The 136,942-nt window shown below is 42.0% G+C and overlaps 7 protein-coding genes across 27 annotated transcripts; 3 read left to right on the plus strand and 4 right to left on the minus strand.

Annotated features, from left to right (window-relative positions):
* The first annotated feature begins 1,235 nt into the window (after positions 1 to 1,235).
* Positions 1,236 to 4,736, plus strand: tmem9 (transmembrane protein 9). Of its 3 annotated transcripts, none has more exons than XM_010747946.3 (6): positions 1,236 to 1,367; positions 1,472 to 1,617; positions 2,124 to 2,215; positions 2,552 to 2,660; positions 2,950 to 3,081; positions 3,172 to 4,736. In XM_010747946.3, exons 2-6 carry the CDS (start codon positions 1,525 to 1,527, stop codon positions 3,310 to 3,312), a joined length of 567 nt encoding a protein of 188 aa, XP_010746248.1. In that variant the 5' UTR covers positions 1,236 to 1,367; positions 1,472 to 1,524; the 3' UTR covers positions 3,313 to 4,736. The 3 variants fall into 3 exon arrangements, with proteins under 3 accessions (XP_010746248.1, XP_019114771.1, XP_019114770.1); XM_019259226.2 differs by having other exon boundaries at positions 1,246 to 1,368; positions 1,469 to 1,617; XM_019259225.2 differs by having other exon boundaries at positions 1,263 to 1,372.
* A 1,348-nt stretch (positions 4,737 to 6,084) lies between these two features.
* LOC104932670 (dihydropyridine-sensitive L-type skeletal muscle calcium channel subunit alpha-1) lies at positions 6,085 to 26,105 on the plus strand. Its single transcript, XM_010747959.3, has 45 exons — positions 6,085 to 6,547; positions 7,937 to 8,042; positions 10,035 to 10,174; positions 10,416 to 10,549; positions 10,667 to 10,819; positions 10,952 to 11,157; positions 11,327 to 11,430; positions 11,540 to 11,685; positions 11,762 to 11,843; positions 11,920 to 12,080; positions 12,181 to 12,406; positions 12,502 to 12,709; positions 12,900 to 13,020; positions 13,248 to 13,362; positions 13,449 to 13,548; positions 13,647 to 13,716; positions 14,149 to 14,281; positions 14,385 to 14,514; positions 14,608 to 14,667; positions 14,888 to 14,994; positions 15,131 to 15,218; positions 15,797 to 15,904; positions 16,042 to 16,094; positions 16,180 to 16,326; positions 16,595 to 16,796; positions 16,914 to 17,072; positions 17,968 to 18,078; positions 18,170 to 18,253; positions 18,952 to 18,999; positions 19,577 to 19,603; positions 19,698 to 19,823; positions 19,917 to 19,982; positions 20,076 to 20,167; positions 20,248 to 20,407; positions 20,526 to 20,653; positions 20,776 to 20,872; positions 21,446 to 21,548; positions 21,680 to 21,781; positions 21,882 to 22,015; positions 22,348 to 22,473; positions 22,673 to 22,881; positions 22,960 to 23,018; positions 23,183 to 23,229; positions 23,321 to 23,395; positions 23,828 to 26,105. The coding sequence occupies exons 1-45, from the start codon at positions 6,363 to 6,365 to the stop codon at positions 24,137 to 24,139; spliced, it is 5,550 nt and encodes a 1,849-aa protein (XP_010746261.3). The 5' UTR covers positions 6,085 to 6,362; the 3' UTR covers positions 24,140 to 26,105.
* LOC104932678 (structural maintenance of chromosomes protein 1A) lies at positions 25,810 to 35,593 on the minus strand. Its single transcript, XM_010747970.3, has 26 exons — positions 35,224 to 35,593; positions 34,557 to 34,745; positions 33,920 to 34,032; positions 33,188 to 33,391; positions 32,617 to 32,855; positions 32,275 to 32,533; positions 32,024 to 32,164; positions 31,853 to 31,935; positions 31,647 to 31,746; positions 31,217 to 31,324; positions 30,909 to 31,094; positions 30,398 to 30,577; positions 30,107 to 30,253; positions 29,766 to 29,903; positions 29,565 to 29,681; positions 29,369 to 29,475; positions 29,139 to 29,280; positions 28,880 to 29,025; positions 28,613 to 28,766; positions 28,412 to 28,519; positions 27,789 to 27,945; positions 27,527 to 27,681; positions 27,228 to 27,379; positions 27,039 to 27,108; positions 26,786 to 26,896; positions 25,810 to 26,684 (listed from the first exon to the last, which is right to left on the minus strand). The coding sequence occupies exons 1-26, from the start codon at positions 35,330 to 35,332 to the stop codon at positions 26,604 to 26,606; spliced, it is 3,696 nt and encodes a 1,231-aa protein (XP_010746272.1). The 5' UTR covers positions 35,333 to 35,593; the 3' UTR covers positions 25,810 to 26,603.
* Positions 35,594 to 35,599: 6 nt separating this feature from the next.
* Positions 35,600 to 39,232, plus strand: ribc1 (RIB43A domain with coiled-coils 1). Its single transcript, XM_019259249.2, has 9 exons — positions 35,600 to 35,715; positions 35,809 to 35,951; positions 36,152 to 36,370; positions 36,506 to 36,723; positions 36,854 to 36,968; positions 37,292 to 37,410; positions 38,020 to 38,256; positions 38,742 to 38,908; positions 39,071 to 39,232. The coding sequence occupies exons 3-9, from the start codon at positions 36,172 to 36,174 to the stop codon at positions 39,150 to 39,152; spliced, it is 1,137 nt and encodes a 378-aa protein (XP_019114794.2). The 5' UTR covers positions 35,600 to 35,715; positions 35,809 to 35,951; positions 36,152 to 36,171; the 3' UTR covers positions 39,153 to 39,232.
* Positions 39,233 to 40,758: 1,526 nt separating this feature from the next.
* l1cama (L1 cell adhesion molecule, paralog a) lies at positions 40,759 to 79,888 on the minus strand. 4 transcript variants are annotated; one of them, XM_010747994.3, is made up of 29 exons: positions 79,705 to 79,888; positions 58,222 to 58,592; positions 56,955 to 56,969; positions 55,149 to 55,251; positions 54,459 to 54,661; positions 53,321 to 53,443; positions 52,690 to 52,860; positions 51,374 to 51,488; positions 50,266 to 50,450; positions 49,538 to 49,669; positions 49,301 to 49,447; positions 49,104 to 49,215; positions 48,592 to 48,752; positions 48,336 to 48,495; positions 48,098 to 48,222; positions 47,840 to 47,941; positions 47,212 to 47,409; positions 47,054 to 47,124; positions 46,729 to 46,954; positions 46,507 to 46,622; positions 45,887 to 46,103; positions 45,450 to 45,572; positions 45,075 to 45,251; positions 44,862 to 44,975; positions 44,591 to 44,740; positions 44,063 to 44,191; positions 42,972 to 43,044; positions 42,780 to 42,791; positions 42,065 to 42,326 (listed from the first exon to the last, which is right to left on the minus strand). In XM_010747994.3, the coding sequence occupies exons 2-29, from the start codon at positions 58,355 to 58,357 to the stop codon at positions 42,065 to 42,067; spliced, it is 3,858 nt and encodes a 1,285-aa protein (XP_010746296.3). In that variant the 5' UTR covers positions 58,358 to 58,592; positions 79,705 to 79,888. The 4 variants fall into 4 exon arrangements, with proteins under 4 accessions (XP_010746321.3, XP_027144423.1, XP_027144424.1 ...); XM_010748019.3 differs by lacking the exon at positions 56,955 to 56,969 and having other exon boundaries at positions 40,759 to 42,326; XM_027288622.1 differs by lacking the exon at positions 79,705 to 79,888 and having other exon boundaries at positions 40,759 to 42,326; positions 58,222 to 58,357.
* Positions 79,889 to 89,854: 9,966 nt separating this feature from the next.
* Positions 89,855 to 126,389, minus strand: huwe1 (HECT, UBA and WWE domain containing E3 ubiquitin protein ligase 1). 16 transcript variants are annotated; one of them, XM_019259258.2, is made up of 83 exons: positions 126,237 to 126,389; positions 124,314 to 124,383; positions 120,894 to 120,943; positions 120,649 to 120,718; positions 120,017 to 120,115; positions 119,452 to 119,658; positions 119,073 to 119,225; positions 118,916 to 118,978; positions 118,670 to 118,747; positions 118,504 to 118,551; positions 118,246 to 118,414; positions 118,060 to 118,160; positions 117,695 to 117,845; positions 117,457 to 117,584; positions 117,191 to 117,331; positions 116,991 to 117,096; positions 116,750 to 116,857; positions 116,567 to 116,668; positions 116,333 to 116,413; positions 116,025 to 116,131; positions 115,651 to 115,828; positions 115,472 to 115,563; positions 115,168 to 115,388; positions 114,970 to 115,027; positions 114,681 to 114,857; positions 114,254 to 114,499; positions 113,611 to 113,744; positions 113,415 to 113,527; positions 113,146 to 113,328; positions 112,833 to 113,049; positions 112,627 to 112,749; positions 111,501 to 111,738; positions 110,890 to 111,237; positions 110,052 to 110,108; positions 109,572 to 109,694; positions 109,386 to 109,481; positions 108,983 to 109,252; positions 108,654 to 108,806; positions 108,405 to 108,532; positions 108,198 to 108,279; positions 107,680 to 107,856; positions 106,984 to 107,535; positions 106,642 to 106,837; positions 106,335 to 106,502; positions 106,079 to 106,227; positions 105,924 to 105,990; positions 105,393 to 105,616; positions 105,075 to 105,286; positions 104,771 to 104,953; positions 104,420 to 104,592; positions 104,190 to 104,329; positions 103,955 to 104,030; positions 103,571 to 103,669; positions 103,220 to 103,347; positions 102,975 to 103,134; positions 102,413 to 102,620; positions 102,095 to 102,273; positions 101,912 to 102,001; positions 101,364 to 101,524; positions 101,197 to 101,239; positions 100,009 to 100,380; positions 99,581 to 99,791; positions 99,113 to 99,237; positions 98,795 to 99,015; positions 98,256 to 98,644; positions 97,417 to 98,053; positions 96,581 to 97,295; positions 96,397 to 96,488; positions 96,021 to 96,177; positions 95,784 to 95,916; positions 95,388 to 95,602; positions 95,062 to 95,288; positions 94,185 to 94,287; positions 93,581 to 93,730; positions 93,229 to 93,474; positions 93,022 to 93,139; positions 92,795 to 92,935; positions 92,417 to 92,704; positions 92,162 to 92,267; positions 91,759 to 91,876; positions 91,151 to 91,332; positions 90,811 to 91,001; positions 89,855 to 90,706 (listed from the first exon to the last, which is right to left on the minus strand). In XM_019259258.2, the coding sequence occupies exons 4-83, from the start codon at positions 120,691 to 120,693 to the stop codon at positions 90,604 to 90,606; spliced, it is 13,749 nt and encodes a 4,582-aa protein (XP_019114803.2). In that variant the 5' UTR covers positions 120,694 to 120,718; positions 120,894 to 120,943; positions 124,314 to 124,383; positions 126,237 to 126,389; the 3' UTR covers positions 89,855 to 90,603. The 16 variants fall into 16 exon arrangements, with proteins under 16 accessions (XP_019114803.2, XP_019114808.2, XP_019114802.2 ...); XM_019259263.2 differs by having other exon boundaries at positions 95,388 to 95,590; positions 102,413 to 102,641; positions 115,186 to 115,388; positions 126,237 to 126,388; XM_019259257.2 differs by having other exon boundaries at positions 102,413 to 102,641; positions 115,186 to 115,388; positions 126,237 to 126,388.
* A 540-nt stretch (positions 126,390 to 126,929) lies between these two features.
* Positions 126,930 to 136,449, minus strand: phf8 (PHD finger protein 8). The gene is made up of 22 exons (XM_010748040.3): positions 136,137 to 136,449; positions 135,245 to 135,540; positions 134,990 to 135,075; positions 134,765 to 134,888; positions 134,315 to 134,475; positions 134,010 to 134,151; positions 133,731 to 133,917; positions 133,470 to 133,632; positions 133,272 to 133,359; positions 132,920 to 133,026; positions 132,666 to 132,757; positions 132,264 to 132,353; positions 131,866 to 132,147; positions 131,676 to 131,758; positions 131,416 to 131,585; positions 131,175 to 131,260; positions 130,017 to 130,138; positions 129,434 to 129,765; positions 129,247 to 129,342; positions 129,042 to 129,151; positions 128,573 to 128,933; positions 126,930 to 128,481 (listed from the first exon to the last, which is right to left on the minus strand). Exons 2-22 carry the CDS (start codon positions 135,340 to 135,342, stop codon positions 128,393 to 128,395), a joined length of 3,069 nt encoding a protein of 1,022 aa, XP_010746342.1. The 5' UTR covers positions 135,343 to 135,540; positions 136,137 to 136,449; the 3' UTR covers positions 126,930 to 128,392.
* Between the last annotated feature and the right edge of the window lie 493 nt (positions 136,450 to 136,942).

The following is a 136,942-nucleotide window of genomic DNA, read 5'->3' on the forward strand; positions in this document are numbered from 1 at the left end:
GGAAAATATCCTGATGAGTTACAAATTCTGGGTGTTTAAAAAATACAGAATATTAATGTTTTGTCATCATACATAACTATTTTATATAGCCTACTGTTAGAATCAGCTTCATAAACCAAAAATCAGGGCCTAGTACATACTGCATGCAGCTAGAGTGAGCTGCTTATTACATTTTCACGCATGCACAAAAAAACTAAAAAACATGCATCTGTTAATCATTAATCTAGCATTTGTAACCCATTTGAGAACGTCTTCACAATCTGAAATCTCAGCATATTACAGCCCCCTCTTCTCTACATACTGTAATTAATGTATATTTAACATTATCCCTGTCACCATTTTTTTATTTCTTCATTATACCCTGGGCATAAAATAAACAAGGAAAGCCATCTTATTTTGGCTCCTACACGTCAGGGATTACTGTAGCATTGCATTCTGTAATCAAAGACAACAGACTTCGTTGAAATCATGTTTTATTCACTGAATTAGGCAAATTAGTGTCCATCAAGAGAAGCCTGTGACAGCATATAAAAATAGCATAATACAACTTTAGAAAAGAGTAGCCCCAGTATTAAAACTGAAAACACAGGATCAAACCTGTTATGATTCATAAGCTGACTGAGGGGACTGAGTAATATAGAACAACATTTCTGTGAGATTATTTGCATTAGTAATGTCTGTAAGCACAATGGTAAACCGAGGGGATACCAGATATCTCACCTGGTAGAGTGAATCAGGGTCAAAGTCCTCACTGCACTGAGCCAGGTTCAAGTCCAGCCTGACTGTCTCCCTTGAATTTCCTGTCTATCTCTCCAGCCGTCACTATATAAGCATAAAAAGAATAATAAAACTGATCAAGATACGTTGTAATATTGACTGGCCCAACAGTAATTTTACATTAAAACTGAAGATAGAAACAAACATTTATTCAAGAACCTACAGTATATTAGGACCCATGGCTACTTACTGCTGCCTTTACTACTGTGCTCCTGTATATAACAGTACATCATATTTTATTCTATGTAAAATATTAATCTGTAAACTTGTTATCATAGCTCTGAAATAACTTGAAATAAAATATTTAATGCAGTGGGGTATAAAGCAATTTAAGTCCTCAAGTAAAGTACCTGAGTTAATAACCATATTTCTTATTTTTAATTGATCATTTCATTTTAATTTCTAGTCTTTGTTTCCATATTTCTGTCCAGCAGGGAGCAGTGTCGCTACACGCTTCATCTGACCTCATGCGTGGCGTCAACCCGGAACCAGGAAGCAGACATTAAATATTTTTTCTAAACATAGCTCGCTGGTGCGGAGCTGCGTCCTGTATGCAGAGCAACAACAAACCCCTCACCTGCTACTACAAGGCAAGGTTAACACGCTGCTCGTTATTTAGCTGTATTGTGGTTAAGTCTCGTGTTTCGTGCTCATAAATGTCTCAAGCTTAAGCTGCCGTGTTGTGTTGTGTCAGAGCTCTGCAGGTGAGTCTGCAGCCGTCGTGGAGATCGTCTTGCCTGCGGGAAAATGTCGTGTGTGAAGGGAGGATCCTGGACCTTTGCCGTAGCCGCAGTCGTGACCTTGTTCCTGCTGGATGTTGTTGGTTTTGCACAGGCGAAGGTAAAAACATGCAAAAAACAAAACATGCAAAAAAACAATGTAAACAATTGACTGACAATTGAATGTAAATATTGAATGTAAATATTTTAAAATGTGTCTGCTTCTATTTTCTTTTGGGGCAAAGATTTTAAAATGTGTCTGCTTCTATTTTCTTTTGGGGCAAAGTATGAAATCTGATCAAAATAAGTTAATTAGGTGAAAATGAGAGCAATAATTCTTTGTACATTTTTGTAAAGTAATGTAACTTAAAAGTTTGTTTATTATCACATCCTGTATTGCTTTCTTTAGTTTCTGTAAATAATACCAGGATGGGTGTCAAAGGATATCTGTTTTAAAACAGTGTCAATTATTAATTTCTGTACATTTTATACTAGTATAACAAGAACCACCTGGTGTACATGCCACATTTTTTTGTACAACAACAAAAAAGGCATGTGGTTTGAGAAAAGTCTAACTTTAAATCAGGAGTTGATCCCACTTGGATGGAATTTTCTTGCCGATTACAGAACTTTGAGGATGTTCGCTGCAAGTGCATCTGCCCGCCATACAGAAACATCACTGGCCACATATACAACCGAAATGTCTCCCAGAAGGATTGGTAAGAGAAGCCTTTATTTAGACTTTGGTTCTTGACACACTTGTCTTGTTTAATTAATAATAATTGTCCATACATACATATTGTGTATTCTTGAGGGTCATGCACATTCGCACCTGCAAGTAATCTAGTATCACCTAACCTGCACCTCTTTGAACTGTGAGAGGAAACCCACGCAGGGAAATGAGGGGAGGAAAACGTGCATACCTCACACAGAAAGACCGCAGCTGGTTTGAATCCAGAACTTTCTTGATATAAACCATGCTGCTCATCTGGGACTGAGTCAAAAAAAACAACCTAAAAATGTCTAACACATGGACACTGTGATGTGTTTGCCAGTAACTGCCTCCATGTAGTGGAGCCCATGCCAGTGCCCGGTCATGATGTGGAAGCTTACTGCCTGCTGTGTGAATGCAAGTACGAAGAACGAAGTAGCAACACTATCAAGGTACCACTGGCTTTCTTTGGGTTTTTGGGCAACATACCTCAGTAATTTTAAACATTATGAAGTGTCTTTAGTAGAGAGAGAGAGAGAGAGAGAGAGAGAGAGAGAGAGAGAGTGCAGTAGTGTCAGTGTTTACAGTGAGGTGATGTAAGAACTGCTTCTACTGGCACAAAAGAAATAACAAAATGTACTTTCTATCAACTATTTAAGGATTTTTAATATCTAAAGCTGAAATAGTTTTGTTCCTAAGACTCTTAGTATATCTAAATGTTTTCCTCCCTGTCTGTCCTAGGTAACTATCATCATTTACCTGTCTGTTGTTGGTGCACTGCTGCTCTACATGCTGTTCCTGCTACTGGTCGATCCTCTCATTCGTAAACATGACCCGTACACCCAGCCACTGCACAACGAGGAGGACTCTGAGGTAACTATTCAAACACGTGTATTTATTTCATTTCAACTGAATGTGAAGTCCTTGAATATATTCATATTTTTTGTGTGTGTATTTTTTAAGGAGATGCGCCCACAGGTGGACAATGCCCAGGCCAGAGGAAACACAGTCCTGGAGCGGGTCGAGGGAGCACAGCAGCGCTGGAAAAAGCAGGTCCAGGAACAGCGCAAGACTGTTTTTGACCGCCACAAGATGCTTAGTTAAACCCTACAGCTGACCTCATGCCAGGTTTAGAGGAGGTTTCCTGGGATCAGCGCTATTACACTGTCACCAGCTGCACTATCGCTAACTTCTTCGTCATTGGACCCTTAACCACCCACCCACCCCAAGTATTTCCTCACTTAGAAGTGTTTAAACATCAAACAAGCAGATCATTTTATTTATTATATGTAAGGCTTTAGGCTAAGTTGCAGTTGTGAAAGAAACTGCATGTTTTCACACTCTTAACTGCTCGAAATCAGTTCAGCAATTTGCAGTGCAACAAATTCTGACTGTCTTGATAAAGCAAGAACAATTTTTGTCTATTTACTCAAGCTGTGAACAGTTTTAAGCTTCCTCATGATTGTTTTTGTTTTGTTAGCTACTTGCTAAATTTGTATAATAAGCTGCATAATTTATGAAGTTACCTCAGAACAGGTAAACTCAATGTATTTGATTGGTCTGTTTAGCTATTTGGTTAGAAATGGTACCTGTGCTATTGCCAAGCATTGCACATTCCCTAGTTTAGCACTAATAATGATTTTTTTTCCAATAATTCTTATATTATATATTACAATAATTTTCTTTTATTTGTCCCTCATTGCCGTGAATAGTCACCTGGGCATACTTAGCATCATTTGCACTAATAGAGTAATTAAAGGACTGAAAATTTTGGGCTTTGTGATTTCAAAGCTTTGATGTTTAAGCCCCAGTATGTGCCTTTTTCTGTTTCTCTCCTTGCGTGGGTGAATGTGTTAGTGCAAACTCCAGAACTTGTCTCTTAAATGTTGGCAAATCACAACTTGTAAAACATAATCAATAGCTGCAATAAGGCCACCAAGTACTAGATATAAATTAAAGTCTTTCATCTTGGATTTACCAGTGGGACCTGATTGGAAAATAGTTTGCTCAGTGAGGTAGGCACAAAGCCGCATTTGTCTCCTTTATTTTGTAGTTTGATGAAACATACTTCCCCATGCAAAGAGAGAAATTGAGAATGGGGCATTTAACAGAGCTTTAAAGCCATCTTTAGTTGAATCAAATCTCTGCCACTGGAGAATGTCCTAAATTGGTAAAGCTGCTGATAATGTGATTAAGTGTGGCAGAATCAGGATGCCTCGTGGCTTTAAAGGGCCTTCATGTGCATCACTGTGTGTCAGTGGATTCCTCCTCACGTCCGACTACTGAAGTTCAATATGATAAAGAAAGGCACACTGACTCACATTACCTCATGCACATTGTGAACTGCTGATGTTTATTTGTCTTTTATGGTTTATCACAGAAGTGTTTTTGAATGATTCATTATAATTTCATATCACTGACATCAGTGTTTTGTATTTTATATTTACCTCCAGCCTAACTGGAGGATTGCACTGCTCATGTGTATACATTTGGCTTGATGTGAAATAAAAGAAAAATACTCAATTATATATTTTTTTGTTCACTCCTTTGAATGTTTCAGGATATTATTTTGTTTGTCACTACAACTGATAATTGGCACTAGGGGGTGACAGAGTACACAATATAAATGCTTTCAGCATTTTTATGCACTGCACAGAAATGCATATCAAATTACTCCTCACATTTGGTTTTGGTGTTTGCCTTTGGGAATAATTTCACCAGTTTCACCTCTGTTATATCAAAGATTATGATTATTACATTTATTTGCAAAACCACACCTAGAACTATCTAGACTTATCTCTTTAGGTCTGGGGAGTAATTCCATTATATAATTTACATAATAGTATAACTTAGTAGTAACTAAGTAACTTTCATTTGAAGGGTTCTGTGAAGGGTTTTTGTCTACGGTAATGTGCAACTGTGCAACACAGTTCATTTTATTGAACATCACTATGATCAGTTTGTTATGTTTGCCTGCATTTTCTATATTGATAACACAACACTTACTATTAACATTTTCTATTTAGGTTTTATAAGCACATACAATCATTTAATAAAAGGTTTATATCACTATAATGTATTTCTTACTTGACCTTTGTACATATTTAAGTGTTTATTAATATACAGTATGTCAGAAATTATATTTTTTACAACGTTTTACTATTGTTGTGTTTATCTTTACATAAAGATACATGAATAAACACTTAGGTTTGCATACAACTAGATTATAGTGTACTATAGCCTGACCAAGGTGTTACTAACTGTATCACCGAGCCCTGAATTGGCTTGTGTGTAGAGTTGCTGGTTTGATTCCTGATACTGAAGGCTGTGTGTGAATGTGTGTGTGAGCTCAGTATCATTGTGAGTATTGGGCCGCTGTAAAGGAAGCACTGTATCACTTTATCGCTGCTGATGAGCAGAGGCTGGCAGCCTGTCATCAGTGTATAAATCTGTGTGTGAATGTGAGTGTTGTAAAAACACTTTCAGAAGAGCGCTCTATAAATACAAGTGATTTACCACTTATATTTAAATACTGTGTGAACAAAGAAACACTTCCACCAGCACAATGTCACACATCTGTGTGTCTTTTCTGCTCTACACTGGGGTCTAGTAGCAGACCAGCTGAGTAGTTCAGTCTGGGGAAGGGAGGGCAGGTTCATGGGGCTGATGGTGAACCCCAAACTGCATCTCCCACCCTTCAACATGCACTGGTCTGCCACTGCTGCCCTGCCCCAACCCCCCCTTCCCTTGATCCCATCTACTCCCATCTTCCACCTTCCACCCCCCTCGCCCCCTACCCTCTTAACCATCCCCAAGCATGGCCTGTCAGTGGTTCACAGTCTAAATTTAAACTACAGCACGGCCAACTGCTCCTCCAGCCTCTCTGGGATCCTGTTATTTTTCCCTGCCGTGGGGGCTTTTTCTGTCAGAGGCCCTCAGCCAGGAGGAGAGGCCTGTGGCTCTGTGTGAGAGGGGACTGAGTCAGAGGGAGAGGAGAAGAGGGGAGAGAGGGCGGCGAAGGAGTGCACACAGGATCGGCAGGTCTGGAACCCAGAGGGGGGCCTTCACAACGGGGAACTATACAGTTTGGGATTATACATTGAGAGGACACATTTCTAGAAGACTGGGAGCTTGTCTCAGGTGGAGGGGTCAAGATGGCAGCCAACGCAGAGGCGGCCAAACCAGTCATCATGAATGAAGAGGAGCTGAAGAGGAAGCAGAGGGAGAAGCTGAAGAAGCTACAGGCCACAGGGGGCAACCCTCGACCTGCGAGATCCCTCTTCCTTTTCACCCTCAAAAATCCCTTCCGCAAGGCCTGCATCAACATTGTGGAGTGGAAGTATCCTTTATATCTCACACACAAACAAACACACACATACCTATATTACACACAACTCACAGCCTTTTGTGTTTGTACTTTTAAGTAGAGATTGACTAAAAAATGTGCCTTTTAACTAGTGCCTTTTTTCTTGAATATACAATACCTAAGGTACTGAAGGTGTCATACAGTTATTAGAGCATTTAGGCCTCTGACTAAGAACCCTGACAGCTGCAGAAGTTCTGTTCTGAAGTTCAAGTGTCTGCAGGCCAGTGAATTATCGGTCATGTAGATTACCTGTGGTAAGCACTTCATCAAATCTGTGATAAGGCGACCCCTCTAGTGTTAAGACTTTTGTTATGTATTTGGCAGCTCTGTGTCATAGTCATCTTATAGCCTTTGTATTTTCACCTGCAGAGCTTCTTATGTACATCTTGCTGTCCTGATAGGTCTGACAGTCTGCTTTTAATGTAGAAATAGTCAGTCTGAAATGTTGCCACTTTGCGAGGCTTGAACATAAGGCCAGCTGCTGAGTGATGTTATGGTCCCTATAGGCGGTGTTCTGCTTTTAACCTGATGTCCATTGCTGGATAATACATATTTTACATCTGAAATAGAATCCACTAATCCTATCTAGCCAAAGAAAACAGCTTTATCTTCACATTAGGACTTTTATTAGTATGTTGTAAATAGCTGTATTTTTTCTGAACAGTTTCACTGACCTTTGTGTCCATATGCTCAGCCAGGCCATGAGCTTGTTTTTTTTTTTTTTACTGCAGCCATTTAATCGCATTGGTATGTGATTCTGTAACACATAGCTGCTGCATTTAGAGTGAAAGTACAGAAATGGACCATAAACCAATATATTCTTATTGTAATTGTTTAAAAGCTCACATGTTTTAGAAAATCATTATAAAAATATCTCAGAGAATATCCAAACAGATTTCTTTTCTTTTTTTTATGATGAGTAGTCTGTGTTTAAAAGGTTTGGTCATATTCTTGGGCTGTGCAGCTGTCTCTCTGCATCACAGGGAGACATGATGCTGACCTGGCAGGGGAATTCTCTTGGAGAGCCCCCTATGGGCGAGAATGAAGCAGCACAGCAGACAAGATTACATTTAGTGGGAGCGCTTTGCTTGCTACCCGATGGCCTGTAACAGGGATGATGTTTCAGACAGCATTTACATTGTGGAGCTGTTTACAGTAATTTATTTAATTTGTTACATTACATTACAAGAAAGACACAGATTTCAGACCAAAGTGTTTCTTACTCTTCCATTGTTCACATCTACTAGATATATACATGATAAACCATTAAAAACAGGTAACCCCTTCTTAATGTTGATTTTGGGAATTTACCAGTACACCACCTCATGTATTGTTGTTATAATCCTGAGTGAGCCCATTCAGAACCTTTGAGATCATCATCTTATTAACAATCTTTGCAAACTGTATCGCTTTGGCTGTGTTCCTTCCCATGCCTGAAGAAGACAGTAATAACACCAACTCAAGCTTGGTGAGTATGAGTATGACACCAACCATTTGTTTAACGTATGACTCAGAATATGGTTTTGGCATTTGTTTGTCATCATATGTCACACATGGGCAATAAACTCATGGACTTTTGTTTCACATATTTTACCGTGACCTCATGTGTATACATGTGTATATATCCAACAAATGAATGTGTCTGACTGCTTTGAGGCAGCAAAGCTAAACATTTTACAGCTAAGTGTTTTCAGCTAGTCAGCTGGTCTGAGTGCCAAGCCCTATTTAAATGCTTTCAGACACAACTCAGTTCTTTATTTGGAGTCCCATCTGTGACTGGAGAAAACATGCCAACTGTGCTATTATTTTATCTTTCAGCTGTGGTTAGTTTAGTCTTCTCTTACCACAAACTGGCTATTAAAGACAACAAATATACAGGCATTCAAAACTGATCAGTGTATTGTATAGCATTTTTTTGCTAGACAGACACAGAGACAGACAATTTTGCTGCATATAAATGTACCGTGGGAACATCCATAACTCATCTCACTCAATACAGTAGGTGATTCACAGTCTCTCTCGTTTTAAAGGAGTGTAAACTAGATGGTGGCAGGTGATTCACCCCTGGATGCTGCTGATGTGCTTCCAGGTGTCACTTCAACCTTGTCTGTGTGTGTGGGCAGTGTAGTATAGCTCGGGGACTGAGCGATATAACCCAGGGATGGTCAAAGTGTGTATGTGTGGTGTAGGGAGCAATAGATATATGTTTATTTTTGCACAGTGTACACATCTTGCCAATGCCTAGATATTTGAGGTAGCATTGACACTGGTGTTATGATATTGAGGACGCTCGTTGTGCTGTGGATCATTATCTCTGAGAGGTCTACGAACAGCTCAAATGTCAATACAGTATAACAGCCATTGCCTGCTTCCACCAATCAGTCAATAAACTCCACACACCACTAGGTTAAAGCTATCAGTCTTGTTATTTACCCATCTGATTGACATACACCCCAGAGAATTTCCTCAAGTCATCAGATATCTGGACCTGAAACTGACCCCAATTCTTTAATATCTTTGCTTTGGCTCACTCAACAGCCTCTTCTAAAATCCTTCTTACTTCTTACTGTGCCATTCCTCAGAGGTGAGCAATGTAAGAAGAGCTGGTGAACTTAACCCCCCTGTTGCTGTTAGAAGTAGGTCGACCCCCCACTGACGCAGGTGGATACAGGAGAGCCCACAAATGTTGCCTCATGTAACCACATTCATGTTCATATACTCATAAAATATGATGGTTTGTAATACTGATACACTGCAACACAGAGATGTAGTTCTACTTGTTGCCCCACTTCATTTCATTGAAATAAATCCAAGGTTGGCCTTGGAGGTTATAATTGATTAGGGACTTGGGGACTGGTGCTGGATGAGCCAAACATCATTGATGTGATTTGTTTAAAAGGATCAAAGGAAAATAAGCTGCCTATCATTTATCATTTATAGTACCTCAAACAAACTGATACCTGAAATCGTGGCTGGATTCCCAGCTCTATCATACTGCTCTCATATTACATTTTGCTGCCGTACACGTGTGCTATCAATCTCCTGTTTATTGTCAGTGGCACCACTGAGGAAACTTCAGATTTACAAACAGATGATTTTATTCAACCATTCTGTTGACCACCTTTGAGCTATCTACATTTTCTGAGTATTAGAAACGTTCATTTTTTTTTTACTATCTGTCAAAGCTCTTACTTGTTAAATTGTGTCTCAACCTATACACATGGGACTCATGGGCCACCCATCAGTAAACTTCTGAAGTCATGTTTAATCTACAAGAGGTTATAAAAGCTAATGAGTTCATCTGATACCAGCAACATCTATTGCTTCCCCCTAACAGGTGCTTGAATGCCAAAGTTGTCATTTACTTCAGTCATTCCATATTTTACTACAGAATCATACCTGAAGGTTGTGAAGTTTCTAGAATGTTGCATTTACTGTTTTTACATTTGTCTTGCTGCAGGAAAGTTTGGAGTATATCTTCATGATCATATTCACGTTAGAGTGCTTTCTGAAGATAGTCGCATATGGGCTCGTGTTCCATGAAGGTGCCTATTTACGGAACTGTTGGAACATATTGGACTTTGTCATCGTCTTCATGGGGTAAGATGAGCTCTGTGCTGCAGGTGGATATCTCTACCAGCAAAGGACACAGCTTTCCTTTTGACCACATCTGAGAAACTGCCATTGACACTTCTATTTTAATAGATTAAAATGAAATCTTATAGTCATATAGTCATATCAAAGTCTTATAGTCATATCAAAACTGAAATATTGTTCTGGTGAATGCCCACAAGAGATTTGTTGGGGAAGGCACTTATGGTTGTATAATGTTTTCCTGCAGTCTCTTCACCTTTGCCTTGGATACCATTAATAAGATAGCAGGTGTGCCAATGGAGAAGGGTGGAGGGTTTGACATGAAGGCACTGAGAGCCTTCAGAGTGTTGAGGCCCTTACGTCTCGTCTCTGGAGTCCCCAGTAAGAAAACCCCTGGATTAATTTGGAAATATTGTATATGTGAAGAAAGAATTGTGGAAACACTACTGAGATTTTGTGCTGTTGTTGTAATGTTTTGGTTTTACTGTTCACGATCAGGTCTGCAGGTGGTGATGAACTCCATTCTCAAAGCCATGCTGCCTCTGCTGCACATCGCCCTGCTGGTGTTTTTGCTGGTCACGATCTATGCCATCATGGGACTGGAGCTCTTCAAGTGCAAAATGCATAAGACTTGCTATTACACTGGCACAAGTATGTATAAAATGCACAATAAGACACTGTTGCACGTTTCTGTGTTGTCATTTATAAACAAGCCTATAAATTCCTGAAGCTACAGTAAAAAATAATATAATATAATTCATGTTTTTTTTTTTTGGACCACAGATATCTACTCAACAGCAGAGCTTGAGCTGCCTGCACCCTGTGCTCAGGCTGGCAATGGACGTCGTTGCATGATCAACGGCTCTGAGTGTCGGCCAGGCTGGGAAGGCCCCAATAATGGCATCACCCACTTTGATAACATTGGCTTTGCCATGCTTACCGTCTTCCAGTGTATTACCATGGAAGGGTGGACCAAAGTGCTCTACTGGGTCAGTGACTGCTTCAACATTGCGTTGTTTTTAAGTTTTAGTTTTGGTAATTTGTGCTTTTGTCTCTGAAACTTTTACATTTGTGTACATTTTAGGTATTTATTGCATAAAGTACACTGTATAGCTTACAGAATACATTGTTTGTGGCTGACCCAGAGTTGTCTTTCAGGTTAATGATGCAATAGGAAATGAATGGCCCTGGCTCTATTTTGTTCCCCTCATTCTGCTGGGCTCCTTCTTTGTTCTCAATCTAGTTCTGGGCGTGCTCAGTGGGTAAGACATTTCATCTTGTATCCTTTCTACTGTCTGTATCTTGCCTTTTCACATGCACAATTTAAAATGTATTTTTAATGAAATGTGCTGATTTACCCTTTCCAATCAGAGAGTTTACCAAAGAACGAGAGAAGGCCAGGTCACGTGGAGAGTTCCAGAAGTTGCGAGAGCGTCAGCAGCTGGATGAAGACTTGCACGGCTACATGGAGTGGATCACTCATGCTGAAGTCTTGGATGCTGACCGAGAGGGCAAAGGTCAGCACTGTAAACTGCCTCAGCACCCATCCCATGTGGAGACACTGTTGAATTACAACTGTTATTCTCTTGTCAGGACTCCTGCCTTTGACCAGTGGAGATTCAGACACAGACAGCCTGTATGACCTGGAAGGCAAAAGTCGTATCGTCTATTACTAGTGAGTCTATTGTAAATGTCAAATGTAATATTCTCTGCTGTTTGGCACAATAAGCCAGGGTTATTTTTGTGTTTAGCCGTCTGGCCCGCCGCTGGAATCGTTTCTTCAGGATGAAGTGTCTGGTGTATGTGAAAACAAAGGGCTTTTACTGGCTAGTGATGTTCCTCGTCTTCCTCAACACCCTGACCATAGCAACAGAGCACCACCACCAGTCTGCCTCGCTCACTTCCCTACAAGGTTGGTCATTAATATATTATTGTAAACATTTTTTTTTTACACAAGCTGTATTGCTTTTCCAGCCTCATTCGTTCCTCTTTCTTCTCTCTTATCTCAACAGATGTGGCCAGTCGTGTACTGCTCGTGCTATTTATCATAGAGATGTTTGTGAAGATGTATGCGCTGGGTCCCAGAGCATATTTCATGTCTCTGTTTAACCGCTTTGACTTCTTTGTGGTGCTATGCGGTATCCTGGAGATGATCATGTTTTCTGCAGGAGCCGTGGCTCCCCTGGGTTTCTCTGTACTCAGGTGTATCCGACTGCTAAGAATCCTAAAAGTAACAAAGTAAGTCATGTCCCTCTCAAAAGATCATGCTGTTAAATTAGTTGTTGTGTGACATAAAGTAAGTTAACACTTCTCTTCTTCTAATTGTTTTGCAGGTACTGGACCTCTTTGAGTAATCTTGTGGCCTCTCTCCTCAACTCTGTACGCTCCATCGCCTCCCTGCTTCTTCTTCTCTTCCTCTTCATCGTCATTTTCTCACTCCTGGGCATGCAGGTGTTTGGGGGGAAGTTCAACTTTTCCGACCACAGACCTAGACGCAGTAACTTTGACAACTTCCCCCAGGCCCTCATCAGTGTTTTTCAGGTGAGGCTTGACAGAGATTCATAGCTGTTCTGCCTAGGAGTGTCTGCTTTTTTTTTTACCTTTCATGCCTGATTTTGATGATTCATGGTGTGAATGAAATGCACTTACAGTAATAGAATCTACCCCCCATCCTTTCATAGCTGATATTAATAAATCATTGTCTGTTTTTTAACACTTGACTATTTCTTAGATCCTAACAGGAGAGGACTGGACCACCATCATGTACAATGGAATTATGGCCTATGGAGGGCCTGTCATTCCTGGCATCCTGGTTGCCATCTACTTTGTCATCCTCTTTGTCTGTGGAAACTGTATCCTTCACATAAACTGACAATGCTATCTAGAAATGAACAAGACAAAGAGTCTATGAAGCTGTGCTTTTCATTAAATGCCAATGTCAGCATGTGAACAATAATGTTGCTAAATAAAAGTCAGGGGATCACCAAATTACATCATCGCATGAGTACAATATTGCATGACAATCCATTCAACAGTTGTTGTGACAAGGTTTTTCTGTTTTCCTGAGCTCAAACATCAGATATCCTCCTCAATGTCTTCTTGGCCATTGCCGTTGACAACCTGGCAGAGGCTGAGAGTCTGACTTCAGCTCAAAAAGAAAAGGCTGAGGAGAAGATGAGGAGAAAGCTACTAAGGTAACTAAAAGAATTAAGTTTAAGTGAAATGATCTGCACCCTCTCCTTGTAGCTAAACTGTATTCCATTCTTCTCATACCCTCCAGGTCCAAAATGCCTGACAAGACTGATGAGGAGAGAGAGAGGATAGCTAAGAAACTGGCAGAGCAGAGAGCCAAGACGGAGGGCATGCCCACTACAGCCAAGGTTAACTTTGTTTCAAGTGTCATATCACATATTATCTGTTGGCAATGATATATTATTCAAATGCACGAGTAGCATACATATATGTTTGTTTTTTTCAGCTCAAAATTGATGAGTTTGAGTCCAATGTCAATGAAGTGAAAGATCCATTCCCACCTGATGACTTCCCAGGTAACACAACAGATATCTAAACCTCTAAATTTATTACTCCAACTCTGAAACCCCAATACATTTCTCAGGGATGTAGTTGTAGCAGAAGGAGGTCACTGATTGCAGGAATTCATATTCATTACACTGGCTGTTTACCAGTGCTGATGTCTTGGCTATGTTACAGTATAAGTATAGTAACCCTTCATTATTATTAGACTCAGCCGATTGCCTGAGCCAAGTTTATAGCAGAGTCTAAAGTTAGGCTGTTTTCACACTACTCTGATGACTACCATATAAAGTCTACATTCAGTCTAGAGAGATTTACTTTTTTCCATAAATATGACTTTTATTTATTTATTTATTTATTTAGTGCTGTAAGTAAATCTGTCATTGCACTATAGAATGTTTTATACATAACTATACAATACTATAAAATCTTCTCCCACATGATAGGTGATGACGAGGAAGAGGAGCCTGAAATCCCCATCAGCCCTCGTCCCCGACCAATGGCCGACCTGCAGCTGAAGGAAGAAGCCGTTCCATTACCTGAAGCCAGCTCCTTTTTCATTTTTGGTCCTCAGAACAAGTAGGAACCAGGCATAACCTGAGAATAACAGACCTCAGCGTGATTATAGTTCATGATAACACAACAGTGACTTGACTAAACTCTCATTGGTATGGGTATTCAGGTTCCGTAAACTGTGCTACAAGATCATCAACGCCTCATCTTTCACCAACTTAATCCTTCTCTTCATCCTGCTCTCCTCCATCTCCCTGGCAGCTGAGGACCCCATCGATCCCAAGTCCTACAGAAACCAGGTGACAATCAGGTCTACCACTACATGTTGGACATTAACTCTTAAAGTAAAAGAAGTCCAAGTTTGATCAGAATCCTTTGTGCTTTTCTTCCAGATCTTGGCCTATGCTGACATTGTCTTTACAACTGTGTTCACCATTGAGATTGTATTAAAGGTAATGTGCTGTACATTTGATGTTCTGCCTTGTTTGGGTTTGACTATTTAAAGTCCAGATACCAGGTATTGATATTAAGCCACAGTCAGTGGATTAAAACATTTTTGCTGAAAAATGATTCTCTGCATCAACTAACTGATTAATTGACAGATCTATTCCTCTGTCTACGCATATGTTTGGTTTAGTATTCTTGGTATGATTCTGATGTATCAACTGACAGATGACAGTATATGGAGCATTTATGCACGAGGGCTCCTTCTGCCGTAACTCCTTCAACATCCTGGATCTGATTGTGGTCGGAGTCTCACTGCTCTCTATGGGAATGGAGTGAGTAAACATTTTAAAATTGTCGTATTAGATATGGAACATACCTTTTGTTTTGTTTTTTGCCCTGAATTACAAATATAAGTTTTCCCTGATGCACATATGAAGACTGCGTTTTGTTATTTGTTTATGTATTCAGATCCAGCGCTATCTCTGTGGTGAAGATTCTCAGGGTGTTGAGGGTACTGAGGCCTCTCAGGGCCATCAATAGAGCCAAGGGGTTAAAGGTAAAACACATGCATAAATACATGGCTGGAAGAAGTAATCAGATCCTTTACTAGTAAAACTATCTAAACTACTCCAATTACATTTAAAAGTTCTTCATTTACAATCATAATTTAAAGTATTACCAACAACATTACAGGTATCAAAAGTAAGTAACAATACTTCTGTGTCTCAGATACTCTATTTGTATATGACATTATTACACACATTAATGTATAAGTAGCATTTTATGGTTTCAGCTTGTCAAGGTGGAGGGAAGTTTACCTATTACTTTAGTCCATTAGGTTCCCAACCCCTCCAAGTCGTCACAAGATAGATCTGAAGGGCTGTGAGATAATACATGGGAAAGGAAAGAAGAACAAAAAAAATACAAATTTGTATTCCTTGTTCAGACATTGGTATAATTCTTGCTTTATAGGTACATACAGTACATATATATCCATATGTAGTGAATAAAGAGTGAATAGGAGTAGAAATATAAAGTAGCATAAAATAGAAATGCTTGAGTAAAGTACCTCAAAGATGTACTAAAGCACAGTACTTCTATTAACAATTGATCATTGTTTGTCTTTAATGACAGCATGTGGTCCAATGCGTGTTTGTCGCCATCAAAACCATCGGCAATATCGTCCTTGTCACCATGCTGCTGAATTTCATGTTTGCCTGCATAGGAGTGCAACTTTTCAAGGTGAGTTTTAAAAAGATGCTGTTGACAGCACGAAGCATGATACTGTTCAGGTCACATTTCCAAAGTAATCTACTGTATATACAGAGCTTCTGATTTTGTATTAAATGTGTCATTAATCCTTCACTACCCTCCTATAGGGTAAATTCTACAGCTGTACAGACCAGTCCAAAATGACTGAGGAGGACTGCCAGTAAGCCAAACATTATTCACACATCATAGAATTTCAACTATTTAAATGCTATTTTAGATTGACCGTGCTCTGTGTCTGCTCTCAGGGGATTCTTCTGGAAGCACATGGATAATTCCCTGCAGGACACCGTGCTTGCAAAGAGAGAATGGCTCAACAGTGACTTCAACTTTGACAATGTGCTCTATGGCATGCTGGCTCTCTTCACTGTTTCCACATTTGAGGGCTGGCCAAAGTAAGCATCAATTTTCATTTGATAATTGCATTTTTTGATTCTATCTGTTTGATAAAGTGAGAAGACAGAACATCTTATTACGTGGATATTGAGTTGGAAAGTAATTTCATTACCTGGAGCCAGACATGATAGTAGAGGCAATATATCCTATTTAAACCGCTGAATTATACATTTCATCTCTAAAAATTAGGCCTGTTGTATCTCTGATCTTTGATCATTGTCCTGCCAACTTCCCCTCTTTTCTCAACATCAATCTGTCTGTTCCCAGGCTGTTATACAGAGCCATTGATTCAGATGAAGAAGACATGGGCCCTGTATTCAATAACCGAGTGGATGTGTCCATCTTCTTCATCATCTACATTATCCTCATCGCTTTCTTCATGATGAACATCTTTGTGGGCTTTGTCATCGTCACCTTCCAGGAGCAGGGCGAGCAGGAGTATAAGGACTGTGAGCTGGACAAGAACCAGGTAGGGCCAAGACCTTCAGAGATGAAGCTTAGGACAGTGGGAGAATCTAAAACATTTTACTCAAATGTAGAACGACTCATTATTTGTCTTTTAACCCTATTTCTGTATCCCCTTCAGCGTCAGTGTGTGCAGTATGCCCTGAAGGCTCGTCCGCTGAGGTGTTACATCCCCAAAAACCCGTACCAGTACCGAGTCTGGTACATTGTCACTTCCTGCTACTTTGAATATCTCATGTTCTTCCTAATTATGCTGAACACCTTGTGTCTGGGCATGCAGGTATGCAAAAAGTCACGTTGTAACCTAAAAACACTGCTAACAGATGATACTGAGTGTCAATATTCAGTTTCTTTAGAGAGAAAAGTTCAGTGTTGTCATAGCATTTAATCAAAGCTTAAATATAAAATATACTAAAATATGGCACATAAACAACTTTCTGGCAAAATTCCAGACTCATTTTGGTGGGATTATAAGTGCATTATTGTAGTGCATTTTTTAAATTTCACTAAGGCTCAAATTTATGTATTATTGAAGGCTAAATCAATTTAATTATAACTTGGAGCTTGTGTTTGTGTCTTTGTGCTCACTGTATACTATAAGGGCTGGAGGTGATGAAAGATGCACACACAATAAAAGCACCCATAAAGGATTTTTTAATAATGACGAGAACAATGCATTTCTTCAAACACCTTATTATGGCACTCACCAAGTTAACTGTGACTTGCAAGTCTGATATTGGCAACAGCGACTGCTCTGAAAATGTATTTTCGGGTTCTTACTATAACAGATGGGATCTTACATGAGCACACTATTTTGGCCCAAAGTTAGAACAGTTTTAGGGTTTTTCTCATCTCTTTTCACTGGTTTGAAGCAACATTTGACTCACAATCTGATAACAGTGAGGTTTGTCCCTGTAAATCAAACATTATGAAAATACATTCACACAGTCCTAATGCAGCACCCTTTGTGCTGGATTTTGAGTGTTAAACTGTTAATAATTAATAGTTCACTCTGATATTGCTTTCTCTGTCATGATTATTTGAAGCTACAGAAAAACTTAAACCAGTATATTGCTCTAAAAGCATTTTTTTTCAAGTTATATGTAAACATCCTCACTTAATTTTACTACAGTTGTAACATGCTGAAATTAATATTTACTTCCCACTTTGTACAGCACTGCAACCAGTCAGACCATGTGACCAAGCTGTCAGACATGCTGAACTTGATCTTCACTGTGCTCTTCACTGTGGAGATGATTCTCAAGCTCATGGCCTTCAAAGCGCGAGTAAAGACTCTAATATTTGTTGTTCAGATGGTTATCCACCTAATCTAGTGTCCTACTGTTGCAGCAATGCTTGCTTTACCTCTCTGTGCAGGGCTACTTTGGAGACCCCTGGAACGTCTTTGACTTCATTATCGTCATCGGTAGCGTTGTTGATGTCATCCTGAGTGAAGTCGATGTGAGTACATACAATAAAACACATCTCTCTTTTTTATCAATCCTAATGAATTGCACAGATATCAGCTTATCATTGCAGGCGCTGTATAAAAGTCCCTGGTGTTGTCTTAATGAGACATTCTCAGTCAATAGTGTGAACTGAAGTGGCTGAATGTATTTATTCAATGCTGACCCAGGAGCATATAACCGTGGCCCAACAGCTGATTGGTGCCAGCAGAGCTAGCTCACAGGACATGGTCAGTACTGTTGTTGGCCATTTCCACCCCAACTCTTATGCTCCCTCCCTACTCAGTGCTTTGTGTATCTCAGAAGCATTGCCATTTCCATCACCAAACCACCAAAGTATCCATTATTGCCACAATTATCCATAACAGTGTTTCAGTAATATTATATTTTCTGTGTTTTTGAGTGCTTTAAGAAGAGAACAATGCAAATTAAGGATTTTAGTATTGTTTTATGTGGTAATGCTACACAAATGCAATGTTCTCTCTGGCCAGTCACTTTTTTCCTGCCATTGTTGCACTGCATTGTCCTCATCTTTTTCATCCACAAACACAAGCTTGTAGCAAATTCAATTTTCTCCAATCAAAGCCTTTTTCAACTCTTGTCTTCTTTTGCTTCCCTTTTTTCTTCTTAATCCCTCTCCAATCCCTTTGTCCTCCATGCACCTCACCTCACTCATCTGTCTATCCTCCACAGACTGCCCTGGCCTCCAGTGGAGGACTGTACTGTCTCCATGGCTGTGCTGTAAATATCTGATCTTCACTGCATTGCACTGCTGCATGATCCTTGCTGTGTGAGCACTTCACTTTATTCACCACTAAACCGTAGCACTGCTGTACTGAACCGTGTGTGGCTCAAACTGCTGGAGAAACATCTGTGTTTCTACTGTCTTACAAAGCAAATGTAAGATAAGATGTCAAGGTTTTCGTGTTCCAGTATGCCTCAAATAGTTTATACACACAGGGCTACAATTCAGCAATGAATATATCAGCATAGCAAATATTAATAGTGACTGGATTGGCTGAAACTGTTAATATTCTGACAATGAAGTGTGTTTATTAGGTATATTTTGCATGAGTTAAAATTTGTAGTTGTTCTTCTAGTTTTCAGCAACTAAGACCTGGAGGCTTTGTAACTCATCAAAGGTGGAAGACTGGCTCTAATATTAACCCTACATTGTGATTATAGGTCATACCTTAATAATGTTTAACAGCTGATCAATGCTATGTCTGCTATGTTCCCCGTATTAATGATATAATAACGTCTATCAAATATAACTCATGTAACTACACTGTGTCATCTCTTCATCTACTTTGTGCAGGAGACAAATCCTATGCAAGCAATCGCGGTAAGCCTAAAAGTTCCTTTGCTGAAACCAGCAATGTTTTTTTGTTTTTCTATGTTTTCCTTTACTGAAAATCTCTGGTTCTTTTTGTCTGTAGGCATCTGAAAATGCCTCAGTTTCCATCACGTTCTTCAGACTTTTCCGTGTCATGCGTCTGGTCAAGTTGCTGAACCGTTCAGAGGGAATCCGTAACCTGCTGTGGACCTTCATCAAGTCCTTCCAGGTTTGTCACACTGTGGTTATCATCATTTACATGTTTTTAATCTCCTCTTCTTACAGACATTTAATAAGCTGAGTATCTGGTTTGTGTCTACAGGCTCTCCCTCATGTAGCTCTGCTTATCGTGATGCTCTTCTTTATCTACGCTGTCATCGGGATGCAGGTACACTCCTCCTTGTTAAGCTCTGTAGATTGTGAATATATTTCTAAACATTTCTGTATTTGGATTTTGACTGTGATTTTAACAACCCTTCAGATCTTTGGAAAGGTAGCATTAGTGGATGGCACCCAAATCAACCGCAACAACAACTTCCAGACATTCCCTCAGGCTGTTCTGATGTTATTCCGGTGAGTCTCTGAGACAAAGTCATTGGTTAAAAGGTTACTTGCTGCAAAAACTGAGCCAAGATCTCACTTTACATATTCAGATGTGCTACTGGAGAGGCTTGGCAGGAGGTCATGATGGCCTCCATGTATGGGAAGAAGTGTGACCCCAAGTCTGACTTCCTGCCAGGAGAGGAATACACCTGCGGGTCCAACTTCGCTGTGTTCTACTTCCTCAGCTTCTATTGTCTCTGTGCCTTCCTGGTGAGCAGCAGGGAGTCAACATTTATCTTCTGGCTGTATAAAGATCTGTTGATGATCATTATATGATGAAAATATTTCAACTGTATAAATAAGGGTCTTTATTTCCTTCCTACTTCAGATCCTTAACCTGTTTGTAGCTGTCATCATGGACAACTTTGACTATCTGACCCGTGATTGGTCTCTTCTTGGTCCACATCATCTTGATGAGTTTAAGAAGATCTGGGCTGAGTATGACCCTGAAGCCACGTAAGCACACTACTCACAACACTTCACCCTCTATTTATTAATGTTCAGAGCACAGGGGAACAAGGTCAGACTTAATTGGGTGCCTTTTAAAGTTAGTATAACATGTTTCTCTAAACTAACAGGGGGAGGATTAAACATCTCGATGTGGTGACACTACTGCGGCGCATCCAGCCTCCATTGGGATTTGGCAAGTTCTGTCCTCACCGTGCTGCATGCAAGGTACATAAACGGGGTCAATAGCCACGTGGTGGATGCATATATATAACTCATCAGACAGGTAGTGCCCCAATTGTTCACCTGGTGGAGCGTGGCTCATATATCAAGGTTGAGTCCGTACTGCAAAGGCCCTTTTGCTGTATGTCACCCCCTCTTTATCTTTGCTCTGCCCTATTCCCATCTGAAAAAGCTGAAATGGCAAAAAATTGTCAAAGATTTTTTTGGATTTGATGTATGTTTAAAAATAGCAATACAATAAAAGTATTAATGATTGATTTGGACAATAGATCATATTAAATATAAAAAGATGGAGTAGGTAGTGTACTAGTAATTTAAGAAAAGTGTCTCTCCCCACACTATCTTGATTGAAAATATCAATAAACACGATTATGCAAAGTTATATATACTATCTCCCACCCATCAGGGCCCTCCCATGTTAGTTTTTTCTCCCTGTCAAGCCACTTATTAATAAATAATTTTAATAAAGAAAGATACTGGCAATGATGATAATAATAATAATGTGCTAAGAAAACTATATTTAAAAAATTATTTTTCTATTTTTCTTCCTGTCTGCAGCGCTTGGTTGGAATGAACATGCCTCTCAACAGTGATGGCACCGTCACCTTCAATGCCACCCTGTTTGCTCTGGTCAGGACTGCACTCAAGATCAAAACAGAAGGTACAGAGCATCAAAATGTGTGTAATACTGTTCTTATTCTGAGATTAGAGTTCATGTACAGTATGTGTTTTTGCTTCAACTTGGTGTACATAATTCATTCAGTTAAAATTTTAATGGATTGTTCTGAACAGGTAACTTTGAGCAGGCCAATGAGGAGCTGAGAGCTATTATAAAGCAAATTTGGAAACGCACCAGTATGAAACTGTTGGACCAGGTCATCCCTCCTATAGGAGGTGAGTCTATCAACATAAATGGAATTAGTTCAGTTGAACCTTTTTTCAATATTATCCAGTCTTTCTCACACTGATGGCACTGTGACTTGTCTGGTTACAGATGATGAGGTGACTGTGGGGAAATTCTACTCCACCTTCCTTCTCCAGGACCATTTCCGTAAGTTCTTGAAGCGTCAGGAGGAGTATTATGGCTACCGGCCCACGAAGAAGAGCGCCTCAGGCCCAGAGATCCAGGTGAGCATCATTACTTTATTGCTAAAACTGCCAGACAGGAAATTACAGCATAGTAACTGGGAAGAGAGATTTTGAGTATTTTTCAGAACAGCATGCTCTGAAAAAATATTCATATATTTTCTCTTATGGCACTTATGATGTAAATAAATCTGTTTTGTATCAGCAAGTTTTTCTATGCACTACGCTGTTAAAAATACATATAGCTTACCTCTAACACCTCACGCTTTTCTTACTCCAGTACTCATCTTAGTCTTTTCCCTTCTGTCTCTCCTCAAGAATGTCCTGCAATGTGCTTTTCTCTTAATTTTTCCATATTTTCTGTGCTTTTCTAGGCGGGCCTGAGGAGTATAGATGAAGAGGCGGCTCCAGAGATGCACAGGACCATTTCAGGAGACCTGCAGAATGAGGAAGAGATGGACAGAGCTATGGAGGAGGCTGGAGAGGAAGGTATTTACCAGGTGAGAAACACTCTGCAACTTCAAACAACAGCTATACAGACAAAATACAGAGCATTGATGCATATGTTCTGATTATCATTCATCAGTTTTGGTGAAATTTACTTTTGGATTGAATGATTTCAGAGTGTCTGGTGAGATTAACTGTGTACACTAATCCTGGATTCTGCCTCCATATGTGTGTCTCGCTCTGTATTTCTAGCGTACACATGGTCTGTTTGGTAACCGCGTGGAGTCATTCTCCAGCGAGCCCACCAATGCTCAGTCCCAACAGATGACCAACCAGCGGCCTCTCAAATTCTCTGAGACACAGCCTGAGTCTCCACTAAACTCCGCTGGCTTAGCATCCACGACTGAATTTTTCCCCACAACCGCACCAAAAAACAACACTAACAACAACGCCTTTGCAGAGTGAGTACCAGACACAATCCTGTCTAATTAAGGAGGTTAGATGATATGTGGGGGTTGAAGATTTTTGTTGTGTTTCAGTTTTTCATTTGACAGAGAAGGCAGTCCTGAAGACTTTTACAATGAGGATTTAGAGCCAGGTATGTGAATACGTCATCAATCAATCTGCCTGTCATACTGTATAACATTTTTGTAGAAATATAGACTTCCAGATCCATAAATAGTGTTTGAATAAAATAAGTAGTTACCATGCAGACTTCATAATCATAATCATAATAATTTGTCTTCATTCAATTTTGTTCAGACAACCTGCGCTCCTGGAACTTCGTTGTGAGAACGGATAAAACACAGGTAAAGATTTTTTGACTCATTCAGTGTAAATGATCATAAACATATATAATCATATATAGACAATGTATGTATGCATATCTTTTCTTTGCAGTTCCCTTATGACCCTGACTATGGTGATGGTCAGAGTCTGAGCTCCCGTAGTGCAGCTGACCAGCTCGTGCATGAGGTAAGTGAGGAAGGATCTCTGACTGTTCTTTTATCACACACTAATTATCACCTCTATCTGCAAAAGATATCCTGATCCGCTGTCGGATGTATCATAGATGGGTGATAATAAATAGGACTTCCTTTACAGCTCCAGACTCATTTCCTGGACACAAATTAAGCGAGTCCTGGATTGAACCACATTTATTTCTCATTAAAAAGTAAACACAGTTAAAGTCTAGTTTGTTTGGGAACTCAGTTCCCTGACTTCAAGAGCAACAATGTCACATAATTACCAGCTGTAAAAAACAGCAGATGGTCACACTAAACTGTGGATCGCTTGAGTTTTACTCTTTAGTTCTGCTTAAATAAACTATAACTTAATACTTGTTGGTTTAAGGTTGATGGATTACCAGTAAAAAATGTCTGTACTGCATGTTGTTTTCTTTTCTAGGCTCTAGTACAGGGTGGTCTGGCCTCCATGGCCAAAGACCCCGACTTTGTCTCTGTAACTAAGAAGGAGATGGCTGATGCCATGCATACAACTGTAGACGATATGGAGAGCGTGGCTCAGGGCATCCTTAGCGAGCGCTCAGGCAGCGTCGCCTCTGGCAAAAAGAGACGTCCCATCCCTGCCCCTCCTCCTGCCCCCGCTGTGGCAGCACAGGAAACAGGCCAGCCAGATCCAGCTGTGAGAAGAAAGAGACGTCCAATACCCATGATTCCCTCCGTACAGGAGCCGGATGAGGCCAACTCCAAAGTTTAGAGGTTGAGTTTACGTGGTTATCTTGTGACTCTTTACACTTGCAGATGGCTCCAGCTCACCTCACTTTACCAAGCTTGTTGCCCCTCTTGACAATCTGTAGCAACTAGCCTGGCTCAAGGCCTAAAGGCAGCGTGGTTCACGTTTAATAAATTGTCAAGTGTGGCTGAAACTTAACCAAGGAGAAACAATATATCTGATGATGAAACATCCTCTTAATCTTCAGATTTATTGAAACTAATAAAAACACGAACTTATCTCAGAGCGAACAGATTGACGCACTTCTTTCTTTGTAGCGTTTGTTGAAGTTATCCATTCCATATGACTTATGGGACAACCATGTGAGTGAGCTGAGTGTCTTACTGAAGCCTCACTGAGGGAGGCGGGATAGTGACTGAAATGACTCACTGAATACAGAAGCTGACTTTATTATGCTGCAGTTCAGTGAGGGAGGTGGGAAAGGACTCCACTTTAGGGAGATGATGAATGAGTTTCTGTGCATCCAGGCCCAGAAAAGTTCAACTGAGTATTCAGTTCATGCTCTTAAAAGGGCTCTGGTGCTACTATAAGAATGTTTTTTCTTTATTGGTAAAGCAGCATCCTCTGATCATTTAGGACTTGCTGTCTTTTATTACTGAGGTTTCTCCTGCTTACCACTGTTCTTGTGTGCAGTTGGTATCAGCAGATTTTAAAGAGGACACATCTTTTTTGTAATTTTTGGACATTGAGGTACATTAAACCTATCAAATAATGATCCAAAGATTTATTGTATTAAAGTATTTGTTCAATTTAAAGCCATCGAGCAGTACATGGGATTTTCGTCACTTTAAGTCACTGCTGCAGGTTTTATGTGTTTTTCATGTCATACCATTAAGTTAGATTAGTTTGACCCATACAGTTTATGTATCTTCAGCATACCTGGAGTATGGTGGATTTAGTTTCATAGCTCACCTGGGTATTTAACACATTTTATTCATAATTGCATGGGCATAATTATTGCACTTGTTTCATGTGTTGTGCCTGAATACAAACCCTGACAGGTCTTACAGAGGACTTTTTTTTTTTTTTACATTACCTTCTGATCAGCCTGTTTTGCTGTCATACATAAATTATGTTGCGAAGTTTTGGAGATAGTTTGAGTGAACTTTATAGCTCAACCACTCACTTGGGAGTCTCCTTCACTTCTGGATCTGTGCCATTATGGTTGATGTTACATTGGTGTTTTCACCATGGCAAGAGAAATAAATCATCCAAACATTCATTTCTGTGTTAGTTTTCTTTATGCAAACAAACCAAAGATGGAGGTCTGACAACACAGGCCGTGATTTGGAGAAGGAAAAAAAAACCCTACGGAACAGGTGAGCTTCCTCCAGTAAATAATCAAAACTAAGGATAGAAATGCCTTGAAATGAGGCAGTTAACACAGACGGAGCCTTGATGAGAAGATGGGTGCATGCTTTGGATGCCCGTGAAAACTGAGAGCCTCTATAAATAGTCTTGCCTTGCAAAGCACGGACCTCCCTCTGCCTTATGGAATGGAAACTAATATAGGAACATGCATGCTGAATTATAGGTTCAAAAAAAGAAAGATCCTTAAAACTAAAGCAGATATGTCAAAAGAAGCACCTGAGGACATGAAAAGCAATACAAATAAGCAAAATAAAGAGCTTAAATAATTCAAATTTTATTTATTGAAGCAAAGCAATCAATAAAACAGACTTGATAGAGTAGTCTTGCATTGAGTTTCCCATTCTAAAGTATCACTCAGACTATAAAGAGACTGTTGTCATTCATACAGCCACACGACCTCAGATTATTATTCATTTTTGTGATGAGTTTTAACAAAGTTCCATGATCTCGTATCACCACCAGTTGCAGCTAACGAGGGGTTTCATTTAGCAATCACACGGGAATGAATCCACCATATTGTAACAACAGTTTCCTGATTAAGCTTTAAAAAAAAAAAAAAGTATCACATGAAAATGCAAATACATCTTTTAATACACACAACAGAGGACAGGCAAAGCCTTTAAAGCACACCATTGAAAAGAGGGCCATAAACAGTATAAAAGCAGGTAAATTCGACACATGTGATACACGTGATACAAATTCTACAGTCTGTTAAAAAGGTTTGAATCCCCCCCCCTTATTTTTAATGTGGTTATAATTATTTGTAATTGATTATTATAATCACTCTTGTATGGCCAAATTGAGAAAGGGCTGGCTCATATAAAATGTACATACATCCTGGTTGTCACCGTCTATAAAGAACAACTCCCCCATAACTAAAAAAATCTCACTAATTCACTACTCTAGCATATCCAAAAAAATACATAAACATAAAAAAAAAAAACAATAGGAAATAACATGTGGGACCTAATGAATACATGATCTGTGACTACAGAATATGTTATCAATCCAGAGACAGTAGCAGATGAACAAAATGCCAGTGTTGGGAGTGCTTGGTCTATTCATTCGGATTTGGGTTGGCATCAGGATACTGAGAGAGGTCAAAAGTGAGCACTTTGCTGATGACGCAATCTCCTTGCTGTGAGTAAAGAGAAGGGAAAATATTTTAATATTATATCATTATATCAAATGTACAGCAGATGTTTGAAGTGCATTTTGCATAGACAATATTGAACACACCTCTGGATAAACACCAATGAGTGAGTCTGCCTTGGTGTAAAACTCCTCCTTCAGAGAAATGACGATGGCCTGGAAGTTCTGCACCGACTGGTCTTTGATGTAATTGGCCACCTTCAGGGTACAAAGGGAAATTATGAGCTGCAGCTTGTATTTAATGTGATGAGCAGCATTAATTAAAAAAATGTGTTTACATCACAAGCAGCATTGATATAAAAGCACAAGTCATGGAATCAGACATCATTTGTGAACAGACCTTGCCAATGTTAGTGTTGTCCAGAGCAGCGTCAATCTCATCCAGGACAAAGAAAGGGGCGGGTTTGTAGCTGAAGACAGGCAGGACAGATGTTAATGATATTTAAACTGTCATAATCTTTCGAGCAAAACACTTTAACGCAAAAGAAATCAAATATGATTTAAGACTGTGCTGCTTCCTTTTTTTCACCTGTGAATAGCAAAGAGCAGAGCCAAGGCAGCAACAGTCTTCTCTCCTCCAGACAAGTTGTCCATGGGTCTGAACCTCTTTCCTGGAGCCACACAGTTATAGTTGATGCCATCCAGATATGGCTCCTCAGGATTTTCTGGGCCCAGGAAAGCCTACAGAAGTGTAACACAGTCATTGTTCAAGGGTTTTGCTTTTGATACACAACTTACAAAAGGTTAGTTAGTACACGATCTGTGGCTGTACTGTGGCAGTGACTTTATGAAGGATATTGTTAAAAAAAAAGAAAAAAAGAGGCATACCTGGGCACTGCTGTTGCGTGAGAGGGCCTTGTAGATCTCATCAATGTTGGTGGCCACAGACTCAAAGCAGTTATTGAAACGATCAAACCTTTCCTTCTTGATCTGCTCAAAGGCCTGCTTGGCTTTTTTGGCTCTCTTACGAGCAGCCTCGAACTCTGAGGGGGACGACGGAAACAAACATTGAGATAACATCAAGAGAGGTTTGCATCACCTCCTTTCTCTTCTTCATTTTATCCCAGCCTCTAATATCCTGCCGTCTTACCGTCACTGGTCTCTTGGAACTTGTCCCTGACACTCTCGAGCTTCTCCATGGCTTTCATGTTGGGTGCGCTGATCCTCTGGAGGATGCTTTGCTGCTCGTTCAGACGCTGCTGCAGTGTGTTTGTCTCCGCCTTGATCTCTTCCTCTGACAATGCATCCTGTACGAAGTCAGATATAAACATGTTTAAGTTAATGCGTGCAGCTTAAACTACAGACGTCATAGCTTTGCTGTAAATGACTCTTTTTCCTCTTTTGTATATTGTTAAGCAGCACGTTGTGCCTGTTATAAAAATTAGGTTTATACCGTGTTTCAGATGTTTTAATACATACAATGTGTATGTGAGCTCCTATTCCTCACATGTTCTGTTTTCACTTCTCTAATATGACTTTGTTGCTAAAGCTGGCAGGGTAAGTTAAGGTCCAGGTTAATGTATAAATAGAAGAAGTCCAGAACAGAACGAGAGTCAAGGACAGGTCAGAGAGGTGACATTTAAATTGTAGAAATGCTGACTACTGATAAGTTCAACTTAAACTTTGATACTTCGAATCCAGTCTTCCTTATTGAAGGGTCATTTGAAAATGCCTGTGCAGAGAAAAGTGCTATATTATCATTATTACTGTCACCTTCAGGTCTTCAGACAGGTTGCTGTAGTCGATCTCTATAAGAGCCTCTTTAGCGAGAACACTGCTGGACGTCCTCTGGCTGCTGGACTCATCTGTTTGGGAGCTTCCCTGAAAAAACAAAACAAAAGCAAGCATGTCATTTTCTATTTCAGTCCCACTGGTATAAAAAAGTTTGAGCCTGCCTGAGCGTGCTTTGCCTACCTCTCCTTGGCTGATATCATCCATTGTTCCAGATCGTAGAGGCAACCTGATGTCCTGCATTTTGCAGGCTTGCAGCAAGTTGTGACGGTCGCTGCGCTTCTGCTCCAGTTTCGTTTCAATAGCCGTCACCTCCTTCTGGAGCTGAGTTAATTCTCTGCAAGATACGGAAACATTTGTAGCACAAACCAACTCAAAAAGGTAATATTTACATTTGTTATGACACAAGAAATATTCATGTTTATGTGCACTTTATTCGCAGCCACTGACTTGTTGGCGCCACCCAGTTTTTTGCGGATCTCCTCCATGTCGTGGTTCTTATCATTGACTTCAGATTTCTTGGTGAGGTGCTGGTTCTTCAGGTCCTGCAGTTGGGCCATTGTCTCATCAATAATCTTCATGTGCCTGTGTTCCTCCTACAGGAAGATTAGAAAGAAAACAAAAAGACACGTGAGAATTAATTTAATATCAAAACTCAGAATGGAATAGATTAAGTGAAGTTTTCCTCCTTCACTTTGTTTTGTTTTACCTTCTTGAGTCGCTCTATTTCAGCCTCGTCCTTCTTGACGGTCTGCTCCCACATCATAACTTTCTCCTGGTCCTCCTTCAGCTGATTCTTCTCATAGTCAACCTGGATACCCAGGCGAGTCTTCTGGGTCTCAAACTCAAGACTGAAGCAAAACAATGCATGTCAGGTTGGACCACACAGGAAACCTGCAACAGATTAACTTACAACTTATGACTTATTACAAAACTCACCGCTTCTTTGCAATCTCATTCTGCCTCTTCACCTTCTCCTCCTCGAACTCCCTGATGTTCCTCACTCCAATCTCCTTACAGAACTCAATAAACACCTCATCCTCCACCTGAAATATAAAAACATTATATTGATATTATTGCAATGCCACATTCTCATACAGGCCTATGAATGGACCTCACTTTCTGTCAGTCTCACCAGGTTCATGCGGTCTCGCAGGTCAGTGATCTCTCTCTCGCGGGACTGGATGATCCTCTTGATGTCGTTGATACGAGGGCCAAAGTTTGCCAACTCGCTCTCTAGCTTAGACTTCTCCTGCACCACACAAATGAAACAAGTTTTAATGCAACGGTTGCTAAAAGGAAACAGGAATGAACCTGAGGTGTAACCGGGCTGTACCTGCATGTTGAGGGAGAGGTGGCGGGTTTTTGTCTGCTCCAGATCACTCTGGGAGTACTTGAGTCTCATCTGCAGACCGTGGGCCTGAGACTGCACCTGACGCAGCTCTGCCTCCTTCCTCTTGGCCTTCATTTGCTCCTACAAAGAAAAACATCAAGTAGAATTTGTTTTGAGTTTACCTCAAGCATAAAGGTGCAGTCAGAGACTAGAGATCAAAAACAATTCACATTTTGAGGTTATTCATAGGATTTCAACTGCATTCTAACGGAAACACTTTGAGATACCTGGATAACTTACTAAACTAAAACCTCCCTAATGGAGGGATTAATCATTTAAGATACCTTGAGCTCTTCTGTGAGTTTTTCTTTCTTCTCTTTGAGCTTGTCCACTGCCTTCTCATCCCAGCGCCTGGCCTTCGCCTTCAAGTCACTGGCTCCTCCAGAGATGACTCCAGATTTCTGGAACAGAGTACCGTCCAGGGCTACCGTCTGGATATAGGGAGAGGAGAGGTTAGGAGGGAAAACAGTCAAAATTCATTCTACCAAATTTCCAAACCTTCCATCTTCACAACACGAAAATGTTGACAAAATATGAAGAAAACCTCAGTAAGTGTCCTAAAAGAAGTCAAGCACCTTGTGTCTGTACGGCCCTCCAAATGCAATCCTTCGTGCATCTTCTACGTTCTCACAGACCAGGGCGTTGCCACATGCATACTGGAGGGCTTTCTTGATGTGGGGAGGCTCGTAGCGGATCACATCGATCACCAGCTTGGCTCCTCGCAGTTCTCTGAGTTTCTCATCTGTTGGTTTCACCTTTGATGAGATAAAAGCATAATGTATTTTTTTAAAAATAAAGCAATTTAAAACTAAGTTTGTTTTTTTTAGTGAGTGCCATTTTCAGCAGGAGACCTGGTGCGTTATATTGAGCAAGAAATTGATTTCAACGCTTGTAAACTATGCATGTAAATTAATGGCATTTCAATTAGCAGCTCTGGAATGATGTGGGTGTTCATTAGCAGTGATGTTTTTCTTTGCTTTAAGTCAATTTCAATCTTGTTTTTTTTTTTTTTTTGACAAGCGTAGTTTATTCAGTATAGTAATTCCACCCACTCTAAAGCGATTATCTGTGCTCTCTAGTATTCACCTCGAGATAGTCGAGAGGAAGGAAGGTCTCAGGCTCTCCTCTCTGCTCCTTGATGTATTGAATGCAATCTCTGCCAGTCTTCTCTGAGTCAACAATGATGGCATCCATGTTCTTGCCCAACACTTTGGTCACAGCAATCTGATACTTCTTTTGAGTGGGCTGGCACAGGTCGATTAGACGACCATACTGAAGAAAGAAAGAGAGCACCATAGTTTTCCTTTTATTTTTTTCACAGATTTCACTAAATATAGCAACAAAAAAATTAATCTCTCAAGCAATATTTCACTCTATACTGTCAGGTTCCTTACCACAGAGCCAGGGTAAAGTCTTTTGATACTCTCCATGATCTCTGCCTTGCGCTGCTGGCGACTGTTCTCCTGCCTGTCAATTCTGGCATCTCCCAGCTGCTCCATTACCTACAGCAAAATAATAATGATGGCATTTGTTACAGACTGCTTCACAAACGACATTTACATCATCAAACACAAGTGTAACTACTCAACTCAACTCAATTCATTTTATACAGCGCCAAATCATAACAAAAATGATCTCATGACACTTTCCATCAATCGACTAGAATGTACTCATTATAAAACTAATAATATTAACAATGGGAGTGCCTACAGGGCCCCAGTATACATGCTGGCCTACTGGAATAGATTATGGGCACACAGTCATTTAGTGTGTGTGAGTGTGTGTGTGTGTGTGTGTGTGTGTGTGTGTGTGTGTATTGAGCACCTGGTTAAGCTCCATGTTGATCTCATCAATTCTCCTCTTGGCCATTTCCACCTCCTCAGTCAGCTCCTCCTCCATGCGCTTCTGCTCATCAAGTGACTGCCTGAAGAGTAACAGGACAAAAGAGTGTGAGTACGATGCAGAAACCTTTAAAATCAATAAGTTGAACGTAGCACTGTGCAAACAATGCAAAAATGAGAGCAGCCTACCTGCTGGTGGAGATGTAATCTTCCAATTTCTCTATACGTTTCTGGTTCTCCTCAATTTCACGGATCTTCTGTTTGATTTTGGCCTGGAGAGAAACAACACAGTACATTTATTTCAAATCACTTAAAACCTCTTTAATCTGACACGGACAAACGTGTCATTATCTTATTTACCTCCGTCTCCACTTTCTTCCTCTCCTCCAAGTCAAGGCGGTCCTGGTCAGCCTTCTGGTCACGGTTGAACTTCTCAAGCTCCTGTGCCAGCGTGGCAGCACGTTTACTGGCCTCCTCCTTCAGCCGGTGGTACTGCTTGACCTGAGCAGAGAGAGCAACAGCGGGGTCACGTAAAGGCGTCTATATATTTAAGATTGCTCTGATGTGTCAGACATCCAATGACTAATGTGTACTATATTCTCACATCATACCTGGTTTTCTTCCAGAGTGAGATCCTGGCCCTGGCTCTGCGCCTCCTCCTCCATGCGCTCCTCAAACTCTTGCTTGGCCAACTCCACCGCCTTCATCTCTTTATCCAGCTCATCCATGTCTCCCTTGCGTTTCTTGTACATCTTCTGGGCGTTCTGCAGTGATTTACGTGCCGCTTCAAGCTTCTTGATCTTGTGGGAGGTGTTCTCTTTGGCCTTGATGTACTGCGGCCTCTTTTGGTTCAACTCAGAGTCTTTCTCTCTGTGGGCAGAGTGAGGTGATTAACAAAGCCCTTGCTTTTAAATGGCATTAGTTACACAAGAGGTAAGTGAGCGGTTACTTACTTGATTTCTTTCTCAATGGTCTGCTGCTCCCTCATCAGCCTGCCCAGCTCCTTCTTCTTGTCCTTCAGCTCCTCCTCCACATGGTCCATCTTTTTACGGTCCTTATCAATCTCCTTGTTCCGCTGACCAAGCTCTTTGTTCAGCTTCTCGATCTCAGTCTCGTTGTGGTACAGCTTGAAGAGCTGCAACTGAACACTAGCCCTGGCCACTTCGTCTTTGAGACGCTGGTAACGCTCAGCCTGGCAGAATGATAGGAGGAGAGAGACAGCCGTGAGATGGATGATGTGAATTCTCTTTTTCCAAGAGTGACAGGGCCAAAGTAGGCAGCAATAACAGTGGGTTATATAGGCATATACTGCTTCTAGTTGTCTCAGTACTTGCACTCTGTGCAATAACAAGGTAACACAAAATATACATAATCAAATTACAAAACTAATTAGAAGTATAGAGGCAAAGGTTACATGAAAGCACTTCATTTCCAATCCAAGTAGGACACAAATACATAGAATATATACAGAATATATTTCCAGTGATACTGTATTTACGCTGAACACACACACAAAGTACATACCTCCTCTTTCTCTTGCTTGGCTTCTTTGCGCTCAGCAGCAATGTTTTTCTTACGATGGTAATTGAACTGTGTGTCCTCCTCTGCTTTCACCATCTCCTTCTTCCTACGATCGTACTCCTGGGCCAGCTCTCCAGAACGTGAGATCTCCTCAAACAGAGCTGTACGCTCCTTCGGGTTCTTCATCGCAATAGACTCCACAGCTCCCTGCATGGAGAATAAGCAGGGAATGAAAGGGGGGTTAAGAATAGCAACTACAAACACAAAGTTAGCAGATTTATCTCAAAGTCAAAAGTCAAAGTCAACTTTATTGTTAATGCTGCTATGTGTACAGGACATACATCTAAATTACGTTTCTCTCTTATCCCAAACAGCATGGACACGAGTATAGTAAAAGATGTAAAAAATATATAAAAAATATAAAATAGAAATATACAAATCTAAAAATATATACAAGAAAAAGACATCTGTGAGGCAATATGGCACAGTGTAAACTGAGTTATTAGTATAAATATAAGTATGGCAGTATGGACATGATCTCCTCTCACAATCAAAGCAATGATACCCAGCTACATGAACCACACCACAAAGACTAGTGTCATAAAAGCAAAAAAAAGCTAGCCTGCTTCCAGGGCTGTTTATCGCAAGAATAACTTTTAATAATGGATGATTTGGGTTTTCAGTTAAGAATAAAGCATTTATTACATTTGTATAAAAATATAAAAAAAGTCTCACCTGAAAGACCAAGAAGTTCCTAGCCTTGATCAGAATACCAAGTTTTTCGAGCTCTTCGCTGTATTCAGGCAAGCTCACCACCTTGCTGTTGATGCGGTATTCGGAGGAGGAACCTGAAACACACGCATGGTCAAACATTGGAAACATTATCTTATGAAAAGGGGCATAGAGCAGTGTTGCATGGGGTTTTAGAGGTTTTATTGTCATTAGACAACACAGGGTTGCACAATAAAATGTAACTTGTCAAAGGAAAGACAATGGTCTTACAATAAACAACTGCCTTACTAGCTTTGACAATGTAATGACATAACATTTTCTCAACTGCATCATGGCTGTATTTTGCTGGCTGTGACAATGTCTCCGTCTGATGAAAAGTTTTCAAACAAAAGAGAACTGGCAGAATTGTAAAAACATAAAAATATGTAATATTCATGGTTGCAAAGCCGTACTTGGACATATATGGTCAAAGAAGCAGATGTAACATTATTTTTTCTGCTGTGCATCAACTTCTAATTTAATTCTTTTAACAGCAGAAAAGTTCAAATTTTCAGATGGATACTTTTTTCATTTCACACTGACACATAAGTGACATAACCGAATCATACATTCAAACATGAGCGTCAATGGCAGTTCATACCAATGATGACCCTTGTGAAGGATCGCTCCTCTCCATTATCCTCCTGGTACACCATACTGACAAAGGCTCTGTTGGCAGCTGGCTTCCCTACGGGTGCTCCGTGGATTAGATCCTTCAGGGTCTTCACACGCAGGTTACTTGTCTTCTCTGCCAGCACGAAGCTGATGGCATCCATAAGGTTGGACTTTCCTATAACAACAGTGTTCAGGTTTTTAGTAACCTATAGAAATCTAAGATGCACAACAGACAAATAAGACACACTGTTGAACTTATTTTATCTCATGACCTTTTAATTTGCAGTTTTCTGCAGAGGTATTGATTTAGATCTAGTCATTTTAAAATCTTTAGTTAGTTATGACCTTATGTTGTTCAGCTTTTAGTTTTAGAGGTATGAACTGCAAGAAAAAAAGTCCAAAACCCATTAAACCTTTACAGACAGAGTTTGATCATGCGCACTGCAAATAAACTAACATGCACGCACATATAATGTGCACAAGTTGACAGTCACAAACACAAACAACAGATATGTAACACATAATAACAGGGAGTTGAGCTGCAGCTCATAAACTGCAGGTTTTGGTCACGCAGCAGGAGTTACTGCACTGTGTTTACCGTTAGCCAATGCTAGCGAGCAGCCCGCGAGTTAACATCTGCAACAACAACATACCTGATCCATTGGGTCCGATGATTGCAGTGAACTTATGAAAGGGTCCGATGATCTGCCTTCCTTTATACGACTTGAAGTTCTCGATCTCTATCAGCTTTAAATAACCCATCTTGGTTTTATCTGGGAGAAAAAAATCTGCACGGAATATGAAGCTAGTCAAACGCTAGCGAGCTAATGCTAACAACCAGTGTTTACCGAGCACGAGCCGTTTCAAAGACGAAAAGCATGCGCGCGGATGAATGAGCCTCTCTGTCCCGCCTGTGCACAAGTCACATTATGAGCTGCATGTTTGGTTCAATCATCTAAACAGCCTCATTATTTTAATCAGACGGACGCGACGCGGTTGTGACAACAATGCGCCATTTTACAATCCGACAGGAAGACCTTCGAGCGCGCGAGACGCGAAACCTCGTGGTTTATCGCGAGATCAGCGTGATGTTGTGTTTATGACCTGAGAGCTGTCTCCTCAATTTAAGCACTAACGTTAAAAATGTAAGTGACACACTAAGTTATGTTGATTTCAGTGAGTGTCAATGTTTTTGTACAAGTGTACATGCTCAGTGTTGGGATTTATGTCAAACACAGGACATGTGTGAGAGTAAATGAGATGTTACTATGGTTACCAAGGGCATCCAAACACAACAGAGAGGACCTGAACAGCCTCACACACAGAGAGGTGCCACTTGTGTCTTAAATCCCCAAATTAGGCCGCATCTATAAAGTCAGAGGTAAGTGTGTCTGCTCACTGACTGTCTTTAAAGAAAATAAGTTGAAGCCTCTACAGGTTTCGGTGTGATGTTGTCAGGTCATGATAGGATCAAATGATGGCCAGATGTGTGATATTCAATTCAACAGAATCATTTATTTCCATCAAAGATATAAGCCATAATATTCACTGTTGTATTGTTGTGTTTTTTTTCCCCATCAGGCTAATTAGAAACTGAGAAAATGCACAAAGTGGATTTGCCTGTAGATCAGTCCACAGAAAAGAGTGTGGAGAGGCGAAGGTCTGCAGAGACAGCACGCAAGGAACGGATCTTCAACACCAGGCTCCGTGTGATGGGCCTCGACCTTGATGCTCTCAATCAACAGGTCCTGGAGAAAAAACATCAGCAAAATATGGAGATGCAACGGGACAAAGCTTTTGGTAAATTATGAGAGCCAGGATCCGAATTAAACAGCTGAATCACAACCAATATTCACCCATAACGAGAAACACTGAGCCCTCTATGAGGATATTGTCTTATATAAATCACCTTTTTTTTATTTCATTACATTGCAGATAATCTGAGAAAGTACCACGATGACATGCTTCTGCTCCAGGACATGAATGAAAAGGAGAAACGAGCAGCTTTGCACACTGATTTGACCCAGTATTGGGCCACTTTTCAGCGTGTAGAGGACTCTCGTGATGCTGATCTCAAGTGTGGCCTGAAGGGGGCATACAGGATCACCGATCCAAAGAATAAGATGGGGCCTGCCAGTATGCAAATTTTCAAGGTAGGCTCAGCATGACAGACGGGTGCTTGGTGTGCATCAAAGACCAGTGGAGTAAAATCCAGTGAATAGATAGATCGATAGATATTTCACATTACCCCCCCTGAATATTGTGTCCTTGTTTCATGTACAGGGAGAGGATATAGGAGAGGAGCAAAAGAGGAGGGAACAAATGAAGGAGACAGAAAGAGATCTGCGAACACAGAAGGAAGAAAATGAGAGAAGGCTCATGAGAGACAAGCACAGAGGTGAAAAGAGGCAAACACAAGCACGCACGCTGTAATCACTGATGAGCCAACATGCTGTATGCTATAGCCTCTGTAAATCACACACATGCTTCATGCTTTCCTGCACAAACAATCACACACTCCTACGCACAGCCCTTACTGCCAGGTGGCATTGATGGATGCTCATCCCAGAGAGTTGTTATGCCTGTGAGTGTGTCATTGAATAGCGTTGTACAATGGGTAATGGCTAATGCAGGTGTGAAATACAGACAGGAGGTGATTTCTAACCCCTTGTGTGTGTGTGTGTGTGTGTGTGTGTGTGTGTGTGTGTGTGTGTGTCGCAGAGATGCTCGTGAGCAAAGAGCTGGTGCGTCAGGACCTTATGGGGGTTCAGCTGCGCTCACTAGAGGAGGAGTGTAAGAAAGCTGAGCGCATCGCACTTGACAACTACAATCACGCTCTGGTACAGTACTTGCACATGCACACACAGATGGACACACAGCTGCACACACACACCACCTGCTGATGTGAGTGCTCAAAGCTAAATCCATGGGGTCTTGAGCGATCACATGTTGTTCTCTGGTGGGATTTTGAAATTAAAATTGCTAATTGAAAATATTAAGTGATGCGTACACACACACGCACTTGCTGCAGGTAGGCAGCCATCATATTAGTTGGTACCAAACAACATGGATGGTTAAACTGCTTTGATGTATGCGTGGGCCTTGTCTGTTTTCAAAAGCCTCCATTTAGCTCTCCCCTCATTTGCCTGAATGCACTCAGCTGAATCCTCCATTGGGAGGCATCATTATAAATCCTTCAGGTCATGGTATTTTTCATGACAATTATGTGGTTTCCCTAATAACCACTCACATGCACGATGCGCATGAAAACCCAACTGAGTAGATCTCTCAGGAGGATGTTTGCCACACGACTTTCCTCTATGCAAGACATAACCACATATTAGAGGATGGGTTCTCTAAAGCTTTTGCTATTTTAATCATCAAGGGGAGGATCAATCAACTGTCCATGGATCAGTGGTAAGGCCTTTCCATGTCCTGTCCCTCCACAGGCTGCAGAGCGAGAAGAGAAACTGAAAGAGCAGCACAAGAGAGAGGAAAAGGAGAATCTTGCAGAGATGGTCCACACACTGACATCCGATATGATGACAGAGTGTGCAGAGGCAGCGGAGATGGAGGTGGAAGGAGGGATGCCGCCCCGGGTTCTCGTAGACAAGTGGAAGGGAATGAGCCCTGAGCAGCTGAGCGCCATCCACAGGGAGAGAGAAAAACAACGTCTTGAGAGACAGGTACCGGAGTCACTCTGAAGCACAATGCAACTCCAATGCACACACAGAGTGATTCATGTTCAAGTCACAAGCTTGTGACCCCTTAAAATTAAACCAAAGATGCATGACAAATTAAAGGACAAATTAATATAAAATGTCCCAGTAAGGGTTAACACCATTCTTCCGAAATATATATCCTGTGTTTAATATCCTTGTCTAAAATGTCCAAGAAATCAACAAGCCAATCAGTGACCTTTTGTGCCCTTTATGGATCTGAATTCATTATGTTCATCCACTAATTTATTTAGGTTTTCCTTTCATTTGTCAAGCATGTCAATGTTCATTTGTAAACCTCTTTTTACAGGCTGCTTCTGTCTAAAGGTTGCATTTATCTTACAACCCTTTGGTTGGGTCTTAACCCCTCAGGCAGGAAGCCACTCCAAGCAATTCTTAACCTGGTTCTGCTCAGGTTTAGCATTTTGACTTTTATTTCTTGCCATCTTTAGAAGCAGCGTGATTCTGAGAAGGCTCAAGATGCAGCTTGGGAACTCCAACTCCTGAAGCTGTCAAGGGAAGCAGAGGAGGAGGAGAGGAGAGAAGCGGAGCTGAGGAGAGAAAAAAGGTTTCAAACAGACCGCTACAATGTGCAGCTGGCCAGAGAGCAGCAGGCAAAGTGAGCGCTTCACACACATACACACACCTCCTATTCAAGCAGTCGTCAGCAGATGTATTTTGGGTGTAGGTTATGAAGTACTCTAAGAACAGGGATTTAAATAAGCATTTTTTTGGAAACAGTTACTCACCTTGTGTTTGTTTGTGTCTCTGTCTGCCTCAGTCAGGAGTACCTGAACAAGAAGCTATACACCAACAGACCCACCAAGGAGTACTTTTATCAATTCAACACCAGCTCCCGCTGACCACGACACACCTGACACCAGCTTTGTCCTCCTGTGACTATGTGTTAATAAAGTCTATTGATTGTTATTCTCAAACACAATGTGAATTGAATCCTGAGTGATCAATACTTGCTGCGAGGTGACACAAATGCATCAATTTTATTGGCTGATGACAAAAAAGGGACCCTTTTTTTTAATACAGATTGTTCCACGTACTTTATTTTCAGTCATATATCCAGTTACAGTGGTAGATTCATGATGCAGTTACAGTTATATTGGCCCCATTTGTGGTCCACCCAACTCCCCTCGTTCACCCATGATACATATAGATACCATCAGTCCCATTGTGCTAACTGTGCACCCCACACACCACAAAGAGGCACATCTACACCCCAGCAGTGACAATCACTCCCTTCTCCTTTTTCCTCCTCTCTTCCCTCCGTTATTTTCTCTCACCTCTCCCCTCGCACTCAGGCATTGTTGTTTAAAATCTGTTTACTTGTTCTGAGTTCTGAAGTAGCTTCTCGTTGTGAACCAATTCACTTTTTTATTAGGTTTTTATCTTTTAACTATAAAAAATGGGGGGAAAACAGCAGTGGAAAAGCAAAGGCCAGCGCCTTCAGCTTTCCCCTCGACACATGAAAAGCAAAGAGTGAGTGGCAGTCGAGTGAGTATCTGTGTGTGTACACTCATTCCTCATTCAAAGCTAACATTTGCCCCGAACACTGACAAACACAGATGTTTAGCAGCAGATAGTCAAGTTAGAATATTGGCATATTTTGTCATTCACCGCTTGTGTATGAAAATAGATTTTTTTAAAAGCTTTATTTGTCCTGAGTGTGTCTGAATAACCAACAGCAGGGAGCTTATGCACACCTCCATCAGTGCCACTAGCTTTTTCAGACATCCCATATACTTTACCTCAGGGACTGTCAGGTGATGTTTAGCCAGTGACAAGCTTTTATTTGAATAGAAAGAACTGAGGCAGCAATGTTGCATATATGTTCTCCCTGTGGCATGCACAAACTGGCTCGCTGCATCTCCGTCTCTCATAACTGTATCAGACAAAAACTCCACAGATATTCACTGCGCTGCAATGCATTGCTGGATATGGTTATGGACATGAACGCAACCTTAGCTTTCATTGTAATGTAACTACTACTATCACTAAATGACACTAATGAACAGTTTTTTGATTTTCAAATTTTGAAATGTTTGCAAACATCTACAGAACAATGTGGATTTTTTTTTTTATTTCTTTTTCTTTTTTTCCTCAACTATGAACTATTTTTGCTAAAACAGCCAAATCTCACTGCAATCATTAGTCAAAAATGGAAAGTTTGAATTCATAGCAATAGTACAAACAAGAAAAATGACAACTTGCAACATTTTCTTTAAATTAAGTGGTTTCAAACCTGCACTTTTTTCACATTTTTATATCAAACATGTTTGTGTTCATCAAAACAATCTGTAAGGGTTGTATATACATTCTGTGGGGAAAAAGCTGTCCTTCCAGGTCTTCTCATAACCACTTGTGTGTCTCCTACACCTTGTAGCTCAGATTTATTTTATCAGTAGTATGTAAATACAATGTCTGCCCAGCTCTGAAAAGAATACATTCTCTGTGTTTGATGTGAATGCCAACTGCTTGCCTTTATTATACATCAACTGGCAGTCATTACGCCTGTCTATAATTTCAACCTGCATTGATGACAGTCTGAAAATAAAACTTGAGTGTTTGCCCACAGGACTCCACTCTCTGATCTGTAAATATACATAAATACTGCTCCTCAAACAGCTTACGTAGTATGAGATGGACAGGTATGAAAAGATTGTTAATTAGAGACAACAATGTTTTTAATACAGTGTAGAAAGAGACAAAGACAGATACAGAAAGCTACACATAGGTCTCGACACAAAAAATTACAATATCATTACCAATAATGACATTACACTTCTGGTGGGAAGGCGAAAGAGTAATGACATCAATCTGGTGCTCTATGCAGACCCAGCAGGCACAGGAACTTATAAGGAGCATGTACATATCTATAATACTGTATTATGGCTAAATAGATAGATGTAGATGCAGCTATATACACCAGATGCTACTCAGCATTTTTCACAGCAAGTTCCCCTTATGCATCCAATGTTATTTATACTAAGAAACTTGGCTTCACTTAGTTTCAGTTTAAACTTGATCTATGAAATATGTCAATAAAGAGAAGTCATGAGTTTTTTTTTAACAAACAGCATAGAAAAGAATAAGAAAAAGTGATGATATTAAAAAAATAACAAAAAGGATGTTTTGTGTTTAACCACATTCATAAAAAATAAAAAAATGTCACTGGTAAGTACAATCTGAGACATCAAATGGCATTAGACGTACACAATTATGTGCGAAATAATATAAGGCATGAGAAATATCTAAGATTCAAGACTTTTTACAGCAGCGTGTGCCACCTGTTTCCCCACACTAGGCGCTACCATCATCCTCCTCCTTCAATGCACTACTCTGCATATCTATAGGACCATACCTACAATCCCTTTGATATTTCTAACTGTACAACATTCTGTCTCTATCATTCTATAGAGTTGTCTGCAGAGAGAAACAAAAGAGAGGAAAGGGAGAGAAATGAATGTTAGTAATTTAGATATGTTGTAAACCACACAGATAAAGGAGGGTGAGGGGGGGTCAAAGGACATCTTCTGGTCAGTCAGACTTGTATCACATTGTCCACTACTTTGGACACTCCTTTGGTCAAAATAGTCCAGTCAATCAGATGGCTGCCAGCTACATCTGAATAGTCAATATATTGATTGTGTATTAGTCGTTAAACTACGGATCAGCAAGTCAGTAGGGAACAGGAGCGTATGGGCACGTATGTGTTGACATGTTTTGGTCTGATGGTCCTCGGTGGACGTGGGGAGGGGGGTTAATCGAGGATGGTGACTGAGTTGGGCATGCCATTGGTGGTTGGAGAGACGGTGGTGGGGTTGAGCGGTGAGTTGTCTGGCAGGCCATTGATCACCTCTGGCCCCTCACTTGGCCGACTAAACTGGCTGACCAGAGACTCATCCATGTTGAGCTCTGTGGTTATGGCACTGCTGACGTTGAAGTCCAGGTTGTCCTCGCTGCACAGTTTGCTTTCCTCGCCCAGGGATGGCTGGCTGGCCGTGCGCTTCTCCTCTAGGTCGCTACAGTATATAAGAGCACAGAAGGGGTCAAAAGCAAGAAATTTGACCATAAAACATGTAAAAAAAAATCACATGCTAGAATACTTGAACTGCAATTATTTTTAATACACAAACTGCAACTTTTTAGGGAATTTCTAGACAAAAATGGCAAAGATTTTATGGATTTAGGTTCTAAAATGTGAAAATGTAGTGGAGTATTATTGGGTTTGTCACTTTGGGCTAGGATATTGTGACAGACATTTTTTCACAGTTTGCTAATTTGTTATGGAACAAAATTATTAATAAAGAAAATTATCAGAAGTTTAAGGATTAAAAAAATAGTTACTAGTTGCAGCCCTGTACAATACATTACACCATGATTATACCAGATGTTACAAGGAAGTCAGTAGGTCAGTAAAGCATTGGCAGGGGGTAATAAATGGGTTTGGGATAGCAAATCACATCACAGCATACCTTTCTAGAGATCTGCATAGCAGGGGCAGGCATTAGGGAGAAGAGGGACAATGAAAGGAACACAAAGGGTTAGGAAAGTCAAACAGTGCTGAGGGAGTCAGGGCTGCGTTAGGAGGAATTTAAATGATATATAGAAGCATAATGTTAGCCAAGCAGTTACATAATGTTATGATATGCATTCAGGTGACAAACCTGTACTCTCCAAAAGTCTCATCCTTCATGGGCCGTGCTTCTGAGTCCATTGGACCCTCTTCTTTATCTTTCACTGAGGAGGAGATTATTGGATTTCATTATCAGAAAGATCTCAATCATGTTCTCGCTAAGTCACTGCCTCAGACATCGATATGACATTCTGTCGAACAGCAAGATAACGCAGTGGAGAAAAAAAAAAGTTTGTGTATGTAAAGCAGAAAGATTTGTAGTGATCTGTAGATCTGTATGTGTTTTATACTTTGATGTTTGACGTAATTTCTCATCTGACTTTCAGCACAATAGTTACTGACATGAATATTGCTGTTAAAATCTCATAAAACTAAATAATTAATAGTTCAGAATGGTCGTATTTATTATTAAGTTAGTCCTTGCTTTAAGCACAGACACAGACAATTCAGTGTACTTTAAAAGGACTACTTGTTTCTCCCTCAGAAAGGGAAAGGGATGTAAGGCTGTTGCTTTTCCCTGACCAGACAAATAGTGGCTTGCAGGCTGCAGTTTCTCTTGTGGTGTGTGATTATTATTTCACGGTCCTTTTCAGAGCAGAGCCTCTTCCTTACTATCACAGTAAGGAAGCGCAGACTTAGAGGTATGTTTCACTAAAGTGTTTGATGTGTAGCCCGCAAGGGACAAAGTGGGCCAAGTGAAAATTGGCCAATTATTGCTTGGAGTTGGAGCCATTATATGGATCACACAGCTGTTTTTTGGGCGTTTTTTTTAAACATGGTGCAGTCTTGTTTTACTTCTTTCCAGTAGAGTCATGATGTTTACTGTGGTGCATTCCTGTAACTGCTTGGCTTCTTTTTTTGCTACAGTGTCATTATCAGACAGTCTTATGGCTCCAGACTGTCCAGAGTTACCAACAAAGCTTGAGTGTGACTCAGCAGTTGTCAAACATTGAACTGTTCTTGAAGACAGGTGTAGAAGGACCTATATGAGTATATATGAATATAGTACAGTCTAAAAAAGCCATTTAACCATTTTATTTTCATCACTACAACACTTCAAGGTCTCTACTGTTAATTGCCACTAAGTGTTAAGTAACACTCATTATGCGAGACTGTACTTGCCTGAATACTTCCCCCCTTTACTCCTCTTGATGAAGCAGAGGATAAGCAGTATCAGCAGCAGCAGCACAATGGCACTCACAACACCGATGAACCAGCCCTGTGTTGCAAAGCTTGGCTGTACCTCCGTCACTAATTCAGTGGGAAAAGAAGAGAGAGACGAAAAGGAGAGAGAGTACATTTTTTTGTTATGGGAAAACAGGATCAAAATACAAGAGGAGTGGAAAGGATAAAAAAGGTAGGAGAAGCAAGATGAAAGCGGGGGAAGAATCTAGAGCAAAAGAGACACAGCATTATACATTCTGACAGGGTGGCATTTCGCTTGGGAACCAAAGAGTGCAGCACAATACAGCAAACAAACATGAGTAATGGATCATTTCATACGCTTCAGTCTTTGAAAACACTCTCCACTGTGCATAGAACTGCAAGACACTCTCAGTAGGATCAGGCTTTATACTGCTGGAAGCTCAGAAGTGAGAGCAGAGAAGATTAAATGAACAACATTGTATGAAGGCAGAGCGCACATAGTACCTGTTCCTTCTGTTTCAATATCAGTCTCCCAAAAGGTGGTGTTGCTGTAGATGAAGCGTAGACGATAATGAGAGCCTGGAGTCAGGCCCTGGAGCTGGTAAAAAGACTGTGAGGAGTCCACCTTCTCTGTCTTCTTCCATTTACTGCCATCTGCAGAGACATGACATGATTTTGTTTTCATTGTTTAGGATTGTGAAACTATTGCTGTGATGGACTAAAAGACTGAATGCAATTAGATTTTCCTCATGCACTAATAGTGTAGATATTATACCATCTTTTTTGAGGTAGTGGACCTGGAAGCTAACATTCCTGTGTCTCTTCTTGGCCACCCAGCTGAGGTTAACTGAGGTTTCCCCCACAGACAGGCTGATGTTGGCAGGAGGAGCTGTGAGACATTCAGACAGAAGAATCAGATTCTTGATCTAGTAGATCTAGTCCATTGTGTGCCACATATGTGACGGTGAAAAAAAAATCATCTTTGTACCTCCATCCAGCGTAGTTGCACCCTCCCTCATGATGGGCTCTCCGTCCCCTGCAGCAGTGCGTCCCCTCAGGTAGAAGCGGTAGTGGCTGTGGCGGTCCAGGCCCTTTAGGGTGAGGTGGGTGACTGTGGCGTCGTCTATTGTCTCTACCTGCATGGGGCTGTCATCACTCTCCACAACTGACCACAGCACAGCCAAAAAAACATTCAATCACCACTTGATCTTCAGCACATCGTTATGGGTGACATGTGACTGACTGATGAGCGTCATTAGGAGGCTTTGTCTTTGACATTTTCTAGTGTTATTGATTTATTTATGAAATGTATCGTGTGGTGTCATTCGCACAACTGATGTTTCTGTGCCTGAACGATGCTCACTCTGTTGGTACTGCAGCAGATATCCGATGAGGACTCCATTGGGCTGGCCAGGAGGCGTCCAGTTGAGGGTCATTTCTGCCTCTGATGGGCTGTCCAGCATCAGGGACGTGGGAGGACCAGGAACTATCAGCAACACAAACAGGACTAATTAAGATGCCCTCAGCTTAAAAGGTTTTATTATGCTTTTTCGATCGACTGTAACCTATATCCCCCTAACACCTGCCTGCTCAATAATATCTATCCCTGCATCAATTTCACCCTCCTTCCCTTCACTGCCATCCACCAAGTCATTCTCTTGCTATCAGTGTCATTTCCTCCGTTGTAACCCACAATCCATCCCTCCATTCAACCCATTTTGCTCTGTCTGTAATTAAATCTCTACATGCACTTCATCCATCGGCTCCCATTTCCATCTTCCCCATCATTCTCATTCTCACCTCCTTCTTGAGTCTTGAAGGACAGCGTCTCAGAGGGGGGTCCCTCTCCCTTGCTGTTGAATACAGTGACGGACAGGGCATAATGGGAGTATGGTCTGAGATCATTGATCACTTTCTTCTCCTCGTTGGCCCCAGTCTCAAGCACAACAGTGGTCCCTGGCTCTCTGGACCTCCGGCCTCGGTGGTGGCCCCTGGAGCCGATTCTGGTCAAGTAGATCTGGACCCCAAAAATCATTTAAAATTTGAAACATTTCATACACGTCTCATACTTTATTCATTCCATAGCAAGATTATGTTGATGTAATCACAGATGAAGAGAAATGTTATAGCACCATTAAAATTGTGTTTTATAAAAGTAATTGGAAAATTATATAAAGTATGGCTTGGGTGTCAAAAACCCAGCAAGACAAAGAGAAGCATGAGACTGGAGTATATATTTTAAAGGTGACATCATCTAAAGCAAAAAATGCTCCATTCTTCACAACCTTGAAACTAAAGCGAATGATGAAGCCCTTGCCAAGATCTGGCTGCCTCCACTATAAACCCAATGTATGAATTATTTAAGAGGCCTGGAGCTGAATATGTTAGGCCAAACAACAGAGGAGATACAGGATCAGTACCTTGTATCCCAGCAGGTGTCCTCTGACCGTGTCTTTGTCTACTGCTGCCCAGGTTACTCTGATGGTAGTGCTGTTCAGCAATACAACACCCACATCCATTGGAGCCTCCAATGGAACTGAAAGACAAAGACAGACAATGGGATGATGTTTGAGAAAGAGCACAAAGTTAAAATACTCCCAGTCAAAGAAAAGGGTATTGCTGAAAAACTTATTATATTCTACCATCTTCTCCTGAGTAGCCAATATAAGGGTCTGGCTCAGGTGACTGTCCTACATCGTTGACAGCGCGAACTTTCATCTCAAAAGCAGAAAAGTTGCCAATGTCATTGACGATGAATGGTGGTGCAGTTACATAGGTGGTGTTCCAGTTGGGCCCACTGCCCACCACTCGCCTCCACTGCACCCGGTACTTGAAGCCAGGTCCATTGAAGTTACGTTTGTCAATTTCCTGCAGTGACACAAACAGCAGCCCATGAGACACAAACCCTTTTTTAAAAATGTGTTTAATGGTGCTTCAGATAATTTTACATTCAGATAGGGGATGTACCTTCCAGGCGATGACCAGAGTGTCTGGATCTGTGGACTCACTCCTTACATCTTCAGGGTTATTGTCTGGAGCTGTGATTGGAAACAAGCTTAGTATCATGTTGTTTGTGTTGTTCAACTGAAAATGAAAACTTGTGGCTACAAAACACTTGCTCTAACCTTCAGCAGAAGTGTTGTGAGTATCAGATGGCTTGCTGGGGTCGCTTTTGCCCACATCATTGATGGCAATGACCCGGAAACGGTAGGACATGTAGGGCCACAGGGGGAGGCTAGCATGCGTCCTGTTACCCCCTACTCTCCTCAGCTCTTCCCAGCCCCTCTCCATAGAACCTTGGTCCTCAAACTCAACCACATACTCTGCAGAGTAAGAAAGAGTCAAGGAGAGGTGGAAAAAGACAGGGGGTAAACAATAAGGATGCAATAGAAACATAAACAAACACTCAGTGACAGTTTATGCTTTACAAAAGTCTGATGCGGCAGATCAAATAATAATCCAAGCAGCCTTTCATTGTGCCAGAGGGAGATAAACGATGTGTTGTTGTTTTTTGTCCTGAGTGTTGGAGACAAGATGAAAAGTTTTATATATACATGTGTGTGTGTGCTTGTGTCTGCACATATCCTCACTCACTGGCACTAGTGAAAGTCAGGACCATAGCAGGAGAATTTATACATAAATACTTAAAACCCAAATATCTATCGTTCCATGAAGAAGCAGTTTTAGCAGAACAGAGGAAAACCAAGAAGATCGAGGCAGGTGTGTGAAGATGTGTGTGTGTCTGTACTAAACCTAGCACGGGGCTGTTGTGATCCTCTCCAGGAGTCCAGCTGAGGGTGACTGCACGATGCTTAGAATCAGTGATCTGGAGGAGGACAGGAGGGTCTGGACGATCTGAAGGGGACAACAATAATATCATTACACCCAGTATGTCTACACACTGCAAGTTTAAACAAAAATGATTTTTAAAATTACATAATTCACAATTTTGCATATATTGTCTAGGCCTGTATACTCAGACACTTTTTGTTTTTTGATCAGTGATCTTACCACATATAGTGAGGGTGTTGATGGCTTCAGCCGTGTCCAGGTTAGTGATGACCTGACAGGTATACACGCCTTCATCACCTGGTTGCACGTTAGCAATTATCATGTCTGGTCCTTCAAATGTGAATCTGAGGAAATACATGATCAATTAGACTAAAACAAATGAAACAGAGAAGTCAGTAGACAGTCAGTAATTATCTTCATTATTGTCTGAGCTCTAATGTAGAGAATTTAGTCTTACTTTTCATCACTGTGGGACTCTGTGAGCTTCTGACCGTTCTTCCTCCACAGAATGGCTGCTTTGCCCACCTTGGGGTCAACAAGGAACTGACAAGTGAAGATTGCTGTGTTTCCAGGCTGCACCTTCAGAGCCTGTGGAGGTGTCAGGATCACTGTCCTGTCTGGAAGAGAGAGCAAGGAGACATGAGGCAATGCTGAGACAAGCTGCATGAAGTGCAAATAATATTAACTGCTGAGGGACACAGTGTTGTACTCACTGAGCACTTCCAACTCCGCACTTATGGACAAGTTGCTGTTTTGTACAGAGCAGGTGTAAATGCCCTGATCGGCATGTGTGACATTAAAGATTTCGAGCCCCCCGGTGGTGAGTGGATTAACTCTGGGATCTGCCAGAAGGGAGGAGGTGGTGTCGCTCTCCCTGGAAAAGACACATACACACATGCATGCACACATTAGGAATCTGGCAAGCAAGGTTACAAAATAAACCTTTTCAGCTACTTCAGGTGCTGATGAATTCACCAGTTCACTTGTCACTTTGCCTGTTTCATCACAAAGAACAAAGCCTGGTATACCCGCCGACAAAATTCACAGTCACAGCCCAGATGTAACAGCATTTGGCTGTTAATTTATGCATATGAAGAACTACCTACGCAAAAATATCACCTCCATGAGAATCTGAATCTGAACACTAGAATACACAATGTGTTACAATACAATGCAACAGAACACACTAAGAGAGAATAGAGAATAAGGTATTTAGGTGCCTCACCACATGATTTTAGGTTTAGGAGAGCCAAAGCTCTCACAATCCAGTAAAGCCTTCATGCCCTCTGCAAATGTGTATACATTCCTATCCTCAGTAAGGATCTGTGGAGGCAGATCTGAAACAACACACACAAAGAGAAATTAGACACACACAGAGGTACACACATAAAACTCATAAACATGTACAAAGCAAACATTTACCAATGACATAGACGTTGGTGTTGGTGAGGATGGTTCCATGTTTGTTGGAGGCCTGGCACTGATAGATGGCAGTGTCTATAAAGTTGACATCCCTTAGGATTAGAGATCCACTTGCTGTCAGAGTACGCTTGGAGTCCTTGTCAGTTTCTGTTTAAAAAAAACCCACAAACACAGTTAACACACACACAAAGTGTTTGAGGATGTGTGCTGAGGTTGTAGGCGGGTCTCTGCGCCAACCTGAGAGGGGGATCCCGTTCATGGTCCAGCTGATGGTAGGAGAGGGGATGCCGTCTGCCTGGCAGTCTAGTTTGACAGTCTCACCTGGGGCATATATCTGACTGAGTGGCTGAATGGTCCAGTAGGGCGACGCTACAAACAGACAGAATATATTAATTACATACATTCTTGAGTTACACAGTACCAAACCTTTACACAAGACAGTAATCAGTGAGACTTGAGATGCACCCTACAAGTTGTCAAAGTAGCAGCAAGTACTATTCAGTTGTGTGTCTTCTTTTCTTTATCAAAAGTCAATCAACACCACCAGGGTATCTAATTTTGGGGAGAACAAGCTTTTCACAGAAAGCTGACAATCAACACACATACTCTTTAAAGCTTTAAAGATGTGAACATTTACTCAGCAGGAATCTAACAAAAGATTCTGTCAAGTTGCACTATGGTAGGCACAAGTGCTCCCATACAGACTAAAAGGCGGATATCCCTGACATCCCTTCTAACTAATGTTTTTTTCATCTGACTCTTGCAAGTGCAAATTTATAAAAGTGCAATCCTAAACAACTTGAGTACGCTTTAAACCTTTGTCTAAGAACAAAGGTGACAGATTTTGAAGTTTGTAGTTACCATTATACTGTAAAATCATAAATTGCGATCTGGGCATGTTGATGTCCTTATTTCACATGCAATATAGCATATACACAGTATTTGTATGAGTGTGTGTGACGTACCTTCCACAGTCACAGTGTAAGTGTGCGTGATCTTCCCCTGTGAGTTGTTAGCTATACACTGGTACTCGCCACTGTCAGTCTCTGAGATGTTACTGAAGCGCAAGCGGCGGTCGTACATATCTTTACTGATCCGAGATTCTGACATCTCGCCGTCCTTCCTCAGCCATGACACACTAGGTGTTGGGCTGAAAAAGAGGAAGGGGAAAAGAGTTTTAACATATGACTGTTTCACGGTTACATATCACTCTCTACATACACATACCGATATATTCATTTCACTTACATCATACTATGCTGTGCAATTATCTTTTTATTGTGTAAATTATATGTGCTATGCTGTGTATTTATTTTCCATTTTACTTACTACACTGTACAATTATTTTTATTTATCTATCTACACTGTGCAATTATCTCCTGCAAAGGGGCATGCTTTATTATCTCACCTATCTTTTCATGGCAATATTTTATTTTTATGTATACATTTTAGTATAATGCTGCACACCATGAGCGTATTTGATAACCTGTTTCTTCAATAACCTGTGCAATTATTTCTGTGAAATGAGCCATCATGCATATCCATATACTTAAATTGTGCATATAGTATAGTATAACTCTTATTTGATTTTTCTATTTCTAGTATACCTTGATTTATCTATAGTATACTTATTTATGAGTATTTTTCTTATCCAGCTTATATATTGTGAGCTGCTGTAACAAGTGAATTTCTCCGGTGTGGGATGAATAAAGTCTTATCTTAGGAATGGGAAGGATGTGGATGAAAGGATGCAACAGAGGAAGGAGCACGTTGTGAACAGAAAGAAATGAATATGAGACATAAAATGAAGAACACGCACGGAAAGAGAGCAGAGAGAGAGATTGACACGTAGGCTGAAAAAAGAAGAAATGCATGAAAATGAGAAGACAGCAAGAAGCAGAGTCGGCAGGAGACAGCATAAGATAGATAATGGAATGAAGACAGTGTGGGGAGGAGGTAGGAGGAGGGGAGAGAGATGGATGGAGAGGCAGGTAAGATTGATTAAAAGGAGCGGCTCAAGTTTTTTGATTGATGGCAGCAGTAACACACACATATGCACACACAGACACTCACAGGCCTTGGACGATGCACTCAAGCTCGATGGTCTGGCCCCTTAAAGCATGGTAAGTGCTCTGGCTTCCGATGGGTCTCATCATGTGGGGCCTCCTGTTCCGCAGTACAGAGTTGGCTGGAGCAAGAGAAGTGGAAACACAAAGATGGACAGAAAGATTCATACATATGTATGGGTAATTTTCAAATTGCCATGCTGCTGACACAGCAGCTACTTTGGAGACGCAGACAAACACACAAAAAAAATTGCAGGGTGTGGAATTTTGTGGAGAAGACTTCTTTCTAACAACGCATCATCATACAGATTTTCTAGACATACACACTAACAGAGAGGTCTCATGTTAACATGTGCTCATCTTTCTGACCTCTAGTTGGGCCACAGATGCTGGCAGCCACATCTCAGTGTGAGCTGCATCTCATTACCACTGGACTGAGAAGGTGATGGCCCCCCTGCCGTCTCTAGGATCATCTACGGGATATGGTAGTGCTTCGGTCAGCACAACATGCCACCTCAGTTGACTTTGGTTTAACTATGGGGCCCTCAGTGGTTCTCAACACATTGTCATGCAGACTATTTATCACAGCGTATCTGCCAATTTGATGTTCAGTCATTTACAGTATTTTAATGTAATGGATTTATCTTACAAAAAGAAAAGTAGGACACTTTGGCTCACTCTTTCATTGTTTGATTCATTGCATTTTGTGGCAAACTTTCTCTTCATTGTATGTGACTTTACATGAAAGATCAAAGTTGTTTTGTTATTATTGTATGTTATACTGTAGTAAGATCCCAGTGTCAAAAACAAAAAAATAAATTGCCCTTACAGTTTAGAGAATATTAAGACTGTTTCAAAGAATTAGCCAAAGTGAATAAGTCAAATTTATATGCTTAACAAAACAAAATGGATGATGGTGTAAAATTGATCAGTTCAGGCAAATCACAAATAACAAGTCATATATTTAGCCAGGCTGGCTGCATGATTCTAGAGATGGCAATGTCTGAACCGATCTTTGGTTCAGACTTTTGGATGGATTACCATGAAATCTGGTACAGGGATTAATGCTCCATGCTTGCTTGCTCTGCTTGTCTAGATACCACCAGGGGTACAGTCGAGAAAATGTGTTCTTTGTAATTTAAGTGAATAAGCAAAGTTGGTGTATCACTTACATACAATGCAGTCTGCAACTCCTATCGAATTTAAAGTTTGGAAAAGGTTTGGTCACCTGTATAGTTGTATAGTCACTAAGCTCATCACATATTGCTTTGAATAAAAGCAGTTCAGATCAGTTTAGATTAGTTGAACCACAGCAAAACTCACAGGGGTTGACAGTAAGAGAGATGGGTTCCTTTGCCAGAATGGTGCGTGTTACCAAGTACTGGACATTACAGGTGTAGTCATCCCTGCTGTCTTCAGTTGTCAAATGGGCAAAGTATAGGTTGCCATCCTTTCCCACCACCACCCGCTCACTTAGCTGGATATGATGTAGACCTATAGAGAAAGAAAGAGAGAGAAAATCAGAGAGATCAAGAAAGAAATGATGACAGATAGAGGCAACGGAAAAATGAGAAAGGGGAGAGAGAAAGAGACAGCAGATATAAGATAGAGAGATGAAATATCAGAGGAAGCCATAGAGCTACAATAAGATGAGACAGAAAAATGATGACAAAGAGATGTCAGAGAGAATAGGCGTAAGAACAGACTCTGCTCAGTCCACAAAAGTTACTGAAGACATTTTCAAAAACACATCCTTGAAAAGATAATCTGTACACTGAGAAAGAAAAAAAGATCCTATATCATCATACAAATAAATAATCAGCTACCTCTCTTTAAGACGAGATAAAAGTGGACAACAATAGGATGCATATATCTCTTAATGTATAAGTGGCAGATTTACTGAGGAGACAGAAAGGATCTAATGAAAGGAGAGATGGAAAGGTAATGCACTCACGCCAGTCCATCCAGTGAATAGCAGGCTTCATAGAGCTCTGCGGGGGGTTACACTTCAGAATAAAACTGCTTCCCTCTTCAGCCTTCACACTGACCTTTTTTTCTTTCTGCTGGCTTGGGAGAGCTAAAGGGAGAGACAAAAATACACACCTGTTAGTCTGCGTAGATACACACAAATATGTACACAACCACCTGTGAGCGAATTCACTGCATCATGTCAAGATTTCCTGAGGCAATACACATCATAAAATGCAGTGAATAAGCAGTATTATTTATAAACCCCCATCTGATAAACTTTAAGGATTTGACGTGAGGCATGTTCAGAGAAGGCGCCAGGTTGTCTTTTGTCTTGCAGAAGTAGAATGACGTGATCTGTGAGTCATATGTGTTTGCTCCCTACCACCACCACCACCACCACCTCCCTCCCCTCTGCTCATTGTTGATAACCCCACAGGAGCTACTAAAGAGTGCCTCACATGACATCAACTCAAGAGCGTTTCTGGGGAAACCGTTGTCAGGGAAACTGTGAAGGAAGGAGGTCGCCCAGGAGAGAGCCAGTCACACAGGTGGATGGATACACGGAGGTGCTCTTTACTTTTGCTCAGGGGCCTATGTGCGCGTGTGTGTGTGTGTGTGAGTAGCTATATGCTGATTATCATGTTATTGCATGTAATTATGTTCTGGGTGGTGGTACTGGAAGCTCTCAGCGTGAGCCTCCTTCTGCTAACATAACATATGAGCTCTCTATAAAGCAGGGCAAGGAAAAGGTTTATATGCAGGCTCTGCTCACAGCTTTGTAAGTCACTCTGTTATTGCTGATAAAACCAACAACACAGCTCACTTCTAGTCTGGACCTTGAAGGCATTTACAAGATCACTAACGCTGAACTGACATCTATAAAATACATGTAGCTCCTATGATGTGATGCAGCTTGTTTGATAACATATCAGAGGATGTTTGTTTACTTTGATACTATTTCAAATCCTGTGATCGCCATCTCTCAACTGATTACAAAATAGCAAATACTCTCTGAGCATGGGAGAATTTGAATATTCAAATATTCAAATATTCAACCGACAAAATGTAAAGACTGGTTAGTGGTTGGCTTTAGAATTAATCACCCGTCAGCATGTTCTTACCATCAGTTGTGAGTATGGCCTCGTTAGAGACGGCTGTCCCCAGCTCGTTGGATGCGTAGCAGATGTATTTGCCTTGATACTCCTTCATGGCTTCCATAGTATTACTGAGTGTGTAGAATGCAGATGAGCCGGAGTTCTCAGTAACCTTCAGCTCTGGGTCACTGGCTGGGTCAAACTCCTCTCCATCCTTTGTCCATCGGAAACTTGAGCAAAGAAAAAAAAACCTCAACACTGATGGCAGGATGTTCATTCAAAAACTTAATTCCCATGCCTTTGAATAAATGTTTTTTAATACATACAAAATGTCCTTACATGTCAATGAATTTAAGGACTAATGGATTACTGCAAAAATGTACACTTGATGCCCCAATGGGACTCATAAGCTTGTGTGGTGTAATTGGGATATTCATCTTTTCCTTGGCAATTGGAGCAGTTTTCCGCTTCAGAGCAGCTAAGACACTTTGAAAAGATTGCTCACGGGCTTAATGACATTTATCCCTGTTTGAAATGAGAACTCTGACTGGTAGGATCTGTGCTCTCATGTAATACTAATATGTAGATGTCAGCTGAACAAGGAGAGGGAAGGTCACTGTACTCAGTTGTCTAAAAAGATAGCAAGTGGCTCGTCTCCTCTGTGACTCATATAACATCGACTTGTTTGTGTGGATGTGTGTGTGTTTGCTGACTAACATGGGTGAAGGGTTTCCAGATGCTTCGCAGCTCATGACGAGGTCCTCAACACTAAAGACGGTGACAGACTCTGGCTGTGTGGTGATCATCGGAGGCCTCTTCACTGCAAGCACCGGAAAAGGAGGAAAAACAGAGTTACAACCATCACCATAGCAGTTGTGCAGGTGTGCATGTGCTGATACACACCTATATGGCTTAAATAGATAACACAGAGACACATGCACACACTCCAGAATAGTGCTGCAGTCTCCACATGACCTGCTTTCATTCTGCAAGCAGCTGTAATAACTCCAGGTATGACATGCACACATATATCTTTGTCTATTGTCTTCATGGCTGTTGGTACTGGCTTGGCAAACCACATAGAATAACCAGAGATACCACTCATTTTCATAGTTTAACAGCTGCCGATAAATACATTCAGTCAATATGACTTAAAAAGACTCCCCAGAGAAAGAGATGAAATGTAGGCCGAGGGAAATAGTGAGAGTAAGAGAGCTGGCAGAGAAAATGGGTTGCGATGAGAGGAAATTGATATAGCATAATGTAAAAGAGACATACGGCACAGCGCTCCTGGTGAAAGTGAGAGACAGTGAGAGTGAGGGAATGAGTCTGTGGGGAAATGAAGCAAGGATTTCAAGGGGAAAAAAAGTAATGACCACCAGAAGAGGCTTCTCTTTCTCTGTCACTGCTGTCCATAACAGCCATAAAGCAAAGCCTCGATAACAGACTCATAAAAACCAACATGCTGCAATTTGGTGTGACTACTCTATTGAGCCAACATGTCTGATTCCTCTGCATGCTTTATGGCTCATGTCAGGCTTTTATATTCTGCTTTTACATGCTTTTCAATACTTCTAGACAGAGATTTAAATTTCTTTTCTTCCACATAGCTTCTACACACACACTGGCTTTTTGCTGTGGAATAGAGGTCACAGCTTGATACTTGTTGGTGGAGTCTTTAATTTGACTTTAAGGGGAAGAGACAGAGCCGCGAGTCAACGATGAATTGACATCATGTAGGTAAATGGTTAATGGAGGACACAGGACGGCAGGGGGGAGGGGGCTGCAGTAGATGCAGGCGATGGAGACGGACAGCTGAGAGGACCGAGGAGATGGATGGAAGTGCAAAGAAGAGAGAGCACATGCGGAGCAGCAGAGAAAAACAGAGCAAAGGGAGACAGAGATGGAGGGAAAAAAACAAACAGGGGGTATATTCACAAAGATTTCAGAAAAAGACGGATCAGGAGAGTGCGGGAGTTTAATGAAAGAATTCCCACTGATAGAGGAAATAGGACCATTTCCACAGCTGATCAAATTGCAGTTTGGGCTGCAGGCGCTACTCCATTATTGGCGGAGGAGGAGGAGGAGGAGGAGAAGAGCCGGTGCTTAGTGCTTTAACTCCTCTTTATTTCCCCATGTCTTTGATCTGACAGCCCTGCTGCCTCCTTATAGACAGCCGCTCCTCACACTTCCTCCTCCCTGCTCCTACAGGGATATCATCTATTGGGAGCCAATGAGGCTAAACATACACCCCCATAGAAAAAAGCACACGTGTACAATACAACAGACACACATCCTCACGAACAAACACACGTGCACGATAACAGATGCATAAAGACAGAAACAAACATACGCATAATACTGCAAATGCACAGTGATGCCAGATACATTAAAGTGCAGCACAGTGCAACAGGACTTTTACTGTTGACTTCTACCTCTCTGGCATAATGAAAGTGTTTACAATAAGCTTTGCCAGCACCTGCATTAAGACAGACGGATGTCAATAAAGTTAAAAGCACTTACGATCACTTATGTGGTCTGTTAGTCCACAGTGGTTGCCGGAGAAAAGGCAATGAGGGAAAAAGATTATAGTTGAAGTCAACAAGATTTTAGTTAAATACATAGACATGCTGAAAGACTGATAGATAGATAGATAGATAGATAGATAGATAGATAGATAGATAGATAGATAGATAGATAGATAGATAGATAGATAGATAGATAGATAGATAGATAGATGTTTCATCAATAATTGAACAACAATTATGATACATGGATGATAAAGCAGTGTAATGCCTCCTGTAATGCGGCATAGCTTTTAACCCTGGATTCTAACCCATCTCCTTTATTGATCCCGATCACTAGCTCAGTGACGCTCATTGACATGGCAAAGGCCCCCTAATTGAAAGGCAGGAGACACCTTGACCTTTTACATCTTTGACCTACTCCTCCTTCCTCCTCCTCATCATCCTCCTTGGCCCTCTCACCTCTGTGTCACCTCGCCCCTTCTGGGATTAGTTTGGGAGATTTACTGCATCTCATCAACATTTACTGGCTGTGTGTTACGTGTCCGTGCTCGTGCGATTGCTTGTTTGTACGCACACTTTTGAAAGCTGCGTGGGTGGTGAAGGACTGTGACTCACTGCCAGTAATCTTAGATAAAGAAGAGGCAGCGGTGGAAATAATATTCACTCCACTCCCTCTCTCTCTCTCTCTCTCTCTCTCTCTCTCCCTTCCATCATTGGTGCTCTGTGGGCAGGCCGGGAGCAGCACAGGAGATGAAGATCAATTTCCCTGCAGGGCCACAAGCTCAGCTGTATTTCTAATGCCCACATATTGCATCGAGGAGGAGGAAGAAATCAGAGTGTGAAGAAAAACCTCGCTGGATTTTTGTTGTATAACTCAATTGTTGATTCAATTACTCCCCAATCAGATTCTGGTTTGCACCAAGAAAACCAGATCAATAGTGGGACTAATCAATGCAGTATGAGGGGATCAATTACAAAGTAATTAGACACACCAGAGCCACAGATGAGTGTTAACCAAAAAAAACCTCAGACACTGTAGTATTTCAAGCATAATAGCGCAATCCAACCCTGAATATTGAGGTTACTGAAAGAGAAACACATGTTCACCCAACTCATTTGCACTAATTAATCATGATGAAAGATCTTTATTAGCGTGCTTTGATGAATCAACAATGTAATTAACACAACAAACAGATCTTTGAACCTCATGGAAGCATTCAGCTACCATTGTTATGAATGGTACGATACAAATCTGTACTCACAGTTGGAGGGTATGTGTATGGATGCGTGGCTGGGCTGGGCAGCGATGAAGAGGAGGAGGAGGAGACGGAGGAGGGGGAGGAGGCGTGAGGAGCACTGCCCCCTACTGCCAACCTGCTGTCGCTGCGTGTGAGGCATTGCTCACTGTCCCATCAAAGTCCCACCTGCTCACACAACACGTACAGTAAAATGCACACAGAGGGCAACCTCACACACACACACACACACACACTTGTGCAGAGCAAGTGTGAGGCTACTTTTGCAGGAGGCCTCAGCTTCGCCTTGTATGTCTTTGGTCCTGCTTGTCTTTTCCCTTTTTTTTCCTCCACTCTCTTCTTGAAATCAGGTCCACGCCCTCCTGCTGGTCTCCTCTCTGTAAGATAAAAGAGAGGGGGGAGGTGAAGGGCAAGAGGAGAAGCAAGAGGGAGGGGCAGAGACAGGGGGGGCCATGTGTCAGAATGGGAGAAAAATTACCCTGTACCATGTGGTCAGACCTATACACAGGCCGAGACGTGTGGTTTAACACGCCAATCAAGATTCAACAATCACAAATCCCAACAAAAAACACCAGCAATGCCTATCACTGAACCTGCTCCCGCAAAAGAAATCTCCATTTGGTTAATTACATGACCAGTGGCCCATATGGAAGGGCCAGTCACCGGGACAGATGGACAGAATACCACAACAAGAAGCTGAACACAGCCTCCCAGAACCCAGATGGGCTGTGGACGGACAAATGCAGATTGATGAAGTGTCAAATCAGATAAAATGCAAGACAGCTGAACAAATAGTTGATAATTAGGGTGACTGCTCAGGGCTTCGTTGCACAAACTCAACAGTTCATATTGTACTTGGGCGAGAGTGCTGTGTTAAGTGTGCGATAAAGATGCTATCAGTCATGGTGAGTGAGGCAAACCACCCCTGCTAGGAGTCTATCCGTTCTCCATCTGTACCCTTGGATCCGGTCCGCGCCACAACATGCAGGCTGTCCTCCCCCGCGGCACCACGTGGTGCAGCCCGCTGACTGTTTACACTACTCAGTATCACACACAAAGAACTGTTATAGCACACCATGATTAAGACGTACTTGTGAGACAAAAGAAAATGGCGATAATAGAGAGAGGTTGCTTATTTGGCAGCTCTGCTGTAATGGCAGCCTGACTGAAAGAAGTCTTGGCTGGGGCTCCACGCAGCGCTGTTTGTTGGCAATGCCACAACAGAGTGATGGGTGACCTTGGAGTGGTGGAAGGTCAGAGAGCAGAGGAGATGAAGATGATGGAGTAGAATAAAAGGTGAGAAAGGGATGGAGAGAGGTGATTATCATTCACTTTCTAGTAGGGAATAGCTAGACAGTTAATTACTATGGACATATCCTGCTAAATTAGATTGAATTAAAGACCAAACACGAGCTGAGCTCTTAATAAGGCGGTTTAAACTAACGGCATTAGGATTAAATGAGCCATTACACTAACTTGCTTGCCTTGTCAGAAGAATGGCACAACAAGCACACAGAGTAGGGAGAGGAAGGAGGGGTGAAGTGGGTGGAGGACTTTAGGGGAAGATAAAGAGGAAAAGTGGGTTTGTGGAGGAAAGTGGAGAGGCAGAGGTGAGGGAGGAGAGCAACACAGTGAAGGAGGGAGGGTGAGAGGTGAGGGGAGGAGTGGAGTGATGTGGAAGGAGATGAGGAGGAGGGATGACAAAGGGTGACAGCTGTGACGCTAATCCTATCCATCCACTTGCATACATACACACACACACACACACACATACATGCAAGCTCTTCCAATCAGTGTGCATCATTTGTTCACTTTCTTCTTCTTTGTCTTCTTTTCCTTTTCCTTCTATGAGCCACTTTAGTTGGTTGTTCTCTGGAGACAGGTGGCCAATTACAGTGATCTGGCCTTAAACCGGCTTCTTCAAAATGCCATTAGAGGCAGATGAATGAAGCGAGGCTAGTCAGGGTATTAGTACCAGTACCAGTGTTAATGTGATCTAAGGTGGGAGCTTGCCTATCAGCTTGCCCCCTCGAACAGACATAGACAGGAGGGAGAGCCGAGTGGAGCAAAGCAGGACGCTGATTAACGATGTGGCGCGCCTTAGCTTGTCATGCCGCCAATCACAATTCACCAAGGGAGTGCACATGCACAAGCCAGCACACACACTCACACTCGGAGACACATTCATGGGGAGTTACAGACATACAAAGAAGCTTGTAATGCATGGATAGACTGACAGAAAGGAAGGCAGACAGACAGACACACACCTCGAGTGGTCTGACAGAAGAGATCAGACAAATCAAAGGGCATGGTCCAGTGGGCTCCAGGCAGGAGGCAGGCCTTGCCAAAGAATATTCCAGTCATGTTGAATAGGAGCAGTAAAGGGGAACACTATAATGGGTTGGGAGGGGTGGATAAAGGAGAGACTGAGAGCGAGAGAGAGGCTGAGACAGAAAGAAAGAGAGAGGGAGAGACGAGACAAGTGGCATGGAAGGTTGCCATGTAATGAGGCTAACCCAGCCACCACAAACATGCTGATGGCACAGACTGATGTGACCTGACACACTAACTACACACACATGGACACACTACCAATCTGTGTGCACTGCAAGGAGCCTTGTGGCGCTCCATTATCACAGGGGTGAGAGGTACTGACATAGAAGCAGATGCCTGATTTCACTTCTTCAGGGTGTCCGCTGTGCAGCTGTCAAAGATCTAATCCCAGCCCCGTTACCTGCTTCATTGGACAGGGCCAAAGGTCACTCCAGGGATGGCTGCTTGCATCTGGGCTGTGATGACCCGTCACCGTGTTTCTGAGTGCTTTTAAAAACTATTATCACCGCTGGGATGTCAACGGCCGCTATCAGAAGTCGTTAAATCAAGAGAAGATTGTAGAGTGAGCAGTGCTGTGTTGAGATTTGAGGGCGTGGTTGTTTTTTGGGGGGGATTTTCTCCACAAGAAAGCCTGACTGCAGAAAATTACCTTCCAATAGGCCATGTATTAAATGAGCCAAATCGACCAAGTCAATTTTGTAACTCTTTCAATTATTCATGAATTCCTGCTTTGAGGCTTTTTGCTTACAAAAACACGAATAACCAAAACATTTTCTGTGTTGCTATCATTAGCAGAATTTAATTGATGCACACCATTGTGATGTGTACCCCCCTTGTCACCCATTAGACTGAAAATTGCACCCTTCTGTGATCTGCAAAGTGTTGTAATTAGGATTAAGTAGACATGTTGGGTGTTGCCAAGGACTTTCCAATGCTGAATAGGCGCTCTCATCTGTGGAGGAGGGGGGCAATGCACACAAGATCAAACCTCAGGAGTCAAATCATGTTCTGAGTTTCACGCATATTCTGATCCCCATCGTGCCAACCACCCACATATACATGAGAGACTTTTACTGTTTGCTTCATATCCTCACGTATCCGTGTCTGGTGATGAATGTAGCCTGCTATATTTTCCCTCAACACAAGTGAGTAAGGCAAATATCAATTCCGAAAGCTTCTCTGTACTTTGATCAGATGTGCTGCTCTGCTAAATGTGTGTGTGTGTGCATGTTCAAACATGTGTGAAGGTCCTGAGTCCTGTCATGCCTTCCTTTTAAATATTAACTACCTCCAGCTGTGAAGATGTGTAGGGGGAGAGGATGCAGGGTGGAAGGAGGGGTGGGTAAGAAAAATAAATGAATACATGCCCCCCTTTACCCGCTACTCTTCCCCCAGGGTTTGTCTGTCTGGTGAAACATTGGGCTTGAAAAGAGACGGATGGAGGGACAGAGGGAAGATGGAGTCATTTAGACAGAAACAAAGACAGTACTCAGTAAGACAAATGGACTGATGGGCATTACAGTAAGGCGGTAAAAGATTATAAGGGTCAACGGATAGTAAAAGGGACGAAGGGGGTCCATGAAACAAGGTGATGCTGGTGGGGGGTAGATGATCAGGCCCCCTACAGAGTGAATTATTCATAGAAATCTCCTTCCTGTCGGCACAATTTGCCCCAAATTCACCTAAATTCATAATTCATTTGCACCCTCGCCATACATTTGGCTCTGTTCCAGACTGATGCCGTCCATCTACTGTATACCTGCTGTCGTTGGTGTAGCCGTCTGATTCTCTCCTTCACTCCCTCCCCTCTTCCTCTCTCTGGCAGGGTCATACTTAATGCATGAGCCTGTTGCAGTGAGACAAGTCTCAGGCCCGTTTTGTCGCTGTGGCAGAAAAATACCACAAATCATGTGAAATAATACTGGCTACCTGTTTCTACTCTACCCCACAATTCAGTTTGCAATGCAGATATGTCTCATCATTCAGCACAGTGAAGATTGCATTCCTTACAACACGTTCTCACATTTTATTAAAGTGTTTCTACTTAGGAGCCGAGCCTTATAATAGGAACTGTCCAAGAACGATGAGTGCCCATTTTCCTGTCACCTTTTTATCAGTCTTCTCCTTCTCTTCTCTCAGCCCCCCTGGTAGCTGACACTAAAAGCTTTCTTCAATTCCCTTCCGATCACTTTTCACAGTACATTTCCAGATCGCTTCTCCTCTTCTCCTCTTTTTTGTCTTCTTCTTCTTTTTATATTCAACACCTTCACTCTCCATCAATTTAATAAACTGCTGCAGTAGCACTCTAGCTTAAAAAACAGGCAACGCAGCTGATTAATTCAATATTTGCAACATTAATGGAAAAGGGGCTTTACAGCACAGTGGGAAACCAATATCTGCCTCATGCCTGTACTCTTTGTTTAAAAGGCCAAGTGACATATGTTTCAAGACCAATGATCCATGGTCATCTCCAAATGGAAATTTACCAGCAGAAAAAAAAAAACTGCAGAGCTACAGCTTATCTGGAATCAGTGTACACAGACACCACATTTATCAATACCACTATTAGCATAAGCTTGGCCATTAGATATTTAACTACTCCCACCAGTGTCAAATGTAGCGATAAGATGCACACTATATTTTCCAAACGCCTGCACCTCTTTCAAAGACCCCCACCCTCTGTCAAGGGTTAAAGGTTAATATTGGAGTGACACAAAGCTGAAGAAAATAAAGGTTGTCAGAGGAGCCGTGAGGGCAACCGCCCACTCTCTCCCTCTCTCCATCCTAGTTGCCATGACAACAGGGTCTCCACACGGCATCCCCCCTTGTACATACAAATTCAGTTATTCACACACATGGACACTAACGGGTTTGCGGTATCACTTACATATGCACACCCACGTACACACACTCACTCATTTGCTGGCCTACACTGATATGCCGTCTGACACACACACACACACACACACACACACACACACACACACACACACACACACACACACGTTCATGTTTAAGTATAAATACTAAATGTCTTCACATCTATACTATGTACAAATGGTTAGACATGTGGACATGCAAAACACACAGACTTGGATGAAAGTATTTAAGATACTTAATGATTCATAAAGTGAACTTATTTACAGACTTATCCAACTGAAAGTTAAAATACAAAACAGAAGTACAAGCTTCCCAAAGTCCTCTACAAATCTCTTGTCTCTCCTTTGCACACCAATAAACCCACACCGTCATCCCTCCTATTGCCAAGACTGCAAAAGCAGCTACCTCCGGCGTGATTTATTTATTGACGTTTTTCCCCTAAAGACACAATGGGAATGGTAGAATAAAAGAAGTGGTGAATAATTCAAGGAGATGGGAGTGGACTCATTAAGACATCGGTGAGGGAAGGATAAGGAGAAGAGAGGTGGAAGGATGGAAGGGTGAAAGGATGGAAAGAGTGACAGAGGAAGGAAAGAAAAAGAAGGGCAACACCAGCGGGAGATCAAAGTGGGGGTTGACAACAAAGTCGGCAAGAAAAAGTCTGAAAAATTTATAGAAAGTGAAAACAAAGAGAGAAAGGAGTGGGGTAGAAAAACAGAAAGAAAAATTCAGGGTAAAAAGTGTAAATGACAGATGTGAAAAGAGACAGAGATCTGGTAATGGGATCAGTGGCCAGTAAAAGCTCTCTAACGATCAAAATCAGAAGTGTTACCCTAATGTAATAGTGTATCAGATTCCCTATATGTGTGTGTGTGTGTGTGTGTTTGTGTGCAGGCAAGTCCATGTGTGTTGCTGTGCGTATCAGTAAGGATCAGCCTGTGTGTCAGCAGGTCAGCTAATCTCTCTTGTCAGCTAATGGAGCCAGTCTTGCAGATGGAGTGATGCCACAGGCTCCCTGTGCTTCTAGCATGTTAGCTGCTGCTCACTTAACTCCACAACTGATAAAGTAATTCGCTTATGGCTTGCCTTTCAGTCAGTTAGTCACATGAAATGGAGATGTATGTATGGTATCAATAAGCAACAAGAAAACAGAATGGAGCTAAATGGTAGGTTTGTGTGTTTCGGAAAGATTCAATCATGACTGTATGGGACGGTTAAATGGGTCCAGCATGTGTGCCATCCTGCAAAACTGAATCTCTTTTTCCATTTTCTTTCAATTCACCTGTAATCTACAGGAAATAGATATTTTAAAAAAACAGACTGTTCTGTCTCTGTGTAGACAAGAAAGCAAATAAAATCATTTCTGTATACTAGATACGAAACATATGCTTTCTGTGCAAACACACACGCATAAGCATAAACTCTCCTTGCACTGCTGCACTGTTGCCTGTGGGCGTCATTTGCTTCATTAGCAGCAGCATCAGTCAGATTCTGTGCCTGCAGCAGAAAGCGCAGTAATTACGGACACACCCATGGTGTCACGTAGAAGATATAAGATGCGATGCATTCGAACGCCTCTGTGCACACCACACATGCTCACAGGCGCATTTTTATGCACTCTGTGTGCAGCAGCAGGGACATGCAATGATGAACGCCCACAGCATCATCATGATGATACTTTTTCGTGGCAGGATAGTTTAGTGTCTATACAGTACATAGTTAATGGCATTAGCTAGTAAATATGGGCAATCATGACATTATGAAATTACGTGGAAGAGCTATTAGGAGTGACCTTCGCTCTATACCCTCCCTCTGCTTCCTTTTATGTCTCCTGCTTCATCCTACAGCTCCTGCATTCTCTCTCTCTCTTTATCTCTCACAGTCAGCCTCTCCCCTTTTCTCCTCCTCTGGAGCTAACAGCATCGCTTGTGTTTTTTTCTTATTTAGACGTGCATTTTTGACCTTCACTGCCACTTTCTTTTTTTTCTATACCTTTGTGATGATATTTGCTGCCTGTAGCAGTGGAGCTCCTACGGTAAACATGTTTATATGCGGCCATTCATCCCTCTGAGAGACAAATTAGAGGGAGATCAGACGGGGTGAAAAGGAGATTTTATGTGTGCGCTAGGAAAGCCTTTGGGATCAAACTGGAGCCAGACGGGCCAGTAAAAAGAAGCTGACATCAGTATACAGTAGTATGTGTGAGTGTTAGCCCTGAAACCAGATGCAGCAGTATAACACTGTTGGAGATGACAAACCAACACAAACACAAACAATATGCAACAGCACCAGCGTGAAATCAACCTCTGAAGCAGATGCTTGAATAGCCATGTCATGGCATATATACTGTATAATAACACAAAACATACACATTTACATGACTTTATGGTTATTTTTTTTATACAGGTCACATTGTTATTCAAGTCATAAATGCATAAATACAGTTGAAAGCAGAGAAATATGTATGAGCCTCAATGTGAAGGTTATGTGCTGAGGTTATCTGATAAGCCCCAGGTATGAATGGGAGCATATGTGTGCACTTGTGTGTGTCTGGGCTGCATCAAGTGAAGTGTGCAAGTGGGGGTAGGCTTGTGTCGGCTCCTTGGACATCACTACCTACTAGCGACTGTCTGAGGAGGGGCTGTGCAGTCAGTCAATCAGCAGACAGAGACGATGAGGAGAAGGAGGGAGTGGTCCCTTGGGTCAGGTGATAAGTGGCCCATACAGCGATGAAGGACACAGCTGCCAGAGGCTTGTGTGACATGCAAGGACACGTGGCTGCCTCCGCAGGGAGAATCAGCACGCCACACCCTGAGCAGAGGGGCGGAGTGTGTGTATGTGACCTACGACCTCCATCACAACAGGTTACAGGACAACTTGTGTCTCAGAGAAAAAAAGGCACCTTTAATAAGGATAACAAAAATATCAAATTTGTTTGGTATTGTGACATCTTTCTTTTGTTATTTTAGTATCTCAATTCTCATTTCAAAAAGGTGATTTTTGGCACTAAGCTTCCCTGCAGATGGATTTAGACTTTGGCAGAAACATTTGACAAGGTCTCCTTAGGTTGGATGTAATCCTGCATTTTCCACCACTTCAGGGAAATGAGCTACGGGCAGGGCAAGGTCACACATAGTGCTTTGTTAAGACATTTGCATGGACAGGCCTCAGTGGTTCAACGACTGTGGGAAAGTGGCTGGAGTTTTGTTTTTTTGTCCTTTCCTGATACTGGGTTTGTGAAGATATGAAGGAGTCACGTGAAATTATAGAAAGCCTGTGCTGAAAACATACGTCAGATGTGGTTGTACACAGAAGGTACAAATACACTTGTGAGTCATTAATCAAAGTAATGCAAAAGAGAGAAATATAAACAATTGCAAATTTTCTTACAAAAGCAAATCCAAACAGCTCGAGCACAACCAATCAGATGTCACAAGTTAACTGACTACAGTAGAGGTGGATGAGATGCAGTATTAACAAAACATCTCGAAGGACCTGGTAATTCACATCTTCAAAATGATTAAGCAGGGCAGACAACTGCTTCTTGGCAATCCCATTAACTTTGTTTAAAGTTGCAAAAGCAGCACTTCCCCTTAAGTGCTCCTCATCTAATCAAATACAAGGTCTTCTGGGGAAGAGGAAGGAGATGTAACGCCCCTAAACAGCTAGTAAATGTCTATTGAGTGGAAACGAAAGGAGATGATAGTGTGAGTATATATGAAAAGGAAGGAGAAGCAAAGAAAATAACAGATATCATTGCTCTCTTCAAACAGTCTCGTCTTCCAAGTCCTGACGAAAATTTAAAAAATGATCACAGTCTCAAAAACTGTGGAACAATTTATCTAACCTAACTGCACGATCCAGCTCCCTGTCTTCTGTTAGTACGCGACTAAAAACCTCATCTCATTTAAGTGGTAACATTCTGACTGAGCAATTTTATCGATTGTTTTGTCCAATATGGAAATCTTTTTTCTTCTTCCTGCTGTGTTTGCACTTTGCTGTGTTTCTTTTCTGCTTTTCACACTCTCTCACCACGCTTGCAATGACAAGTCAATCTATCAGATTTATCCGAGTGAATTCGAGATATTTTCAGCCACACTTGCAGAACAGAATTCCTAACGTCAGTAAAGTTTGCAGGAGTCAAGTTCAGGTGCATTCATTTTAAAGCTAAAAGTCTTAATCTTTGCGATAATGAAACTATTTTTTTGTTCATATTAACATCTGCTGTTGTAGACAAAAAGTTATATATTTCTTTCAGCAGTAACTGCAGTGAAGAAATGGAGATGTGCTTTTTTGGCAGTTTTATTCAATATTTAAGTTTTGTTCATAAAAAAATACAAATTATTATTATTATATAAGTCTGTGGCACAGAAAACCATGCCGGACTGGAGCTGCTGCTTGTCTCTACATCAGCTTGTTTCTGCCTCTTATCTCTCTGTGTCATCAACACACACAGGAAAACAGCAAAGCTCAGATATGGGAAGGCACGCACACACAAACATTGCGTGTGTGTGTGTGTGTGTGTGTGTTTGTGTGTGTGTGCAAGCAGCATCAAACTGAGGGTTGTTTCAGGTAATTGTCTGGCAAGACAAGTCAGTCAGAAGGGGATTTGCCTGCCATTCAAATAGGGGTGAGTGAGGATAAAGACATCAGTGGAAAGAAACGTAGCATTGTGACATGGCGTCTGAGCTTCATACATGATCTCAGATTATCTTCACGGGCCACCTGTGTGAGCGGTAGAGTGAAAAACCGTGAGTGTGTGTTGACTTAGGATGTGGTGGGTCAGTATTGTCATGCATGTTTTGTTTGATGTGCTATGAGACCGTGTGTGTGTGTGACCATGCGTGTGTGTGTCCACATGTGTGTGCAGTGTCTAGGGCTAGGTGTCAATACTCCTGCCTCCCTTTCTTTTTCTCACCCGCCTATCACCATGACAACCTCCTGACTCCAGCTCAGCTGCACATAGCAAATATTTCTCTCCCCTCCCCCTCCTACATGTTCATCTTCCTCACCCCATCCCCCCATTCCTCTCTCTCTCTCTCCCTCTCTCCTTCTCTCTCTCTCATCTGTCTGTACTTTATACTCACTACCTTCATCTCCCATCTCCAGTGTCTCCATCACATGCTCTTTTCCCAACTCTGGCTTTTTCCAGTTCCCCTGTTATGTCTACATGCTATCCATACTTGAAAGAGTTCTTCCTTCCTGACTGTCATCTTTGCAGAAAGTCTATCTTTTATTTGCACTGCTCTTCACTTCTGTACTCTGCTCCCTGCAGATTGCCTCTCGCTCCCTATATCAGTATGGAACTTCCCTGTTTTTTCGCTCCGTGAACTCCTTTACCCCTACCCCTCCCTCCTAGTCTTCTCCTTGCTTATATAAAGAAGCTTATTGGACACTTCCTTCCATCTGCACTGTACTGCATCTTCATTAGAAACCACCCAGCCAAGATCATACACAATGCAATTACAGGTAGCGTTCTATCAACCTCTGCCATCAACTTTTATCAAGCCTGAGAGAGAGCATCCAGTCTAAGGGGAAATTTGCAGGCTGGCACAGCATCGATACAATCCCGCGACCCTAAGTGGCTGACTAACTCCCATCACATCTGTTATCATTATCATCAGCAAACCATTTCTGCTCTGTAACTAAATCCAATCATGACCAATGGACTCCATGGCAGAGATCTATTTGAGGCGGGGCGGCTTGTGCTCTCCAACAGAGGAGGGCCGGGCTCCATCAAAAGCTGCAGTGTTATCTGAGGCGAACAGCTCCGTCTCTGCTGCAGACCCCCGTCTCTGCAAATCCCCCTCCCCACATCTCTACGTGGCTCCAGCCGTTCCACACGCCACTGTGTATTGGTGCAAAGAGATCAAGGACGTGACATTTTCCAGAACATGCAGCAATTTTCAGCAAGGCGCAAAATGAAAGCGAGTAAACAAACAACCTGTTCCATCCTGTGTTTGCATCAGTCTGTGTGCGTGTGTGCGTGTGTCATCTCCCATCAAACAGTTAAAGGAAGTGACAGCTATATCTGGTGTTATATGATCTATTCCAAGAGGCAGACACAGTGAATAAGCAAAAAAGAAAAGAAAAAAGTGGGATGCTGTTTCATCTCATCTCTATTTATATTGTTTTGCAGAGCTTCACTGCTCCTTCCTTACTCCCCTCCCTCCCTGCATAATTTTTCCTCTCTTCCTCCTGGGGTATTGCCCCACACACTGAAGCCCCAGCTGTGGCCACATCTCCAGCACACACACACTCTCATCTCTCTTACCCTCCCATTTTGCCTCAGTTATGAGAGATGACAGAAAAGGTTCAGCCGCAATTCCAGTAAGAGAGGCAGACGGAAAAAAACCCCAGATAGAAACCAAGAAAGAGAAGCCATAGGGATGCAGAGGAAGCTGTGGTGACCTTTCCCTGCGGCTAAACAACCAGTTGATGAGCTTTTCAGCGAGAGTCGGGCCAGCAGGGTCTGACAATCCACGTCTATACTGTAGACACACACAAAATAAAGATGCTCCCGGCCAGCTGTTGATACTCTTGCGATACTGCCACAGCTAAATATATAGCAACATGGCACACACGGTTACACTCCTTCTCAAGGAGAAAATAGACCAGTGGCTATATTTTAGTACACCAACTCCCTATAGTGGCAGATATCTAAATCATCTCCATCCCATGATAGCTTTGCTTAAAACTAGCTGATCGTGCAGGTTCCTATATAGGACACCCACACAACACGTCAGCAACTCCTGCAAGCTTGCACTATCCAAACAAACACATTTTTTGCATGACAACATTTCTCTGCCACCTCAGATGCTTTTATTTAAACTGAGAGGAGAAACCAGCTTTTCTGACACTTGTGGAAGTGGAGGGCCGCCGCAGGCAGTCCGAGGGCCGAGAACACAGGCAACAGTGTGTACAACGACGACGGCCAAGCGGATTGTAACAGCCCTGTCACTTACATTTACTGCTGGATTGTTCGCCCCTTTCTAAACCACAGGCTGGTCAAAATGGTGTTCACTACACAGCCATAAATAAGACACAGACTGCCTCAACCAGTAAATGGAGTAGAGACAGGAGGAGAAAGACAGAAGGGATGGGGGAAGGAAAACGAGAGTTATGAGGATATATGAAGTTGGATGATGTATGAGAACTGAGAATGAAGTCATCCCAGCTGATTTCATCCTTTATTCTGTAGGCACTTGTTTTATTTATGTTTGGGGTTGTGTTCCTTTTATTTAATTAGTGTCAAAGAGTCACTCAGTACATAGCCTGAGAAGATGAGCTTCATGTGTGTGTGTGTGTGTGTGTGTGTGCTTGGCAGGTGTGCATCTGCCTCTGCACTCACTGACATTTTAATCACTACAGGATCTCTGTCCTTTCACGCTCCCATCTCTCTCTGCTCCCTGCATCTCGTCTCTCTTTATCTTCCCACGTTGTGCTCCCGTCTTAACCTCCACACTCTCACACTTCCTGCTCGCCGCTCTAAGTAGGATCACACTTTAATTGTACAAATTAAAAGGTTACTTGATAATAAAAGTCTTTTCTTTCTCCATTTCACTTTCTCTCCTGCTTCCTGTTGCCCCACCCAAATGAGTAAGGCCTGGAGGATCTTTGCTCATAATTACCCTGTTAAGCTCGTTAACAATGTCCGGGCCCTCTGTCTGGTCTCTCCGGTGTCTCTCTTTATCTCCATGTGGTTTGTTTTCTGCTCCTCATCTTTTCTTTCTTCTCCCTCCTTCCCCCGATGTGACATCTGTACACCTGCATAAATCTATTTTTAGGGCCCGAGCACGCGGTGCGAGGCCCTATTGAATTTCGTATGTTTATTATTAGGGCCCGAGCATGTTTATTTTTATTTTTTTGTTTTTTTTTATTTAGATTTTTTTTCTTTTTCTTTCTAAAAGTAAATCGCATTTTTGACGGCCCATATCCCCCCGAAAAACTCATGAAAATTTGCCTACCCCCTCCAATGTCAGGTGTAAAATTACGTATTTTGGGGGTCTCACACATGGACGTACGCATATGCCTTGACAGCGCCACCTAGGTGTGCGTTTTTGGAGGTGCCCCTCGCCACGGTTTCGTCCACGTGTACGAAACTTGGTGGGAGTATGTAACATGCCCAGACGCACAAAAAAGTGTCTTGGTGCCAATTTTTGTCAAATTTGGACTTTTCCGGTTTTTGCCTCATTTCCAGGGGTCGCATTTGAACGAACTCCTCCTAGGGATTTTATCCGATGTGCTTGAAACTTGACGTGTGTGTTCTCGACAATGAAAAGTTAAAATGAGACTCCACTGACTTTTTGGCAGATTTTCGGGCAAAAGTGTGGGGCTATCATATACTTTGTCAGAGCTGTCTGAAACTTGTTATGGTTGTTAAGACCAATATTATGCACAATTCGGCTGCATAATTAATGAGGGGTGGGGCAAAAAGCGCTGTATAGCGCCCCCTGGAATTTTTCTTTGGAACAGCCCCGCCACAGTTTTGGACACAGAATTATGAAACATGGCAAGACCTACAAAAAAGTCTCTTGGAGCAATGGCCTAAAATGAACAGGAAGTGAGATATTTAATAATGAAAATCGCCATTTTTGCTGTTTTGGGATGGTTGACAAGGTGTCATGTTTGAACGAACTCCTCCTAGGGATTGTATCTAATTCACTTTAAACTTGGTAGGAGTGTTCACATAGACTTCCTGAGTAAAAATGATTAAAATTATGAATTTTGGGGAAACGGTGTGGGCGTGGCGCTCTATGCACATTTCGACATGCACACATTTCGACGTGTGCACATATGCGAGGGCCCGACCATCGCTGCTTGCAGCTTTAATTCCTTCTTGTTGCGCCTGTGTTTTCTCTTGGGGATTGGTGCCTTTTATCTTCCCCTCTTATTAACAAGCAGCCTCACCCCATGTCTCCTTATCGCTTCCTGCTACAACGCTTAGCCCTCTCCTCAGCACAGATTTCAACAAATGATTTACAAAAATCGCTACAAGAAAAACTGTGCCCTGCAAGTTTTGGCCACAAAAACACAATTGCTCAATTCATCCCGCTGTGCAACAGAGCATGATGGCTGATGTAAACAGACGGTTTTATAGCTAAATATAGAGTCTCATTATTGCAGCTTGGGCACTGTGCAAAGCTCTCTGTAGCGCCATGCTCAATTACCCCTGATCAATTCAGGGAGCAGACTCCAACAACTCCAACACCAACCTGATTTAAAAACACATAGTCTGCATTTAGAAGAGGATAACAAGAACAAATTCACAGACATCCACCTTTTCAGGTAGAGGGAGTGTGTAGCAGGCTAGCCTTGTTTATTCTGGCTATGAGCAGATAAGAAGGGATGATGAGAGAGATGTAGGGCATAAATGTCAAAGAAAACTGCAGAATATGTTATTTAAACCTGTATCCATGATATGCAAATAATTTTTGCAACCAAATAAATATAACAAGACGAGGAGGAATCCCAAAATAAACTAGTCTGAAGACACAGAAAACTGGAATATGAAATGTATTTGGGGCTTTTTCAGCCCAATAATAATTAGTGTCATAGAGGACACAGGGTGTGACAAAACAAGTCAAGTAAAACACACAACATGCAACGCCGATGATGAGTATCACACGGTTGGCTGGGCATTCTGGTGGCTCAGTGGTTAGGACACATATCATGTATAATCACAACATACACCTTCTCTATCCCCGTGTTTCTTTTCTCTAGTGTCAATCTCAATACAGCCTAAAGTGCTAGAAAAAACTTTGTAAACTAAATTTTAGACATACATTTCTGTTCTATAATAACTCATGAGATAAATGAAAGAAATGTCTGACAAGGGAAGAGAAAGAAGCAAGCCAACGTTCCTGTAGTTACTCATGAAAACAAACTGCAGCCCTCTCTAAATCTGTCTCCAGTTTTGTCTCTGACATTTCTTTACTCCTTGACATTTTCGGTTTGTACTTGAATCTCTCTCCCGCTGCTTATAATCAATTTCCCGTCTCTGTAACTCTTTTCTTACAATCCGCCCGTCCGTCTTTGTCTCCACGCCTCTTGTCTAACATTACCCTGTTTTAACCTTGCATGGCCCTCATCTGCTCCCCCCCAGCCATCACTTGCATGCATGTGGTGGGTGTAGTGTGTAATAGGATGGCACAGTAGGTGAGATTAAATTAGGCCAGTGTATGGGGATTACAACCCACTCAAAACCTGATCCCCTCCCACTCTCTGTAATCCAACCCTAATGAATATATCATGGCTGACACAGCAGATACAGCTCGTGAGATTCTACAGTCATAACATTACTGAAACATGCAGAGGAGACAAATACAGACAGCCTGTTTACTTACATCACCTGCAGTACTTGAAGGATGCTGTGTCTGTTCAAGTGTGTATGGATGCTCGTGTTTCATGCCCTATCGGTTATGTTTAGTTCAAATGAAGTGTTGGTATAGAGTGGGGACGAGTCAAGTGAAACAAAATCAATATACTTCAATGTAAATACTCCAAATAAAAAAGCCTTTAGATGGATGCAAAACACTATCACACCACACTGTGTTTCACCAGTGATGATGCGTGCCACGCAGCCAACGTCAAGCAGTCACATTTAACACAGCACACTTACTCTAATGCCTAAAAAAATACAGTTTGCTCTCCTGAATATGCATCTCTTGGCTGCATATATCATAATAACACCACCTCCCATCTTATCAATGCAGTTTATCGACACAAACATGATCCGTGATGCCTCAAATGACTGTATTTGCTCTGTAATAATCCTCAATGTTGGAACTCAGTCCAGGCTTGTCCTACCTTGTGGAACAGATGCTCCTGTGAGTATAAATGTTGGCTGAACTCTGACAATCATAAACTGTTTTTCCTAAGCTGAAGTATTGGCAAAAAAGAAAAAAGTGGGATGAAAGTCATGCCAAGGACATTAAGCAAGCACTGTCGTGAGGAAACTGATAAGAAAAATGGAGCACAGGTGAAGAATAAATTACATCAGTGCTGAAAAGGCCTGTCAAAAACTGCAAAGCAACAGCACGGAGACACGACATACTCCCAAGTTTCATTAAAAATGCAGCTGGCCTCTCAGCAACGAATCAATAAATAAATAAAACAATGCTGTCGCATGCTCTTCATAAACAGCATTTGCAATGTAATCAAAGCCAGAGTGGTACAATGACTGTGATTCCCTGAAGTATCACAATATGGTTACAGTTGTCTGACATATTAGCTTTAATAAATAAAGCTATCAGTTCATATAACAAATTAATGTATTAGTTTATTGCTATACTGGAATTTCCAAAAACACCCAATCATAATGGGGGTTACATAACACTGCTAAGTGGCTACATCTGTAGTCCTCCCATCTGCAGTTTAATTTTCTCACAGCAAAAGATGTGACAAAACAAGCTGAAGCTTTGTTTCTTTATGGACTCATGGATGAATTGTGAATCACTACAAAGATTATCAACTCAAACTCATTTGAGCATTATTGTGGAAAGAATAAGATGAAAAATATAAAAGCATATCTTTTCTGTCTGGCATAAAAGTATAACCTTTTTTTTTTTTTTCTATTTTTACCGACAACCCATTGAACTTACTTACTGATTTTCAGAAATGTGGCACTTGACATTATCTTCCACAAATGAAAGGCAATAACCCAACATTGGTAGCTGATGTACAATTAATTAATTCATGACAGCATTAAATAGTGACCACTGTTCACGATAATTAATGCACGCACACAAATGCACAGAGAAACATCTTAGACAATCAACAGAACACTTCATAGATGCAATTGGAAAACACACTGGACAGAGGGTCAATTTAGTCCAATTATAGTCCCTGGTGTAGACAATAAAGCCTCTGTGATAGAGCTGATTGTGGTCCAGATGGAGTGACGCGAAGGGGAATTCTCTATTTCGCTGAGACAAAGACATAATTTTGTCAGAGACTGAAAAAAAAGATGAGGACAGCATCAAGGAGACACGGAGAAGGTCAGAGAAGGAGGTTCAAATCTCCCCTAATTCATATTCAACCGTATGTGTAGCTTTATTGCTTTGCTGCTTTCCAGTCTGGTTTTTATTTAAAATGATGTGCACTAAAGAAATAGTTAGAAACTTTGTTTGCAGCACAATAATAACATGAACTGATAAAGCATGTGTGTTTTTTTTTTGTTTTTATTATTCCTTCATTTTATTTTAAGATATTTTTCTACAATATCTGGCTCATCTAATTTTTATTATTGGTTTGGCAGTAATTAAGTCCTTTCCTGGTTTGAAGTAATATCCACTATGAGGTTCCAGTTTTGTAATTTTAACTGCCAATATCATATTTACCACCTAGGGGAATTCTACAATTTCTCCTCTCTCATACCATCACTTCTGAAAGCTGCAATAAGGTAATTCACTCTGCCAAATTAAATTCATTTCCATACATGACGCCTCTATTTGTGCCCTCGTCTCCATCACAGGTTCAATTGTGTAATAGGGTTGGATTTATGAGTCTTTGTCTGAGAGCCTCTTTCTGGGAAGACTAATAGGAGCCTCAGTCGTTATTTTGATTAAGACCCCTGACGTGGGCTTCTCTGTCCACCACTGTATGAATACTGATACAACAAGTGAAACCAAGTGGTGGGAAGAGTAGGGAGAAGAATGGAGATGCAGGCGCAGTAAAGGGAAATTGATTAGCGAGGTTGAAAGGTTTGCTCTAGCTGTCTTAAGAAGAGAGAACATGACTCTTAAGTGATGACTGGAACAAGGTGGTACCGAGAAATTGCCGTGACAGTCCTCCACCACTTTGTCTCATCTTTCATAACAACCTTTATCTTCCCGCCATCTCCGTACCTTCCTGCTGCTTTTTAAATCAATCCTTTCCATCTTTAGGTTTTCCCCACAGCCTGCCTCATTTCACCTCTACACATTTTATTCTTCCCTTTTGCTGGCCTCCTTCCCTCCTACTCAGTTCTCTTTAATCATTTACCCGTGCTCGGCCTGTCAATCCATCTGACCCCTTAGCTCCCTAAATCACCACAATGTATTCTACACCAAACCATGACAGCATGTCTACACGATCCCCCTCTTGACACCCAGTGGGCCGACTCCCATCTGCACAGTCTAAATCAAACAACCTCCAAAGCTGCAACCAGGGAGGGCGGGGACCGACTCTCCATCTTGACAGCATCCTGAAGGCAACTGTAGACACACACACACACACACACACACACACACAAACACACACACACACACACACACACACACACTGGAAGATAACTCAAGGGAGCTCACTCACAAGCCTTTGAATCTGCGTTTGTGAGTTTGTAACTTTACAACTATTATTCTCAAAGGGGGATGAAAAGGAAACAAGAGATGAAACAGTTATTGTTGACACTTCCTTTTTAAGAGATAGTTCCTTCTCTTAACCCCTGTTGTACCTTGTCACTGATTTAATGGCTGAATTCCCAGAAAGCGGCGAGTGTGGTCTTTGATCACTTAAGTAATCAGGCCAGGGAGTCAACATTATAGAATCGTTAATTTGGCGCACTGCAACAGGATCTCTGCAGTGTGTATTTGCGACGCGTTTGCAGACGTGTTTACGCATGTTTGTGCGTTGGTATATCTGTGTTTGGTGAGCAGGATGACTGGCAAAGGTGCCCTGAGGCTATAACAGGTTGCTGAAGAGCGAAGGGGCCAGTGCAGCACTGCTCTTCCCTGGAGTTGCTCCTAACTGGCAGATTGAGAGCAGATCACTCCTCTCCTCCTACACAACACCAGCTCTCCACTTCAACTGCAGGACTAAAGGCATTTGGAAAAAGGCCAGTCTCTAACATTATCATCCCATGAAAATGACTACAGGAAAAGCATAAATATCATAAGTTGCACGGCTAAATACATTTAGAAATGTTCCTTTTAATCTTCCAGCCTTTCATTTCTTTGCTTCTTTCTTCATCATTCCTTATGACCTTGCCCTTTTCTACATCCTAGGTGATCCCTCCTTCTCTCTTTCTCTCTACGCTCTTCGATACCTATAGCAATGAACATGCATAAAGAATACAAAGTGCTTTGCCTTTCAAAAGGAAGTCCACTTTCATCTTTTTTTATGTTGCTTACGCCATCCTCCCCTGCCTTTTCTCTCCCTTTTCATTGCAGACCATGCTCTCTCCGTCCCTCTGTCCTCACATAAATCCAAGGTTTCCATTCATCTCTTTGATGGAACAGCTCAATTAACCAGCCCAGCGTCAGAGGGGAGATTACATTCTGCACCATACTGTAGCAAGGGTAATCATACACTCCCAAGTCTCGCCGTGTTCTCCAACAACAACATCTCTGCTACAGTGGAAGCTCCGAACACTGTCTAGAGATCTGGCTGCCACTACCATACGAACCAAACTGCATTAAATAGTATGATAATGTGACCAGCAGTGGGTCTCTGGAGCATTGCTGCCACGGAGAGGATGCACGCATACTCATTCACTCCAACACGCCCTCTTTCAACAGCAGCTGTATCTTGATCTATTGTGTGAATGTGTGCAGTGCAGTATGTTTATGGATGTTGTACAGATGGTAACAAGTCATTGTCAGGCGCAGTGCCTTCCCTCCCCTCCAGTCCCTTGACTGGGTTCATTTGGGACAAGCTGCAGGCTACTGAGGCATGGAGGGAGGGAGAGAACAGGTTAACTACACCACCAGTACACACATGCTCTCACGTGATATGCACAAAGAAATGTACACATCCACAGACAGAGTACATCTGGTCAGTAGTGCATGATGTGAGCAGATGCACAAAGATATACCTACCCACAAACCCCAGATATGCACAAACAAGCTAAAGACAAAACACGCCTACAGCCAGCAGCTGCTTCATAGAAATACAGTTTTCTATATCATTAACACAGATGTGTAACCGTAGAGGGTGACAGCAGGCAGCTGTGTGGCATACAGCCAGGTGAGTGCCTCCTTTTCATAGGCACACCTCCACAGTCTGCCGCGATCGCTGCCCCACCCTTATTTGTATTTCCCCTTATATCTCCGTCTATATAAAGATTTCTCTCACGTGCCGTCTCCTGTTGATATCTGAATCGCTCTTTCTTTTTCTTTTTTTTTTCCCACTTCCAGTTTTTTTTTAGACGTTTCCTCTGTTTCCCTCCAAGGTCTGTAGTTTCAGGTTACCCCACCTCTGTCACTGCCCTTGCAAAACAGACCTACTGCAGCTGCAGGAGATAAGATTGGTAGACTAGAAAATTGTTGTAGTCTGCTCTGCTCTGCTGCTCACTATACAGCAATAGAGTTACATGCACCACATGAATGGAAAATGGTAGCAGCACATTGCAATCATGGGCAGTACTTAACATTATGCTACTCAGCTATTAGTTGGGGGAGGGGAATGTGGAGAGAAAATGAATATTCATATTAAAGTAGAAAGCCAGAAGGAGACGTTGCATTTGTCAGAGAAATTAGCCACAGTTTGCAGAAAAAAAGCACAATGCAACATGAATTGTAAGCAGATTTACAGTATATATTGCTGGAATGCAACAGATTTAAAGTGCAGTCCAATGCACTTTGCAAAAACTAAACTAAAAATCATATCAATCTTCAGACCAGTAATCCAAATTGCATCAAGGTTTTTTTTAAAACAAATCCCCAATTATACCAGATAATAAAACATTATAAAATGTATTTCAAATCTTTTAATCTGACCAATAAAGTGAGGCGGTACAATGGCACACAGCACTGCTGTATATTTAATATTAATGTCAGAGGAGACCCTGTTGCATGTGATGCACTAAATGTTCATTCAGCAAGATAAAACATGAAAACATACGAAAAAAAGATTTTCTCTAAAAGTAATCTGCACCAACAGGTCATCCACGACACCTGTCTTTAATACTTCAAGTAAATTCAAAGTATTGCAGTGCTACACTGTAGTGTAATTGATCACAACTGCTAAAATAAAGAAGCACTTTGACATTTGTTCAGTTATCATTTTTTCAAACTAAGTGGCTCAAAATAGCAGTAATTTTTATAGTTTTCCTAAACATCAACATGTGTGATGGGAATGGGACAAATGTCCAAGAAGACATTTAAATAAGCTGTTAAAGTGATTCACATGAACCAGATTGTCCTCTTTTACTGCCAGTGGAAGATGAGGCAAAGGTGTGATTCCATAACAAGCCACCTCCACCTAACAACCTAATTAATCCACTCACCAGCTCTCTGCCGCTCTCTTTCTGCTTAATGACAAACTGTCCGTCTCGTCACAAAAGCATCCTCTTACCTTCACGGTGATGCTTCTTTTCCTCCGGCAACTCTCTGCGTCCCCTTTTTCTCCCACTCTCTTCCTTATCTACTTGTGCCTTTTCTTCCTCTTCTCTATGAAATTGATTGTGCCCCTCTCCTCTCTGCTGATGCTGCAGTGATAGAAAAACACACCCTCCTTTGGCCGCTCTCTCTCTCTCCCTCCCTGACTCTCATTGGCTGCTTGTACAGGGTGACATCACCCTTCTTCTCTGCCTGCCTGCCTCCCTCCTCCTCTGTTCCCTCCCTCGCTCTCTCTTCACCTCACTCTCTCTGCATTCTGACCATTCCTTTATTCTACCCCCCTCCTCCTCCTCCTCCTTCCTGTCCTCTATCCATTGCCCCTGTCCTCCTGTACACAGTCTAGTCTGGTAGCTGCTGTTATATGCAGCCATGAACTAGCCAGGCATAATAACGCACATTATGGATTAGTATATAGGAAACAGCATATGGCCCTTCAGCACCTCTCCTCCTTTCTCCTCCTGCACCAATCCAGGAGTTAATGGACTACAGAGGTGAAATAATGGCCGTATGAGGTTTTGTATTAGTAATCTCTACGCTCCACTGGGCTCAACTTTCATAAGCCTGTTTAATTCATTCTGCCACTAAAGACATTGACTGAGCTTCAGTTCATTATAGTGTAATCAAAGGCATGGCTGGGATGAATGTTACGTAACGCTGGTGAATGAAAATGTGTCAGGAATTACTGCTGTCTCTTATCTGAGTCTGGGGTGGGGTGGGGGTGCAGAGATGCACTGATTCTTAGGGTAATAAAGGGCTGACTAATTCAGGGGTTGTCTGTCTGTGTTTGCTGTTGTTATGACAAGATAAATGTCCTCCGACGACTCTGATCCAGCACACATGATGATAGAAATCTACAAATGTTTTATTTGTCATGCTTTTATCTCTTTGCATCTTTATTACTGTAAATGTATGTGTCAGTCAGTTGGCCTTATTTCCACTGTAGCTCAGCCGAAATCTGGCAGTAAAGAACTCAATCTTCCTTTATTTGCTTATAAAGCACCGGGTTTGCATTTTAAATTTTCCACCTCCTAAACACCACAGATTGTCTAAGCAATTACTTCTGTCTTTGATAATTTCGATTAAAAACTGAAACTCACTGAGTTTTCTAGTTTTCTTTCTCTTTGTTAGGAGGACATTGACATTTTCAAATGTTATTCTATTACATTTGTGAGGGAGCGTGTACAAAAACATCCCTATAATGCACAGAAATTATATTATTTGTACTAAATTTAACCATTATGTACTCTCCATCCGCAGTCCCTGAGAAAGTAGAAACAAATGCTGCAAAATCCAATAAGTACCAACTGCAGTGCTTTTGAGTTTGCACAGTTATTGTGGCAACATGATTACTTTTATTATGTCTTTCTGTTATTCATCCTCTTTTATATTTTTAAGAGCCACACAAGTGATGTAGCTCTCTGCCTGTTGGTCCTCCACTTTGGATTGCCATGAAATTTTGAACAGATATTAATTTCCTCTTCAGAATGGATTAACTTTGGTGATAAATCCTACTGATTTTTTATTGTACCACCACCACGAGGGTCACATTTGTGAGCACTGAATGAAATTACTAAATAAACTATTGATTGGATTGCCATCAAATTAGGTACAGACAATATTTAATGATATCCCATAAACAAATCTAATGCCAGGTCAAATTTGACTCACCCAAGTCAACTGTGTGTTTACACGTGAACATGGAACATAATACCTGCTAAGCATGTTAACATGTTAACATCAGCATTTAGTTCATCACTGTACAGCCTTTAAGAGCTGTTGGCATGGCTGTAGTGTGTTTCATAGAAAAACCTGACTTGAGTTACTGAGGTACAAACACTGATAAAAACAAACACATTTATATCTATTCCTGAAATATGAGAAGAGAAAGCAGGACAAAGGTTGGGCTGAGAACACGTACATGAGGACTTCCACACACACACACACACACACATTCCTCACTTGTTTCTAAAAATATTCAGAGATATTCAGGTAATTGGGGCAGCACCGAGTCCAGTCAGAAAACCCCATTCCCACTGAGCCGCTGTAGTTTTTCTTTGTGCCTCTCCAACCTGAGGGTGCCAGCGTGCCCATCTGCCATTGGTGCCAGAGGATATGCCAAGCATGCAGACAAAAGCTGCTACAGGAGCAGACAGCATGGGAATAATGATTGATGAGGCCAGTTTAGATAGGCGAGAACCTCTGCCATTATCCTCAGGAGAGGTTGGATGGCTGAAGAAAGGCTGAGGGTCAAGGTTTTGGCTGGATGGATGCCAGGAGTGAATTCAAGAAGAATATGAGTTGGATATGACGAAGATTAATGTATCTGGAATCACATACATTGCTGTTTTTTTCTATTTAAGAAGTAGTCAGTTCAATTTCTTGAACATTTTTGTAGAACCTGAAGACAAGAGAACGAAAGAAGAGAAAGGTGATGGTGGTTTTTCATTTTAATTTAATTTCAGGATGATTGTGAAAATACATTTTAAGCAAATGAGCAAAAGTCAAAAACTGGCAGATTTACTGACCTTTCAGAAAATCGAAAAATGTTCTTAATTTCTGGTGAGTTCTTCTGGATGAATGATTGTTATTTCTCCGGGGAAAGACTTCTTTGTCTTCTAAAAAGAAAAAACCCTGAGCTGTGTTTGTTTGCAATGTTATAAATTATGTTCATGTCTGACAAATGTGTCAACACTGCATCAGTATTTTTTTTGGTGTCAATGCAGGCTGGGAATTTGTAAGCGCATAACACAATAAATAACAATGAGGAAACTGGATTTTTCTTATGCAGGTTTAAGAGATTCTGCATCACTGACTGAGTCATTTCATCTCCACAGCCTCTGTGCAGACCAAGCTATTGAACACTGTAATATTTAGAAGGCAGTGGACATTAGAGGGAAATTAGCATCCAGCTTGTAGGAAGTCTCACTTAGACTGATCGATAAAGATAGTGTCTCCTCACTTTGATTGTTTCGCCTCGTAGCCACAAAGAGACACAAGCTGGAGAGTAAATCCACCTCCCTGACCTCTGTAGTATAAACTAAATCTGTGAGGAGACATCAACCTCAGATGTCACTCCTTCATAGGGCATCCACAGGGCGGCTCTTCACTCAAAACCATTCATCTGTGAGAGACTTCTCACTTGCCCTTGCAAAAGCTCCCTGCTTATTTTCCTCCTTCCTCCCGACTCGACTGTGAGTGAGTCAGCTGGCAGACTGGCGTGAGAGACGGAATGATATATGAGGAGGAAGACGGGAGCATGGAGAGAGCGAGAGAGGGATGGAGAGGGAAGGCCATGAATGAAACAACTTAAAGTCTGCAGTTGGAGGGAAAACAGATGCAGTCAGCAAAATACAAAGAGAGAGAGAGAGAAAGAGAGAGAGAGAGAGAGAGAGAGAGAGAGAGAGACGAGTCCATCAGCTTAAAAAGCAAGTGGACGCAGGCAATATAGTAAATGGATGCAGTATGGGTGTGGACGTTTAGAGAGAGGGGGAAAGAAGTACTGAGATGGAGAGTACTTCAGACTAAAGCAGGAAAGTATAAGAGGACGCTGTCATAGAAGGAGGTGTTGTGCACACGTAAATATATACAGACAGGTGTCAAAAAAAATGTCCTCAGAGGCCCGTTGGATCTATACAAAGTAAGCTTACAGTCCTGGAGTGGCAGCATGGACACAGGAGGATAAACTTAAAAAGGTCAAAAGAGAAGACTGACAGCAGGCCAAGTCTTCAACGGACACTGATGCAACTGCTGCAGCAGAAGGATACACAGACAGCCAAACGAAAAGGAGTTTATGAGAAATCAGCAAACTGTTAAAGTGTTGGCCAATAAGAACGTAAAAACATCAGGTTCAAGGACAGGATGTTGCCAATAAGTCACATTGCAACAGTCACACTTCCTATTGCTTCACACAACCTTCTGCATGCTCCACACATACTGTCTGTTCACCCATTTATGTGATTTTTACTATCTCCACCTGCTACAAATAAAACTCCTTACTCTTGGATGTAATAAGTCAACTTCAAGATAAAGATACTGTTGTTGAAAAAACTCCGAACTCTTTTACTTAAAATCTTCACAGCTTTTTATAACCATTCATATATCACTGTCACATAGTCAAATCACCACATATAGAACCAATCATCCTGAACTTTATGCTCACATAGTCCATGTTCTGAGGGTCACGTGAATTTCCCAGAAATGTGTAGCAATGTGTTTTTGTCAGGAACATTAAATACTGGAAGTTATCCCACACCATGATATGGTATGACATGTTGAGGCCAAGACCCTAAAAAAAAAATCAACATTTCTCTGGAGTATATTTGCAGACTAATCAGTTTGTTAACTGTCACACATTTTGCAGGTTCCTGTTTTTCAAATATGAGTATTTCCTGCTGTAATGGGAACTTGTGGTAGTGTTTGCTTAGTGTTATCTTAAAACGTACTTTGATATGATCTGCACCATATCAACCAGTTGCATGAAACCAGCAAACCAGAACCCATCCTGATCCGATCTTTCATAATTTTTGTTTTCTATAAGTACCCAAGCGTAACTTTCTTTATTGAGCGTCCTTAGACAGGTCTGTATCTTTGCCATCTTTATTTGACAGTTTACACCACACTGTTTTTCTCTGTTTTATAATATAGACATATGGCATAGATGTATATTAAGACATCACTATAGGCTTATTCCACAGAGGGCATTTTGACATTTCACAGAAGGAACATCTGTGCTTTTTTTTTTTTGGTGAAAAGGGCCCATTGCCTCTGAGAAATCATGATCTTCACTAGTTTTCAATGATAGAGAATTAAAATAATGAATAAAAATGTGCCGCAGCCCTAGTCTGGACTCCTGCGTAGGCGTGTGCAGGTAACAGAGGGTTAAAATAAAGTCTAAAAAAAAAAAGTGAGAACGTCTTGAGAGTGTTGAGGAGGTGATCAGAGCCACGGAGAGGAAAAAGATAAAAAGGTAGCAGTGAGCCAACAGTACAGTGGAGGGGGAAAAGAACAAAAAGAGCATTGATGTGACTATTTTACAGAGAGAGAGAGGGAGAGGTGACAGGCAACAGAGCCAAAGATAGAAGAAGAGTGAGAAGAGGGCAACTCTCTGCTCCTACAGGGTCCGCTGACTGCACCGTTCCTGGGTAGCTGATGTGGCTGCTGTTTGGAGATCTATTGATCCGGTTAAAGTCATTAGGTGGCCAGAAGGTCAGCCAGCCGTCTCTGACCTGGCGTTAATCACTCACTAATTGATGGGGAAATGACTCTGATTTAGTTTCCTGCCATGCTTAGGGTGGCCCGGCCGCCAGATATGACCAGCACTTCACTCACCAGAACACATCTCATTAAGCTTGTTAACTGCATGTAAATAGCTCTGAGTCAGCCTCAGCCACAAACGTACAGCCGCATGCCAAACGTTAGAGCACCGTCAAAGAAAGGAATCAAAATGAGGTCAGTCAGTCAGAGGGGAAATGATTTGCAGCTTATGTATACTCAAATTTCCACCATTGATATTCAAATTGAGATTTTGCGTAGACTGTGCAAACAGTACCACATAATGACGTTTTCTAGTTGTTGTCTTCCCTGTCAAGGCTTTTCTTCTTCAAAAACAGAAATGACCCTTCACTGTCCTTTATCTTGTGTTACAGTGCATCATGAAGGAGTTGCATCATCTCACGATTTGCATTTTTTTTAACGCATGGTAATGAGGTAGCCATAAAAATGTCACAGAGAAGATTAAGATGTTCTTTTGTGTGCGATGTGAACATTTCCATGCTATCTACAGATGAATTAGCTGTTTATTTTAGATAATGTCATCAGATCCAGCTGTAGTGATTGTCTCCTGCTGTATTACATCTCTCTCAGTGGCTCTACGATATTACTTTCTCGAATAATAACCTTCAGCAGTTGACCACATTGCATGATGTGTAATATGACAGTGCTGAATTTCATGCAGTGGCTTGCCTCCTGTAAAATGCCACAAGGTGCCCACTGCTGTGAGGAGAGGGAGACGCTTGAACAGGAGGGGGTTTGCAGATGCAATGTGGTAAACAGATAGCAACCACGGGTACTTGGAAGCTCAGAGGTAATAAAGACTATGACCTTTACAGTGGATGGACTGTCACTCCTGGTTTGGCTCTGGACTCTGCAGTCTCTGTGCATGCGTTTATGACCAAAGGCCAGCCTATGTGTGCCCACCTGAGCCCAACTTTTGCTTGCACAGCTGAAGTCTCCCTAAAGGATAAAACACACACAGACACACAAATATACATTATATATATTTGTGCAAAGACAATGTGAAGCCAAAAGATTTGTCACTGCTCGTCTGTTGAGGATCAGCAGACAGTTGTTTCTGCTGCTCCTTCCCGGCCTTCATCCTCACAGGCGGAGCAGAGATAGCAACCTAATCAGGAGGTGATGACAAACCCGACAGATTCACAACAGCACATAACACCCTCACTAACCCGTCAGACTGCTGTCAAAACTGGGGGCTGCTCCTGTCCACCTTGATCTGTCTAACTTCTCCTTACGTCCGTACATTTGGAGTTCACAGCAACATTTGCTGGAATAATCTCTGAGAAGTCAGAGGAAGGAAAAAAAGAAAAGGACCAAAAATTGTGATAACAGTTTGAGTCTGACTAGCAAGTTTCCACTGGGATACTTTATATTTGGAACACCACACTGAATTAATGGGGAGAAACAATCACAAGCTGACAGCCTTGTGCTCACACCCTGGAAATAGCAACACCATAACTGCTCTCTGCTGCGAATGAAGACGGTGTCAAACAATTATGAACACTCATCTACTCACCTTTATCCATCTGGAAACATGTTGGATGTTGTCGCCTAGAAATGGACCATGAATACTGCCAAGAAAGGGTTAAGCGTCACCATGAATTTTATCCAGTATAAACATCTCTCTAGCTAATTAGAAACATTAAACCAATTACTCTAATGAACTGATTGTGTCCCCTTGCCCATTTGGGCTCTGTACAAAAGACGCCTTTCATCATTTTGCTTTGTGAGTGCTGTACTATTTTGATTTATTCCATACAGACATTGAAGACAGCAGCAGTAAAATGTATTAGGCTGAGAGCTTTCTGGCTCATACACAAAGTAGTCATTATTAATGAACTCTACGGGCCTTCATTTCCTCCTCAGCATCCACTATCACTGATGAGGAAGGCTCATTATTATCATTGCACGTTGTTTACTTTAAGTTTTTAATTCTATTGTAGTTATGGCAAGCTCTAGTTGATTTCTGATGGTTAAGCAATAAATAAAGCTTTTTAGTCTCTTTTCATTGTAGTACGAGAAAAAGCTGAAGTAGCATGGTATGACAAATCCTGAATTTGTCACAGTGTGACTTAAGGTATCATTGGCTCAGAAATACACAAATCATTTCAAATGTTGCACAACAAAATTGTTCCCTGGGCATGAAATGGAAAACATCACACAGTGACTTTGCTGGAAACCAGAAGGCACTGACATGAGGGATGTGTGACAGGAAACATTACTCTATGTAGTCTAATGACCCCCACCCAGTGGAGGGGCCAGCACAGTGCACTGCAACAGCTCATTTTGGCAGCACCGCTGACATCTCCATCTTTCTCCTCTGGCAGTTACAGAAAAGATATTCAATCCAAGTTGTCACATAATTTCTATAACAGAAAATCTAAAATCCCCTGAGTAGCAGAAAAGATAACCCATTTGCAAGGAAATGTATTTTGTGAAATCTTAAGCAGCCAGATTCCCTTTATGAATTAATTAATTTTCTTCTTTAATTGCAAATCAAAGCCTCCAAACAACAACAGATGCTTACAGAATATGTAAATCAAGCATGGCAAGCAGAAAATTGCATCTGTGCCTTATACACCAAGGGGGGCCAAAAACCTGGCTGGCCAATGTACTGTAAACCCAGGGCTTACTGTGTGGGGTCTAAAATCCCTGCATGACAGCAGTGTAATTTTATTTATCATGCCTCAGCACACATCAAATCAGACATGGATGCTCCCAATTCTGCAACCAGTGTGTAGCTTTTCAGCAGGGATGGGGGGAGGGTCAAAGAAGCAGCAAAGGAATGTAGCGATGGGGATTCGATTTCCACTGTTGTAGTGGGTCCTCAAGTGGAACAAATTTGGCACGCAAGAGCAGGTAAAAGAAGACGGTTACACAGGAGGGGGAAGAGAGAGAAAAAGAGGGAGCGACAGGTGCAAACTGCAGACACGCAAGGGCTTTAGTGGAGGAGCAAAGAGCCAAACGAGGACGGAAACCCAGAGAGGCAGAACAACCAGAAGTATTCTTTAACCGGGTACGTGTGTGACCACACAGAGCACAAAAAGTAATTAGCCATAAATCCCTGCTGACATTGAGTTTCTTGAAGAAAACAAGAAGTGTTTTCTGTTTAACTGGAGGTCTTCCCAGTAATCTTTGGCGTCAAAATCCAATCACTGTTTTCAATTGCTGGGTAATAAATATCCGCAAAAGATATACACACTGCCTATTGTTATACAATATGTTGGCATATTGCCCTTTTTAACCACAGGGAGCATTCTTCAGGAAGAAGACCATCTGGATATGTCTGTATGTGGTCAGTATTTTTTAAATCGTCTTTCCCAGAGATTATAGTTACCCTGGTCTACGTTAGAGACTATATGGATACCTGGAGTAAGTTCTATTTAATACATACATGAGCCAATAGCACCAGCACATCTTCAAACATAGCATAGGTATGATGTGTTTATTATGCAAAGTGGAGATTCTTATGTAGAGATTGGGGCTACCACCTAAATACTCACACCTACAACTGAACCATTTGTCAAAGCTAATATCAGTTTACTAACATGCCCCCCCCCCTTCAGATTGCAGTAATAAATTAAAGTGGTCTATATATGTGACCTGACAAGTTCTGTTGAGTGATTTAAATTATTTCACAAAAATAAACAATACACCTCTGATTACATGTCAAAGTAAATGACTTGTGTTACCTTACTTATCTAGCATAATTTAGATATTTCTCATAAACTGCATGAACACAACAAACTCAAACATATTTATCAGTTTATGTTTGTAAATAAAACAGAAATATAATTTGGTGTTAACATTAAATCAACTGGCTCCCTGAAACTCACTTTTGTACGCACAGTCGATTCTTTTTGGATATATTACTTAAGACTTTTTTCTGAAGTTTTGGTGCAACCCGATTAAAAAAAAAAACATTTTGAAACTAGCTAGTGGTTAGTTAGCACCTAGGAAGGACTTCCATGTCAGATAAATAATTGCTGATACATCCCAATCCAGGAGTCCTCGATCCTTTGACTTCAAATCTGAAAACGGAGGGATAACTTCATTTTTCAGTCTTTATCTGGTCAAAACCAACAGAACAAATTTTTCAAAGCAGACTTTTTAAAGCACAGGTTGCTCATAATGGCTGAATTGGCCAGTGCCAACATCCTCAACACCATGGACCTAGAACTGGCTGTAGCTGTGGAAAAAGATATTTCCCTCCATGATGACGTCGTTGCACAAACATGAGCAGACGACACCCCTCAGTCATAATATTGCACTCTTTGTTGCCTTTACCATGATAAGGAATTCAAGTCTGTGCTCTCTCGGTTGTCCTCAGTTAGTAATGGAGAGGCGGCAAAGAGAGGACACTGTGGGCTGTGACAATCAAGGGTACAGACACTTGTTTTAGACTGGAAGGCGCACTAGGCCGGTGGCCACGAGAAATGACAGCACTGCTGCAAACAAGCTCCCGTTTTACTCCCGACTGATTGTTTTAAGCTAAAGGCTTTGAGCCGCTGATGAGAAATGTGCTCCAGGATGGTGTCAGTCATTACACATGTTACTGCACGTAAATGATTTTGTCAGAAGGGACAGTCTGTCTGCATCATCCCTGAGATCAGTGTGAGTGTAAAGCGTGGGATTGATTTCACTAGTCAAACTCACAGGGGACTGACAATCAGTATACAGCCAATAGAAACTATTTTCTCAAGAATTGTCCAATAATTGACTCATATTTTGGTGTTGCATACAGGATTGACACATTGAATTTTGATGAGGTGAATTGAGTAATGGTTAAAACACTGTTAAAAGAGACAATGGACGCAATTTTATGCATTTATTCATGTAGTTATTCCACTCTGATTCAAAGGCTCAAGTCTGGGTCAGCGATTTAATAGCCAAAAATACTATTTATGGTTAATGTCTTTTTTTCTTTTTTTATCTCCTTCAGGTTTTCTCTTCATTTTTGTACCATCCTTCCTTAAAAATGCCACGAAACCTTGAAAAGTGCATTTTTGTGAATATTTCCCAAACTTCTCAAGTTGTTCATATACCCCCGATAAAAATGTTCCCCATCGTCAAGGCTTGTGAGGTCACAAATTTGCGACAAGAAACCACCAATATTTTTTCCCCAAAGGTTTTATAACCATCCTGTTCAAACAACATTCTCTTTTTTCTTTTTACACAGCCAGAGAACAAAAAAGATTAAACATAATAAACTCCCAAACCTTTTGTACAGAGAAATCAAACTAAATGAAGAAAACATCTCTTATATTAGTCCATGTTTTATCCTCTGAATCCACTCTTGCATTTGCCATTAAATTGGGAAGGGAGACACAGTTGTGTCAACATGAGGCTCTCTGTGTTGTACGCAATGTCAATCAGTCCGGTTCACTTGCTGGTTTTATACGGAATAGAAACCAGTAAGTCTAGGCCATTCAACAAATAATCCAGTAATGTCTATGATAGTGTGTGCGTGCGTTCAAAGGTTATCAGTGTGAATGTATCAGGAGTAGGCAAATCTAAATCAAGTGTTTGTATGCGTGTCTGTGTGTGTCAAGAGTCTCATAGTTTAAGCCAGTCCGAATCCCTCTGAGCATTCCTGAATGGCCAACAGCAGCATATGTCTCAGCTTCTCGTAGCTCTCATAAGCTGGGAGGTCCAGCTGGTTAAAGCTGAGGGAGGAAACGGAGAAAGAAGTTGACGTTAGGATCTTCACAATTCTGTTCATTCTAGTAGTATTATATATGATTAGTCATTAAAGTTGCTATGTCTTTACCAGGTATGAGCAGATGGCAGGCGGTCAGTGGAGCGATCATCACGGTGGATCTGGAACTTCTGGATACCGTTCATGCCCTCCAGAGCAGCAAAACCCTGGAGGGGGACCTTGGATGTGCCGGTGACAAACTGTAGGAACTTTGCCCGGTCTGCCTGGTCAAAGGACCGCAAGGCCCTCCAGAACCACTGGATCTAAAGTAAACAACAGTAGCAGTTGAGTCATACACGTGTTCCCATATAATTTTATTACTCTCATTACTGAGGTAAAGAACTTAATACATCAGTTCTCTCACACATGCAGCAGTGGGTAGATATTTAAATAATAATGTACATTTGTTTACCTGGATGGAGCTGGACTGGTATTTGTGGTATTCAGTGTTGGCCTTTAGATCGTCGATGTCAATTGTGGGCAGGCCAGAGATGAGCAGTTCCAGCTCCTGCTCAGTGAAGATGGAGATCAGCCTCTTGGGGATGATCTCATAGAAACCTTCAAGGAAGGCTGCCAACTGCTTGCGGATTGCGCCTGAGAAAACAAGTGAAAGTATACAACTCTGGGCTCTTTCTGCAGCAGTGATATTCTTTATTTGGCACGCAACCAAAGTTATTCTATCAATTAAGTCTGCGGATATATTTCAGCTAAAGATTCAAAGCTTTACTGAATAATTTACTTGTGCAGCAGCTGGACGGTATTGCTTATGATAAATCAGCCGTCTTCCAGAGGGGAAAAACCTTTAGCTCTTGGCTGCATATTTGATTAGTTTAAAATTTGGGAGTGCTGCCACCTAGTGCATCACTGAGAATGATATTTTTCACATGCATACAGGCTGGACATTTAAATTGGGATCTGTTGATTAAAAGATATAGATTAACCCATTTCCACTGACAGTGTCAGTAATGCTGAATATTATCACAGCCCTGCTGCTCATTGGTGGAATAACCAGAATCTCACCTGTCATCTTCATCTGGCATACCAGGTGCACATACTCTTTTTTGTTTTCCTCTGTTACCAGGATGTTGGCGCCATTTGGCTTGAGGTCTCTCACTTCACACACACCAAACTCCTGGACCTACACGGACAGAGCACATGAAGGACTTTCAGTGGCGCTCATCTCGCAGTGTTTCAACTTCATATTTTACTCTGAGTCATAGATGGAAGCTATTAACAGTATTTTAAAAAAGGCCCTCAAAATCAAAGTTACACTTCTGCAGCACTTATTTCATGAAGACATAAACCATCTGGGATTCAAACCCTCAAGGCCCAATACCAATTTCAACAGTTAAAGAGAGGATACATCATGAGAATCAATTTTCCACTTAAAGCTAATTGAAACATTTCCAGAACAGATACAAACCTCTGTGCTGAATGTCAGCTCATAACCCAGCGTGGAAACATCATTCTCCAACAAGTACACCAAGCCCTGGAAGAACGGGTAGTCCTCGCTCTCCATGTCTGTGTACCTAGTAACAGGACAAAAATACATCCATGTTAGTCACAGTGTAGCAATCAATAAGCCATGGTTTATTGGGATAATTTGATTAGTCGGAACACATTTAAAAAAAAAAAAAAAAAAAATGCACCTGGCTCTAACTACCAGTAGTTCAAATACCTGACACTCTTGCCCAGGATGTGTTTGTAGAAGCTGCGGGTGAAGTAGCACTCCAATAACCGGTTATCATAGACTGCCTTGGCCACCACACGACCCACAAATTTGAAGTAGCTGAGGTGGTTTGGGTTGCAGTGGGATGAGGGGTTGATGGTATATGTGACACGGTCACCTGGTGAAGTGCGAAACAGGGCATACATGGGGTTGAACATCTCCCGGGAGATGATCATGTACCATTCCCTCAGCAGGCCACCAGCATCCTGGCCCTCCTCCCCTTCAAACACAATGTACCTGTAATGGAAAAGGGGGCAGAGTATGATTCGGGTTGAGTGGTTCTGAATTGAGAGGACACAGCTGGATGGAAAAGCAATGGAGCCTTACAGCCTATTCTTCATGTCCTCTGGGCTCTTGCGATGCAACTCCCTGTAGGAGTCCTCAAACACGTGATCTCTCCTCACATGCACAGCCATGTCCTCCTTCCTCAGGCCTTCGTCCAGGCGTTCTAACTCCTGGCGGAAGTACCTGTAGAGATGGTCAGAAAGATCAGCATGTCAGTAATTTAAAAAAAGAGTAACTGTAAGATAGAAGTCTAAGATAATCTCACTTACTTCCTCTTAACATCAAAGTCTAGGATGCGTATGTAGTCAACCAAAACTGCAAAAGGTCCATCAGCCAAGTGAGTGGTGGACTGCCGCAGGATCTGGTTTAGCACTGTGCGGTGTGTTTCTGAAAGGTAGAAGGACTCCTGTTAGACACTGTACTACACGTCATAAAAAAGCTTCATCATTCGCTTTACTTAAATCTTTCAGGCTTACCAGCAAAGCGGAGGAACTTCTGGGTGTCTGGTGGCAGGTTTGAAGAGATGTGCATGGAGGATGGTTCCCTGGAAAAGAACGGGTCTAGGGATGAAGGTGTGGCAGGTGTAAGGGGTGCTGGTGACAGTGGTGGAGGTTCGTCTTTGATGTGAGACAGCTGGCTCTCCCGGGTGTCCCTCACAGGTGGTTTGCTCTCTCGTTCTGTAGCATGGACTAAGAAGAAGGCCTCCACTGCAGGCTGGAGAACTGAGGAAACAAAAAGGAAAAACATTAGAGGAACAATCGCTCCTTCAACAGACATGCATACAAGATAAATCACACACAGCATGAATGACAAAAACACAAAACTTACCCAGTACAGCATGCTGGTCATGAGACTCCTCCAGCTCTTTCAGGCACTCCCCGAGCATGTCCCACAGTTCATCCAACAAAAGCTGCTCACTGAGCAGTGGGAGGTCTGGAAGTCTCTCCTCACTCTCTGACTGGCTGTTTCCTTCTTCATCTAAAAAAGAATTTACATCAGTCATCAAGCTGGGCTGCTGCTAACAGACTGAAACAATTTCTTTGGCTGTTACAAGATCTGCCCTAATCTATATTCAATTTTATTACTCTAGTTCCCTTCCCCTAGTTTTAGATGCAGTGAATTGATATACCTTTTTTTATTAACGTGGTGGTTTTTGTTCAGATTGTTCAGTGAATATGTTCTAACATGTTTCCTTTTCAATATTTCAAAAAAACTAAACTTTTAAAAACAAACCATGAATATGTTGAAACCTGAAATGACTGTCAACTCTTCACCATGTTACCAATTAATTATACGCCAGCGTTCAGTGCAAGTTCTAAATAAGTACGATAAAACAAATTGCTTGAATGAACAAATAAATAAATGACCATTATGACAGAACAGTAACATCAAATCAGCAGGCTGTCATTAGTAGTTTGAAAGTGATTCATACCCAGAGGTGCAGGATCCTGCTCTAGAGGAGACGGCTGGTCCACATCCATTGGAGAGTCATCTCTCTGGGCCGCCTGAGCCTCTGACATTGACTGCACTTCAGACTACAGAAAACAAACCAGGAAGAACCAGAGAGGCAGAGAGAGAAGATGAAAAACACATAAGAAAAAAAAACATGGAAGAATTAATAATCAACTTTTTTCCTTTTTCTTTCTTTTTTTTTTACATCATGTGAAATGAAGTTGCCATGCATGATAACATTCCCATGATTCACTCTAAGAGGAACTGGAACAGAGTGGGAGGAGGAGGGAGGGCCAAAAGCATGAAGCCTTGTCAGCCAGCACACAGTCAACATCAGAGGAACAGATCAAACAGTTTGGAGCAGGCAGCACACACACTCGTATTTCATCAGTAAAACATGTTAATGCAAAGACACTGATGGAGAATGCAGTGGATCACTGGCATATCTGTCTCTCTGCTGGGACTGTTGATGTTCATCATGGCAGCAATAGTCACTAACCATGAACCACTTGCAGTAGCAGGCTGTATGGTGACTGCATACTGTTGTTTACAGATACAATACATACATAAAATAGTCCAAATAAGACAGATATGCATTACAAGTAATAGGTTAGCTTATGATTTTCCAAAATGCACAAAGCCAGTACAGGCAAAGCCAAATTAGACATGAAGCATGTCGGTAGCTAAAGCCCATTTCATAGCGTTCATCTTGATGACCACCACAGCACTTAAAGACATCGCTATACTGTGATGGTCATCGTGTGGTCGATTTTTTCAGCTTTGAAATGGTCTCCTACTGTACGTGTGTGCAGAGTGTGAGTAGAAGTATGCCTGCTGTCAGTGCAGCCCATGCTAACCGTGGCAGCAGCAGCCGTGCCAGCAGGGGGGGCAGCACCAGTGGGGGCATGGGGGGCAGCCACTGAGGATCCGGCGGCGATGGCAGCAGAGGCGGTGGGTGGGGGAGCCTGTTGAAGCCGGCGTGCCCGCTGACCCTCTCTCACCATCTGGATGATGGCATCAGCTTCGGCCTCTAGCTGACGCACCGCAGCCTGGATGCTACTGGCTGAGCCCAAACTGCTGGAGCCTAGCCGATGAGAGCAGAAGGAGAGGAGTTTCATCATATGTAAAACATTGGGATATTGTTCGCATACATTAATAATAGTGTGTATATGCAACATCTTACCTAATCGCCCTGTCTGTTTGGCTTTCTTGTTGGCGCGCCGTGTGTCCTCGCGGAGTTGGATGATGACCTGCAGCACTCGCAAGAAAAACTTCTGCGTTGACGTCTTGGAGGTTAGTGAGCTCATACAGGGAAGCTGCAGTTCACGTCCGCCAAGTGTCCTCTTCTGTGCAGCCACAATAACGACACTCTCCGAGCCATCAAACCTGTGCCCCAACCAACAAATGCAAACCAGGTAAAGGAAATTGTATTTGTAATACATTCCACCTTAATGTAAGCTACCATCACCACATGCTGGAATGTTACTCTGGCTAATTTAACCAGTTTAGATTTAGAATCACTGTCTCTCTTGCATGTGTATTGACAACTCAATGTTTCCCAGAGTTATCACTAGCTAACCTGCTAGTCATCTTGCCCTTCAGTCGGCCTGAGATTGAGGAATCCTCAGGAGGGGCATCCGGGGAATGTGAATCAGCTTGCGCCCGTCTTTGCTGCTCCAAGTTGTATTCTCTCAGTTCGGCCAGTAACGTGCCTGAGAGAAGGACAAAAATGTTCAAAACCGTGTATCAAGAGAAAACTGTATTTGTATTTTTGAGATGGATGAGAACAGCATCTGTGCAGCTGCCCAGCACTGACCAATCTGTTTGCAAAGAGTGTATCCAAGGTGTCTAGCTCCACTGAGCAGCAGTCTAAGCACAGTGTCTCTGGTGGCACCGTCTCCTCTGGATAACTGCAGCAGAATGTTAGCTGCATCCTCCAGACCCTCCTCTGAACACGAGTGAGATGTCAACACCTTGTGAGGAAGAAGAAGAGATGTTAGAAAAAACAACTACTAAGGGATTAATAAAATTGCAGAAAGGTGTAAGGAACATCAAAAAACAGATTAGACTTTATGCTCCTGACAAATTTCTATTTGTGTCCAACTATATCACATCGAAGACACAGTTCTGGATGCTGTATGTTGGGTCACAAACTAGTAGTAATTCACACACATTTAATGACAACAACATACCTCCACAGAGAGTTGAAGCTGTTTCTCTGTCAGTCCAGTGGATGCCATCTTGTTGTCACTCTCTGTACTGCTAGTAGTGCCCCTCTGTTTCCCTGTTTTGGCAAAGAATATATATCATTTGATTTCTACTGAAACTGTCAATTACCATTAGCAATTGCCAATTTTTGGCCTCAATTAACGCTACCTGTAGAAGTTGTTCCAGTGGACGTGGGTATAGAGATTGTTGTAGAGGACGTCTGGGAGGCTGCTAGACTTGTCCCTGAAGATGTACCCTGGGCTGCAGCTCCCATAGAGGCCCCTGGGACTGCTGCAGTGTGCTGGGTAGAGCCTGTTGACACAGCGCTCTGTGTTGCGATTGGGGCTGTGGCTCCTGAGCTGGCTGCCACACTGGGGTTGGCAGCCTGTGGGGTGGGGTGTCCAGCAGGCACCTCGGTGGCCTTGTTGTCAGGCAGTGCGATGGATATGAGGGAGAGCAGGCGCAGCAGCTTCTCAGTGAGCAAGGAGCTCCGCCTGATAACTGGGTGGGACAGCATGTTCATCAACTGGCCTAGAGGGGAGGTCTCAAGGCTGAACTGAGCACCCTCAGCCTCTGCACTGCCCCCCAGAGGCACTGTCTTCATAGAGGCTTTGCCCTTGCGACTGACATTCATGTTGTCCAGCTTGACCAGCAGGTCCCAAAAGTCAGTGGAGATTCCCAGAGACTGGAGAGTAGCGGCAGCGGAGCCCAAGGAGTTCTGAGTGTTGGAGACATTGGAGCTGGGGTTGCTCTGAGACCCTGACCTGGAACCAACACCCCCACCTCCTCCGCCAGAGGAGACTGAACAAAGACGAGAGTCCAGGTCAGAAGCTGATGCTGACAAATCCTTACAGCGCTGCTGGGTGAAGTGGCTGGGGAACACCTGCAGGAAAAAAAAAAAAAAAAAAAAAAACACAGTCAATTATTGTAACTAACAGTTCATACAATAATCAGCACACAACAGAGGATGCAACAGATGTTGATAAAGATAGGGAGACTCTTACCTTAGCTAGCTGGATGAGTGTGTCCAACACGTGTCGACAGACTACTGGGGCAGCTTGTGGGTGGATGTGGACAGTGGAACCTCCACCAGCGCATGTGACACCTGTAGCTGTGCCTGACACTCCCAGTGTTCCAGATCCTGTAGAACCCCCAGCTGAATGCCGGTCAGCATGTTTCCTACCTGATACTCGCTGAATCTGGAAAATGTTTGTCCGGCAACCTAAGGCTGCGTCCATAGAAACGGAGAGCCAGGAAAGCTGGCTGGAGCTGCGAGACTCCACCCTGTTCAGTAGCTCTAAGGAGGAAGATGAGGATGAAGAGGAGAGGGAGGAGGTAGCTGAGCCTTTTCCTCCACAGCCTCCCTGGATGCTCCTCTTGCCACGAGAGTCTTCTAGACGTGAGGTCTCTACACACACCTCACTCTCACTGCTGCGTTGGAGGATGGATAACAGGCTGCGAATGACCCACCCACGTGTTTGGGAGTGGTAGCAGAGGTTCCTGAGCACACGGTGCAGGCGGCTGGTGTTAAGCTTCGGCTCATCGACAAACAACAAAACCAGCAGGCAGGACAAGGCCTCGTGGTCCAACAGCAATCGACCACGCAGACGCAATAAGGAGTCCACACTGGAACTAGATGGCCTGAAGAAAGAAAATAACATTTTGTTTGTCGCCTGGCAGTAGTATTATTTGATAAAGACCACCTAGGACATTTACAAATAACAAAAGCTAAATACTTCTGATTGCTCTCATATTCATTATGCTAACTTTTGTCATTTGACAAAAATATCTTAAAAATGAATGGATTCTGAAAACTGCCAGTTAGATCATTGTCACTCCCCACCTGTGGTTTGTTCCTCCCATCTGAAATGTGCCTCCTCTCTGCACGGCCAGTCGAGTGTACTGAACGCCACGATTACTCCCTAGCCGACTGGTGAAGGCTGGTGAGCGCAAGATGGCTGATAGAGCCGAAGATGAGCTATGGCCAAACAACCTCTCATGCATAAGTTGCCTCTGGCGTGCCTCTTGCTCTCTTCGCAACGCAGCTGCTTCAGCAGCAATGTCTGGGGGCATGACAGCCAACACACTGTCCTCCATGTCCTCCAGGACACTACGCCGGAGCTCTGAGGGCAGTGTCTGGATGAAGGTGACTGGATCCAGAGGTGTGTCTCCTTGTGGGGGCTGTTGGGCTAGCTCCCTGCGTTGCTGCTCTGCCCGTTGCTGGGCGAGAACCTATGACAACCAATAGCATACATAGTTAAAAGACCTGATTATCTATGACTCCTTTTCTGATGGGCTTGGAAATCATATTTGATTTTTTTTTAATCTTAACAGCTTTAAAAGCAATTTGTAATTTTTAAGAGTTTTAGTGAAGAGTCTCACCTCCTCCTGGATGGCAGGTGGCAAAGCTGCCAGGAACTCAGGGCTGACCTCTGTAACCCCTGGTCCTCCCAGTACAGGCGCAGTAGTGGAAGGCAGGCTGGTGGCCACAGGAGGACGAGAGGGTGGTCTGATGCCGAGCTGATTTTGCAGCACCTCTCGACGGATGTCTTCAGGAAGAGCTGCCAGGAAGGATGGATCCACACCCTCTGGCAGACTGATGCCTTTTGAAACAAAAACATCACAAACATCATGAGGCAACATTGTTTTAAAAATCTTAAAATGATAAAATAAAATAAATAGGGCTGCAATTTATTTTACCTGCAAGTGGGTCCTCATCCTCATTGCTGGTGGATGGGAGGGGCTCTTCCTGGATGGCCTGAGACTGGCTGTCAGCACTGTCACTCCTGGGCATTGTTTCTCCGGGTGATGAGACAGAAGTGGAGCTGCATAACAGTTAAAAACATAGCTATTGTCAGTCAGCAGGAACACACAGTGTCAAAGTGACTGAAAGGGAAGTGCATTTAAAAGCCTATGTGGGCATTTCACTGAACCATGAGATGATTTTATTTTGGCCAAAAGCTGGTAAGAAAGACTAGAGATACCAACTCTTCTTAAAACCAGTCAAAGGGCAAAGAAAAAACTGGACTGAAAAAGTAAAAGTACAAAAGTAAAAAAGTATGTAACTTTTTTAAATTTAAGGTCATCTTGCCAAGAGATACAGGGTGCATGGTACTGCTTTTGAACATTATTGGGTCAGCAATAATACTTAATACACAAGCTACTTACCCAGTCTCTGCATCTGTCTGCCTGTCAGTTAGCCCACTCTCCCCACTACCAGACAGCTCCTGAGACAGCTGGGCAGTTTGGGCAGGATTGGGAGCAGCTTCTTCCTGAGTGGCAGAGGCGGGGCTGCTGGTGTCCATGGGTGACCCCTCCAGCTGTGATACACCTACTACTGCAGGCTCTGAGGTCTCCACAATGTCTGGACTCAGAGAGGCTGAAGAAACACATGAAACAAATCAGGATGGGTTAATGATCAGAAAATAACAAGGTCAATTAATGCACAGCGGAAAAATTCCTTGGGTAACTGACTTGTATTTCACAGTGCTCAGGAAATGTTTGACATCCTAGCTACAACAAAATAATTTACATTACAGAAGTGCGTCCTTACTGTTGGCAAGTCTGTATAAAAAGAGTTTTCAAAGTTAGTCTACCTTCCCTGCCTTCATCCAACGCTCCTCCTCCTCCACCACCTCCTCCGACTCTCTCACCAATAGTGGGTGCTGGGGACATTTCCATCTGAGATGCCTCCGCTTCGCTGTTTGGCCTGTCAGCTGCCGACAAAGGTGGAAGGCCTGCCCCTGCCAGAGCAGCCAGAGAGCTCGCATGCGACTCGGCCAGTAGCAGGTCAGCAATTGGCTGGTGGACCTGCTGACTGATCGCGGTCTCCAGGGAGACTAGGGCCTGTTCATGAGGAGCAGGTGTGGTGGGGGTGACCTCTCCAGATGGGGGAGCAGTGAGGAAGCCCTCTGAGACCCTGGGTGGGTCCAGACATGACACTGTACCACCCTGAGCCTGCTCACCTTCTGCAAAATCCAGAAAGAATACTTATGTGAGGACAGGGAAAAAGATTTTTTTTATATAAGTTGAAAAAAACATTACTCAACTGAACCAACAACTACAGATGCGTATTCATTAAAAAGTCCCATAATTATTTATTTATTTATTTATTTGTTTTTACAATTATACATTTTCCTTGTACACAAGTAAAATCTGTTGAATTGTTTTCAAGCCCATTTAAGGTGTTAAAGATTAATGTTCAAAAGAAGAGCGCTTAAAGCAAGCACACAAACCAAACTGGAACAGAAATATGGAGATTAGTTATTGATCATTTTCTACATAGATGGCATGGGCCTCTGCTGAGGAAGGCAGTAAGCTGTATAGTTATCTCCTGAACGGGGTGCACAATCCTGATCCCCAACAACAACACAACTTACTACCTCACCACAGCAAAGCCAGCTGCAGAAAAATGCAATGAATTCAAGATGCACATAAAGCAACACTGTACTAAAAATATAATATGGAATTAGGTGCTTCAGATTTAATGTATATCATATTTTTAGTCTTGTAATGAAATGAGCCATTTGCAAGTTAAGAGTTGATCTCCTTTCGCAGCAGATGAAGATGCTGAGCTGGTATAGCGTTGCCATAAGAAAGACAGTAGACTGTATAGTTATCTCCCAGATCTGGTGTGATCCTAAAACTATACAAACTACTACCTCATCCCACAGCACGCTCTGCTGGCTGCTTGTTGCTGGGTGCCCATCACTGAGATGTGTCCAATCTTGACAGAAATCTTAACATTAATAATAAAAAAAAAAAACCTATTCAAATGTCAGTACCTGCTGTGTTCTCCGCACCATTAATCGTTCCCAGTCCAGAACCCTATGGACAAAACCCCCCAAAACAAAACAGTTTAAATTAGCAAACCGTGAATAAAAATGCCAAAACATGCACGCACATCTACGTTACGTTACACGTGACCGATGAACATGTATCATTTGCCCACCTGCAGGCTTTGTTCTCTGGCTTGTTCTGCTCCAGAAGCCCTCCTCTCATTCTGCTTAGACTCCTCCTCTTCAGCCAGCTGCCTTCTTCTCTTCTCCCTTCGCTCTTCTAGCTCTTCATCTCGCAGACTCTCCAGATGCTGCAGGATAGGCACCTTCACCACTGAAAGCAGACACAGATGTCAGAATCCCTTCTTGGTTCAGGCTTTAACTAGATCTAAAGTGGAATTAACTGATTGGATTTGGTGAATTGTTCAACTTTAATACATAGGGATTCAGACAAACCAGACGAGGCAGACAGACAAAAATATTTTAACTTTGGATGGAAATCTACCGACATATTCTCTGCCAGCCCCACTTAATTCTACTGTCCTGCTCTAATCCACTAAAATGATTTGTTTTGCCATCTTTCTAAATCCAGTTCCGTGCAAGAATACATGTTTAATCTATGTGGATATTTTCTGGACAGAGCTGCCCAATGTATACAAAATGAATTTCAGTGTGAACCGACAAGTAAATTGTATCAGAGCTTATTGGGATAAAAACCTACCTGCTACACAGTCGTGCATACTCTCAGCATCCAGCACTTTACACTCATCTGTCCATCTAGTTAAGGCAGTGGGAATGCTAGAAAGGGTGCCTAGAAAAACAGAAAGAACAAACATGTAAGGAATTTAAGCCAATACTAAACCAAAATACTGTTACATTTACAACAACCCATAGTAATTCTCACCTGCTTGTCCCCCAGTACTGCTCTGCTCATGGAAAAAGTCATCCAACAACTCGTCATCAGAACGAGCGATGATGTGCACATCCTCATTTCCGACCAAGAGGCGGGCACGGCCACGAGACTGAAGAGGCAGAGAGCTGGACAGCTGTAAAATGTCTGCTGCGGCACTGGGTCCCAACAATCTAAAAAAAAAAAAAAAAAAAAACACAATTACAGGGGGAGAGTTGTAATTAGCATAATCACTCAACAACAAAGAGTAGAGGTGTAACAGATGTTGCAAAACAAACACAGCCACCAAACAATTTTTTTTCTCACTTTCACCTTTGCAAGATGAGCGGAGGGTTGGGCTGACGGTTGCCAGGATAGTGGACATGGATGGTGTGTCCACTGTTGGCAGTGAGCTGGCGCAGCGTTCGCTGGCTGCGACCCATGCCCTGTGCCAGACGACTGCTAGTGCCCGCCACACCTAGGGTGAGGGAACCGTGGTCAGCATGGCGCACCATCAGTGGGTGGGAGCTGGGGATGTTGCCTGGGGAAGGAGGGATGTCAACTAATGGAAAAACAACAGAAAACAGTAGGCAGACATTAGGGGGACAGCTCTGGCACAACCCCAAGTAATGTTTATAAAAAATAAAGCTAAAGAAAATTCATTTTCCGCATCATCTACTTTTTGTGTAACTATTGTAGCTGGAACCAGTCTTTGGAAAATTGGCTGAACGTGTTTCTGCAAGAATTTTTTTTTCTTAATTTTCTTACAGTAGGCTTGAGTATCAAAAGCAGAAAATTATCAGCAAACAATGTCAAACCAATTTTTAAATGCATTAAGATTGTGAGGAATAACCTACAAATAATAAATTTGACCTTAGTAAATGATCTTGCTTACCGTTGTTGGAGAACATGTTGTCAAACTCTATGATGAGGTCATCATCCCTGTCAAACCTTTCGAAGCGGATGTGTGGCGCAGCATTGATGTCAGGAAAGTCCTCATCCAGCTCCATCTCTGAACCTTCATCATCATCATCCTCATCTCCTTCTTCGTCATCCTAGAGAAAAATAGCAGCAGTGATAAATGTCTTACAGATAAACAACCAAGAATTGTTTTCTGAACCTTGCGGCATTAATCCATACCTGATCCTCCTCCTCCTCTTCTTCCTCCTCCTCCTCTTCATCCTGGCTGTCTTCATCATCATTGCTGCCACTAGAATCTTCCTCCTGTGTGTGCTCCTCATCCTCTGGCTCCAGGATGTTCATGGAGTCTGATGGAAGAGAAGAAACAGTCTGTTACAAGAAGATCTAAAAAAGTGAGAAGCTGTCACTAAGGTCACATTCAGACAGGACCCGGCACAAAAGGTGAAAATGCTTGTTTTAACATTCATTTGAGTAATTTGCCACAACACCTGATCCTGTCCTAATGTGGCCTAAAATCTGTCAACTGTGAGGTAGTTTACCACGATTAATACACAAACTTTCGAGTCTTACCTTCCCGGTTGGCCTGAAGAGTGGACGCCTGGCTAATATTGGAGGGAGCCTCATCCATCAACACATCCTCTTGCGATTCATCTTCACCGCTGCGTCCCACTGAATGACAGAACAAAAAACAAACATCACATAACCTTTCCTTGCCTGTTTGCAATACAAGTATACATATGAGTATCCACACTTTGGTTTTAAGTTTCATAAAATCGAAGGGAACTGTTTCCAGTGTGCAGGTTAATCCTTCTGTTGCAGGGTCATTGATTTGTATTCTTTTGTATCTATCGACTTTCCCATTAGAGGTTTAGTGGTTGTGCACACAACTACTCCAACCTTGCCGGTTTACCATCTCCCCTCACTGTCCCATCCTAAATAAATCCAGTGGCTTACCTATAATTGTACTGTTGACAGTCCCAGCATCTCTCTCCAGCAGCTCATCAATCAGATCCACCAACTCATTCTCCACCTACAAGAAAATGTAATATAAATTCTATGTGAGCCATAAAGTAGAAAAATAGGTGAAATTATCTCTCCCACTTTTATGTTGTGGCCATTCATTACAGTGTTTCACAGGAGGTAATGTGGTGAAATATTTCAGTATTGTGCATAATATAATTTCAATCACCTGCATAGCCTGCGTGCTGAGAACTTCTGGCTGACCAGCAATGACGACTGTGTCTCCCTCTGTCTCTCCATCCATTAGGTCGCTGTCTGTTCCCTGCACCCTGTGGTTGCCTTCCACTGGCTCTGCCTCTCCAGACTCTCCTTGAATAGATATCACACGTTAGCAGACAGACAGATTTGGAATCACTGGATCTTGAGTGTTTGAAGTGTCCCTCTGACTCATGTGGATACCTTGGTCCTGTGTGTTGCTGTTGCTGTCCCGTGCAGTGCCCACAGTGTCGTGTTCAGCCTTGTTCTTGCTGGAGCCTCCTTTGCCACCAAACAGACTGCTTGGCTGGTTAACAATGCGGGAAAGAGTCTCCAGAGGCTTCAGGGCAGCATTCACAGTGTTTGCCATGTTGGGACTAAACCAAATCATGTAAAGGAAGAACATGGAGTCAGTTTACAAAGACTTTATACCACAAAAAAAGATGATAAGCCAACATCATCCCAATTTATTAAACCAGGTTCATGTTGCCACGTGTTTGGCGAGTACTGGTCTATTACTATCTAAACTGAAAAATTCATGGTGAATTCATATACCTGGACAAATCCAAGCTGTGAGGGACACGAGCCAAGTCGTTGACCAGTCCTTTCTTAAGAAAGAGCCTTATGATATTGTTCATGCCATTGTGTTGGGTCTTGGCTGCTGCCGTGCTGTAGAAACTGGACGTGGAGGGACATGACTCCATGATGGTACTGATGATGCACATCACTGCCTGAAGCCTGTGAGATAAAGGAGTTCAAATGGAATGAGAATGGGCGTATGATTTTAGATATAAACCTATCATCAATCAATGGTTAGAGTATCAATATTAGGATTGTCTTTGATATTCATGTTGCTTACCTGGCATGTTTTTCAGCACCTTCTGCCATTGCTAATGCCCGACTAAGAGCAGCCTTCACCTCATTGACCAGGGCCACTTGGGCATCAGTGCCTGTGCCAGCAGCTGCCAGGCTGGCGAGAAACAGACGTGCCAGGGCTGGAGTGTCTTTGTCCTCTGAGTTCTGGGTGTGAGGCAGCAAGTGGTCGAGCACAAAGGCTAGGACACTGCAATCCTATTAGAATACAAGAGGTCAAAACAGGTTAGGAGAAATTAATCACAGTAAAGGTGTAATGATACAGAGGTGTGATAGGCTGACAAGATTTTGTTTAACTACCAACCTCCTTAATAAGCTCAGACTGCCCAGCGGTGTAGCAGTAAGAGGCGATTAGTGTGGCGATTCCCACGTAGGAGCGCACAAGTTCAGCCAGAAGTCTCAGGATGGTGGAGGTAGGCATGAGCGGCTTACTTGCCTTTACCTTAGCCGCTTTACCCTCCTCTGAGCTGGTACTCTTCTCACCTTCCTGTTCTTTCTTCTCCTCTCGCATCTCTTCTGGTGTGGAAGCTGAAGATCGGATAACAAAATGATTGGACACGGCATACAGTATTCACATTGATAAAATAGTGGAAAATAAAGAAACCTTAAAATAGGAAATGTCCATGAACAACCTAGAAAAAGGTCTTTAAAGGAAGCTTGGAAGTGGGTATTTTAATATAATCAGTTAAACTGATAATTAAATTAGATTAATGGTGGATTAAAATAGTTGAATAAACATACACTTGGCACAGTGTTAGCATGCTATACAGTGCTTTGTCATAAACAACAACATGATTAGAGATCAGAGTATGTGATATGTGCAGTAACTTCACACCTTCTCCTTGTGGTGTGCCAGACTGGGAAGACTCAGCTACACCTCCATCAGCAGCAAACACTTGAGTCTGAGAGGAAGAGACACAGCTCTATTACTAATTCAGCAGATGACGCATTTCATGCTTCAATAGAGGACAGCTTGTCATTGAGACTCACATTGATATGAAATGCAGACTGGGAGTCAAAGTCGCTGCCCTGCCGGGTGAGTCTGTACTGCTGGTAAACATCGTCGCCAACATCCTGCAGTATCTGGCACAGGTCTTGACCACCAGGCACCGCTGCTGCACGTTCCTCTGGGCGCTCAGCTGTGCCACACAGACAAACACACACTTAGCTAAAATGACTATTACCATTAAAACTACATATACACTCTTCAAATAGACAGTTGGCAGGATTTATTAATATTTCTTACGTTCTTCAGGAGCATGGTAGGCAGCCAAAGCATTAAGCATGTCGTAGATGACCTCCTTGATGGTGTCAGGGATAGAGGGTAAGGGGGACAGTTTCAGAGGAGTGGTCTTGACCAGCTGCACAGCGTTGGGCCCCTTGATTCGAAGGTTTTCAAACTCGTCATCAGAGGCTGTAGAGTTGGAGAGTAATGTATGAGCTCATGGGGGTTAAAAATACAGACAGACTACATCTGTCAAACCAATTTGCAGTACTTGTAAATTAAAATCTCATCAAAAGTTACACCTAAAAAATCTAAAATGTACACTTACCTGTGCCAGCTCCGCGTGGTGCAGGCAGAGCAATGCGGACACAGTTGCTGGCAGTTTCAGCGAAGCATTCGGGGTTACGGCAGGCGGCAGGGCCCAGTACACGAAGGATGTAATTGATTTCTCTGGAACCAAGGCTGCCTGACACAACTCCTGAGGTAGTACTACCTGCACCGCTGGTCACTGCTGACCTCACCACCTATGACAACAGATTGTTGAGGAATGTTGTTTATGCGACCAACAAAACTTAAGTGCTATTCAGAGAATTCCATATCTAGCAAAAACAAAACAGCTGATGGCTAACTAGCATTATCCAGTACTACTAGTATGAAATTAGATTCTAACCTTCTCCATGGTGTGCCGCAGTGTGGCTGGATCTTCTATGATGTGTCTGAACAGCAGAGTAACGAGCGGGGTAAAGCCATTGAAGCCAGAGCTCTGCGTCAGCCCCAGAATCATCCTTGTGCTCTTCAGCTCAGCAAACATCATAGCATAGTGGTGATTGCGTGTAAGGCGCAAACAGAGACGCAATGTGGCGTGGAGGGTGTCTGGGTCCACCGGAACACTAATCATGCTGACACAGGCACGGATAAGAACGGTGGTCATGTCCTCAGTCAGGCCTTTCACAACAATATCAGCGCCCTGGGTGTAGTCAGACTCCAGGGAAGATGAAGGGCCAGATGTGGTTTCCTTCAGCTGGGTGGAATCATCCTTAGGAGCACTCATCTCCACTGCTGCACCAGAGTCCAGGTCAGTATGGGTTTCCTCCACTTTGCTCCTGTCTCCCTCTTCTCTCTCTGAGTCAGTAATGCTACCAGTCTTGGCAGGCTTGGGTATTCGAGGCACTCTCTGGACAGTCAACATCACAGGCCTCCTGTTACCGGTCTCTTCATTTACCTGTCGGGGGAGTGGTAATAAATCAAATAAAGGAAGCCCACAAACTGTAGTACCACAAACAATCATAAAGTTAAATAATGGATGGAGTGTAGTCTTTAAGTATTTTCTCCAAGTGGAGAAAGACGTTTAAGTGTTTGTGTATACCTGCACCATGGTGTTAAACTGCACAGTGTATCTCCGGCGTCCAGCTGTGAAGCGGACACTGCTCTCCCCAGCCCTCCACGCTGAGTCAATGGTACTGTTGTTTGATGCACTGTAACTGCACCAACGGCCTGAGCGGTCATCAAACCATCGCCAGTTATTGCCATTGGGCTGCAGATACTAAAGGCAGGAAGAGATAGGACTTTTCAAAATGGGTGCACAAATAACCATGTATAACAAACGCAACAAAATGTAGTATAATATTGACACGGTTGTATTTATGGCCACCTTTGGATTACTCAATACCAAACGTATCTCTTTCTGTCTAGATACAGCTCATTCTACACATGCAGCGTGGAGACAAGCAGCCTATCCCAGGAGGTAGAATGTAGGTGTTTTTTAACCTCTTTGACACATAGCACATGGTTGTCTATAGCTGTTCTTGTAACTTGGTATTAATATTCAAATACATAACTTTGCTATTGCGATCTGTATGTTTGTTTTCTAATGTTGAACTTTACCTTGTTCATTTGTTCTCTGCGCTTTGAAGAGACTGCCATCTTCTCGTAGAAGTCAATGATCAACAGCACTGGTGTGATCCATCTGCAAAAAAAAACAAAAAAACAATAAATATAAATTCATACAAACACATGCATATTAATCATGACGAAGAGCTCATGTAACATTTGCAAGTGAGGACAAGTTTGTAGAGCTTGTGCAAAACTCACTTTGGTGTCTGGATGTCTTTCTGTTCTTTAGCTGCCTGCAGACAGGGCTGCACAACCTCAAGCAGCTTAATCAGCAAATCAAGAATCATACTGTTCTCCACCACTCTGGCACCCAACAGCTTGAGTTCCTGCAGAAATAAGGGAGAAAAAAAAAAGATTGGTATGTGCTGACGGACAATGAAACAATGATTTTATCGTCTAGTGAAATTTTTTTTAAAGGCGTGAACTTTGAATGGGTCCGTTTGTTACCTCAAAGAGCAACGTGAGCAGCAGAATTCGTGTTGCCAGCTTGGAGGCCTGGGGCAGTGTGGCCATCTGTCTGGTCCACTCAGACACCGTCTTTGTGTCACTGGTAGTCAGAGGCTCAGCTGCCTTGATGAGCACATCTGCTGCTTCCCACACCTACACACAATATGCACACAATCAGGCTGTCAAGACTTAGTAAACACTTGTGTTTTAGTGATTTGCATTTAAGATGTGTTTGGTACAACAGCAGTTTACCAAAGCTAAAAGGCCAGCACCAACAGGAGACACTTTAGAAGACACACTGCCATCTAAAGAAGCATTCATTCACTGACCTGGTGGACAACCTGTCCAAGGATGAGATCTCTGTACTCTGGGCCACTCCTCTTAATGGCAGTCATCAGCAGGTCACACAGTCGGTAGACTGTGTCAGGCAGCTCATCTAGAAGATGGAAACAGCCAGGCAGCATGGAGTCAGTGAAGGAATGAAGCTCCTTGGGGTCGAGTGGTTCAGCCTCCATGAAGCGTTCCAAGCAGCGGGCCTCCTCTTCCTCTGCCCGCTCCCTGGCTCTCCGGTCCTCTTCCTCGCGCCGACGTGCTGCTTCCTGAAGCAGACATGATCACAAAAGCTTCTTTAGCTGAAGTTTTTTCATTCATGGTTTCAATTTGCAACTGCTAATTTAGAGTGAAACTCATGTTTCACTTTTTTTTGTAATTTGAGCTGTGAGGTTGACACACCTCAGGAGAGTCAGAGCGCTGCTCCATGCTGACCTCTTGCCCGAGTGACATAGCAATCGCTCTCATCATCTGGTCCTCTTCAGACATAGTCAAATCCTAAAGGGAACAAGGGCAACAATGTCAGCTGCCTGAATTTGACAAGGTTACAAATAACAGGAGTATGTTGTTGTTGGTTTGAAAACTTACTCTTACGGCTCCACTAAGAAGCGGCGGAGGGTGCGTAAGTAGGTATTCCGTGGCCTGCTCCATGGTACTGGTGTTCAGTAGGGCCTCCATGGCATGTTCTCTTGAGAAGCCCATATCCATCAGCTAAAACACCACACAAAAAATTAAGTAATTTCATAAGCATAAACAGAGATGGCGTCATAAAAACAATGCAAAATGATAATGGGTTTAACACACTTAAATGAAAAAAAAAAAAAAAAAAAAAAAAAAATTGTGAGTGAAACCCAAAGTTGTTTGTTCACTTACTCTTCACTTACTCTGAATGAGTGCACAGAACCTCTCATCTCTAACTCAAGAGCCAATCAAACATTTTCCCTCAATAACCCTACCCTGATAATCTTCCTCAAGAAAAGGTATGAATTACAATGCTTTGATCTAAAATTTGCTCTTTCCCTTTTCTTGTTAAATCAGTCCTTGCTCTCTCCCTGATGACTCTTATACCTGCTGGATCTGCAGCTGGCGGACTTGTGCGCGCCTCTCTCTCCCTCTGCACCTTGCCTGTTATAAAACAAATGGTGGAAAGTTTGGCAAACACACCACCCCTGTTTTATTTTCTTACTTAAATGGCCACCCGTGCTGTTAAAACCACTGGCAATAGTGGCACAGCAAGCTGAAATGTCTTAACTTTAGAGTCCAGGTCAATTTTTTGAGGGCACGAAGAGTACATGGGAATCAAGGCCAGACTTCATATAAATAAAAAAAAACCCAAATTTGATTTAGTTAACCATACAAATCAATAAAAACATTGTAAGTTGTTATTGTAAAAATGCTCAGCTTTAGTCTATTAATATCAACTATGTACCTACACACTGCATTGACTATACCATCTCCCCTTCGACATGTTCTGTCCACTAGAGGGCATTTCAACACTATCAATAGAGAATAGGGAACCAAATGTCAAGGTGTATTGCATTCTGGGTAGTCACTTTTTTTTTTTTTTTTTTTTTTTAAAAAGGATAGACCTCTTTCATAACGTGCAAACATAAGCACCCTCAGAGACAATGAACACAAATCAATAGAAAAAACAATATATATTTTTTTTAAATAAAGCTACCATTGGCTTCTGCCTTGTAGAGCAATATGGTTCGTTTTGACAGCTGATAGTGTTACATGATTACTGCCATGGCTGACAGATTATACTTTTCCCATTGCTGTAGAAAACTGATAATAGTAACTTTAGTAACAGCGTTTGTGTGTTGTGTGAAATTCCAGCCCTGTTTATAAAAAGTGTGTACAAATAGTACAATATTCTACGCTGACTGATAGTTTTCTCATATACCTGTGTAAGCTGAGCCTGGTTAACCTGGGGCTCACGGCGGGGGGTTGAATTGGTTGAATCATCAGCTGATCCAGCTGCTGGCACTCCAGGTGCCGTTCCAGTTGGCGCTGGTGCCTCTCCACTTGTTGTAGATGCTCCAGGGGCAACGGTGGGACCCAAAGAACCAGTGGAAGCTGCTTCGTCATCTGGACGCACGGTCCCCTCTCTCTCTTTGGCCAGGCGCTCCTGGATAACCGGCTCCCCTCTCAGGATATGGCAGAGGATAGCCAGCATGGACTCAGCCATCCTGCCTCCATATACCTTCAGCGGCTTCCTGTTCCACAGACTGCGGATGCAGCTGAACGCAGCCTGGATGAAGAAGAGACTGTGTTACAATAACAAAACACCAACATATCTATATACATGGAGTGTACTGTCTAAATCTCATCCTTGGGTAGGAAAATGCTTATAAACCTTAAGGCTTATGAACCATTTCCCTGGCAACTGTGTTCTCATGGTTTAACTACTTGAATGCCACATAATGTATAAATAACAATTCCATGTTCAAAACAAACTCTTAAGTTTACCTGAAGGCAGCAGTGAAACTAATCCTATAGTTAATGTATACTGACCTTCTGTGTGACTATGAGGAACCGAAGGGCGCTAAACTGGGGCATGGTGGGGGTGACTCCAGGCATTTTAGCTGGAAGGGAGTGAGGTGAGTCCAGCACAGTGCTTGGGTTCACCATCTTCTCCACCAGCATTAACCAGGCATCCAGGAACTCCCCTGTCCCATCTGGTAGATCAGTATGCTCCAGACCCTCAGAAACAGGCACCTTCCCACCCATCGACAGGGCCCAGTTAAATGTCCTGCAAAAAAGCAAAACACCAATATAACTCCTCGAGAACATTATAAATATTAGCAAGCAAACTTTGACGATAAAATACTATTTCAGGGTTTATGCAGGAATCCTGTGGTTAGATTTAATACCATTTAATACCTTCTAAATATTTTTTAAAACCTCAACGTAACTTGCCGCTAGTCATAACAAAAACAGGATCAATAAGTCTTTTCACTGTAATTTTCAACTTTTTTGTGCAAAGCTTGTTTCAAGCTTTATCCAGCAATCAACCATGTACAGAACCTTTCAGTATTCAGTTATTACAAAGTTTCAGGGCGTTCCCGTAACCATGGTAACTCACGGTGCCCAAGGAGAGGGAGCGAAGCCAAATGCCGTTTTTACACGATAATTGTCTGGACAGAGTCCAGAGTAGAGTTGTTGTTTGACACATGTAGCAACAACAGAAGACTCTCTGTGTCAGGACGAGTTCTCACATGTTGACTAAACTTTACAAACCAACTGTGAAAATGACATCACAGCTCTGTGACGAGTCCATGCCAGCTAAACAGCTAAACTTTAGCACCGATGCTCCGTGTTTAGAGCCCGGCCTGGTGTGCGACACAGGCACGCTTTAAACAATACCACTGGCTGTGTGACAATCTGCCAATGAAAATGCTGTGCGCTATGGAAAATTGTTCTACTGTTCAGTCCACGTAATACATTCTGGCGAACTATTAAACAAACTTACAACAAATCACATGCTATTCTTTAAAAAAAATTATAACCTCGCAGTCAGGCATTTAATACCTTTTAAGGACCATAATATCAACTAAGTTGATTTACTACCTTTTAATACTTTAATACCCTGCGGACACCCTGTACTTGTAATAGGTCACTGTGTTTGGTTGGGACATACTCAAATAAGGCATCATGCCCCCCAGAGCAGAAGAACTTCTGCAGCATCAGATGGTAGGGGTACTTCCTCTCATCAAACAGCATTGGAGATGTGAAGCCCACTGAGCAGATGAAAAAGGTCAGCCTGCCAGAGAAAAACAATTTTCAATATCACCTGGGTGTGCATACTTATATTAACAAACGGTGGTAAGGGTAGTCTGCTCATACCTAAACCGGGGGGTGGGCGTGTATGGCGGAGGCTGCCAGCTCAAACCCTTGGTGAGGAGCTTCGTGAGGGCAGAGGCTGTGGCCCGGGCAGCAGGTGTGGGGGTAGTGCCTGTGCTTGTGGCATGGTGAGAGCGCCGTTGACGCACTGGGGAGCCTACACACAGCTTCACCAGCAGGCCAAAGAGCTCAGCCAGAGCCCTTCCAAGTCGAGATGAAGCTGGAAAGACATAAGTACATTAGGGAGAGAGAATAAACTCGTGGAGATTAACACAAACACATAAAACTTGATTGTGTGTCACAGAAATCATCTCACCAGAGAGTAGCGGTTTGATCTGTTTTATGCGGGTGGCCATAGCTGGGGTAAGTTTGGACTTGGCCTTGGGGTCAGTTGCAGTGGGTTCATCCGTCTCCATGGGAGCCAAGGTGTCCCCATCCAGACCCATGCCTTCCAACAGTCCACTAGCAGATGAGTCCACAGACACTGCCTCAGACTCTGCTAGACAAAGGAAAATAAAAAGGAGATTGCAGTTGCTGTTCTAGGGATAATTTTGGTTTTCAATTCAAGTTAAATGGTTGTATTACCTGTTCTCCTAGAGCCAGAGGCTGTGGTCGTTGCAGTGCTGCCAGATGGCTTCTCCTCTTTGGGCACCAGTTTCTGCATGTCGGCCTGGCCAAATTCACATCCTGGAGGCAGACTGTTGGCCACAGACAACAGGTGTTAGAGGGTTACAGCTGATCACACTATTGTAATAACAGGGGTAAAGGATAAGAGATTCACCTGTTAGGCGTGCAAAGGGACAGCAGCACGGTGCTCTCCCATACCAGGGAGCAGTAGAGCTGACTGAGCTTGTTGAGAACACTCAGGCCGAGCTGAGAGCCCCACTGATTGACTGAGATGGCTCTGATCTCACTCTGTTTAGAAAGAGAGCAGAAACATTCAGAGCTGCTAAACAACATAAAAATATAACAAATTTTAAGAAGCCCTCTATAGCTTGAAAAACAAATAATTCTTGATAATCATCTGCACTTTACTGGTTATTTAATTTGCAACCATTCAGTTTACAAAAGCAATACACAGTACTGTGCCTGTAACTCGATCTAAATTAAAAAGGTGCCCTGAGAAGTTTTCTTCTAAACAAACAAAAGTTATGTTTCTGCATTACTACCACTTGTTGATGACTTTATTGTAAAACCATTGCCATAACTGTATAACAGCGTCCTTCTATGTGCACAGGACAAACAAAACAGGGATGCACACACAGAAAAGCTCCATAGTGCTACTAGAGGTCTAAAACTTATATCATACTTAATTACCTTAACTATGACACCGAAAAAGCCAAGAGCACTCATTTCAGATTATTAAAATATAATGGTGGGGTGTGGATGGTGTCAAGTCTGTGAGAAAATACAACCATATTTACCTGTCCTACTCTGCAAGTATGGACAAACATGAGGATGTAGGCATGTGCTGCAGTAAGAGCATGTAGCAGTGGTGTGGCACGGGCTGACAACGTGGCGTCTGTGACGTGGCCCGCGTTAGCCAGTTCTCTGAGAAGCACAGACCCGCCAGGCACCTCAATTGGTCGATGAAGTGGCTCCAGAGATGTCAGAATACTGTCCAGTTGGCACAGGCCCTCCTGGAGTACCTTAGGCTCATGTGAGAGAGTCTAAGGAAGAAACAAAAAATACATCAGTCTAAATTCAGCAACGTGATTTATTATTAACCCATATCAAGGTACCTGGGAACTGCAGATTAAGTCTTTTTTTGTTGAAAATTGTGAGCATAATAATAAAAAAAGAGGGGGGGGGGGGGGGGGGTCACAACAGTGATATTTCTTTTGTGCTCACCAGTATGGACTTGCACACACCAGCTACAGCTTGGCAGGCAGCAGACGTGGGGAAGTCGATGGGCAAGTTGGGCAGCCCGAGAATAGAGACCAAAGGTAGTAGCCCCTTCTGGTTCACAAACTCCTGACAGTGGTCGTCTGTCGTGTTGTTGCTTAGTATAGATTCCACAAACTTCATCTGGAAAACATGCATTGTAAATCAATGAGTGATAAATCGCATAAATGAGGTGAATACTGTATTACAACGTTTCCAGACTATTTCACAACATAAACAATCTGGAAACTCTCACCACGTTGAGGATGTAATCCATTAGAGGAATGGGTATCCGCTCCTCAGTGCCCACCACCCTGCAAGAAGCCAAACATCATCAAAATGACAACCAACCACCTAAAACATTTGAAATTTGCTGATTGGCTTGAACACAAAAAAACAAAGCCAGTAAAGAGTTGTTGTTCTATTCTATTGTGATATGAACTCAGCGTCATACAGTTCAAGTGGCACTGACTGTCTGTTGCTCTCTGGTTCCCCCTGCTGCTGGCTGAATGTGTGGAGGGCCTCCTCTTCCTCCTCATCCTCACTTGACGCTTCTTCAGCAGCATGGCTGGAGCGAGCTGGTGGCACTGCCACGGTGCCATCTGCTTTCTGGATAGATGGTTTCTGGCAGATGTACTCAGGGGCTCGACCTAGGTTGCAGATCTCCTCCAGTAGCTGTAACGCCAAAGAAGCTTTTATTTTCCTGTCAAATCATGCGGCGACACTCTGAAGAATGCGTGTGAAGCAAGTTACCATACCTTTATAATGGCAGTAGTAGCATCAGTCTTCAGAGTGGGTTGGTGTCTCATGAGCTCATCCACAGCACTGCCCAAGTTGGATGCAGTGTCACCTGAAGCAAAACACACAATAAGTCAAGCACTCAAGCGGGTTCCAAAGGAAAAGATCTGAATGTCACAGCACATACAGTCCAGCTCACCTAATGGGTCTGAGCTGCGTCGCCGTCGCATGGCAGGCAGGTAGTCAGGGGACAAAAGCACCTTGAAGAGGCGCTCAAATGGCTGGCACTGAACAAACGAGTGCAGGCCTCTTGCATTCAGGCACAGGGCACTGAACACATTGGGGAGAGAACCCAACACCTCACGAGTAGCAGGAACCTGGAAAAGAGTAACAGCGAAGAACACACATAACATTTTAACTAAATAAATGAAGGGGGCAAAAGTTTAAGATGAGCCATTAGCCTTTGCCGCATCAAATACACATTGTAACCCTTTTAGACCAAACCAAAAAAAAGGAGGTGAAAGAAACAACAAAAAATAAAAACAGCACACAAGGGCAGTGCTGGAAACTCACGTCTTTGATGAGAAGGGCATGCAGCATGACATCAGTGAGACCATTATCCTGCAGGGAGGAGAGCAGGGATGGCTCCTGGAACACAAACACCGTCACAACCTCCGTCGCTACAAAGAAGAGAGAAAAAAGGAAATCATAATCAAAAACAATGAAAACAATATGAACATATACAATAAACAGTGAAATATCATTCATCCGTTCTACAATTTAATATGACATAGAAGCTCCGCCTCTGAAACCAAGTGAGAGCACTTGGCTAGGTCAGAAGAGTACTTGAAGGGCTTAATGAAGCACTACTGTGAACTCACCTAAGAGGAACAGTGAAGGGCCATAATATTCTGCATTACTGATGATGTGCTTGAGTGAGGTAGGCAAGGACCCATCCATTACTGGGGAGAAAAAAAAAGGTTGCACATTAAAACGTGAACATCCAACATTTGCATAATGAAAAATACAGATCTTGAGGTAACAATTCATGAAGATTAGAATAAAAACTCTCGATCATGTTTATCTACAGGAGTTAGAGAATGCTAATGACTCACCGTGGCGGATACCATCAGAGAAGGCAGGGTCCTGGATGGCTTTCTTCAAGAAATTTAGCATCGACTTTAACAGAGCTGCTCTCTGGGGGATACACTGCATACCTGCAGAGACAGTATGCCATATTGATGATGGAGTAACAATAATGACATCGGTTTCTTTTTGTGTGTGTTTGCTGCATGTACCTGCACGAGGCGTGTTCGCTGTGCTGCTCTGTGCTCGGTGATCTGCCTCCGGTCTGGAACCAGAGGATGTGGATGGCCCAGGGCTGCTTTCCATGGCAACTTCTGACACTGTGAAAATATAATGTTGACAATTCTTCATTATAATGCTGACGAATAACCTGGAATTTAAATTATAGCCCTTTCACTTCTGATGACAATGAAGAAAACATTCCAAGAGGTCTTTCCAGGAATAGTGACTCACTCTCCATGTCTGTATCCATGTCCTCAGACTCCACAGCTGCACTAGGCCTCTGGATCTTTGGCTTAATGACAAAAGGGCACTCTTTCCTTGACAAGTCCACTTCATGCTAGAAAAGTGATTGAGAAAAAAGGTTGAATCCAAAAGGTTTTTGTAGAAGCCTCATAGACTCACGAACAGATGATGCAAAGTGCGTAACCAACCTCTAGTCTGCAGATGAAAATGGAAAGGCCGCTGTGGGACTGAAAGGCAGCCATGTCAAGGTTGGTGATGAGGTCCACAACTCGCACCGCTCGCGTCACAAAGGTAATCTGATCCTGCTCATCACCCAGGAACTTTATCACCTACAGTCAAGTAAATGATAAACTTTAAACTGGGCTACTTTTTTTTTTGCATGTATACACCTTTTGTTTTTAAAACAAAGCCACGAGCGACAATGACATGTTGATAGGGACAGGATATACAGTACCTTCAAGAGAGCTTCCATCATGCCACATGAGACGAGGGCTTCCCCTCCAGCATCATAGCTAGCCAAGTGGTAGAGGAATGAGAAGAGTGCAGTGGCAAACTGGTGTGGGTAGGGTTCCATCAGAGGATCTAAGAAAATAAATTAAAAAAGTTAACAGAAAAGATTATGTTTTAATTGAGTCCCATTTTCTTGCGCATCACGATTCAATGTTACACAAAACGTTTCGCCACAATCTCACCAATCATTGCTTGTATACAGTTGCGCACCAACACAGGCAAGAAGCCATGGTAGGAGGCAGTGCCGGTGCAGTCGATGATGTTTGAAAGCTTGGGCGTCCTCTCCAGATGGACAATCGAAGTTAAAGTGCGCAAAGATGCTGCCTTGATATCCTGCACGACAAAATCAAACGCAGAATTTCAGTAAATAGAAAATGACAAGGGATGATGATATTTCTGCACCGACACTGGAGAACACAAACATTTGAAAATAATCTTGGTCTGACAAAGCAGCAAAAGCTATCTAATGTCATATTACAAATACAATGCTACTGCTAGTATGACAGCATTTCACGGAATGACAGTGATTTAGCAGAAAAAAACTCACCACAAGCTGTTTGTCTGTAATCTGTAGTACATCCACCAGCTCTTCTATCAAGCCATTATACAGAATACTGTTGGCGGACTCTTGGAGTGCATTTGAATACACTGCAAAGAAACAGAAAAGGTCAGCGGTTCAAATTTGGAGCAAAAGCCTTTGTCGCGTCATCTTTGGGAGAAGGCCTCTACTCACCCAGAATAGAGATAGCATGCAGTCGGGCCTGCACGGCCTGCAACCTCTTCTTGTGATTTGAGAACCCATGGGCGAGTCGAATGTGTGTGAACAGCAGTGTCTGCTTGTCTTTAGGGATGTTGTACATTACTGTCAGCGACTCCATGATTTCAGATGGGCTCTCTGAAATCTGAAAGACAGCCATGTGTAAGCTGAAAAACTCAAGGTATTGTTACTATTATTACTCCACTGTTAATGACAATTCTAACGTGACTGTACCTTGTCAAGCTGCTCAATGTGAATATAGTGTAGTGTGTTACTACTTGTCTGCGGGAGGGAGAGGAAGAAGTTGAGCCATCAACACAATGTTCCAAAATTATATTTTGTTTTTATTGCATAATGATTCAAAAATAAATAATGTATGAATAAATGTCTTGGCCTTTACCTTCCTCTCTACTTTGACCTCAGGGCCTGGTTCAGCATAAAACTCAAAGTGCAGCGTTGTGGCACTGGGAGGGTACTTCTGCACAAGTAACAACGGAGGGCAGCACAGTAAGGAACAGCAGTTTATAAATAGAAGGTTAATTAGTCTTATTTGACAGCCTTATTTTATAAACATAAAACTAATTGTCCCGTTGCTGTAGATAGTTGACACAGAGAGCCATTGAACATCACTCTGTAAAATTCTTACCGTCATAGGCAGATCCCTGCAGCACTCAGCCAGACCAAAGCCATTCTCCTTTCCTCCCCAGCTCTACAGAAGAGAACAAAGAGACTAAACAATACAGCTCTTTCTCTTGAAGGACAGCTGGAATCATGAAACAGGAAGACAATGGCATTCACTAGACCTCAGCCAGGTGTTGCAGACGGGCCAGTAGAGGCGTCCTTTTGTCAGATCCCAGTCTTGTGATGTAGTTGGAGCGCTTGCTGAACACATAGAGCAGGTTCAGCACAGACAGGACCACCTGCATGTCACATGATGCTAACAAGGTGGTTAAGTGCTGCAAAGGGGGTGAAAGTGGGAGATAAAAGGGGTTAAAGTTAGTGATCTGCTTCACACTTTCCAGTTCTGTTTGTCATATGTAGGTTAACAAAGGGTCAACAGTATAATGAAATGTGTTCGATGAGAAAAACAGGTCAGCTCAGCATTAAGAGTAACAATCTGTAACATAAACACAGTCCAGAACAGCAGAGTAGGGGTCAAGAGTGTATTGGGATCAAGCGTACCTCTATAGAGCTGTAGAGATGCCTAGAGAAGCTATACTCAATGAGCAGGGCAGTGAAGTTGAGCACCGCCAAAAGCAGGGCTTTGAGCTGTCCATTGTCGGGACGGTCACACACCAGAAGCCACGACATATTCTCCACTGTCTGGCCTGCATCACAGAGAATGCCATCAAAGCGGTCCAGCAGATCCACCCAGTGGTACAACTCGCACTGATAAAGATAGACGATAAATGTTTTCAGTATTTTCCAAAACAAACAAACAAACAAACAAACAAACACGTGTAGTTTGCCAAATAAAAAAGGAGGATGAAGGACATTTTTCATCTATTGCTCAAGCGTTTCACAGTGAACAGAAGTCTCAACGAAAGCAATCTGGAAATGTGAGTGTCAATATGCGTCATCAAAGCAGCATTTTGCAAATCAGACGGCTTAATATAGACACGGTGTAACATGTGACCCATTTCCTGACAACTTCCTGGATACTCCTCTAACATCCATAATATTCCTTAACCAGCAGGAACCCTGTCATAACAGATACAGTGATATCAGTCTTTCCTTCAAGACTTACCTTGCCAATATTCCAGGTCTTGATGTGCTGCAGTTCGACCAGGAGTTGCTCATCGCTGCATGCCTTGAGCTTCTCTATAAGTATCCTGCAGTCGGCAGGCTGTTGGTTCAGAAGGAGCGCAAATTGGTTAGTCAGAGCATACAGACCACCTGTGCCGCTTTTCTACTAACACAGTATAATGCGTTTTAGTGATGCTGTGACACGCCGAGATGTCAAACCAAGACCATCTCCGCCCTAAACTGAGAAGAATCACTGCACTACAAGGATTGCTTCAGAGTCAACAATCCAACAAGCCTAGGGATGAAAAATGCTGGCAGCTTTTAAAGCTTTTAAATCTGCCCTCCTTTAACTTAGACTGCTGTGTTACTGCTATGCAGACCGAAGATGTCCAACTACTGCTAAAATGCTTACGACTGCTATGACTTGAAATAGTGCTATTTCAGTCAGCTGGTTGGATAAAGGAAGTGACAGTGACAGGCGTCTATTACCATTTATGCAAATCTCAGCACATCAAAGTATGCAATGCCTTTTTGCTAAGACCTCTTAATATATGAGAGCTGTGCCAAAATGATGGACTCCTCTCACATTTGGTCATAGTAAACTCGGCCTGGGTATCCCCACTGTATACTCACAGCTTCCGTAGGAGTCTTCTTTAACTTGCTTCTGTCGACCTTCATTGTCGATAATCTCTATTTGTTGCTCCTGTTGAGAAATGTCCACATCCATCAGAAAACAACACATGATGATGAAGTTCAGTGTTATATGACAAACAGATACTTAGATTTGTAATATTACACTTTAAAACATCTAAAGACTGTAAAAACAAATGCATTAATAACTGGACCTGTTCACAGCTGGAAACGTTAAATGTACTTACAGAAAATAATTTGGCAATACCGACTTAACAGCATGTTCCAGTCACGTTACCTGCAAGATGGCAAGAAAACAAAACAAAGCTAGTAACACAGCCCCACATGCCACAAAACAAACTGCATTGTGTGCCCACATATATGGTGCATAGATCTCAAGATGAGATGGTTTACTGACAGACTGCAGGTGATGCTGCAAATTAATTAAACAGCATCCAGTTCACAACAGTATAGAAATGCATACATGACGTCCTGCAAGTCAAATAACAATACAGACAGTCATCAGTCTTGAAATTTGACAAAGCACTCAGCTGATAAGCGAGGGCGTTGAATATTGGGTGTTTTCCGTCTAGTGGCAAACAAATGACTGATCACAGTCACTGGTCGAAAGGCTAAAACGATACTTAATTTGTTTCGTTTATGTAGCGAGGTCTGATCACAAAGCAGACCGAGGCAGAGCATTAGCTAGTAGCTAGCTAGCAACATACGACACAAAGTTAATTAAATCTGTCTGGGCCTTATTTAATGGCCTGAAACGACCGTCTATCATTCCATATACTATATAGTGATATCTCAATAAAAACAGATCGCTGCCTCACTGCACGCTTCGCAACCGCCAACTCCGGTGACTTGACGCTGACAGGTTAAAGTTGCAGCTAGCTACCTAGCTGGCAAGCTAACGTCACCGTTGCTAACAGCATAACGTTATTTACCTAATGTTAACAAGTCACAATGCACAGGTTGGAAAACTGTTACCAGCCACGAATGAAAATGGTTTGCTTGGCGATTGGCAAGCAACACGTCTGACAAAACGAGACCCGCCACGAAGCTCGACGTATCAAATAAATCAACCGGTAACGTTTTGCTACGGAGTTGATGTTAGCTGACCGGCTAACAGTAAGCTACCGGTAACGTTAGCAGACGATCTTCTCTTGAAACACTTACAGCCACTTGAATACAACTAGACCTTACAAAAGTCGGCCAAGTCGAAAATAAGCCATGCGTGTAACCGACAGCAAATGTCTCTAATGCAGCTAACCAGAAATCGAGCGGGTTTATCCATCTGTAGCACAGCTGTCAGTGCAGATTTCACAGATTCACCATGCTGCCCTGACCTGGCTCTTCACTAATTCAGCTCGGGGCTGCGCAGGCCGCAAAAGAAGCCCGCACTCCCTACTCCAAACACTGCCTCCCTCTCAGTAAAACGAAACTGTAAACACCAGCCGGTAACCGCCGCCAGTAAGATGGGTGTGTGTCAAATACCTCTGACCAGGTAGCGCTACTTTGCCGAGGCTCTTTCCCCGGCTCCTCTGCTAAACAGCCGTAGCACGCGCTAGCTAGCGAGCTAGCAAGCTAGCCAGCTACCGTTAGTTGAGTAGCCAGCAGAAACGCATAATAACTCGCTGAATCATTGTCGGACGACTCTAACGTGACACTGCGAGTTTTATGTTCAGTTTTCGTACGGGCAAATTCACTACTGGTTACCGGCTCGGTAAAGAACTGGGTTCATCCGTCCGTTTGTATTAATTTTTTTTCTCCCCTCAGAGTATCCGCGCTTGTTTCCATAGCACACAGGCACTAGCTGTTGGCACAGTCATCATGACTCTGGGTAGTGTGCAAAAAGTGAATAACGTTACGGCAGGCAGTGAGTAGCCACTGTTTATCGATGCAGTGCATGTTAATATGGAGCAATTGTCCATCTGTGGGTCGCCATCACCTCAACTGACCACATACGAAGCACACAATTAAATGCACTAGAATAATAATGAGTATGACTGCATTGTCTGTTCAGTGATTTTCATCTAAATCTATCAACTGTCATGTGCATTTACATGTGCATCACAAGTAAAAAAAAACAAACATGCAACACAGCTGCAGTATTTGACACATGCATTAAAAAGAGAAGCCAAGATTTTCAGAGCATGTTTGGTCCCCGGCTAAAACAGATGATAATGAAGCAAAAACAGGCTTTCTGCATCCTAGTTTGTGTGCCAGCTGATCACTCACACCAATGTCAAAGCAATCAAGTACCATCATTGTCCCACAGCCACACATCTACTGATACATCTACATAAAACACAAGCACAATACTGGACACTGTTGCCATTTATCAGGTGACAAATATCCTATAAAAAATAAAATATAGGATGAAAGACACACACAAAGCTGTGTGTAATTTTTGTATTGTAAGGACTAATGTTACATGATGATGACAGAAATATTAGTAACTATTTAGCATCAGTATTACTGCTGTAAATTCCATCAGCAGTGCCCTGCAGTGTAACATGTGCGATTGACTAAACCCTCTGAATAATGAATGTATTCACACTTTGGGGTGTTGAAAGTTCAGGAATGTCGAGCATGCTGCGATCTCGATTATAATTTCAAAAAGCTATATGGAAAAAATGTCAAATGGTCCATCTCTGTCCCAGACGGATGCACCAATCAATGAAACTCAGTGGACAGTTTAAAAATAAATAAATAAATCACTGAATCAACAGATGTAAACGTTTCCTCCTCTTCCTCTTAATTTTATATGTCACATATTTAAACACACATCCAATTTTCTTTTAGCAGATCATCTCTGGTACACCAACAAGTTAACAAACACTACTCTATGCACTATTTAATTTTATTCAAAATATTTCCGTTAATTTCATTTACACGTTCACCTGCGTGCAAATCCAAAGCATACATTACGATGCATGGAAACTCATGAAATGTAACTCAATAATCAAGGTATCAATGACATTAATAATTGTGACGTTAACAGATCCTGCTGCAACATGAGCTGATCGCAAATATTGACATTGTATTGTATATTTGCAGATGTGCAAATCTTAATTGCAGCACAGAAATTACTTACAGGCATCAGATACATTTGAATATAAAAAAAATAATAATTATTAGTTGATTTCCACTCAAGTTTATTTAACATATATCAACATGTGTATTTTTTTTTTACTCTCAATATATGAATATTACTTTTCCAAAGTAATTTTGGTGCCACTGAGCTCCATTGTACTCGAACTACAGCTAATAAATGCAAATTATAGTCAATCAAAGCAACACCGTCTGCAGGAGAGATAAGACCAAAGAGATGAGGGTGTAAGTTTACGTTGTTTCAGGTGAAAAGTCCACGTATACAACCTCTCTCTTATTATTAATTAATGCTCATTTGATCAATCAATCATTTGTTACGAAACAAAACAATTCAGATACAACTCATTTCACTGCCAGAAATAGCTGACAAGAAAATGACTATTGTTATGTGTGGTTCATGATATTAACCCTAAGTAGTGGTTAGTGGTATAGACTCTGAAGCATACTGGTGTATCCCTACCACACATGTCTGTATCTCTAACATATATTCATGCATTTCACCACAACTCTTGTAGTTTAGTATTTAATAAGTCAGCAGTACATACCAGAAACTGCTTTGGTTCATTAGCTCCACCACTCTCATCCTTGGCTTGCTTTGCAGTTTCTTTAAACTATCTGAAAACACGCATCAAACAATCAAATCAGATTGGACAAGAGGAAGAAAATTCAAGCAGGTCGATCATCTGCAAAACACTTCAACTAACACGATTATAAAATAAACAGAGCTGGTGAAAAGGATGATAAACATATGGCGACATCTAACTTATCTACAGAAATGACGAGAGTCAGTTGGGCTTTCTCTACCACTGAAACATTTAAAGAAAAAAAAAGAACACTGCTCTTTCACACGTCTAAAAAGTCTTTCCTATAAAGTCTGTACAACCCTTTGATCAGCATGTGCTATTTTAAAACACTATTCAAGAGTAAAAACAGTTTGATATCATTTGCATCTTTTTTTATTTGGAACACGGGCTAGAAATTCATCACCCCCGATTGAAAGGCTCTGGTAGGAAGTTCAATTTTGCCTGCCGTGCAACTCAAGACTTGCTTTCACTATGCCCCGTCTACAAGCCTCATGATGAATAATCCACAAACGTCAGCAGTACATATGATAGAAGTGTTCACTGTCACTAAACCATCGGGTGCTTTTTATTATTAATTACTGTTATCATTTTTTAATTATTGCTAATCACATGCAATTAACTGAGGTGCCCCCGGCTCGATCCTCGCTGCAGCGGCCCAGGGTTTGTTTCTAACCTGTGGCCCTTTGGGGAATGTCTATATCTTTAACTGAGGTGCTTCAAATTTGTGGTAGACCCTCATAAAGCCAAATAAAACATTGCCTGTGCATCAGTGGGCTCTTGTTGATCACTGCTGATGAACTTTTAGTGTGTGCCAGCTCAGGACCGGCATGAATCAGTTGAATTTAACTATTGTTTTGGTAACAGAATAAATGAACACAGAATGTGGCACTCTCTGCAACAAGTCCACTCCTCCTGTTGTCATGCCATCACTGTGGTCACCGGCTGAGAGGACCAGGAGGAGGAAAGCTGTCAGGCCTCACAAGTTTACATTGAAATGGACCACTAGTTACTTTCAAAGACTTGTTAATGTGGTGTACTTCATTAACGAATTCAACTTCCTCCCTGGATAATTACATCCACAATCAGCAACGTAGCATTGACGCTAATATTACCTCCTGACGTTGTGAAGCGGTTATCAGAAAACACAGCAATGGCCGTGGATGTTACCTTAGTTTTTTAAGTAACATTACAACACTCCCTCACTCGTGTATCACTCCTAAATTAGCCAGGTCCGCTCTCATTATCTGGCAACATTATTGCGGTAGCTACCCAACGTCACGCAGTTAGGGGTAAAGTCAACGGCGGCGCTAACGTTAGCGTAAGTTGAACGCTAGTTTTAGGCAGACGTTAGCTCGGTTCACTAGCAGTCCGTGCTAACGCAGTTACTTTCAATTCAGCTTTGACGGCTAACGTTAGCAGACAAGTCAAACCTGCAACCTGACACTCAACTCTCACCGGTTATTTGTATCAGCGTTCCCCAAAGTAGCGAGTAGCCGTTGAAGGAGGACACTGCTTTGACTTGTAGCTAGAGGCGCACATACCCACACACAGTGAACGTGTGTGTGTGTGTGTAACGTTGTGTGTGTAACGTTGTGTGTGTGTGCCGTTTATGTTTGTGGGTTTCGCGCGAGCTGGCTAGCTCGTTAGCCTAGCCTAGCAGTGGGAGCTCCGCACAATGCTCTATCAGTGGGATCATGGCTAAATTAAAAATGGCGGTTTACACAGTATATGATCCGTACTTTACCCTTAAAAAGACACTAGTTTCGCGATCTCGGATGCCAGGGCTGGGCGCGAATCATCGACGGTAGAGTTAAGAAAGAGGAGTATATGCCAGCGGTTAGCTAAAAGCCATGTCATCGCTGTGGAATAAGTCTTTCTGCTTACCTCGAATGCGTGTTACATTTGCTTCTCCATCTTGCACTGGCGAGTGGTAGAGCAGCTTGAGATCTCGCGAGAATACCTGCTGCTGCTGCTGCGTTTACCCAGGGCACTCCCTTGTAATTGTTGTAGAGAAAACGACGCTAGTGCTGGTGCGTTTTCCGTCTGGAAGAGGGCACACACTGCCCATTAACTGGCGTTTCCAGCCTCCGACCTTGTGATTAGATGTGCACACGAAAGCACACAGCAGAATCCTCCAGAGTTTTATGAAAAAATATATTTTAATTCAGGTTTAATATGAAAGTGTATTCCAAATTCACTGACAATTTAAATAAAGACTGGACATTTTTTTTTAATAACAAATTCATGTAACCCCAAGTTTGGACAGGGAGTTGTATTCATAGTTGAGCAATAGAAATAATGTTTAATTATAAAAAGTACAACAAAAGAAACCCTGAGGAAAACCACTAATCATTCAAATATTATGTCTAAAGTGGCTTAATAACATTAAATTGTACTTTCATTATAATGCAAAAAGAAAATGTGTTTAATACAACACAATGTTACTTGTTGTATATTAATATCTTTCCAATACAGAAAAAAAACACCTAAATGAGCTCTCTACATTGAAACACAGCAAACAGAAAAACACTGATTCTCACATTTGTTGATCTAAAATAAATTCAATGAAAAAAGAAATTTTGCCCAAGGTATATTTTATCTGTTCCACGTCGTATTTAAACACATCATGTTTAAAACACACAGTACACACCAACACAAAAGTGAATAGCAACAATAATTAATATAAAACTAAATGGATGAAATAAACAAGGGCATATTTTTTTCCCCAGAACATTTCTACTATTACACAGACAAGACAACATGACAAACTAAGCATGACAATTACTGCGTACAAATATAAAAAATGAACTATTTCAGATATTTTCCAAATACAGCAATGTATCATGTACAAGTTATGTTAAGAAAGATTTCAAAGTTGTTGTTTTTTAAACTATAAAAGAACTTAAATTACAACATATATTTACATATGAATTCATATCCTGCACCACCATTACATGGTTTCACACAGTTAAATCTAAATTTCTTCCATTTTACTCACTAGTACATTCTGTGGAGAGAAAGCACATCTCTAGATCTGGCCTATGCTGCCAACACAGTTATGGCAACTCACAGGAAACTAGTCAACCCTTCTCATAATAATTCTCTGCTCTTCCAATGTAGCTATATAAATTACAAATATTACAAATATTTACAATGTCAACTTTAACTGTAAAAAAAAAAAAAAAATCAGACAAAGCAATGGATACATTTTTTTGTACATGTATTAAGTGGTTGAAAATAATTAAAGTAGGGACCAAGAAGATGAAGTGGTAAAAACATTGTTAGGACAAGCTATGAGATGGCAAATGCTGGTAAATAAATATGATCAGAATAAATAGAATTGTATGATGTTACTCTTGGCATCAGTTGACAACGTGCATACACTGGATTTTTGCAAAACTGTTGTGTGTAAAGATTTGTATCCTGTTATCATCATAACACACAAGAATGTGTTTTATGAGGTAAAAATGAGGTAACACTTTTCAACAGTGTGTTTTTGAGATTGTGTGAGGGCTACAGACATTTTACCTGACTAGAAAATGTGTTGCCTTTCTTTCCCTTTTAAAAATGTATGATGGACACTAGGATGTCTTTGCATAAATCGAGCCACTGAACAAAAATAACAAATCAGGTTTAGTCAATTTAGTTTATCTAGTTAAATCACCACCGTCATATTCAAATGTGTGTTACACAATGTCCCTTTGCCAATGTCAAATGATATGTGATCATTAAAGAGTTCTTTACCACATTAAGTGTGCATTTAGTGCACATTCCAGTGATTTGTTCAAAGTCACAGAAGTGCCTCTGAAAATACCTTTATGCAGATATGAATAAGTGGAGTGCCAAAACAGGCTCCTAATTAGATGAACAGAGTAAATGGACAAGCTATAGTGAGGTTTGATAACAGGTGAAAACAGTAAACAAATTTATCTAGAGTACAAAATATAGATCACTAGCTCTATTTCCTTCAGACCTACTTTCACAAAAGCCATTTTCTTCATTCCCACCTAAAAGTCTTCAGCCACGTGTTCCAACTTCTCTCACAAGAGAAGTTTGCCGTTACGGTGAATTTTCAGAATTTTTCCTAGTCTCTGTTTTGCAGTTGCAAGTCCTTTCTTTGGACGTTTCCCTAAATGAAAGCAAAAGAAGGAAATACATAAGAAAACATGCTGTCACAGAGATGTGAATTCATGCTGCCAATACTTTAGGTTAATGCTTACCTTGACCAACTCCGGTTGTGCCTTGGCTGGCTAAACCCGCAGGGGATGTACCAGAGTGAGAGCTGCTGTTCTGCGGAGACAGTGAAGGTCGGCGTGAAGTGAGGAATACACCAGGGGCCATGGCTCCGCTGCCTCTTGGGCCTCCAGGGCCAAAAGGTCCCGGTCCTGCTGTGTATTCATGGTCTAACAGACTAGCAGAGTAGTAATCCATCCTCCTGTCTGGACTGAAGTCTGGTGCAGATTCTGGAGGAGGTGGTGGTGAGGGTGGAGCTGGCTCAGCTTGAACAGGGGGAGAAGTGACTGCAGGAGCGGGAGGACGTTGCTTTTTGGTGTACTTCCTTTTCGCAGGCTTTTGCTGCTCCTGAGTCATAACAAAGAGATAATTATCCTTTATGCAATGATTCTTCTACTTCACATTATTCGTCAGACACATACTTCAAAGACCATTCCCTTTTTCCACTCAACTCACTTGTTGTGCCAGCTTGGCAGCAGCTGCTGCAAGACCTGTTTCTACAGATGCAACTCTAGCCCCTTCTCTGGCTGGCCGTTCCTGTTTGGGAAGGGTGGGCATCACCCTGGCTATAAATAAATAAAAATAAATAACAAATAGATCAACCACCAGAAAGCTAAAAAGAAATTGCGATCCATTTTGCTGCTATATTTAAGCCAGGTACCTTTTGGGCTCCATGGTGTGTCATCCCAGTTTTTCTTCCGCTTCATCTTAGCCTTGTTAGCATGGTCCTCCTCGTCAGACTCCAAGGACGGGTAAACTTAAACAAAAATTTGATTACCATGATTAAACATTCAAAACAGCTTCGATTTGTACATCAACACGTTTAAGTCACTGAGTATATTGCTCACCATAGTCTGAATCTTTAAAACAGGTTCCCAGAGTCTCTTGCTCATCTGGACTCTCCTCGTCACTCAGGTGACGGGCTGGCCGTTTAATTGGCCGTTTTCCAGGCCGCTGGATGACAGGTTTTTTCTCAGGACTTGATGTCTTTTTGACCCCTCCAGTCACCCATACAGCTCTGCCACCTTTTTCTTTGACCTTCCCTAATCCCTCTGTCAGGCCCCCAGATATAGATAAGGGAGACGAAGAGGAGGAAGATGAGGACGAGGAAGGGGGGTTGGCCATGGACAGCATACCCTGAATGGCATCCCGGGTACTGGGAGAGGCTGGGGCTTCCTCACTGAGAGAAGGACAGAGTTGAGCAATCACTCACCATCTCAAAAATAACCTCCTAAACATAGTGTAGTGTCAGAGCCATTGCAAATATGTTAAATATGCATTTCAAAAGGTTATTAGATTCTTCTAAAAGCACAGTGATCTGCCCTTTCACTGGTATCCAAAGATCAGGAGGTGTTTTTCAAATCATCAACATCATAACAGATCTTAGTTTGAGTTTAATAAATAAATTACTACTGATCAAGGAGATCTAACCTGAGTGTTGCAGAGTCCAAGCCTGCCACTTGCTTGCTGGCCTTCAATAAGTCCAGGATGCCCCCTGCACCACCCTTCACTCCGTGGGCGGCTAGCGCCTCCTCATCTGTGGTATAATCCTCCTGAAGCCACGACCACAAACATGCGATTATTACATCTGAACCAGTGCTGTAATGATAAATCCTTTCTTATCTTGTGGACAGTGATGTGGAGAAATCCCCATTACATTTATATTATTACCTAATTTCCCTTCGGGGATGAATAAAGTAATCAATCTATCTATTAAACAATGATCTGTTAATTAGACAGACTCTGTCCAATGGAATAAACTGCTTGTGATTTGCAATCAGAGGGCAGAGTGTACGCTGTTGTATCTGTTTCAATGAGTAAGCAGTTATCACAAAATAACAAACTACTATTAAACTTGCTGTGCTTAGGTGTTTAGATTGTCCAACAGTATTTATCTCTGTGGGGAAATAATCTTGATAAAGAAGCTACTTTCATGTGATTCAGCGAGGGGATGCACTGATCGATCAGTTTTCAGCTTGTTCAGCCATGACTGCCAAGGGTCCAATCAGTCTCATATCTGATTCGCTGCCAGTCAAATTTACACGCATGCTTTGCTGGACAAAGGGTTCATGATAATAACTGACTTTTGTCACAGCCACACACGTGCTAAAACAACAACCCTCTTCCACACATGGCTCGCCTGCTGTTGTCAAAACAGAATTGGGGAGTTAAAATTCCAATACGCGAGTTGTGTTTTTTGTGTGACTTTTTGAAAACAGTGTTTTGGAAAGTCAACGCATCAGACACAGGAAGAAAGCAGCATGAGAAAGAAAGCAAATTGTAATCAGCCGATCAGACGTTTAAAAAAAATTGTAATGAGCTGAGAAAATTGCAATCAGTGCATCTATAGAACCACAACATAACAACTGTGACCAGCTCAACGCAAATACTGGAAATATCCCTGTAACCATTACAAAGATAGACTCAAAGCCACAATGTAGTCTTGCAGTCTGTAATATTCTGTATCATTCAATGACATGTGTGATTTAAGTTTTTACAGGGACTGACTTATACTGGCTACTAGAGCTTCAAGACAGTATTCAGTATCGACTCCAGAAAACCTGATTGATGCATTTATAATAATCTCACCTCAATGTCAAAGTCTACTTCTCCTGGTTCCCTGATGCGATTAGGATCAGAGCAGGGTTTCGCTCTGGGCAACTTCCTGGGAAGACCTGATGGCACATTTTAACACAGTCGGGTTACAGCAACTTTTTAAAATATATTACTAAACTATATGCATGCATTCAAACAGCTATACTGATCTCTCATAGACCTCACTGGCAGAGCTAAACATTCATAATAATCTTGTTTAAAGTCAAATTCTCACCACTTAGTTTCTTTTTCTTGCTTGGTCCTGCAGGCTTACGTCGCGGAGGAGGGGTCTCGTCAATCTGCAGCTCATCCTCAGACTCCAAGTCAGACAGACTGGATCCCTCCATGGCTAGATGTTTGTAGCTCCCCGCACTTCCTGCACCATTCTTGCTGCCGTTCTTCTTACTAAAACCAGATGCTCAGCAGTTAAAGCTTTTGGTAGGATCATACAATAACAAAAAGTTATAGCAAGACACCAAATAGTTGCAAGCTTACCCTTGGATTTTCCCATTGGTCAGCACAAGTTTTAGTTTGCTTTTATTCAACTTCCCCTCAAACTCCTCTAAAGGCAACTCCAACTGAAAAGACAGAAGAATTGAAAGCAAATGTGAGAAGAGACTCACAAAATGCTAAATAAGCATTCACATCATTATCACAAATGTCTGCAAACTTCATAACTTCATACCTTGTTCTTGTTTTTGGCCTTGCCAGGTTGAAATTTCTTGAGCGTATGTTTGGTGTGAATCTCAATCAGATCAAGTTCTCCTGCTTCTGCCTTTACTAGCGCCTTCTGACCCTTTTTTTTGGTTCCTGGGGGCCCAAGACCCCCTATCACCTCCTTGGGCTTGGGTGCTTTCTTTTTTCCAGGGGGGCGTCCTGAATTCTGAGAGGTGGTCAGGGGAGCTTTAGAGAGTGGCGAACCAGGAAACTGAGCTCCAGTGCGGCCAATGTTTTGCTGGAAGATGTCCTGTCAAAGAAGAAGAGTACCATCTCATCAGTAAAAACCAAAAAAAGTTATATTTCTATGTACAAATTCATTTATAAAAAGAAAAGGAAAAAAAAAAATTCTGTGATTCTATTTACCTCAACCAGACGAATCTCCTTGGCCAGGTCCTTCACTAATGTCTGTGTATTGATGGTTTCTGGAATTTCTACTTCATGATCTGCTAAAGCCTGTGTGAAGGGAGACAACTGAAGTCAATCTCACACAACACTTTGTAATGTTACACCTAAAATAAGGTGTTCATATTATATTTCAACTTTAAAAAGGAATGTTTTTAAATTTAGTAAATATACTTTCTGAGGGACAAAATGGCCATAAAAACATCTTGTTTTTATGCTGATTAAAGATACAAACAAATGAGTGAGTTAAGCGAGCTGGTAGACAGTTAGCAAACCTAACTGCTGTATCCATGTGTTGTATTTAACATTGTTACAACTGGTTATGGAGGGAAATAAACCCAGAAGGATGATAAATGTGCCTACCTCTTTACGGGTCCAGCCGCGGAAAGCATTATTCAGTGCCTTTGCTCCGTGAACTAGGTAAGTGGCGGGGTGTCTGCGGTTTTCTCTCAAACCTGTGAAATAGAATAGCTTAAGTTTAATAATATCACAATGATGAGTGCATATAGAATAACAACAATAATAATATTACAAGGATATAACAAAAACACAGGTCACTCCAGTGGTTCACATAAAGACATAACATAAATATTATGACAGTCATTGAACTCCCTTACCTCTGAAAGTATCGAGAAGGTGCTTCCCAACATACCAGCACACAGTCTCAAAGTTGGGAAATCTGAACAGGTCTGCTGTGCTTAATCTCTTCTCGATTTCATATGCCCTATTGATGACAGTACAGCACAAGCAAAGTCAGACTTTAACGGTTATTGCCCCAAACTTTATGATTATCTGTAAAGAGATGTAAACAAAAACTAAAAGCAATATCTGTTAATAGCTGATTAAACCAGAGAGGCAACTATCTGTAATTTTCTGCCTGATGTATGTAAACACATTGATACTATTAGTGATTAAAGTCTAGTATTTAATTTCATCCGAATTAATGGAAAAGGTCCTGAGGAAACTAACCGCAGCTGCATGTCAATGTTGAGGCTATGTAAGAAGTTTCCTCCAAAGGCCAGACAGTCCACTGGAGTCAGCACAGCATGAATCCACCCTGGAAGACAAACAAATGACAAAGGTTTAATTTTACGATTCAGCCTTGTTTAACCATCATGAACATGTTCTCATATAACTAACAAAACAAAACAAAACATTATGGCTCACCTGTTGGTATGAACAAGGTGTTTCCTTGTTTGACAGAACACTTGTAACACATATCGACCTGGTCTCCAAAGAACAACTCATTCTGGTTCGACGAGGAACTCCACCGTTCAAAAAGTGCCAAGTTGGCTGGGGTTGGCGAAATTAGGTAGAAGATTTTCTCACCCTGAATAGACATAGAGACAAACTCTTAAACCCTGTTCTTCAGTCAGTGTAACTGAAACTTCCCAAACACGACGTGAAATTAAACTGTTTTTCTCTCACCCTTAGGACATGGTACCATACGGAGGTGCCCCCAAAGTCGATGTGGAAGTCTGTGTAGCTATCTTTCACTCCCATTAGGCAGTATTTCTGCACGTTGGGGCGCTCAAACACAGACTCTTCAGGCCAAAGGTTTTCCACCCATGACAGTTTCCTCACAATCTTTGGAGTCTCCACCAAGTTTGACAGCCTGAAACAAGTCCACTTCATCTTTAGTCTTCAAAATATTACATCCATAACAACACAATCTCACTTCTCAGTCAGTTGAATATGCTTGTGTACCTTGTCTCAGAGAACTCCAGGCTGATGACATTGAGCACTTTGTCTCTGTTTGGGCTGTTATAGTATTCAGCAAAGTCTCCCAACCGCATCTTCAGGTCACATTGACGAGACACATCAATAACATCAATCTCTTTGTCTGCGCCTGCAAATACAACAAAATGAACAAGTTTAAGAAAAAAAGAAATGTAGACGACTCAATCATGACGTCCAACAAAAACAAAACTGAATACATATTAGCCTATACACCTAAAGAACAATACAGAGGTATGTATTCAAATTTAGTACTAAATGTGTCGTATGTGTACCAATGTAGTGCTCCACATCACTGACGCCGAATGATGATGGAGGAAGGGTCATTCCAAGACCATCCCGCCTCAGCACCATGACAGGAACACTGAATGAATGTTCTTCCAGAAACTCGACTGTGAGCTGAGCCCCAGACGGCTTTAGCAAGACTTCATCCGCACTGTCATAGAAACACAGACACATGCACAAGTTTTGCTTCTGTTCACAGAGAAAAAAAAAAAAGTATTCAAAACAGAATGCTTTACAATTAAAGTAAGACGTAAGACCAGAAAAACACGAGTTAAGCACAGTAACTTCTCTAAGTTGTAATAATGGAATAAATCAATTCTAAATAAATAACGTACATCATGTTCACAACTCACTGAAAACAATATGTGACGAGCGCTAATATCAGTGTGTCACTTAGTGCTAATCATAGTTTTACCAGTAAACTTTAGGGTTAGACTTACTTTGGGAAGGTGCGGCTGCGTAACTCTCTAACAAACTGTGGGCTGCCGGTCTTAACAGGCCGACTTGGATCTCTTGTTCCAGCAGTAGTATCTGTCTGCTTATGTCCTCCACGGCGTTTGCGCACTGAGAAAAAAAGAGACACACAGGTTAAGATTAACATTAATATGTAAACCAATAAGATCATGACATATAAAGAAAGGTATACTTAAGCAATGGTAACTTACTGACAGATGGCCCATGAGTGACCTGACAATTGGGGCAGTGATACAGGTCAATCTCTGCTGCTTTGTCCTCCTCCACTCCGACACAGCTACACAGAAAACATACTTATCAGACCACGAATGTGCAGAGTATATCCACAGGAGTCATGCAACCAACAAGGTAACCACATCATAAATCACACAACGTAATATTTGAATCTCATTGCATACACACGACACTACATGCTGACCACAATGATAAATATGAAAATGACCCACCTTCCATGAAACCAGTCTTGACAAATGTCACATTCGATCATGAAGCGTGTCACATCGTATGGCAGGCGACACAGGCAGTACACTGGCACCGATGCCATATTTTGTATGTGTGCCGGCTGGTCAACACTTATTAATTTTGGATGCGTCAAAGCCTAATTTATATGGAAATGACTATTTAACAAACTAAAGGCTTTATCGACTATGTAGTCGAGGTAATGCTGCTCTTGCAGGGAGTTGTACGTCTGTCACTTCACTCGCAGAGTCTTGTTACTGATTCACATGTCCACTTTGGAAGCCTGTTGAAATATGGGAGAAAGAAACGACTCGTTAAAGGCTCATTAATAAAGCGCTTAATGTGAGTACTAAGAAGCACTTCACACAGTAAACGACTAACATTAAAACCTGCTGCTGTCATAAAACACAATAGCTTATCCTGCAACCTGGGATGAGCTGAGTCAAATGGCTAAGTAACGAAACTAGTCGTTTCGGTAGCATAATATCAACCTTAAAAAGTATTAAACTAGTTTGTAATCTTAAATACACAACTAAAGAGGCAACAGTTATCTGCCAGATTTAAAATGTTTAAAAACATTTTGCTGCTGCTAACTAGTTGGTAACAGTAGCAAAGTGGCAGGTTGTGGTGTTAGCTTGCTGTTTGTAAACACGCTATCAAAACACTAACGTGTTTAGCACGCAAGCTAACGTTAGCCACCGCCGAAGCTAACATAAGCGTTTGAGAAGATGTTAACTTTAACTTGCAAAAGAAACAGTTGGCGCGATTCATTTAGGGTTTAAACTCAAAAGAAACGCCTCATGCACAAGATACAGCTGGTAAATTTCAGCCAAACAAAAGGTGCGTAGTTTGTAAGCTAAACTGACGCTAGCAACTTACCGACATGTAGCTGCGGCAGGCCACGCACTCAAAAGCCGCTGTAATCCCTACGCGAGCTCGGAGGCAGCTGCGGCCTTATTATGCAACGTAAATGATTAGCAGTTTACTTTACCACATTTTTGTTTATCAACTCCGTATTGACCAAATAAAAAGAGGCCAGACGCAGAAATTCACTGAAACAGAAAACTAAAAACTGAAGCGACCCAAACGAGCATAATAACTACAAATAACGGCGTATTGAACTACATCAACGCCATTTCAAAGGCTGTAGCGTCAGACCGTTGTTCGTCGCTATCTGCTGTTGAAGAACAATAAAGTTGCGACAGTCAAATGTTGAGTTGCATTCAGGAAAAAAAAAAAAAAAAAAACTCGCGGAACGTTTTGCGGCAACAAAGTTGCAGAAGCAATAGACTCCATAGTTGCAATACAGCAGTTTGCAACTTAACTATTATTTTCATCCCAGGTTATCATTGTTATTTCACACTATATAAACTTGGAGTATATCGATCAACACTATGAATTGTCCTCTAGTTATGATATATAGGAAGGCCTGATACAACAAATCCAAACTTTTTTTCTTAAAGTAGTATTGCATTAATGTAGTATGGGCAATATATATATATAATATATATAGATATATATATTATATATATTAATATATATATATATATATATATATATATATATGACAACTACACCTTTATTTATTATTCAAAGAAAGATTCGATTACATCTGAAGTAGATATAAACTAATAATAAAAAAACAATCTGAAATTAAGAGGAGTCATTTAATTTCATTATTTGTG

This window comes from Larimichthys crocea, chromosome XV (genome assembly GCF_000972845.2).
Source record: "Larimichthys crocea isolate SSNF chromosome XV, L_crocea_2.0, whole genome shotgun sequence".
Lineage (NCBI taxonomy): Eukaryota > Metazoa > Chordata > Actinopteri > Sciaenidae > Larimichthys > Larimichthys crocea.

What these genes read in the sequence shown, in the direction of transcription:
- l1cama (XM_027288622.1), bottom strand. Translation starts at nt 58,357, where the DNA reads ATGCCTCACACGCAGCGACAGCAGGTTGGCAGTAGGGGGCAGTGCTCC. An exon ending in TGCGGAGTTGGAAGTGCTCA is followed by an intron (nt 48,496 to 48,591) that starts GTGAGTACAACA and finishes TCTCTCTTCCAG; the next exon opens with ACAGGACAGTGATCCTGACA. An exon ending in TAAAGGGGGGAAGTATTCAG is followed by an intron (nt 43,045 to 44,062) that starts GCAAGTACAGTC and finishes TCTCCTCCTCAG; the next exon opens with TGAAAGATAAAGAAGAGGGT.
- huwe1 (XM_019259250.2), bottom strand. Translation starts at nt 120,693, where the DNA reads ATGAAGGTCGACAGAAGCAAGTTAAAGAAGACTCCTACGGAAGCT. An exon ending in GATCAAACCGCTACTCTCTG is followed by an intron (nt 113,050 to 113,145) that starts GTGAGATGATTT and finishes ATGTCTTTCCAG; the next exon opens with CTTCATCTCGACTTGGAAGG. An exon ending in CAGACAGATGCAGAGACTGG is followed by an intron (nt 99,238 to 99,580) that starts GTAAGTAGCTTG and finishes ACTGTTATGCAG; the next exon opens with CTCCACTTCTGTCTCATCAC.
- tmem9 (XM_010747946.3), top strand. Translation starts at nt 1,525, where the DNA reads ATGTCGTGTGTGAAGGGAGGATCCTGGACCTTTGCCGTAGCCGCAGTC. An exon ending in TTGGTTTTGCACAGGCGAAG is followed by an intron (nt 1,618 to 2,123) that starts GTAAAAACATGC and finishes TGCCGATTACAG; the next exon opens with AACTTTGAGGATGTTCGCTG. An exon ending in AATGTCTCCCAGAAGGATTG is followed by an intron (nt 2,216 to 2,551) that starts GTAAGAGAAGCC and finishes TGTGTTTGCCAG; the next exon opens with TAACTGCCTCCATGTAGTGG.
- LOC104932670 (XM_010747959.3), top strand. Translation starts at nt 6,363, where the DNA reads ATGGCAGCCAACGCAGAGGCGGCCAAACCAGTCATCATGAATGAAGAG. An exon ending in CTGCTCTCTATGGGAATGGA is followed by an intron (nt 14,995 to 15,130) that starts GTGAGTAAACAT and finishes TTATGTATTCAG; the next exon opens with ATCCAGCGCTATCTCTGTGG. An exon ending in CAATGAGGATTTAGAGCCAG is followed by an intron (nt 23,019 to 23,182) that starts GTATGTGAATAC and finishes AATTTTGTTCAG; the next exon opens with ACAACCTGCGCTCCTGGAAC.
- phf8 (XM_010748040.3), bottom strand. Translation starts at nt 135,342, where the DNA reads ATGGCATCGGTGCCAGTGTACTGCCTGTGTCGCCTGCCATACGATGTG. An exon ending in AGGCCAAAAACAAGAACAAG is followed by an intron (nt 131,759 to 131,865) that starts GTATGAAGTTAT and finishes CTGTCTTTTCAG; the next exon opens with TTGGAGTTGCCTTTAGAGGA. An exon ending in CACAACCGGAGTTGGTCAAG is followed by an intron (nt 128,482 to 128,572) that starts GTAAGCATTAAC and finishes GCTTTCATTTAG; the next exon opens with GGAAACGTCCAAAGAAAGGA.
- LOC104932678 (XM_010747970.3), bottom strand. Translation starts at nt 35,332, where the DNA reads ATGGGTTATTTAAAGCTGATAGAGATCGAGAACTTCAAGTCGTATAAA. An exon ending in AAACTGGGTGGCGCCAACAA is followed by an intron (nt 28,767 to 28,879) that starts GTCAGTGGCTGC and finishes CGTATCTTGCAG; the next exon opens with AGAATTAACTCAGCTCCAGA. An exon ending in ACAACACTAACATTGGCAAG is followed by an intron (nt 26,897 to 27,038) that starts GTCTGTTCACAA and finishes TGTACCCTGAAG; the next exon opens with GTGGCCAATTACATCAAAGA.
- ribc1 (XM_019259249.2), top strand. Translation starts at nt 36,172, where the DNA reads ATGCACAAAGTGGATTTGCCTGTAGATCAGTCCACAGAAAAGAGTGTG. An exon ending in CCAGTATGCAAATTTTCAAG is followed by an intron (nt 36,724 to 36,853) that starts GTAGGCTCAGCA and finishes TTTCATGTACAG; the next exon opens with GGAGAGGATATAGGAGAGGA. An exon ending in GCCAGAGAGCAGCAGGCAAA is followed by an intron (nt 38,909 to 39,070) that starts GTGAGCGCTTCA and finishes TGTCTGCCTCAG; the next exon opens with TCAGGAGTACCTGAACAAGA.